This window comes from Scomber japonicus, chromosome 23 (assembly GCF_027409825.1).
Source record: "Scomber japonicus isolate fScoJap1 chromosome 23, fScoJap1.pri, whole genome shotgun sequence".
NCBI lineage: Eukaryota > Metazoa > Chordata > Actinopteri > Scombriformes > Scombridae > Scomber > Scomber japonicus.
In genome coordinates this window covers 5,989,216-6,133,394 of record NC_070600.1, presented here as the reverse complement: position 1 = coordinate 6,133,394, position 144,179 = coordinate 5,989,216, and the positions used below count along the sequence as shown (strand labels likewise).

The 144,179-nt window shown below is 39.0% G+C and overlaps 6 protein-coding genes across 6 annotated transcripts; 2 read left to right on the top strand and 4 right to left on the bottom strand.

Annotated features, from left to right (window-relative positions):
- Window positions 1-31,654: 31,654 nt before the first annotated feature.
- On the bottom strand, window positions 31,655-46,826 carry LOC128353359 (crystal protein). Its single transcript, XM_053314048.1, has 8 exons — window positions 46,341-46,826; window positions 44,348-44,549; window positions 43,793-43,926; window positions 42,462-42,589; window positions 42,095-42,213; window positions 41,434-41,574; window positions 40,000-40,172; window positions 31,655-32,107 (listed from the first exon to the last, which is right to left on the bottom strand). The coding sequence occupies exons 1-8, from the start codon at window positions 46,824-46,826 to the stop codon at window positions 31,655-31,657; spliced, it is 1,836 nt and encodes a 611-aa protein (XP_053170023.1).
- Window positions 46,827-59,103: 12,277 nt separating this feature from the next.
- Window positions 59,104-66,606, top strand: krr1 (KRR1 small subunit processome component homolog). The gene is made up of 10 exons (XM_053314022.1): window positions 59,104-59,181; window positions 60,800-60,975; window positions 62,884-63,018; window positions 63,102-63,227; window positions 63,617-63,700; window positions 64,208-64,264; window positions 65,128-65,298; window positions 65,540-65,617; window positions 65,784-65,880; window positions 65,988-66,606. The coding sequence occupies exons 1-10, from the start codon at window positions 59,106-59,108 to the stop codon at window positions 66,140-66,142; spliced, it is 1,155 nt and encodes a 384-aa protein (XP_053169997.1). The 5' UTR covers window positions 59,104-59,105; the 3' UTR covers window positions 66,143-66,606.
- Window positions 66,607-66,956: 350 nt separating this feature from the next.
- On the bottom strand, window positions 66,957-72,040 carry glipr1a (GLI pathogenesis-related 1a). The gene is made up of 6 exons (XM_053314212.1): window positions 71,833-72,040; window positions 69,570-69,821; window positions 69,292-69,410; window positions 68,623-68,708; window positions 68,191-68,217; window positions 66,957-67,622 (listed from the first exon to the last, which is right to left on the bottom strand). Exons 1-6 carry the CDS (start codon window positions 72,001-72,003, stop codon window positions 67,453-67,455), a joined length of 825 nt encoding a protein of 274 aa, XP_053170187.1. The 5' UTR covers window positions 72,004-72,040; the 3' UTR covers window positions 66,957-67,452.
- A 10,872-nt stretch (window positions 72,041-82,912) lies between these two features.
- Window positions 82,913-105,689, bottom strand: cmah (cytidine monophospho-N-acetylneuraminic acid hydroxylase). The gene is made up of 15 exons (XM_053344232.1): window positions 105,586-105,689; window positions 92,478-92,688; window positions 92,290-92,381; window positions 91,339-91,448; window positions 90,972-91,162; window positions 90,675-90,755; window positions 90,487-90,553; window positions 88,785-88,866; window positions 88,554-88,691; window positions 88,050-88,185; window positions 87,687-87,830; window positions 86,008-86,182; window positions 84,530-84,646; window positions 84,089-84,204; window positions 82,913-83,864 (listed from the first exon to the last, which is right to left on the bottom strand). Exons 2-15 carry the CDS (start codon window positions 92,681-92,683, stop codon window positions 83,726-83,728), a joined length of 1,794 nt encoding a protein of 597 aa, XP_053200207.1. The 5' UTR covers window positions 92,684-92,688; window positions 105,586-105,689; the 3' UTR covers window positions 82,913-83,725.
- Window positions 105,690-111,204: 5,515 nt separating this feature from the next.
- Window positions 111,205-122,081, bottom strand: LOC128353515 (NXPE family member 3-like). The gene is made up of 6 exons (XM_053314211.1): window positions 121,986-122,081; window positions 116,002-116,424; window positions 112,875-113,170; window positions 112,245-112,315; window positions 111,850-112,047; window positions 111,205-111,758 (listed from the first exon to the last, which is right to left on the bottom strand). The coding sequence occupies exons 1-6, from the start codon at window positions 122,079-122,081 to the stop codon at window positions 111,205-111,207; spliced, it is 1,638 nt and encodes a 545-aa protein (XP_053170186.1).
- Window positions 122,082-137,956: 15,875 nt separating this feature from the next.
- ccdc107 (coiled-coil domain containing 107) lies at window positions 137,957-143,235 on the top strand. The gene is made up of 6 exons (XM_053314019.1): window positions 137,957-138,278; window positions 139,612-139,829; window positions 139,964-140,033; window positions 140,141-140,231; window positions 141,842-141,951; window positions 142,545-143,235. The coding sequence occupies exons 1-6, from the start codon at window positions 138,137-138,139 to the stop codon at window positions 142,958-142,960; spliced, it is 1,047 nt and encodes a 348-aa protein (XP_053169994.1). The 5' UTR covers window positions 137,957-138,136; the 3' UTR covers window positions 142,961-143,235.
- The last annotated feature ends 944 nt before the right edge of the window (window positions 143,236-144,179 follow it).

Genomic DNA, 144,179 nt, shown 5'->3' with positions numbered 1-144,179 from the left:
AGTTGGCACTTGTTGAGGAGATACTGGCGCAGGAGTAGGAGTCTGGCTTGGAATGGTGGCTGAACTACAGTTGAATTCTCTTCCTCCGGCTCCTCATGATGTCTTCTTGTAGCCAACTGAAGCAAACTGCTTTTTTATCTTGTGTTCCTCCTGAGTGAAACAAGAGGGACTGCTCACAATCTGGCATTTAAATGCACTGCCACTCAAAAAGACTGACCTATCAACATCACCATATGGTAGACAAGCAAGAGACAAAAATAGTTGTATTTATTTTATTTGAAGCAGTATTCATTGGCTGCTATTCACTGCATGATCCAGCATAAAATGAAGCCTTTTATTTGGTGGGCCAGGTTGACTTTATGCAAATATCTGAATATTTTGTATGTTTGCTTTCTGCTATGAATGTGTCCTTTTACACATACTAGATCAACACCTGATAAAAACACTACGTCAACCCACAAAGTTTAACTGTGAGTTATTTTCTTTAGTTGTGTTTCTGATAGAATGTTATATTTTGAAGGACATGTTATATAAGACAACAGATATTTCAGGCAGGATATGGGAGAAATGTCTCTCTGAAATTATGCACAAGACATGCAGGAATATTTGTTTTTGATGGAATGGAGCAGCTGCGAAATGTGAACATCTCATAACTTCAGTGAAGAGCTAGAACAAGATGATACACGCTGCAACTATTTATGAATAACTTTGTCACCTCAGGGCTTCTTATGAGGGGAAAAGAAAAATGGATTAACATTTTATTTGATAATCACTTTATTTTGTGTAGAAAAACAGAGCGAACTGCATCCAACAGGTTGTTTTGAGCACAATAGGACAGCATGCTGTCAGAGCAGATGCTAGTAAGATTTGTTTTAAGCCTAGAGGGAGTCAATTACTATTCAGCATTTCAGTCCACATATACTGAATGATACAAACTAAACCAAATATGAAGGTTTTCATTCATTTCCTATCAAGGTTGCTGTTTATCTGGGCTACACCACTCTCATGTGTTCCTCTTCACTCTTTGATCCCCTCTGACAGGCTAATATTAGATAAAACCTGCCCTGTTGAAGCTTGGCAACCAATCAAAATCAAAAGTGACAAATGACACACCGTGATCTTGACAAAACTGTTACCGAACAAGTAGATAAATGAAAAGACAAGTAAGCATTACATGACAGCTAAATTGGATCCAGTTAAAACGGCACAAAGTAAAGTACAGCTGTCATGTCCAAGAACATTACTCTTCCTTTGACATCATTTTCTTAAAATTTGAGAATATAAAAAATAATCACCTCACAGTCCACCTCTATGAAAGTGATATTCTGTAACAGTCTTATTATAGTTGTGTGTGCAGGCAGAGAGACTTTTCTCTGACCTCTCCTTCCAGTTCACATAACACTGTAACACTGAAGTACCCATGATCACACCAAGAGCATCCTTGTGGATAATATGCACTTCATACAATCATTAATCATAATCACTTTGTTCCACATAAGTATAAAGGGAAATAGTAAAGGCCAGGAAACATTTTCTAATTGGAAATTGTCATAGCAACCATTAAAACATGACATGGTACGTTTAATTGACCTGAAGCAACATGTTTTATGAAAATTCAAAATATTTATCTACTTTCTACTTCCTGCTTGTGTGTTTATCACATCACTGAAGTATATGTAATGTGAATACAAAAGCTGCTTCTGCTTTCTGCCCATGTCTAATTAACTGTACTTATCATGTAACTTCCATACAGTCAACTCAGTACGCAAGAAGAATTGATAAAACAACATTAGCATGTCTCCTTTTTCCTCCTATAATTCAGCTTTGCATAAAACATGCAAAGCATGCTGGGTATGATGATTCGGATCAGCATGGGATAAAGACACACTGTAGAACTCATTAAAATCTCCTGTACTGTATGTTCATACTGTTACCTTGCATCTACATTGAACATTTAATACATTATCAGATGTCGTTAATTTCCTGTTCTGATGTAACGGGGAAACTGAACTTCACTCAGTCATTGACCAGCAGTTCAACATTACATTAGACTAGTTTCGCCTGATGTTGAGAACTAGTTTTATTCAAATGGAGGATGGATTAGTTGATTACAGTGATCAAGGCTGCCCACTGATCTATTAAGCTCCTGTGGAGGACCACTGACTACACTATTAAATAATAAGCTTGGTAATATTTTATAATTTTGTCACTGTCAAGAAATCCAAACCACACAGAGTAATGGTTTCTGAAATCACAGCTCAGGGGATCAGATCCCATGAAAACAACAAAACCACCCTGTCTGATGGTTTGCGTGTCCCTGTCACTGGGAGATGCATATGTTGCTGGGACCATTGCCCCTCGTAGGGTCTCCCTGGGTAAATTTGTCCCAGGTGAGGATGCCGACTATGAGCAATTTGTCAACCTCAATGAAGTGGAACCTGGAACAGGAGCTTGCCGGCAAGTGTTGAAGGAGTGACATGGAGCTGCTACTCTGTGAGGCATCGTGGTTGGGTGCATTGGGTGGTAGGCAGAGGTGGGGGCCTTAGATGTACTGACTCACCGGGCATTGTAATGTGGTTCTACAGATATGTAATGACACCTCCCTGAATGGTAAGAAGCCAGAGACTAGTGCAGTAGGTGGAGCAGTACCAACTATATATAGTTGTGCTCATCACTTTGCACAGCACCCGCTTTGTCACTAAACTCCTGGAGAGAGTCTGGACTCTTTGTCCAAAGTGATCCACTTTCTAGTTGTGTCATCAGATCTGTGGCCGTATGTCTTGAACACTCAAGTGGAGAGTTGACAGAAGCAGACCTGTCAAATGATCACCACCTGGTGGTGAGTTGGATCAGGTGGAAGGGGAGCTGGACAGACCTGGTAAACTGAAATGTGACAGAGGACCCTGTCTATGAGATTTTCACTTCATACAGGAGGAATTTCTCCTACGTCCTGGGGGAACGTTGTAGAAATTGAATCTGAGCTGTCCAGGTTCTGGACTGAAATTGTGGTGGAAGCTTTTTGCTAGAAGGTGTTCTAGTTTATTTTTTAAAGAAGCAATTCCTTTACATGATCAGATGACTTGTATACTGTAGATGCAAAAAAGTGATGCAAAAGAGTGAACCAGTCAGTCATAGACAGAAGAAGAACCTGTAAGATTAGGAGACTTAGTATCACGCACTCAACAGGAGTCATGAACTAAAATCAAAGATAAGATAACTTAAGCTGCCTGCAGCAGGTTGTGACTACTGATGTTTAATTCTGCATGTAAAAACCACTGCTATGGATCAGAAGAGTGAATGTTCCTTGATCGATGCAAGGATCAATATACTGTTCATATTCCTTGCTGTGTGTGGTTGTTGTGCTGAGAACAAATTCCTAATGGTGTGTCTTTTAATGAGATTTTTCTTGAAAAGTGTAATTGGTTTGTGGGTCAAGGTAAACTGTTGGGTTATCGTCCAAACAAACCGTACATAGAGATGAGCTAGTCTCCCTCCAAGGATACACTTGCGCTGGACAAAATGATTCTGCATTGTAAACATCCATGTGTGTCCTTCATATTTACTCAGATGAGGACGCTGGCAATTAATAGAGTCTCAGGGTGATGGTTGGAGGTGAAAATATCGCAGAGAAAAGCAAATAGCCCCATGAAACTCCTCATGCGGTAGACTTTCAGTGAAGGCCGGTGCCGAGGTGACGCATTGCTATGCATGCAGTGCCCCTTGGTTTTTAATTAACTGAAACTGCATTGGAACGCGGCGTGCATTCAAACCCAGGCCGAACCACATCCCCTTGTCTCCTCCCCTGTCATCAGGGCAAGAATGATGCAATCCGTGCAATTTTATGATCCACTGAATGCAATTACTGGACCTGTCAGTGTTTTGGGGCGTCTTTGGTCTGTGATGTATGCACTGTGCAGACTCAGCCCCTGATTGCCCCCGACTGTTTACATGCTCTGTCTCTGTGAGCACACACCAGAATATTCGGGCATATGTTCATGCATACACTGTAGGTGATTATCAGTATGTATGTAAATATTAGCTATGCATGCAAATATATTCCATCTATCATGCAAACTTGTATTATTAATGTGGGACATCCCTGCACACATCTTCAATCTCGATGCTTAGTGACAGATGAAGGTGTTTACTTTTCATGTTTGCAGAGATGGTGCTTGATTTTTAGAATGATTTTACACAGATTGAGGACTTTAGAGGGTGAACCCTATTCCTTGCACTTTTCACAGGCAGTATGGAGTGAAGGAGTGATTACAGTGCTTGAAACACGTACACATGTCAATAATGGTTTACGATACATCTAAAAAGCCTTTGATAAAAATGAACACACAATACACTGTAATTGCTATACAGTGAACATGGGGCTTTTGAGCCATGATGGTTCAGATGGAGAAGTAACCTTGCCTGGTTGGTAATCTCCAAAGCAACAGTGATGTAAATGGTAAATGGACTGTACTTATCACTTCTTTTTGACCACTCAAAGCGCTTTTACACTACATGTCACATTCACACACACTGATGGCAGGTGCTACCACACAGGGTGCCAACCTGTCAAGTATCTTACCCAAGGACACATGGACATGTAGACTGGAGGAGCCGGGAATTGAACTGCCAATCTTCCGATTAGCAGACGACCACTCTACCTCCTGAGCCACAGCTGCCTTGTATGTACTGTACAGTAAGACTCCCGTGCAGTGCATTGTGTGTAATGCGATGTACTTTGAAGGATAACAATAGAACATAGTTGGAAAGAAATTGAGATTTTAGCTCTAACTTCAATGTGTGGTGAACGCTGCACATCATCCATCAACATCAATCACGGCTGTCACTTTTACCTGAGTTTAGTTTTATAGGCAATACATTTCTTATTTCCCAGTGTAACCAGCTGCTTTGTTGCACATCGAAATACCTGCTGTGTTTCATTAGGCCTTGATGTTCTTTTTTTTTGTACTCACCAATCTGCTTCTGATTTAACTGCTTAAGATTGTCCTCAGACTTTGGTGAGTCTTTTAATTTAGTCTGCATTACGATGCTGTTTCTGCACCATCTCATTGTAATGCCGTATTTAAATTGTGCTTTTAAAAGGTCAATTATGAAGAATATGTGAAGGCCGTTTATCAATCTTCTTTTTTCTGTCACTCTTCCAACAAATTAGCGTGTCCCTGGAGGAACCGCTCTGCTAACGCTCCATGACAGGCCTCCATCAAACCTCCACCTCTCCTCATTAAAGTCAGCCAGCGTCGGACAGTTTACTCCGAGGCCACGGGCTAACGGCTCCTTTGAGCCTTAGCGTCCCCCATACCTGCTAAACTTTCCTTAGGTGTTGCTATGGAAACTGTTAGAGAGGAGGGCGCGTTGGAGGGGAGGCTAGCCCCCCCCCCTGGTTAACACACACACCCGCACACACACCGCCCGTCACTCAATCCCAGAAGGGGAGCGACAGGGTCAAATGAGGGAGCAAACTTTCCGAGCCGAATCCAATATCTGCTGGCGGAGCGGATGGATGAGGAGGTGGAGGGGGAGGGGACGCGGGTCTGTTTTCTGTCTTTCCTCTTTCTCTCACTTTCACACAATCTGAGGTGTGAACGCACTTGGAAACAGAGCGGACCGAGGAAACTGCCAAGGGCTCCCGCCATTTTATACTGACACGTCCCCCTTTCTCTATCTCACTTTCCTCTTTCTGTCTGGGAAAGTGGAAACAAGCCAAGTTGTGAGAAAAGATGGGATAATGAGTAGGTGGGAAGTAGAAATAGTCTATTATTGTCCATTTAGGAAACTGAGGAACAGATGAGCAGAGAGAGAGATTGGCAGTCAGAGTGAGGAAGGCCGTGTTTACAGCATATCATTAACATGGGACTATGTAGATCTGATGAATAATATTGACACCAATCCTTTCACTTCCCCTCTATCACTGCGTACCTGCTGAAACACAGTTTTCCTATAAAGAAGAATGCTACCCATCTGTGTGTATAAGTTAGGCCTAACTTACTTATGTATGTGTATATATATATATATATATATATATATATATGTGTGTGTATATATATATATATATATATATATATATATATATATTTATATATTTTCCAAGACTGTACTCAGACACATTCACATTAAACTATAGTATTTATTTTCTAGTGGACTCCTGGGATAGCAGTTGTTTTACTGGTAACAGCTAATGGGGATCCAAATAAGCAAGAAAAGCAACAGCATGGTGGTTTGTTAAGATACTTAAATGTTTTCTTGACAAGGGACCTCTTGTGACCATGCCAGTAATGATTCTAGAGAAGCAAAAGTAAAAGTAATATGCAGTTGTTCTAATGCTGCAAAATCTCTTAAGTCAGGTTGACACTTTATGTTTTTAAGATGAGTGGGTTGTTCAGTCCAAAAACCAGATAAAGGATCCACACACTGTGTTAAAAGCTTCCAGCAACTTGAATTACAAAAGCAACGTTTAGATCAACAGATCTTCGTCAAACTTTGTCAAATCACCATCACAAAGCAAGACAATCAATATATAGACACAGGTACATTCATTACACAGGCGATTGGGATCTGCATGATTGTGAGTCAAGCCTCAGTTGATTTATGATCCAGCACCTGTGAAAGGAACGCGCTGTTTTGTCTTCGGTTGGTTGGTCCATCATACTATTTGATGGATTGCTGTGATATCTTTTACAGATATTCATGGTCCCCAGAGGATAAAGTTGACTAACTTTGGTTATCTTCTGATGTTTCCTCTTGAGCTGAAAGTCATATATTTCACTTACTATATACTGAAATATTGTAGGTACCCTGTAGTGTTGTTGACCAATTGTAATGCTATGAAGCAATGTTTTTGACCCTGTTTTATATGTATGCATGAGGATGCAGGAGGTGTGATTCACATCCTGATGTTGGTCTCAAACTACTATTTTACTGATCGACATACCAATCTGCCAACGAAGGCACTGAAGAAGATTACTACTAGCGAGTAAACGAGTCAAAAAATACCTTTTACTACTTTTCGGACCTTTCCTGATGTATATTGTGCTTCTGTCTATCTACCCATCCTGCTCTACCTGTTGTACTTATGTCTGTCTACTCTTTCTAGTATTGGTAGTTCTTGTGTCTGACTATCACAGGGACTGCAGATGGAAACTAGCCATTGGCTATACTCTGGTGCAATAGATCTTAAGAGATGAATGTCAGTTGTACATGGTCCCTGACAAATAAATATAGAATAAATAAATGAACAATGCTTAAAAAATTGGCTTTGCACGTATTGAATGAGGACAGAAACACATTCAACATGTTTATATTAGAGAATAAGGCAATTATAAGTCAATTGATCCAATGGACATTTATAGTGTTTAATTGTCACTAAATACACCACAGGGTTGTGTATGTTCCACTTGTGTCTTAATGGTTTCCCACCAGTATAATATCTCAGTTCCCAGCAATGTGTGTGTGTGTGTGTGTGTGTTGGGGGGGTCGGAGGTATTGAGTAACAAGGTAATGGAGTGGGTGGTGGGTACAGAAAAGCCGCTGACTTTACTTGAAATCATTATCCACTGCTCTGTGTCTGTGAATCTTGAGTAGTTTCACGTGTGTTTAGATCCCACTGCTTTTTTTGGAGCACTGTGTATGTTGGTCTCTGCCATTAGAATTAAACTTCATAAGTAAGAAGGTAAAGGTAATCTAACATCATATTACCAATCAGGAAAGCTTAAATTATTCCCCTAAATGGCCTTAAGCTTTGGGAGAGAAAGGGGGAACAAGGGAATAAATGCAAACTATAAGAAAATGATTTTAATTTGACAAAGCCTCACAAGTACATTTTATAGACTCAAAAGAAAAACATACAACTGTAGGAAAAACAAATCAAATCAGCATACTATTCTGTGTGGGTGTTCATTCATCCACAGAGAAGAAAAGGTCTTGGTTACATTAATGGATGCTCTCTGAAGAGCTTTAAATTAAGGGGCGATCAGGTAGCAGGGGGGTGTAAGCAGGATGTAAAGATGGCAGCCGCGCAGCTGGCAGCTTCCTGTTTCCCTCGGGGGACGCTCCTCTGTGAGTCAGGAGACGTAGGCAGGAGATACGGGACACTGAGGGAGAAGAGAATCTAGACATGAAAGGCAACTGTTTGCAAAGGAAACTTGATATTTTCTCTGCTGCAGCTTTTCCACCTTTATTGAACTTGACTGAGTTCGGGATTCTTCACTGTCACACTGATACACTCTATTACCTATCACAGCTGTATCACTATTGGTATATGTCGTCTGATATGTGCCAACATATTTTTATTTTTTAAAGTTATACAGGCAGCATTTTATATTCTTTGATAATTTTTCTTAATTCAAGTTTAATATATGCATGTGTTGTTGTTGTTGTTGTTGTTGTTTTGCTTGTTTGTTTATTCATAGTGTAGTTTACTGTTTCACTGCACTGATGTCATTTTATACAATAAAGCTTATTGTAAAACTGTAAAATATCATACCTTCATTACATCATTACATAAGAATGTGTTAATTGATATATTCTGTTCATATAACATTATATTGATACATATTGATATAATCTTATATGTACATATGTACAATATATTGATAATGGAATATTTTACTCCCTAATATCAGTATCCACATCAGCCTCAAAAATCCAGTATCATTCTGCCTCTACCAATCAGTTATCAAAGCAATTTCTTAAAATGTACATCCCTCAATGATGTGTTAAAAAGAATGAGGTAATGACTAGCAGACAATAAAATATAACCATAAAATATGAACCTAAAATTAGGAGGAACTGGAGAAGATCACAGTTTGAGATATTCTAAAATAGTTCAATTAAGGCTGCTTGTCATAAACTGGAGACAGTTTGCTTACACATAAGAGTGTGTGTGTGTGTGTGTGTGTGTGTGTGTGTGAGAAAGAGAAAGAGAGGGACCAAACTTCAACGGCTGAACTTGAATTATATGCTCGCCAACAGCCACGGCCTGTCAGCTTTGTCATGTTTGTTCAGTGGCTCAGTGGAAGATTATAGAGTGGGGGAGGACCATCTTCCTTCAAAAAGTGTGTGTGTGTGTGTGTGTGTGTGTGTGTGTGTGTGTGTGTGTGTGTGTCCTGTAATATCGAGTGTGTGTGTGTGGTGTCATGTTACAGCCTTGAGATCCGTTGGTTGCGGCCATTGCCCAGCCAGCCAGAGAGTTGGAATAAACTAAGACACACCCTGAGGATACACACATACACACACACTCAGTGGCCAGTCCACATGATGCTCAGGGTGAGGGCGCCACAACAAACAGCAGCAGACTCTGGAGAGCAAATGAAGGCGAGCTGCGGCGGCGCTGACACAGGAGAATGTAATGTGCTTTGATAGACGCTCAGGGCTAAACAGACAAGAAAGAAAGGAGAGCAGTGGGTGGGAAATACTGCAACCACATTGTGTTTGTTGGGTAGTTTCAGGAGAACAGTTGTCTGTTTGGTTCTCTGTCAGTTGGGTATGCTTACATGCTCCCCAGCAGTCTGATGTCATGGGGTAAACAGCTGAAAGGCGCCGTAGGTACAATTTTTACTAACCTGTAGCTGAGAATGGCCATAAGAGGCAGATAATTAATGTGTGCTGGTGGGAAACTTCTAAATCCAGTGTTTTACATACGGCTGCTAAACAAGGATCTTTCAAATTAAGAGGCGTGATTAGTACCCCTTGCCCAACTATCAAATTGACAAATAAAACAGTCAATCATGAGACTTAATTTTCTTGGAATTTACTTTAATTTTATTCCAACTTGAATCCTTGTAACTCCATCTTTCTCTTTGAACATACTAAGTTTCCAAAAGAATGGGTCAAGCCTTGTGTCATATTTCTGTGGAGCCTGACAGAAATCTCCCGTTTCCCATCTCCCATCTTGGAGAGCATAAAGCTCAAGGGCTCCTGGGCAATTGCTCAGATTGCCCATATGGTAGATCCGGCCATACCCCTGAGGGCAAAGCACATACATACAAGCACAAACATTAGAAGAAACACTCCAAATCAAACCTGTCATCTGTTCACAGTAATACCACTGATAATGTGTCACTACCCTATATGTGACACTTACAATACATTGCATTTCCTTTTAGGTACTTCAAAATAACAGCAGCTCACTCCACTGGTGAAAAAGTTTTTAAATGGAAGCAGTAGACTTCTGCCAGGTAGATAAAAGCACAAACAGAAAATGTATAGAAACTCCATATAACACAGTTTGAATGTATGAGCTACATAAGCACTGAAAGCTGATCGTAGGCAGACTTTTAAAAATGATCTGTTGTCTTTAGTCATCAGAGAAAGTCCAAACTCCAGCGACAATGTTTGGTCTGAAGTCATATGATCCAACCCATCTTGGTGGATTACCCAGTGGCTGATACATGTCTGGATGCATACTATTGGTTATCTGGGTTAGGGTTAGGGTTAGGGTTAGGGTTACCCTTCTATACCACAAGTGTTGCTAGAGTTTTGACTTTCTTCAGACGTTTTCCCCTTTCCATGCACAGTGGAAGTAGGTGAAGTTTGTATGAACCTCCGCCCTGTTTCTACAACACATGAGTGGAGCCAATCAATTTAGTATAAGTCACGGCTTTGTTAAAGGAGGATATTGCCATGCATTGACTCAGGAACCAGGCAAGCCTACCACATCACGGATTACTGCCACACTTAGGATGCTACAGTGAGGCTATAATAACTCTATACCAAGCCTGTGGGATGAGGGTCTGGTTCTGCTTGAAAGGAAGTAGTTATTAGGGCATTGTGTCAGCCCTCATTGGAAATCAAATGCGATGATGGATGTCCCAAACAGCCACGCTCAAAAAGCAGGCCGTCATGGAAAAGGGGGAAGCTTCGATTTTTGGAAAGTCACCGAAATTGTAACACACAACCCTATAATCTGACATTGTGAAAGGTATCAGGGGACGGACTTTCTGGAGCTATTCCACAGTTCGACAAGCAGTTCCGAGAGTGTATACCGGCGCCTTAAGGCCAATGAAATCTTCTTCCTCCCTCTCTTTTTCTTTTTCTTTTTCTTTCTCTTTCTCTTTCACTCACACACACATACACAAGCAGTCATATTTCCTCCTGGGAGTGATGACAGAATCCCTTGGCTCCCAGCAGCTCTCTTCCTGCTGTGATGCAAGTAATTAGATGACCTTCCCCAAGGTCTGTAAAATATGACAAACAACTGCAAGTGATAAAACAGCAGTCGTCGGCTCTCACAACAGCTTAGTTCTCATGGATTAGAGTATTAGAATTGGGTCTGCGCCACAATATTATCAGAAGATAATCTTATACAACTTTGTTATTCTAAAAACCTAGAATCAGACACATCCTCCCTCCATCCCTCCCTCAGCATGATTGACAGTGTCTGACTGACTTGCACTCTGCTTGTATGCACACATCAGTCACTTCATTATGTGCTGGAGAGGTGGTGAGTGGATGGGGAGTGGCAGTCCGTCATTTCCAGTTACCAAACAATCATGTAGCTAAGATTAGTAGCTGTGCATTTGTAATTAATGAAGACTTTTTTTGCACAGTAAATTCAATAAGAGTATACTGCTGTTTTTGCATGCATTAGTACAATGGTTCGAAAAGTAGGGTTCTTTAGGAGGTTCCGAGGGGTTCCCAGCAAAAATGGAACCATTTATTTTCACTATAAATACATCCATACGATAAGTAATAGAATGACAGAATGTGTAACTATTTTGGTCATGGGTTTCATACACTCCTGTAGCAAAAATTGTATCAAATGGAGGTCCAGGGTCTAATTTGTGCCAGTTGGCAGTGTGTTCTTTTTCTATTGTGTGCTAAGGTAGTTATGGATGGACTATCTTGAGACAGACAGTTCAAACATGCTGTGTAATAGATGAGTGGCAGTTCTTTCCTGCACTCAAACATCAACAATGAACCCTTGCTACACCTGACTGGATGAAAACACCACATTAGTCTTCTAGAAACTAGGAAAAAAAATCATGCACTGGTGGAAGAGACAAAATCTTCAAGACCATCCAACAAAATCAGCTTCTGAATACATTGGAAGAGAGAAATTGGCTCTGCAGTTGCTGAATAAGGCTTCATTACTGTATATATCAAGATCTAGTTTTAAACCTTTGCCTATTGATCTGAATGTATCTGAATCAACTTGAATGGATATTATCCAGACTTGAAGCTGGACAACTCATTATTTAAACAATGTATCAAATGACAATGTGAAAAGAATGGCTTGTAGTGACAAACCAACTAAAAGTGAACTCTACAGCTTCACAGAAAATTTCAAGTGTCTTTTAGCTCATTGTTTTGTATTTGTGACCTGCAAATTAAAGATCCCCTCCAGACATTTAGAATATTCCAACTTGTTTTTCCAGTTACCTAATTTAAAATACTTAAAATGACTACTCCTAATCCTTCTCCCTAATTAAAAATTCAGACTTTATAAATATGGAAATGTGTTTCATTTCAAAAGTTTAATTTTAGATGTCTAAACTTGAGTGAAAAAGCAATTGTCAGTGAGCTTCAAGTTGCCAAACTTGCATGCTGGCCCTCCATTGGCTCCTCATGCCCCTTAAACTCAGATTTGAGGTGGACATAAAGACACTTTCGACTTCCTGCAGATGAATATAAAAACAGCCCTCAAGTGTCAAACTCTGCACGTACATCATTCTGCACAGTGAAGCTTAAACATCAAATTGAAGGAACAAGGAGAAAAACATACTTTTTGACTGGAGGGAGACTTTAACTGTTCGGACACTAACCAACCAACCATTTACCCATCTATTCATCTAAATGGCCCGAATACAAGACACACTTGTTTTCGGAGAAAGACTTTTTGAAAATGAGAAACAATTTATCAGACCACTTCTATTGGGAAAGGTACTAATCGTTCAAGGATATGACAGTCACCATTTCTAAGGCTTTTTCTCTTGTAAAAGTGAAACACAAAATATGTTCTTCCAATAAAGTAGAACATCAATCTTACATATTTGTAGTTTGTCCATTTTCAAGTGCAGCTAATTCTTCATTCTGTTTATCAGTCACAAACTTGCACACAGGCTTTGAAAGTGTTCACAATGGGTTTCTTGGCTGTTAGCATATTATCATATTTCAGACCGACTTGTCAAGCTCCTTATCATAGTTTAGAGATACTGGTAATTCTTGGCTGCTGGACAGATTTTGGTTTTGGATTTGGTTCATGGTCTATTTTTCCTATAAAATTGTCAGGGGATGCTTTCAACTTGTCACTCATTGAGTATTTAGTTCTTGTGGCAGCAGAACACATACAGTGTAATACTCTCATAATGGATTTTAATATATAGAGATAGATATATATTTAATATATCTTGTCTTAGAATAGGTTTCATTGGGGAAACACTCTGAGTTGAGCCTAATGTTCACGGCACCTAATGGGTTGTAATTACCCAGAGTCCATCAGTGGGACTGCTTATTACTTACCTAAAGTAGATGTTAAGTGTAACTCAGTATCTCTTACCTTGAGATAAAATCCTTTATTGCACAAATGTGTATACTCTGCTCTCAGGATGCTGAGATATGACGAAGATTCAACTGTTAATGTAGGAGGAGGCTGGCATTGTGGTGACTAATGTCCATCCTGTCTGAGCCAACATCCAGCTTCATGTGTCCAAGGATCAGTTTGCATATGAGATAAGTGCTGTTGTTGAGAGGATGATTCATGTGTGTCTGGAAGCAGACATGTTTTGTTTGATTGTGTGAACCCTGGAGCCAAAGAACCACATATACTGTCAAAGTATCATTAGAGTAACCCTTTATTGTAAAGCATGGTCATTAAAAGGTCTAATTATCTTGGAACCAACAACAAAATGGATACAATTATTAGGTAGTTTGACTTTTTTTCTCACATTTTCTAGTCTGCTAACTTATTCTCTCAAGAACAATGGTTCTTTAACTCAGTGTTTCATCTAATCTTTATTTGCCTGAGTTGATCAGGCAAGCATGCTGAGCAAGCACTTTAACAAGCCACTGGCCAGGTTTATGGAGATGAGAAGCTAGGCACGGTTTGAACTTCTCTCTCAAGTTCTTTTTAAAAATTCTTCTCACAAGTATTTCCATTACCCTTCGTTTACAAGTGCAACACCATGAATACCTTCCAAGAAAGATTGCCCAAAAGTGTATGCCATACTCATTTCAACAATAATCATGTCTTGTGGCAAGCTTTTAGCTCCACCTTTGATTGTAGCCTTTCTGAACAGCTATTAACATTTTTGGTCGGACAAGACCTCATACAAACTTAATTTAAAGCACACGCAAACCAGAACAGCATCTAACAATTTTTGTACCTTTTTAAAACACCTTTCCGAAAATCACACCCACGCAATGTAGCAATTGGACAGTTGTCATTGTTCGTCTAACTCCTTGGGTCACTTTACTAATTTACTAACAAGTGCAACACCATGAATACCTTCAATGAATGACTGTCCAACAATGTGCACTTTTATCTGCATTTTTACCATTCACATAATAAATACACACAACACATCTTCAATTGTGGCCATTCAGAACACATATATACCATTTTGTCTTTAGATGTGGTTCCACATGTCTGGTTCAATTCAAGCATACTGAACCCTTTACATTCATACCACACTACTTGATGAGGGTGGAGAAAAAGCACATCATGAATTCTCTAATTAATTTAAGACATATCATATATCCTCTTGAGGGAATTCACAAGTGATCCATATTCTACCTGTTATGTAACCATGACTGGTTGTAAATTTAACCAGTCTATTCTCTTCACATGATGATTTACTCCTTTGTCCTGGGAGGAAGACTTAGAGTGGCCAGACGGATGATGAGCTAATACTCATTGAGAGATTGGAGCATTTGCTGGTCATATTCAAAGGAGCTGATGTTAAGACCATGTATTAAAATTCTGTGCTGCTCTGACTGCTTACTGACACGATTATTCCACATAAAGAGGAAATAGCCTCATAAACTAACTTTATTTCAGGGTCCATAAAACTGTTCGCCTGTGGGACTGTGTCTGATGAGAGACGTAGTTAACTTAAGGAGCAGCCAGGTGCACCTTGAACTGTCTCGGTCGTCAGTTGAGCAGCCCCGGGCTCACTGATGGACCAATAAATTTACCCAACAGAGCTGAACTTGTCCACTGCATCGATCCCTCCGTCCATCACCTGGTGGCTGGGGGCTGTGTTAGGTTTAATTAGCTGCTAATGACTGTTGTTGAAACAGTGCTAACTTCTTGGCCAGGTTAAAGGCCTGGACCCTGGATACCTTGTCATTGTAGCCCCCAGTTTCTTTTACTGCAATGCAACAATTTTCACAGGTTATCACTCTTGCTTAGTCAGTTGTTGCACTTCAGCCATTTTCATTACACTTTTAAGAAGCCAATACAATACCTTACAGATAATTCTACATGTAGGTAATTATCATGAGCATTGATGAATGCACTCTGATTACTCTCAACAATCAGTAAAATCAGTCCTACAGGTATTTTAGTGAGTCCTTCTCATGATTGATACAAGTAAATGTAGAAACCCCAACTACTACTATGCAAATAAAATAACTCTTTTCCTTCCTTGGGTCCTAAAAGCTAATTTCACTTGTGTGACAAGATAGTCTCAAATCAAAGGTCCACTTACTTCCACTTTTCATGGCTTTCAATATGTGCTGAGGTCGTCTTTAGTGAGAGATTTTGACTTACCTTAGTGGCTAAGTACCCTAGTTAATTCAGAGTGTGGCTGCTGCAAATGGCCAAATTTGCACGAGGTCCATTCACGTTTGCAATTGGTGGCAACTTCATAGGTCTATTTTGTGTTATGTCGGGCCAATTTTTTTGGCATTTGTAGTGACCCCTACTGGCCAATTGAATAAAACTTTCAGAGCATGTACTTCTGTGGATATGTAGTTTTGTGATGATTGGCCCAATGGTTGTTGACTTTGGTCTATTTATGTGCTAAGCTGAGCCCTTTGAAGGTCATTAGTCAATATCTTGAAAAGTAATTAAGATAACAACAGTCTTTGAACATCTTTTGATAAGCTTGGTCCAATCATGATCTACATAAATTTAGCAATCAGACCTATAGATTAGGAGAAGATGTCAAAAATGTGTTTTTCAAAAGAATTCAAAATGGCGGAATAATCTGTATGGGCACAAATTGGCGTGGTGTATATGGATGGATTCGCCTGGACACACAGGACACACAAAACAGTTCTTGGATATAGATCTAGGATGTAATCAATAGGAGGCTATGATAGCAATGGCCAAAACCTCATGCCTCTCACACCACAAAACAAAAACAGTATGGTTTGAGATCTTCAGGCTTGAGTCCCCAATTATCAGTCAATCAGCAGTTCCCTTCAGTTTTACAGTGTTTTAGCAAAAGTCCCTTTTACCCCCAGCAGCACGCAGCTGTTTTATGCTCTGTTAAATCCATTGTAGGCTCCCTACCAAGTAGACAAGCAAAGTTAGCAACTAGCTGGTGAACATAATGGAGCATTTAGCTGCTAAAGAGCTAGATATTTCCCTCAGTAGGTAATTGACACCAAAACAGAGCCAATACTGGATTTACAATCCTCAGGTGGCAAGAAACACAACTCCAAATGAATCCTAATGTTGCTGTGTGTCTGCTGGATGTGTAAATAGGCACCTGTTTGCTAACACGTTCACCATATCTGTGGAGGAATGAATATATATCAGTATTTCAGCCAGCTGTCCTCTCTTGGATCAAGCTGTACCTCTCTTCAGGGTGTTATATTTTGTCTGATCCGAGGCTGTCTGAGATGCTAATCCTCATCTGAAAGTTTAACTAGGCAGGCAGACAGTTTTCAAGCAGACGTTGAGCAGCATCCATTGTGTCAGAACTGCACTTTGACTTGTATCCAGATGTCTCCTTAATAAATAAAGCATCAAATAATCTTCTTGCATAAGACATCCAAGGCTCCTGATATTTATGAATTGACAAGCTCAGGATTTCCATAATAAATTGGCATTGCCAGCAGGATCTTAACAGAACTAACATGGTAAACTAGCATGGTAAAACTTTATTTTCCTTTGCCTTGCCATGTTTGTGTTTGACAAGATCATAAAGAAACTGTGTATGGTTTCTGCAATTTAGCTGTGAACGTCTGCTTTCTGAATAAGTATTTTAAAGTTAAATGCATCAATCTGGTGTAACTTTAGAGCAAAATTAAGCAGCTACTTTGTGCTCTTGAACACTTTATTGTGCTCATGTACACAATTTAATCATAAACACATTGGTTCTGTAGATATGAATGGAGATGAAACAGCAATTTAAAAAAATATAACTTATTTTGATAGTTTTGTGTTCACTGCTTATTTCTGCTGAAAACTTGGAGGGTGAAGAATGATAGCTGCGATGGTTAATTGATTAGTCGGTTGTCAGAAAATCAAACAGCAATTTTGTTTGAAAAACGAAGAATTTTGTTTAAAGACGAATACCAGTAATGTTTTTATTGCAGCTTATCAAATATGAAGTTTTTAAGCTTCTTTGTGTGTGTCAAAAATAAACGGAATATATTTGGATTTGGACAAAATGTGACATTTAAAGATGTTGCATTTATTATGAGCATCTGTAACCATTTTCTTACATTATGTTGTGTTCATGACTTGTTTCTGCTTGTTTCACACAAGAACAAAACATCAGTTAATCCAGGTTTTGTGCCACTGTGCTCAGAGATATCAGTTGAGCTAAAAATTAAGAGGTGTGGTTGCATTTACTGAACAGCAAAAAGAGAGAACTCAAGTAAGCTGAGAAATGGTTTAACTTGATGTGTTGTCTGAAACAGGTCAAATTAAAAGCTATATGTCAGTGGTCAGTTAGTAAATTTGAAGCTCCCCTCTTGGTGGACTGTTTTTTCTGGACAAGCTTTGGGTTGTGATCTGACACAGATAAAATTGATGAAATTCACCCTCAGGAGAACGCTCTGATAGATAAGCTGGAGGCTTATTTTGGTGTAATTGATATCTGTGGGTCTGTGTCCACAGGGAGAGGAGATTCTGAAAAGCTTCTGGCTTCAGAGATCTTAGCACTGATAAAGTGTACAAGGGTTTCATTTATTATGAGGAAATAAATGGATATTCTCAAATTGCCACCGCTGACATAAAAAACACAAAAGCTAAAAATAAAGCAGACTAGAAGAAGATGCTTCAACAGGATTTATTGATACTGTCTGCATGTATGTGTCCGTATGTGTTTTGTGTCTAATGTGGTACTGTGAGGGTAACCCTGAATCAGACAATCCCCCACCAAATCCACCAGAAGACATCAAACCATCGAAGATACAGCAAAAACATCCTTCTGCTAATAGTCCAGCAGAGACAAAGTCACATTATGAGTCACTGTTTTCCCTCTAAAATACCTGCAGGAATAGTAGAGAAGCAGAGAAAATGGGGTTACATGTTACCATTCACAGCACTCATGTGTGACTGCTCAAATAGCGAGGGGCCATACGAGGGATTCGTCATATGAGTCATTCCTCACATGAGTCATTTGAGGAAACCGTGACTTGCAGAGATGATGACTGACCCCAACAGAGGAAATCCAGCCTGGGAATTCAAACACATGAGAGAGAGTGTGTGTTAGGGTGGGGAGAGATTCCCTTATAGCGTTCGGAAGAGGATCTCTGGCTTCTCGCTCCCAGTCTTCCAGAAGATGGTAAATGCCTACACTGACTAATTGATTGAGCAATAATACCAAAGCAGCCATTATAAAATGTTCAGGAAACTGAAGTGCAGGTTATCTAGTTGTGTGGAGGGGGAAGTAAAGAGCCCTTGCCAGATTTGACACACACATGCTGGAATATATAACGAGAGGATAACAGCCTCTTTGCTGTTCATGTTTTCTTACAAAATTTAAAGCCATACACTTCTTCAGCATACAAACAGCGTGGTGAAGTGGCAGACTAAGGGTTGGAAAGCAACAATAAATAAAGTAATGATGTTACATAGAGGAGGCAATAGTCACAGGTGTGCCAAACCAAGCCATTGGGGCCTGCAGGCTAACTGAAAGCATACGATTATGAAATAATCAATAGCTGATATAATTGTGAAGTTGTATAATTGTGACAAGATCAATGAATCAGTGTTGAAATGGTAAGAAAAAGTGGAACAAAAGTGCTGATGTGAAGGTGAAAAAGTCCACCCATCGTCAGTTATTCATAGCCAGGTTGAATTACATCACCACTAGAGGTTTGATTTTGTTGATGCGTGCACCTCTGCGATGGAAGTTGGAATGACTGATGTAGGCATAAATCACACACAGTCTGGTGGGTGGAGCTGTGGGAAGGATGAGAGAACAGCAGGAAGACAGAGAGATTGAAACGGGAAAAGAAATAAAGTTGGGGAGTAACTAGTTACATGTAACAGCATTTAAAATGAGAGTATAGCATTGGATGAATGAGTGATGGTAGTTTTATATTGCCTGGTTTAAATGTATGCTTAGGTGGGAACTATAAGGACATTTGTAGTTAAAAAAACACAAAACACACAAGCAAAGTTGTGTCTGGCGAGAGAAAGGCAATTTGAGGATCAGTGTTAACTAAAAGCTTGACATAAAATATAGTTAGTTGTCAAAGAGAATAGAAAATAAAAGTACGAAGTGCAAAGGAGCAAATGTCATCTAGTTTTATATAAATAGTCTAATGTATTTAGACTTTCCTTTTTTATTTATCATGATTTATGTGTGATTTCCAACAGAATTTTTATTATCTATTATCATTGATATTGTGATTCTAACATCTGACAGTTACAAAACACAATTTCTCACTTTAATTTTATCTTTATTTAATCAGATGTTCTCAATTAGATTTAGATCTATTTTCCGAGAAGAGATCTGAGAACAAGAAACGTTCATAAGAAAATCACAATCAGGCATATGGAGGCCATGGAGAGACAGAATCAGAGCAGCAACATTACTACATTACAAGCAGCAGTAAGATCCATTTGTGCCAACTGAGGTTGATATTTTGGATGATAGTGGAGCTACCATTGCAGCAGTAAAAGCTCATGTATTACAACTATTGTAACCATTGAAGGTTCAGATGTACAGCATGCTAACATTCATGCTAGCAGTCATGTTTCTAACCATTCCTGATGACCTGCACTCATTTCAGTTCTTACAATCCACCATTGACTGTTTGTATGGCCTAACCTCACTGGATTTTCATATGTAATATATTTTCAAGTTGCTAAAATATCACTTATGTTGGCATTATTGATGTCTGCTATGAGACCTGTTTTATAGTGTGCTTTACCAGTCCAATTATTGGACACACACAGTACATTGTTTAAAGCGAATGAGTCATGTCCACATATTACTGTAGCAGTGACACCAGAATACAAATAAAAACATATCGGAGAGATGATGGCCCAATTCCAGTCATTGAGAAAGGCTATAACAAGCCTAGGTGATAACTTGTCCTGGTGCATGTACTTGTACTTGTGTTAGACCTAGGTGAACAAAATGTCCTGCCAGATAGTATTGTATTGCAACAGCTACCTTTATCAGTACAATATGGACCCCCATCTAATCTACCAGAGGTTCCTGCCATTTGATGGACTTAACAAAAGAACCATATGGAATTGGTAAAGTCTGCTCTATCTCACAAAGTAACTCTCAAAGCTAATGCTGTGATGTCTACAATTAAACAGTATCATTTGCCCCAGAAGGAAATAGATGGATTTGAGCCAGTGACTCACTAATAGATCAAGTCTGGTTGGTTCAAACAACCAGCCCATCCAACACTACACTATTCTGCTATTCCAAAACCAGATCATCTAGATCAAGGGCAATTTGTACAGGATTCACAAGCAATCAATAATGTTGTGGTATCTGCAGCTCCAATTGTGCTAGACACTAATTCAATCACAACCTTCTAACTCCATTCACTACACAGTCAGTGTGTCTATGCAACATTCAGTTCCTTTGTATCCAGATAGCCAGAATCTGTTTGCATTCATTTTTTAAAGTAAACAATACTGTTGGACCATACTAGTCCAAGGATTTGTAGAGTCTGACGGTGTAAGCAACAGTGGTAAAATAAGATTTGAAAGATTTGGAAGCACCCTTCTCAAATATGTTGACAACCTGCTGATAACTCCTCCATCAAAGGAAGCTTTTTGTTCTGACTCTATCTTGCTTCTGCAAAGACTGGCTGAATGTGCTCACAGAGCCTCTTTGGCTAAGCTGCAGTTGTGTCTAAGGTAACATACTTGCACCAGGTTCTAAAGAATTAACTCTCACCAGAGAGAGTGAAACCTTGGAAAAACATGCCTCCTCCCAAGACTGAGAAAGAGATGCTCTCAGTTTTGGGGACTGCAGGCACTGGATTTATGAGTATGCTGCTATAGACTCAGCCACAGTCTCTGCCCCTCCAACTGTGATATGGACTGAGGAAATGCATAAAGCTTTCCATGAACTGAAACATGCACTTTCTAGAGCCCCAGCCTTGGTCCTGATGTATTATCTTCAGCCACTTCACATGCATGATCATGAGAGGGATGGCTGTGCTACAGGTATCCTGGTGCAGAAACATGGCTCTCATTACTGGCCTGTTGCATATTACACGCCTCAACTTTCACCTGTGGTCCTTGGCATGCCAGGTTGCCTTAAATAAGTGGCTTCAGTCACCACTATGATTGAGAAATCGTCACCCATTGTACTTGGATTGGAACTCTGTCATGCATCTTCAGTCATTCAGTATTAAAAAGCCTAAACACTTGAAATGGTGAAGGCAAATGACAGGTAATAGCAAATCTAAACCATACTTTGCAGTTTAATGTGACTTCTTGAAGACATACTGCTACGCTGGCATGTCGTTCAGGATAGGAGGTTATCATTCTTTGAAATACTCCCCTCCTCAAAACTAACCACTCTCCTTCCTTTGATTAGGGCAAAAAATGAGCATGATTGCCTTGCTATTTCTTAAATGAACACATCTGAAAGACCAGATTTACTGCAGACACCAATACTTAATTCTGATCTGCTTCTCTACACTGATGGTTCAGCATGTTGACCATCTGATGACAAGCACCTTGCTGGCTATGCCATTGTGAATGACTGGTTAGTGATAGAAGCTTGAGCGTTATGTAATGGTACTTAGGCAGAAGCAGTTGGACTGTACAAGAGTGTGTATTCTAGTTATAGATAAAGTTGGTGACCTGTCCAAGGTGTATCTTGCCTATCGCCCAATGACAGCTGGGATTGACTCTGGCCCCCTTGCGACCCTTTGTAGGATAAGCAGCATGGAAAATGAATGAATGATTCTGCAGTTGCCATTTCTTCTTCCTCTATGGTATGTCAGTGTACCTCCTCACAACCAATCCACTTTGTGTGCATTTGGGTTTGTGTCTTTCCTCAGTCTATCCCTCATGTGCTGGTACATGCTCATGGGTCCACACATGTAGAACAAGGGACACAAAGTCTTGTAACAGTGCATGCAGTTTGGGAGTAGCATTCATTGTGTCATCACTGCACTTTGACTGTACTCAGATGTCTCCTTAATCGACACATTTTTGAGTGAAGGGGGACTTTAAAAATGCTGTAATGCTGACAGGAGGTAATGGCTTGATACAAGACTAAGTCAGACACCACAGCCGAGGGCTAAAATCCTAATAGCCACAATTTAGGATGATCTCTGTGATGAATGATAACTGCTTTTATAGTATCTGATTGATCAAACTTTATATACAGAATAAAACCTGGAGAGGCGGCTGTGAAAAAATGAGAATCATTTCTTACAATGCATATCATTCCAACACAGCTGCTCCAGTCAGTTCACACAGTGTTGGAACTGCCATAAAGCTATTATGCACAAGGGAAGTTTATGTCATAGGCATCAGTGCAGTGTTGATGCTGTAGGTGTGTTTGGCTCGGTGCAGTAAAAATGCCCTCGCTAGTATTATTGTTAGAGTAAACTGTAGCAAACCAGCTCTGCTATCTCCTCTCACCCACCTCCACATTCTTGCAGCTGCCTCCGCTCAGAATTACAGCACTTTTTGTGATTTATGAGCAAATTGCGCCGTCGTCTACCTTCTGAATTTACGCTGATAGCTCTTGGGACCAATTCAATTCAGGTTGGGGAGCAAGAGAAGAAAAAAAAAAGCCCTGGCCGCTGCTTTCCTTTACGTGGTAAATCTCCAGAGAATGAGACAGAGGCGTGCGAGTCAGCAGAAACTGAAATCTTCTGAAAGCAGCAATTTATATGCACATGGTTTCTGTATCATAGAGTCATAAAAAAGCTGATTAAGTGCCTTTTTTTACTTTTAATTGCCAATTGAATGGGCCTATCTGCCTAGAGGACCTGCTGTGCATGTACCAGTGTAATTCACACCATATGAAGGGGAAAGTCTTTTATAATAAGGACACATAGAGGATCTAGGTTTTCCCTATAGACTAAAAATGTGATGGGGAAGCTGTGGGTAAAAGCAGACTAACAGTGCCTTCAAGTTTATGTTTCTACATGTAATTCTTAGTATAGAGTTAACTTCTAACACACAAGAGGAATTGTTTGGAATAATCCAATTTTATTCATTCTTCCTCTGACCCGGTATTTGGTTCAATCATTAGCAATACCCCATTGATTGTTTGGTCCCACGGTGCTGTAATCCGTAGGCTCAGTCACTCTGTCATCAGGCTGAATGTTAAGCACCACTGCACTGAACCAAGAGCTTGGCTGAAAGGAACACTTCATCAAAAAGGATCTTTTTTTTTTTTTTGCATTACTGACTCAATCTATTGTGGAAAGTGTTTGTCATAGAGTGTTAGATATTTATAAACTGCAAAGCAATAGAGAAATATATGTAGAAACGTGTCAGAACAGTATTTGTGCTGCTTTACACTTGAATGCTAAATACAGCATGTCCCCACTTTTTTCATTACGGTGAAAAATAATGCAGTGTCTTCAGTATTTAGGTGATTGCTGGTTTAAGCTCACCCTCATTGGTTCTCCTGACACTATAAGCCATGGGGTAATCAGCAACCATCAGTGAGCCAATTACAGCAGTTTGTAACTGGTGTTTGGCAGGAGCAGTCTGTGCACAGCAAACATATGGAGGTTGCATAAATATTGATATGACTTCCTGAAGCTATATCGAAAAGCATCCATAGTGCTCACAGCTGCTTACCTGCATTAAAAGAATAGTTCAACATTTTGGAAAGAGTCTGTTCAGAGCCAGGTTAGCTGTGTGCCTACCAAAGTGAAAATAACCCATAGCATCTTCTTTGTTCAACCTGTAAACTAAACACTACATTTTGTGATTAGCTGTTGCACATTGGAGCTATTTCTTGATGTATAGCAGTTCATCCATCCGCCTAGTGCTTCTGTCCAGTGTCTCAGGCTATAGGGCTTGTTGCCAAAAAGGGGACACTGAGAACAGGTTTTGTTCTGTGTGAAAATTATGACGGTATTAAACTCAGCAACCTTCATATAATGACAAGATGTCCTGATGCCGTGCACAGTCACTGCTCCAGCTGTTGCTCGCCAAAAAATAATTCCAACATGAAACAAATTGTCATTTTTATATTTCTGTTTATGTACAGGTTATTTTAGTCAACTAGCTTTTTTCCCCTGCCGCCAGTTTTGATGCTAAGCTAGGCTAATGCTGCATTCTATTTACCTTGGACGTTGGAAGACTGAGCTGGGAATGACGTCACATCTGAGTTAGCTTGTTCCAGTTTAGAAGTCAGAAAATCAGTTCTAGCTATGTTAGCCATTGATAGCAATACCAATTGATAAAAATGCATTTTGCTGTATTTTGTGCATACAATCACCGTAGCAACATGTCCACAGATAGAAGTTGGACAGTGCTGTATGTACGACTGATTTAATGAGACACTAATAAGACAAAACTGCTAATAAACAGGATATTACTACAACTTTCACATTGTTGATGCATGGGGCTACCATCTTGGATTTTGAGGCCAGGGATGGTGAGGTTCATCTGACCTTCAGAGTCAGAAATTGGACTTCAGGGGACATTCCAGTTGAAATTATCCGACTGGGAACTTGACTTTTGAGTACAATCGGAAGGCATCATAAATTCTTAACTATGGTCGGACTGTGTTTGAAACCCCCTACCCCTTTACCTCTAAGACTTTGGAGTTGACAGGGATGTGTTCAACAATCTTTGTAACTTTTGTGTCATGCTCATGTTATACAGGGATAAGTCTGGTGTATGGAGGTGGGACAGTAGGCAGTTTGAACTTCTCTCTCAAGTTTTCTGATTCTTCATATGTCTTCTGCCATCATTTGGACATTGTCCCCACTTGTCGTCTTCACATCTTACAAGTCTCAATGACAGCAGGCTGTTCAGAAGTTATAACCCTTATCATTGAATGACACGTTGTATGAACTAGTTTGTTTGAAGCATTCTGAATCCTAAAACTGAATCCAACTCCTGAATCCATCAGATTGATTGATTGTCATGTCACAAAAAGAAAAAAAAGGCCTTTTCTGTAAAATATTAAATTATACTACGGGTCATTCAATCAAGTCAACATAATTCATTGTATCACAACATGAAAGGTTTGTACTTGTTTGGGTTGACTTGGCTTGTCGCCCTCTGTAAAATGTTTGCTGAGTCTGCAGCATCACAGTATGAAAGATTATACAGCACAGCAAAAGGTTTTTTCAGAGCACAATAAATGGCATGTCTTTAAGCAGGAGTTTGTTCTCAATGATATTTGCCTGCAGCATTAAAATGTAATAAGAGAGGACCCCACTTTGGGCTTATGCAAAGCAAAATTGTAACTGAAGACATAAAGTGATATTTCTGCCAAAGGCCTTTCTTCTCTGTTTTTTAAGCTTGGAAATAAACAACAGCGATCCTAATTTCATCTCTCCTCTCATATCTGCCCTTGAGCCTTCCACTGTGTTGAGACAAATCTCGAGTATATGTGCTCGCTTGTGTTGCTCTTCATTCATGTCCCCCTAGCTAAAAGCACAACCAGGAAAGAGAACAGGCAGAAGAAAAAAGCAAAGAAAAAAGTGCTTCATTATAAAAGCAGTGCCTCATTTGTATTTAATGTCTCATCTGTCTGCGGTGTTACTCCACTTTCTTTTCCCAAAAACAAAATTGGCAAATACATTTGTCACATAGCTTTGTCTACTTCACAGAAATAAAATGCAATCCCCATTAAAATATCTAACATAACTAGACATGTGTTATATATTTTGTTCAGTTGAGTAATTACATTATACCAAATGTTTCCAAAAATGTTTAAACCTAAAGAAACCCATAATTAATCAGGTAACAATACAATACCAGTATCAAGTACCCTTAATATGATGCTGATACCTATTGAGTACTTCATTCAATACCCATTACACATTTTGTGCACTTGCTTTAATCCGGCCGTGTAGTGTAGCCACACTTTAGAGCGTTTAGGTGGCATCTTGGCTGATGAACTGCTAAGCGCACTAATTCAAATTCACCATGACTTCAGCACCACACACTGATTACGTTGGTTGACGGTGACCAAGTCCATACAAATAGTCATATTTTTTAGCTCTGGATGCAAAAAGGATCGATTGCAGGTATCATTTGATATGAAACCTTTTGATACTACTTGGTTTTGATTTATTTCAGTTGATAGTCTACACAAGGTATTGAGTATGGATACCCAGCTCTAGTCGCCTATCAGGGACATTATACCCCCTCTACCAAAGGGTTTGCAGATATACAAGGTAATGATCATCTCGTGTTCATGCGTTGGTGTTTGCGTTGTACAACACAATGGTGTCAACCAAAGTGTATATGTGAACTATATAATACGTTAGTGTTGTGGTTGTCTGCCAAAAACTACTATTCAGTTATAAGCCATAGTTATACAATTAACTTTTGGTCTTCTTTAATTATACCTTTTAACCAGATAAAGGATTTTAGTCATTGGACACCTGAATCTGAACCTGAAAGTTATCAGAGAAACCAATTGAGTGTATATTAGCAGCAGCTCAGCTCGCATAGAATCCCTCCTGGACATCATGAGTCTGCTGAACAAAGAAACACTGATTTTAAATGTGAAACTGCTTTATTCAGTGTTTTAATGGGTTTAATCCCCGTGTACATTTGTTCTGGAGAGGGGGAGACCTCTGCGGATAATCCAGTGCCTGGTAAAGACCTCCTGAATGATGCACACTGAAAGAAACCTGTCCATCACAAGCTTTGTTTAACAGTGAAGACAACAACTCCCATGATCACGTGCTACTTTACTACATCATCAGTCTCCGTTTTTTATTGTTTTCATTGAGAACCATCAGATATTACATATTGCGCGTTTAAAGTCTCAGCAACATTTTGATTATGATTATGAAAAAAAATCATTATGAATTCACACATTATTATTGACATCTGCACTGTTTCTTGTGCCTCTTTAAATCTATTTTCAGGCCTTTGACATTTTGGGAAATACATGTTTCTTGCTGAGCTTGGTTTAAAAAATCAATACCAATATCATGTCTCTATGGTAAATATGAGGTTGCTGTTGGTTAGTTTGGCTTAGGTTAAAGAGCAGTGGAAAACCGCTTTCCTGGTATCAAACTCCATCTACCAGCACCTGTAAAGCCAACTCAGCGTGCATGTTAAGAATACTTTTTCATTGCCATTGTGGAATTTTTGAGGGGACTATAAAGTGTATACGCTTCAGACACTTCAATAAATGGTGGATGGTAAACAGTAAACACTGGAGTGAATCGGACACAGCCTATTTCTTGGCTGGAACCAGCAACTTTCTGGAGTCTCTGCTGGTTGCCTGGCAACTGTTCCTAGTCAAGAAATAGTCTTTTTTGTATGGATAGTGAGTTTTAAAAGTAGTGATAGGTGGTTAGGTAGACTATTTAAGTTAAGCTAACCCATTGGCTCCAGCTACATATTTACTGTACAGAAATCTGAATGAAAACACAACAAAATGTCCCAAAATATCAAACTCTTTATTTAAGCTGATGAGTCCCACTTATATGAGAAAGCTTCTGATGAACAGTGTGCGGCAGACAACAGCAGCCCCCCTGCTGCACTATACTGCCTGGCTTGAGCGGCGTGCCAGGCGCAGAGAGCTGTCATCTGATTTTTAATTGCGGCCGCAGTGCCTATAATCAGATCTTATTGGAATGCGCCCAGGCAAAGCCAGCAGCCGTGATTTAGAGCCAGAGAGTGACGGCCAGACATTGATTCCATAACCTTTCCTAAATTATCCAGGCAACAGAGAGGATTGTGTCTCTCTTTTTCTCTCGCTCTCACTCCGTCTCCCTCTTATCAGTTGTCACTATAATGAGCAGAAGGATCTTTGTGGAGGGAGGGGGGGGCGGTGTTGGGGGACACCCTATGAGAGTCCAGCCGTGGGCGCGGAGCCGGGATGAACTGCAATTGATTAGCTGCGCGGCCATCTCAGACAGCTCAGTCGCAGTCCGGGCCACGCTTTGATAGTGGATGACAGCAAAGTAAATGTCTGCCGAGATAATGAGGTGGCCCCGACACGCCCTACGTGTCAGCACTCTACCAATCAATGCGCATGTGTAAACAGCCAATAAAACTGAGCTTCTACGTGTGTGTATGCATGTGTGTGTGAGTGTGGCTTTTTTTAAACCAATGCCAAAAGAAAAAGGACAATTCACAGTGGCCAGCTGAGAGAGGACTCTTCAGATGGTCTTGCGAGGCTGGTGAACGCCTGGAGGTTAGAGGAACAAGGCCAGTTTAGCTTCCAGATCAACTTGTAAAATTTGGCTGGAATCCTTACAGCTACTGTTGCGTCATCCTCAAAGTAATAAACTGCAACCATTTCATAAATATTATTCCCACAGCCTTAGCCTCTCGCCATTGCAGTCTTTTTAAATATGCCTTTCTCTCTCTTCTTCAGTCTGTCCAGACTTCATGGGGTTTCTATATTGGCAGCCGTTCCAGGATAAATCCTCATGGAGTTCAAGCGCCAAAGACTTTGTATATTTACCGAAGACTTTGTTCTCGCATATATTCACAATAAATATCTATCCGACGTTTAGAAACTCTAAATCGACTTAATCTTGTCAATTAATCGTGGTGTTCACTGTTGCCAGGACAGTAAAGGTTGCATATCTTTAAGGAATTTGAAAACTTGTCTCCAGTGATCATTTGAACTCAAATCATGATCTTTACATAGTTCTAATCAAGTAAACTAGACATTAACCACAGCGTCACACCTTAAAACATCTTTATTTTCACTCCCTAAAGATTCTCATGTGTGAGGGCAGCAGTGGAAAATACAAAACAAAAGAAACTGTGAAAATATATAATTGTTCATCAAGGGTGGAGATAATCGTTATTTTTATATATTATTAGTTTAGCGTTCAGTGTGTTGAGCTAAATGCTAACATTACCGTGCAAACATGCAGGTATATTGTTCACCCTCTTAATTTAGCATGTTAGCATGCTAAAACTAGCTTAATCAACACAAAAGACAAAGTAGAGCTGCATCTGATGGGGATGTTATTGTTTTTCAGGTATTATATTACATGCTAAAGTATATTGAATTACATTTTAAACAGATGATAGCACTACCAGAAAAGCCAAGCAAATAATTATGAGGAATAGATAGATATTGCTATCAAATTGTGTGGCAATCCATCCTATAGTTGCTGAGTCATTCCATTAAAAGTTAACAATGACAACCTGCTGGTGGCGCCAAAAGAAGAAAGTAATTTTGGATTCATCCGGTGGGAAAAATGTATGTCTGCTTTGCTCCCAGATGATATAGTACAACTCCAACCCTGATTATGAAAGCTTTAATATTTGTATTCAGTAGGAAAAATCTCAGGAAATGAGGTAGTTACTTTGTAATGAATAAAATAAAAAGCAGGCAGTTGGCATTAACAGCATGGCAACTGCCTGCAGACCAGCACAATCACTCAGAGGGAGCTATCCTAAAAGTGAACAAGATGATCTAGGGGCTAAACTAAAGCGGACCTCTGCGTCTACTTTTTGTAATTAGAAAGCACTTCAGGAGTAGAGATGCAACTCTGGAGCAGTGCAGTTATACAGTAGCTGCTTTTCATTCGCATTGAACAGTCTTTCCATCATTTATCCTAAGGCTACACTTCTGAACAAACAACAAATATTCATAGTCGTCCTCCTTACAAAATAGAACTATTCCTAGAGTCTCTTTATTCAAAGCCAGGGAGAGAATTCAAAGGCTTGAATGTACTGCAGTAATTACCGTAGATACAGAAATAGAAAGATATAAAAGTTTGATTACAAAAGACTTGGCCTCTATTTTTGGGAGGTTAATATTTCAATGTTATATTGTTTTATTTGTTCATTTTTTTCCTTTCTTTCTATATATTGCTGGAAGGTAACAATATAAATAGGCTTTTGAAGACTCACGCTTTGTACCGTTTAATCCTGGACCTTCAAAAATCCCTGCTATTCTTGTCATAAGGTTCCATGATTTGTCCACAGAGTGCACCGGAACACACTAAATACATTTCATTAAATACATGCTCATACTGGCTCTTCAAAGATGGGGGCCAAAATCCACAGTATGTCCACACTGTTATTTAGTGCAAAAATGCATTTAAAAATAGATGTGAAGCTTCAGCAGTCTGAGTTAGTCATGTCAAGTGATATCTGACACATTTACAGTCTTTTTAGCATCAAATTCCCTCTTAGTGTTTCCCTGTTGAGCTGTGGTGGAAGTATAGCAACAAAAAGAGGAACTTTGCCACTAAAAACACTGTAACGTTGAAACAGAAGACTTCATTTAACTCATTTGGACAGCTGAAGCTTCATATTAGCTTCAGATAAACGTTAAAATGTTTACACAGAAGAAGTACTGTGGATTTAGTCCTCCATGACTTATATTGTAAGTGCATTATGAAGGGATCTGCTAATGGTCAGTATGAACAGGAGGAATGATTAAAGCAAGAAATGATCTGTGAGCTCATCATTACATTACGACCATTTTTTCCCTTCTTTACTATTTATCACAAGAAGCTAGTGAAGCACTGTAAATTGAACTGTGTTCCCGTGGCATCTGCTGTATACGGAACTACTCTACTGAGACTGAAAATTTGATTGCTGTTATTTGGTCTTTGGAGCTGTTTCTAAACAAATAATATACCCTAACTCTGAAAAAAATGAAGGCACACATTCTCCAGTGCAGCAGTGTAGCTCATTGACGAGTTTTTAATAGTTTTTTAGACAACAATGGAGGTCTACAGCACAGAGGAATATGATATATCAGGCTTGGGATACACAAACAATGCTTGTACGTAGGTTTGGCTTTGCACATGAGATTTATTGAAAATAAGAAAAATATAGAAAATAGAAACAGTTGGCCTTATCTTCTACATATATTGATGTGCACTACTTGCTTTGCTGACTTCAAAAGTATGAGAAAGATTAGAGCAATAATGTATGTTTCATAAAAGGAGACTATACTGCTATAAATGCTGCTTGATAGTGATTACTAAAATGTCAAATTTTAATACTCACAAATGCATATTTTATGAATATCAGCAAATTCACACTGCAAGATTTTGTAATTGAATTAAACAAACTGTCCTTTGGAAAAAATAGAACAGCATGTAGTGAAGCTACTTTAATGCAAAACAGCCCAGCTCCCCCTCTTAACAGCCTTTCCTCCCACTAGTAGATGCCAAGCTGGTCCCAGAAGTCACATATATGGTTCCTGGTTTCCACTTGTGCATGTGAACGCACCGTCAGGTTCATGACCAACCAGCCACTGGTGTCAGAGTACCGCGGCCAAACGGGTAGACGCTGCTCCCGGCAGAAAGTCGTCTGTTGGACCCGCGAGGAAGGATCGCCGGTGTGGGAGAGCGCGCCCCAGTAGCACAGCATCCGATTGGACAGCAGCCTCTCCGGTAGGGTCATAGTGAAGTTGGCCACCGGGGCAGAGTTGAAGAGGAAGGGCAGCTCGGCACCGTGGCAGGCGTGCTGGTAGCAGAAAGTCAGACCTGACCAGACGTGGTGGTCTGAAGCCACGTGGTCGAACACATACATCCACACCTTGCTGCCCGCCGCTTTGGCGGCACGTGCCGACCTCCTGGCTGGACAGAGGAAGACGTAGTCTGTGACGATCTGAAGAGAGAGGAGAAGGATTTATTCAAGCTGAGATGACTCAAAGACAAATGTGCTTCTGAACTGATTTGAATGATTTTCCTCGCTGATAAAGTCAAATTTAAATAAGACCCATGTACAGCGCCTATGTTGTGTCATTTTATCTTTGCACTTCACGGACAGACGTGACTCACAGCACGGAAACGCCAATCATAACTTTACATAAGATGTTCCTTTTTTTTCTATCTCTGATGTCACACACTCTTTCCCCTTTTTCCAATCTCGGGATAAAAGCACACAAAACCGCCCACTCGACCATCGTGACTCATCCTGTGTCATTCTCTCCCATATTGTGCTTTAAATGTAATCTTTGTTTTAGGCTTTTTTTAAACTTGTATAAGTGTCTTTTCATTTTCAGTGTCTTTGTTAAATGAAGTTACATCATCCTGTGTCTATTGTTGGCTAATCAGGACAAAAAAGTGGTGGGTTTAAAAAGCAGCAAACCATTTGACTGAAATTTGGTTCAAGATCAGTTGATTAAATTTTGATGATGATCCAAATTTGGGATTCTTAACCATGGCTGCTGCCTGTGAACAACAGAAAAACATGGCATATAAACCAACAACTAATTATTATTGTAAATCACAGTGTGTAGCATAGTTGAAGATTTATGCTTTCTAGCGTATCGTCTACTTTCAGCAGTAATTTTTTTCTTGTGAAACAAAATGAATGAAACTAATTAGTGCTATATCTACAAAGAGACGGGCTAAGGGAAGAGCAGCAAAAAAACTGTTGTTCCTTCTCAGCTATAAAGGAAGCAAAAGAAAATGAAGGTAGATCATCTTCTTCTGCCTGTTACCTGGAAACCAGTATGCCTTTTTTCAGCAGCGCACAACCTACGCCCACGCTGCCGCACATCTGATACCTGAAAACAAACAGGCTGACTGTGGGCAGACATGCAGACGCACTCACACACAACACACATATTCACTACTTATCCTCACACATGGATCAATGTGTTTCAAGCAGCATAAACATATTCATGTCATCTCACGCTTTCGGTTGGGTACAAACACAGGTCAACATTAAGTTATATAATGTGCACTATGTATTCAAGTATGATGTTCTGGAATAAACTTAATTTCCTCTGCTTTATGTCTTTCTCACACCTCCACCCTCCTTCCTTTACTGTCTGTGGTAAAGTAAGGAGTCTGACAGAAGTAACCCACTAGATAGATTGTTTTCTCCTTTGTTTTTGGGGAAAACATGAACACATCTCATTCAATTTATGATTGCAGTTCTCTTCGGACGAAAGCACCAGTTGCTTGTTGGTAACATTAACAACTAAAGAATAGCACCCAGCAATGAGTGTTTCATGTACCACAGATGGAGAGCATAAAACCAAACAAGTATTGTTCTCACAGATTGCCAGCTTTATCAGAAATGGCTACAAACGGGTCTTTTTAGGCCTATTGGAGCATAATCCACAATTTGAAGGCACACTCTAATACCTTCTATTTTGAAGCCTGTATGAAATTTATCCACAATTTAAAGTTGACTGAGGAAGTTTATTCTTGACTTTTGAAACTGGAGGCTGACATTCTTGGTGGGGCTTTTAACTAGAGCCCGATCGATATATTGGTCAGCTGATATTGTCAGTGGAGACAGAGATACAAACTTTTGGAATTGTGTTTTTGACAATCCAGCTTCATTTTCTTCGTATAAATTACTTTAAACTTTCTAACTGCATGACCCACATATCCCAAAGCCCAATTTTGCAGGTAATACTCCAATTCAATGCTCTGTTTTTAATCTTTTCGCATCTTATTTAACGCTATTAGTTAGGTGTAGGCACAAAAACAAGTTACTTACAGTAAGGGAAAGATGATGTGGCGTTGAGGATGTTCAGTTAGCGCTCCTAACAGTGCTCTCCTGCTGCTTTTGCAACTTTAACTCAACAATTTTTAGATACATTTATAACATTCAGCCAACCCTCCTCCTAATAAGCCAGAAACCACATGAAAAAATAAAACAAAGTTAAATGATATTGACAACACTTCCTTTGGAAGGATTAGTGCATCATCTGCACGCAACATTGGACTTAAGCAAATGCACTGCATGCAATTTTAAAGTGTAAAGTGGGATTATTTGTATGCCGTATTGAAGAGATTGGGCTGGTTTCTGGACACCTTGTGAATTTAAATCCAATATTCAGTCTTGTAGTTACTCTGTTTTTGTCTCCACCAACTCCTGACAGAAATACCTGGCTCTTTGCTGCTAAATGCTCCACTAGCTAGTTCCACAGCTAGTTGCTAACGTTCTCTGTATGCTGTATAGTTCTGAGAGGGGTAGTGACCAGCAGGTTTATCACAGCTTTTTACTGAAAAAAGTTGGCTGCTTCAGCTAAACAACAAGTTGATGAGAGGGATGGGGCTGACAGTAAAGTTGCAGCCACTATCACTAAAAACAATGAGCTGAAAGAAGCTAAAGTGCCACATAGAGCTGAAGGGAACTTCAGAGTTAGGTTTGTCACTGTGAGCGACCTCTTTCACATTACACAATCAGTTGACCATATAAAAATATTCATTACTGCAGCTTTAAACATGTGAAAATTAACCATATGGTTTCCATTATAGCTGGTTTATAAGGTACACCTAGCTAAAACTAATGCAGTCTTGTGCAACAGCCTTGTAATAACCCCAGGCTTCAGTAGGATTTTAGAGGTCTTGGTTCAATCAGCTTTCTTTCATGGAGGCTATAATTTGTCCTGTTATTGAATTGTATTGTATGAAACTGAAATATATTTTGTGTTTAGACATTAAATCAATATTTGGGGCCTCCACATCAACTTAACTTCACTTCATTTCACAAAACCAATGTAATTTTCACAAAACCCGCAACAAGTTGTTTCACATCTTTTGTCAAAAACAAATGAGGTAAAGTATCTCAAAAATAAATAAATAAAATGTATTATTAAAAATCAGCTAATCTATTTGCTGTTCGTTGTGAGATGCATGAACCAGTTTGGACATCCTAAATCTCTCTGTAGCTCCATGTGCAAGGAGCCCGGTGGTTAATGCTCCCTCTAAAGTGGAATTACTCAATGCATCTCAGACTGCTGGCAGTATCTCATGGATGAGCTGGTCAGTGATGGAGCTGAAATTCTCTGGGTAACAAAAGAAAAGTTTAGAGTATTGCTCTCTTTTGTCCGCATCTTTTGTAAACAGCAGAATAATTTTTGATTCTGAAAAAGACATTTTGTGGAGACGCGCCTCATACAGTTGAGAGATTTATATTCAGTTGGATAGAGGATGATCTTGATGTCTTGTATTATTAGAGAGAGAAAGCACACACACAGTCAGACTTATAAAAGGATAGAAAAAGAATAACACTGATCTCTCCACATCAGCCTGCTCTGTGATGGACTGCTTGACATTTGTGCTGACCCCACTGGTCCTCTGGAGAAGTGCCCTTTATGAAGAGATGCAGGAGGTGTCTGTGTGTATGTCTATGTGCGTGTGTGACTCCACCATACATCTTCCTACTGCAATATGAACTGCGACTGAATACTAAATGTGTCCGGGAGTGTCACCCCTTGACCCCCTGTAGCTCCCTGAGGCTGCCACCTAACGCTTTGCATCTGAAATGCTGATAGAAAACTCCTTGAAGCTCTTTTTTTCATAATGCGCCATTCCATCAATGTATTTTCACAGTGATAAAACCTGAAAAAGGACGTAAACATACTGTGATAAGCAGAGCTACAGAGTCAAGATGTATTTATTTGCTGTCAAATTAATGTTGAGTTAATGTTGCAATATAGGAACTGAAGTTTCAGGTTGTTGTAGCTACTCTTGTCCATTAGGCAGGGCTACAGTACTATAGTGTTAAGGATAGTGTATACTTACAACATACATACAACATGTCTAACCACATGTGAGGACAAAAGTGTTTATAGCTGTTCTGAAACAGCCAGACTCAACGGCCAGAAGAAAAGCCTGCCGTCAAACGAAGAGGCGAGAAGCCACAAATTGCACATATCAGGATAACATCTGTCACAGTCACAGTGTGACACTCATTTGTACAAACAGAAGGCAAGAGAAGTATTTGGTACAAAGAATAAAAAAAGAGAGCTTGACAGAGGAGCCTATTTTTCTCACCTCCACATGCCTGACCAATCGCTGCGTGAAAAAGTGGGTTGTTTGTCAGATTGTAGGTTTCAGAAAGATACAAAACTTATCTGATGCAACGCCCCTGCTGAGTCCAACACTGGCAAGGTGCAGAGGTAGGAGGTTTAAGACACTTGCAAAACTGATCTGGCAAGCACTTCGCTTCCTTTAGCAGCAGGTTGGTAGCTGTGCTTGTGTATTCAGTTGACTTCAGGCATTGAATTCAGTCCTCTGCGTTACCAATGTTAGGTTGTCTATATTTGTTCCATTTCTTTCATCTGAAGACGGGCACAAACGGAGGATAGGTGCACATACTAGCTGTTTGGCTATGAACAATCGAAACTAAATTGACTGCCTGTAATTAACTTAGACAGACGTGTTTTGAATGTTGCCATTAAACAACACTGTGCTATCCTAACACGCTCCTTATGTCTTTAAAGTTAAAAAAAAATAAATTTGGCCATATGGAGCCGAAACTTCACATGAGCAAAATATTTCACACGCATAGATATCATAATTTGAGGTAGTTACAGCTAACATGTTAGCAAACAGTTCCCTTTTTACATCCAGCACACACAATATTAACATTAACTTGTATGAGTGTTATTAGCCACCTTGTGAATGTAAATCCAATATTCTCTCGACTTTTAGCTCTATTTGGTCTCCACCAGCCTCTGGGGAAATATCTGGCTCTTTAGCTCCCAAATGGTCCACTATTTTAGCTAGTTCGCTAGTTAGCTAGCTGCTAATTTTGTCTGTTTGATGTTTAGTGTTGAGCAGGTAGTGTGCAGATGATTTTGAATTATTTTTTGTTGCTGAAAACACATTACACATAGTCATTGTGTAATACATAACATTCACAGTCTTTGTTCCTATAATAATACTAATTGGTGCAGCTGTTAAGATGTTAAAATAGTGTTTTCCATTACAGTTATTAGCTTGTTTAATCCTGTTTGTTTAATCCTGCTGAAAATCCTGCCTTTAAATTGACACTGTTTTAGAGCGGTGTTGGTACTTTGTCATTTATTCTGTAGTTTTGAATCGTATTATGTTATAATGACATATGTTTTTAATATTTAGTCTACTATCAAGTCACCCAGTCAGTGTTTCTTCCTCAGCCAGTTTTTAGTTAATCAGTGATTCCAGGGATGATCTCTCCTGTCACTGTAGATGTTCATGAGAGACGAGTCACTTCTTAGCGCGAGCAGTCAGGCTGCATCTCAGCCCTCAGCAACTCCCTGACTGCAGGTGGTCCTCATGCTTCACCCATACAAATGATAGAGGAGGGTGAAAAACTGTTCAGTCTTGGGGACAGACTGTGAGAGAAGCTGGAATTGTAGCTCCCTCTGTAGGCAAAGATAGGATGTGTTTGTGAACTAAAGTCTACAAAGTCTTCTGAATGGTGCTGAACTTTTTGTATAAGCTCAAGTTAGACAGCAGCATCCACATATACTACGTGCGTTTCCTTAATGAGCTTGAGGAAATGTGGCATTTTTCAACTAACAAATCACAGCAGCAAAGAAGAACAATTGTTTCAATTCCCTGTCAGCCTTGTTAGACGTGGAGAGGCTGGAGATGAGCACAGGAGACAGCTGGGTCCTCGTTACACACCGAGCTCCAGCTGGGTGGGACATCGATCCGAAGCACGACCGCCCGTCTCGCTAAGCCACTGAATGTTTTTGAGTGTGTGTGGGAGACTGTCTGAGTGTACACTCTTCAGTTTGTGAGTGTGAGAGAAACATGGACCAAAACAGAGCTCTACAAATGCAGGTTTTGGTTAAAAGTGTTATGCTTGCCTGTAGATCCCTTTATTTTTTCTTTACAACAGCTGCCTCGCCAGTTCTATCACAGACACTGCACATGTTGGCAGGTTTCTCATAAATTAGTTAGTTACTGGCTTAATGTAAGTCAGCTGGGAACTAGTTCAGTTTCCTGTCAGCCATCAGCAAGTTGATGATGAGGAGACAAAGCCACATCAAATGAGAGATTATTAATTATATGCAATTTGCCTCAGCCTGATTGAATGCAGCTCTCTTCAGTAACTTCTCTTATCATGAAGTGAACATTTCTCTATGAATTTAACATACTGAATTGTCTCTAAACTTAGATTACAGTGTCTTGCAGCAGAAGAAATTCAGACTCTTAAGTGACTTTTCATAATTAGCCTTTAGTCTCTAAACCCTGACTCAAGATGGCAGGCCTGCATATTTAATGTCATATTTTCAATCATTGAATTTAATTATCCTTGCTCATGTCTGGTGTATTTATGTGTGCGTTGATTAAGATGTGAAAAAAATGTAATAGGCGTGGGAGAAAGTTTTGGGATGTTCTTTATATTTAATTCTGGAATAACTAATAATATTGACTCTGTTGGAAACAAGCCGTTTTAGCTCCTGTCTCTTTAAGGTTACCCCCCTTATGAGCCCACTCTGTTTCTCTTGGAACCTGCTCCTCGGCAAACAGCAAATCATGCAACAAACTATAATAGTAGGATTTCACTACTTTTTCTTGTTCTTTACTCAAAATGTCAACTTCTCAAATATATCCATATGTGTTTGAGCTGAAATCTGATCTGAAATATGTATACAACAAAAACACATGTAAAAATCTAGCCAACAACCAGACCAACCAAGGCTACAGAAACAACAGCTGTTTATGGGCATGTGCACTGAAGTAGTTGAAGCAATTATAGTGAATTTGTACACTTTTCATACTAACATGCTCATAATGACAGTGTTAAAATCTGTAGCAGATAATGTTTACCATGTTCACTATCTTAGATTGGTGTGTTAGCAAGCTTGCATTTGCGGATTAGCGCTAGATACAAAATACAACATAAATTAATTCATTTTCGACCAATTGAAATTTCAATCTGAACAATGACATATGGCATCTTGTTCTTCTGTACTTAAAAATTTGGATGATTTTTATATATATATTCTTTTTTTTACTTTGTTGCGTTACGTTACGTTACATTACGTTGCTGTTTTTTTGCCTTGATATTATCAAAATGTTTTGATGTGTGGTTCCCACGGCTAAACTATGTCTGTTAGGTGACTTCACCTGTCCACATTCATAATGTAACTACTTGCCAACATATTGAAGACCATTTCATACTTGCCCCGATGGAGGCTTTAATGGCTGAAACATGTCGGCATGTTTTTAACTATGACTATGTAGTCATTAAATATTAAAACGTTTTTTCTAAATGTATCGCATTCTTGAGTGCCTCAATTCAGATCACTCTAAACTAGAGGAAAAGTCCAGGAATCACCAAGTGAGTACAATTCATCTTGTTAGAAAAATGACCCTGTGTGCCAGATTTTATGGTGACTCATCGAGTAGTTATTGAGATATTTCACTCTTACAAAGTCGGGGATCATCCTTATAGCAAGTGTGCAAGCAGTCATTCACTGAGATGCTGAAAGTGAATGCAAGAGAAACTATAACATTGGAAACGCTAAGTGAGCAGCTTTCATTGTAATGAATAGGATTCCTTGTCCATTGTTAACATAAATGGGTTGTGGAGTCACATGAGTGTAATTTATCCACCAAACAGCAAAAAGAATGAGCTTCTTGAGTTAAATTTTATATGAAAAGAAGTTGTTTGGACATTATTTCCGTTCTGTTGCTTCACCCACTGAGGTCTAAGTCAACATATGAGATATTTTTCCCTTCAGCCTGCCTGCATCTGCAGTTTGAGATGTAGTATCAGCTGAACTGTAAATCAAAAGCTCTAGCTCTTACCTGAGCTAGCATATCCCTGCGGTCGGCATCCCTGTACAGGGGCAGGTACTTGTGTAGGATCCGCAGTGCATGTTGTTTAAAGATGGCTGTTATGTACACAGTGGACTCCAGTGCAGAGACAGGCTTGCTGAAGACACCATACACAAAGATCACCCCCTCTTCTGAGGTTGTACCTGCAGGACAGAAACAAAGTCCAAACAAAAAAGGTTGTTGTGTTGCCTGAACCCTTCCTGCTACTCTCTCACAAGGTTTAATCCTTAAATCCCTCTTTAACATGTTTACACCTTTTAATGAATGTAGGCAATTTTAGACTAAGAGTAATTATACTCCCAACTATCACCTTGATTCATGCTGTTACCACCTTACAAACCTATTATAGCACTCACACCTTGTTACAGTAAACATTGGCTTCAGCTTCGTTGTGATCTTGGGAATTTTGGCATCATGTGGTGTTATAACGAGAACCAGAGGGAGTTCAGCACAGAGGAAACAGTGTGAGATTTGCCAAACTGGCAAGAGGTTGCTGTTAAAACGTAGTAAGCTCCGACTGATTGAATTGGACTAATCCCTAAAATATCTATTTGAAAAAAGTCCCATTTTCCCCTACATTTTAGCATTTATATTAGAGCATGCCATAGGGTAGTTGGTGCATCTGGATTCTAGATCTTTGTAGTACATCATTTGAACAGTGGTCAAGTGTTTTACCAAAGTAAAATCAGAAACATACAAAAGTACAGATAAACGCAGAATGGCTTTTGTCTGTGTTATAATCTCATATTGTATTACTGCTGGCAAGGACTACCAACCCTGCAAATTGAGCATCTGCACCAGTAATGCATAATTCAATCTAAAATGAAAAGGACCTGAAAGTGGCTTCTGCAATAATCCAATAATACTGAACAGAGCCCTGTGTCAAAATCTAGTTTAAATACTTTCAGTATTTCTCATGATTTTTTGTATTCATGGTGCATATTTTTAAATTATTATGATTATTGAGGGCTACGAACCCAGAATGGACATAATTGATGATTTTTTAATATGTGTACAAATGTTTTTGGGGGGCAATTTATGCCCATTTTATTTAAAGGTGCAGTGTCTAGAATTAAGTGGCATCTAGTGAAACAGACTTGGCAGAAATGGAACATAATATTCTCCTTCATGCTTCGAAGGGGAGAGGAAGGGTATACAGTTTGTTTTAATCTGGAATCTCACCACTAGATGTCACTAAATTCTACACACTTGACCTTTAACGACAGTAGAGAGGTAACAAGAAATTATGATGGTCCACTGCAGGAATGAGATCATTTGGTATTGTAGTTATTTGGCAAGCACCTTAACTAGTATACTACCAAGGCAAACCATCATTAAATAATTGAATTAATGACAATAAGATTTATAAAAATATGTGTGACGACAACTTGGCCTGTGTCTTACCCAGCAGCACTGGCTTCTCTTTCTGCCAGTGGCCCTTCTGGAATGCAGTGACAGCCTGCTCTTTTATTAACTCCCCATCGATATAGGGGCCCCACGTCTCAAAAACCTCCAGGAACCTGAACGGGTTCACAATCTTGGAACCTGAGATAAAAAAAACACATCAGTTAGATTGTTAAAAAAAGAGCAGGGAGCTTGATAAGTCAGTGCACAGGCCTGACAGAAAGAACTATCGAGTTAAACATTGACATGCCAAACACTGTAATAATAGGAAAAGAAAAGAAGAAGAAACTTCTTGTCAGTGTCTTTTTGTTCCTTTTTTGGGTCTGAAAGTGAATCCAGACAGACAGATAACTGCAGCTGATGACATCATCACAGAGTCAATGATATTGATCAATAACCCTGTCAAGCCTGCAGATATAATACAGTCATTTTGTGCTGTGGGCAGTAAAATCCCTTTAATTGTCCCTTCAGAGGCCCTCTACTCCTCAGATTTCACGACTTTCTTTTCCCAACATGTCATGGGTAAAGATATAAATGTTTTTAATCAACTTCTACTGATAAACACACTCCACTATATCCTGCCGTCTTATGTAAGTGTGTAGGCAGCCCTTAGTGTGACTCTAAATTTGGTGAGCGTGGGCTGGTGTTTGTGGCGTCCTACTTGTTTTCATCTGGGCAGCCAGGACAGCCTGCGGAGTGAGAGACAGCAGGCAGACGATGTCACTGACAGAACAGTTGGTCTGTTTAGCAAAGTTTTTCCCCAGCCTCAGAGCATCATGTCTAGGAGAGAAAAGGAGAGAGAGAGAGAGAGAGAGAGAGAGACAAAATTACCACTCAGCTTCTTTTCTCAAAGCATTCAGGCAACATCTCTGCAAGAGCTCATTGTGTATCACTCTGGTTTCAACTAACAAAAGGAAAACTAATACTTTTGATAAATCGATGTGTTTTGATTTAATCATGCTTTGTAACCCACAGCCAGGGACAGATCAGACACATGTCAATATCAACCCAAGCTGATGCTTCTTCACCTGGTCTTCAGAGGGATGGAGAAGGGCAGACTCTGCAGGACGGCTTGTTTAAACAGAGGCTGGCTACTCTGAATCATCAGGTGAAGACTCACTGACTGAGCACCGGCACTCTCTCCAAATACTGTCACCTGGCACAAAAACACAACACAGAGATTTTGTATTTAAAACCACACTGGACACATTTCGAGTTTGGCAATTAGATGTATGAACTCTTTGTAAATTTGTGCAGATTTCACTTCCCAGGAACCCTGTAAGGTCACATTAGTAAACTGCACACAGCATGCTGCTATTTTTCCAATCCAGCTTGTTAGTCATATTATATAATAAAGAAATCAGGAGAGAAAAAAATGATGTTGAATGAGCCCAATTTTCTTTCATCCTGTTACCTATCTCTCTGTTGTCTGATTGTCTCTAGTTTTACAAATCTTTCCTATTATGACTGTGAGCGAGTTTAGAACATGAAATTACCTTTTATGTCGGTTGGTGCATTTTTGTATCACTTCCTGTCAACAATATACTGATTGTATAGGTCATCAGTACACAAGTTACCTGGTCCATCTTCAGCATTCAGCAGAAGAGCAAATTCATGTCAGGACACTAGCCAAAAGTTGCTGAAACATCTTTTGTTAATTATTTCAATAATTGTTAATAATTATATGTATTTACAGTATGCTATTCTTTTATTGAGTGGAGTTACCACTAAAGATCATTCTCATAATTGATCGATCTGCCCATTGTTTTCATGATTAAGCATTTAGTCTACCGGATTGACTGTATATAAATATGAACATCATGACAGTTCCCAAAAGTGAAGCCAAAACATCTAAAATCGCCCTCCGGTGGCTGGGTACATAATAGGTCATAAGCCCCGCTCCCTAAATGTTCGCAGATGGGACATGAGCCAATCTAAGAAAAATCAAAGTACACTTCAAATACATTTTTCATGAAGATGGTTTCTGCTATTTTAGGTGGTTGTTATCACAATGATGTAGATCCAAGTGCTAATTTCTCTGATAACATTAGTGCGCCGACTCTGGCTCCAAATCACGTCACACAAGCAAGATGGCAGCTCCCGGAAAGAAGATATTTTGGCTTCACTTTTGCATTTTTGCATAGTGGCAGGAAGTGGAGACACATTGTTCATATTTAAATAAAGTCCGTGGTCCACATAGTGTCAGAAATTTGTGAAAGATGCCAAGGTGAGGTCATGACATATGTTATTTTGGCTGACCAACAGTCCAAAATATAAAAGTGTGTGTGTGTGTGTGTGTGTGTGTGTGTGTGTGTGTGTGTGTGTGTGTGTGTGTGTGTGTGTGTGTAAACTTGCTTGCCTTGCTAGGATCACCTCCAAAGACAGCAATGTTCTGTTGGATCCAAAGGAGAGCCGCCTGCTGGTCCAAGATCCCATAATTCCCTGAAGCTGAAGTGTGAGGGTCTTTGCCCGACACGAGGAAACCAAATGCACCTTAAATCATGCATCAGTTCACATGATCAGCAACAGATAATTGACTCCAGCAAGACATTCATTTGCCTCTGACTTCCAAATTACCGTTCACATATCACTGCTCCTGTTTTGTGTCTTGCAGGAAAGCGAGGCAATTACCAACAGGCTAAGTAATTTAAAATGATACGCACACATTATCTAGCCTCATACTGTCTCATGCACACACTCACACACGCACTCCACAATAAGCACTCCATTATTTTAACTAAATGATTAATGTTTTCCACGAGATGCCTGCTTGTTGCCTTTACCAAGCTCCTGTGCTAAAGTTCATCCTCACTTTACCTCTGCGCTTACAGCAAAATTTAGAAAAGGGTCATTAAAGGACATAATAATATTAAATACACAGATTATACAGTATAATACCACTAGACTTCCTCACCCAGTCGGTATTCCAGGCTTACAACAACAGTGTGGGTGAAGTTACTGAAGAAACGTCCATCATACAGCGGCTTAGAGGCAGTGCCAGCAATGAAATCTCCGCCATGGATCCATACCATGACAGGCAGTGGAGTCCGCAGAGGCGAGCTGAAGTTTATATCCAGAGGGACGAAGATGTTGAGGTACAGACAGTCCTCGCTGACCTATTTGGGGCGTGAAAGGACATAATATACATTCAGTTCTGTTCAGCCATCAATAGTTTGTTCATCGGGTTAGCTTTCAAATAAAAATGAAGTGAAAGCACATATGTTTATGACTAAAGTTAAACTAAAGCTCAATGGAAAAGTGCAACTAATAGCGTAACCTACGTAGCTAGCCTAACATCATAATAAAAACGAACATGTTAATTCATTACTATATTCTTTATGCTGAGGTTTTCCAGTTACCTAGCTTATACAGAGCAGCAAATTGGCATTCGACTGCATCCATGCAATGTTGATAGAATGGGAACACCAAGGAAACCTCCTAGTACTCCAACTTTGTAGTGTAACCCCCCACTTCTAGCTGTGTACACCATTTAAGTTGCTGGCATTTCTATCAGTTTCCCAAGAACAGCAATTGTCTAATCATAGCTTAGGAACACAATACAGAAGGTCTGTCAAGATGTTAAAGTCACTGTGCATGAAGCTGTAGTAAGAATGACACTCTGTATATAAAGAAATGTTGGTGATTTCTTTCATACTCTCTCCAAAACCAAAAACATGATAACAAAAAGTATAAGGAGTGCATTTAACATTGTGTTTGTCCATTCCTCTATGAACTGAAAACTTTAACATGTCTGGTTGACTAGCTTACTAATTACAGTAAGCATGTGACTCAGCTACAGTCAGCCAACATATGCTTAAAACAAGGCCCCCAAATCTAACCTTTGGTCTTGGTTGTCCAAGTATGTAAGCCAGCAGCTAAACAGGGTTATGTAAAAATGAAATAACAGTAAAAATGCAATAGAACTGTCTCTACACTGCAATACAATAATACTGTTTTTCATCATGTAGGAAACATCAAAGTGTATTTTGAACCCATTTACAGGGTTCTGCTTTTAAAGTGAGTCAGCTTGAAATATAAGTCAGCCGGAGACAGCGCTCTCAACCAACTCATGAAGCTATCGTTAGCTTAATTAGCTAATTAGCTATGGCTGATCAAGTCTGTCAGTTACAGTTTGTCTACCACTGTCAAGGCCACATGGTTTCAAAAATGACATAGATTTTCAAATGGCCCTGTTATCATTGTAAACTGAGTATTTGCCAGAAAAAGGAAAGCTTGGCAGTAATTAAGGGGGGGTGGGCTAAGGGAATGGTCAATTAACTTTTAGCTTTTTTTAGTTATGTATTTATAGCAGTGAAACCACATACAAACAACTGAGGGTACATACATAAAAACTGCTTTTAAATCAGCCACATTTATTGTATTAGTATTAATGTAGTGATGATAGCTTTGCTTTGTGGCTTGCAATGGTTTTTTGACATCCTACAATTGTTTTCTGCCCATTTCTTCTGCAAGTGGCATAACTTAGTCTCATTGAAAGTCTGAGGTGTATGAGGTTAAAAGGAAAGGAGACTGCACAGTCCCCTGTGGTGCTTCTGTACTTCTCTCCACCATCACAGACAGAGGATTTTATTTTTGTAATACATCCATGGGTTAGCTCAAAGGGTAAAACATATTACTGGTTCTTTTGCTCCATGAACCAGCAACCAAATTTATGTGTTCACAGTATCTTTGACTTTGAGAAAGGTTAACCAAAACTCTAATCTGTTTTTGGGGCAATAGGGCCCTTTTCTGTCACCTTTATAGCACAATTATCATCTTAAATTCATTGGTGATTTATGAGGTGAAACTCCAGCCAAAATACCTTGTAATGCAAACATGCTAATTATACCCTGAAGTCAAATATCACAACAGCATGCAAATAAGTGAGTAGTTGGGATTTTGCTTACTATTCGAGGACACTCTTCAATGATGGGTCCACTGCAGGCCTGCATACATGCTGCTCTGGGGTAGGTGGCATCATAAACACCCGGCCAAGGACTCACAGGTCTGGGGGCCTTCCAGCGATAGGCTCCAACAGGGGGGTCTGCATATGGTATCCCATAGAATATATGGGCTTTATCCACTGTAATCCCCTTGATCTGGCCATCTTTGGTTAACACCAAAGGTCCAGGAGCCCCATTTGTATCCTGATTGACTGGTTTGTCCTTGGTTTCCTCTGTGATTGAGAGGACCTCTGGGTTTCTCAGCTCCTTGAGGGAGTTTATCTCAAAGTCTCGGTTGATGATGAACGGCTCATCTCTCAACAGCAGCCCGGAGTAGATTCTTCTCAGAAAGCTGACAAGGTCGATGCCATCATCATTTTTCGTCACATCTCCAGAGGCCAAAGCTAAACTTAGTGTGCACAGCAGCAGCAAACAGTGCCAGCTCTCCATATTGCGCTAGAATACTCTTATACTTCCCCAGACCCTGCTGCTCAGATCATAATTTGACTTGATTTAGGTCCCAGCTGAGGTAGAAAAGTCAGAGCCCCTACAAGCCTGCAGCCTGAAACTCTCTACAGACTGTGTATACTTGTGACTCCAATTTGGCTGGCTGCTTGTTAAGATTTATCAGACAAAAGTTCCTCTGTCTGTCCATGCTGAGTGCAGTTCAGTAGTCCCTGGACAGCTGGACATGGACACTGTAAGGACCGCTAATAGAGGACAAGTCGTCTTTGCTTTGCTTAATGTAATCACAAAGTCACACAGACACACACTGGGATAAGTCACACAGCAGGCTTTGTAGAGGAAAACTTATTTTGTTTCATTTTCTTTCTTATTTGGCATTCAGCTTTGCATGTTACTGATGTTTAATTAAAGCAAGAAAATACTGAATTTGTGTGCTTCTTGACTGCAGACAGTGGATTGAAATTTTGCATTAAGGTGCATACTGCCACCTACTGGACCTTTGTACCACAGCATTCACTAGTGATTCCCATCCTTGGGGTAATGACCCTTAAAGGGACCGAATTATTCGTTTACAGAAAATGTCACAAAAATAATGTTATGTCTGTTTAGTTTTTCTTAAATTTCTCTAATTTGTGTTGATTTTTTCTTATGAAATACAGAATATTCAGAATTCGGAGGCTTTCAAAACCCTTCAAATCAAGCAATCTGAGAGTGAAAAACTCAAACCTCATGTCCTGTGAAGAGGTGCTTTATTTTAAGAGGTCAACAGTTTTTAGAGGTAAAAAGGTTGTTGACACTGAGATACAGCCTCTTCACACTATGAAAAATCAGCATCTATTTCTCATACTTTTCCCTCTCACAAAATGCTAACCTTCAGAGGTGTCTTCATTATAGGCCTAATGACCACCAAGACTACAATACTATTTTTTTTACAAGTACAGTAGACCACAAATCTGCTCTTCATCACATTTACCAATGAATCAGGTAAGACTTTGATTCTTTCTAACACTAGATTTTTAAATGCACCTTCCATACCCACAACAAGAAATGTATAACCTATATGCACTTATATTTTAGTGTTCTAATTTTATTTCTCTAACATGCTCCAATTACATATAAATCAGTTTTAATTCTGGATCAGACACTACAATGCATCATTGGCCCATCACTATCATTCAGAACTCTTGTCTTTGTTTCCTTACCGTCAGGAATTTTGATGAACCTGAGCAGGTGAGTGACTGAAGCGCACACCTGTCACTCATTAGGAGTCTGTCATTCCCAGCCAATCCCCCACTTTAATAAACACAACCATGCTTTCCTTTGCTGGAATTACAAAGAAACTGTAAGAAAAATAAGCATCCGCAGACGGTTTTATGTCATGCGTCTCACTCGAACTCAGTGGATTAATAAGCTTTTTAACATTTACAGGACTTACTTGGAGTTTTCATGCATCTTTTTCATACTGGTGCCTCATACCATATCGTTTGGTGAGTAGCACACTGCATTTGATGTATTACTTTTGTGAGATCAAACTATCTGGGATATACAGTTAGTTACATTTTGAAAGATTCCCATTGATTTTCTTCCAGGACGCTGCAACGATATCTCATTCTCCATATGTTGGATGAGAAGGGACGATGCTGTAGAAAGGTGACCATGTAGTATTTCTGTCAATGCTTAATTGACTTGTTAAATAACATTTCTCTATGAAGAGAACCTCATGCCATACTCCATTCACGAAAATACACTTTTATTCATTTCTATGCTGATTGGCAATCACACTTTTACAGTCTTTACAAATTCCTGGTAAATTTAGCATGTATTTTTCGATGTGATATCAACTCTACAATTTACACCACTGTCAAAAAGTATAAAACCAATTGTAAAACCACAGGTTTAATTTGGTTTTTATGCTATATGTTTCTAAATGCAGAACAGGACAAACATTTTTCAAAGGCCAAAAGTAGATTATAGCAAAGGGAACTTTCTGAAAATCATGACAAACAGCACCAGATCATAAGTACATGTGGAGTCTTCACATACTTTAGTGTACCAGATGGATATTGAAATGAATAGTGGATGGTAAAATGAAAAATGTGTAAATTGAATTCAAATAAAGTGTGTGAATGTGCCAATATGAAGGGTAACATTAAACAGGCTTATTTTAAGAAATTATTCATACGTGGAAACAAATGGGATGTACCACAATTTTATCAATTTGTCATTCCTGTAGGCAAAATGGAAACATATGGCTCAATGGCACAGCACTTAGATCCATCAGGGCCGAGGGTAAAGTGACCTCCCTGACTTTGTCCCCAGCTGTTGAAAATAAGCTAACACTTCAGCACAGAGACTCGGTTCAGGCATGGACTTTAACAATTACCACACGTAAGCATGCTAACTTTTTCTTAGTTTGAAATTTTTACCCTCAAAGAAACTAGTAGCTAGTAGCTATTAAATGTAACCAGTGTGGTCATTGCTTGCTCCAAGGTACAAAGTCCACTAAAATCAGAGGCCGGAAGAAACCCTTAGAACATCCAACAGATGCAACTCAGGTACCCCTGACTTAACATGTATACAACTACAGTTTCATACAGAGTGATTGTTAGATGATCATATAGTCCTTCCTTCCTTAACTACTTTTATGATACCTAACTCTGTGTACAGGCCATCCTGGAGTTGTTGAGTCCTACTGAGGTGTTTGCATGTGAAAATGGCACATTGTTCTTCCACCAGGATGAAAACTTCTTCCTTGCTTATGGTGAGATTATATGTTTCTGTTTACTTCTATTCTTGTCCTTTATCCTACACGTTGGGGAGACTTTGGGTTTTTGATTAACACAGCTTTTGACGGTATAGGTAAAGTGGTGTGCTTTGAATCACCTCTTTAAAGGTTTGTTTGTTTGTTTGTTCACTTACTTTCTTGCTTGAAGTTAGAGGAGAACATCACTACCAATCATCTTTTGTATGTTAATATCAAGCTAAAGCCAGCAGCCTTAACCCTAAAACCCCAACCCTAACATCAGGAGAATAACCAGCTTGGCTCTGTCCAAAGGTAATAAAATCTGCATACAGAGCACCTGCAAAGCTTACTGAATAACACATCATATCTTGCTTAATCTTCTGTCTCTCATACACTTAAGTGTATGAGAGACAGAAGACTTATTTATGGTACTGTTTCTTGGCAGGGAGAAGTGTCTTTCTGGAGTCTCAGCTGGTTGCCTGGCAACGTAAAATTGACAACAAGAGCTCCTCATCTAACTCTTGGCAAGAAAGCAAATAAGCATATTTCCCAAAATGTCAAACACTTCTTTTGAATTTGCTGTGCATGTCCATGGGTCCTAATGCTTGACCTTTTTGTCTAGAACCACCCTCAGGTCAAAATGTCAACAAAGTGCTGTGAAGTTTGTCGAGCATGTTCATTCTAGCATAAAAAATTTGACTCTAAGTTTCTTAATCTACCCCAGGCTACTCTATGCGTTTCCCTGTCAAGCTGGAGTCCAGGACTACCTCCATGTTGCTGGTCTCCTGGGTGGAGAGCCACCCAGCTGCCAGCAACAGTCACTCTGTGACACTCTACCACACTGAACTTGACTCCTATAATACACTCAGCATGGATACTACCACCCGCAGTCACTACCGCTTCACAGCCCTGGACTCCTGCAGCCCCTACGTGGCGTGTGTGGAGATTGCAGGAACTCACTCCTTCACCTGCCTCTCTACTGTAACTGGTATGGACTGTTGATTGGATGGATTAACAGAGATCCACAATCAGACTGTTCACACAAATTATTTAAAATAAGTACTTGCACTTACTTGCAATTATATCCAACCATGCTTTATTTTTGGGTCTTTTTTTCAACCAGACCCAGATGTTCCCAAGGACTTTGAGGTAACTTCTTGGAACAGCAGCAGCATATCATTGGCCTGGGACTGCCCCGAGAATCGCAAATTCTCCCTCTTCCTCCTCACCGCCTTCTACCTCAACGGTACAGACCACATCATTGAAGAGGTGCCTTTGTGGCACAAGAGAGACAACTTTGAGTTCACCTTGTCTGACCTGCAGCCCTGCAGCAGGGTTAAATTTGGCCTGCAGACTGTGTGCCAGGCAGGGATGGACTCACGCTACAGTAAAATGGTTCTGAACGATGGAAACTCAGGTAAACTCAGCATAGGTTGACATACTGATACAATTCACCAGTATGAAGAAAAACAAGCAATGTGAACTCCTTTTAAAAAAGACTACAACACTTAACATAATCCCCTCTCTGCCCAACAGTCCACTCCAGCATCGAGGCCTTGCGTCAGACATCATTTAGCCCCGATAACTACACCCTGGGCTGGGAGGTGAGGAATACCTCATCCATCTCCATGTTCAGAGTCCACCACGAGGGGGCACTGCAGGGCACAACGCTTATCACCAACTACACAATTGGGGGGTTGCTGCCATGCCACCAGTACCAGGCTAAGGTGGAGGCACTGTGTGGAGATGCTCTGCTGATGAGTGCCAAGACAATCACAGCACACACAGGTGCTATGATATGTAACGGTCCTGCTTGGTTTCACAGAATATGGTAGTGTTTCGCCCCATAGGCAGCAAACATGGCAGCCAATCCATTAATGTCAAACATAAATCAGTTTATACAGCCCCATTCAAAACTATGGACATAACTTCCCATTCACTTGAATGAGAAAATGTGTCCAAATTTTTGACAAGTACAATACATATTGCCTGTGGTTCAACTGTTAATAATCAGTTGTTGTCCATAAAAGTTTAGATTTGCCAATCTTTTCATGGCTGAGAAACTGAAAATGTCAGGATATCTGATTAGTCAGAAGTATAATTGAACACAGAAATTATATAATGAGCTCAAACTTTAAAAAGAGTTTACTCTGCTGTTTAGTAGGAAAAAAGATTGTGTGTTTTTGTGTGAAAGTACAATCTATACAGTTACATATATACCTATAAACTGCATTTGCCTAAAAAAATAACTGTAACGATGGTGTGTGTGTGTGTGTGTGTGTGTGTGTGTGTGTGTGTGTGTATTTCTAACCAGGTCCTCGTGGTGTGTCTGAGCTCAAGTACCGCTTCAATGACTCCACTGCTTTATGGACTCCTGGCACCACACACCAGTCAGCCGTGGCCTTTTTCTATGAACTGTCCTTGGAGAACGGGTTCCCCATTCAGAGCAGCTATGTGACTGAGACAGAGCTTCATCTTCCAGGGCTGGAACACGGGAAAACCTACATCCTTGACGTGTGGGAAGAATGTGACAGACAGTGGGAGTCTGAACATTCTCGTTTGTCTTTTCTGGGGACTAATTCTTCTTCAGAGCTCCTTGTGAGGGCTGCTGGACCTGGTCAAGACCTAGGTCAGTTTCTCCTTCAGTTTGTCTTATCAGTTTCATTTTATAAAAAGGCTCAGTCATTTCCTAAAACAGCTGGGCACTGTAGTTGTTTAGCAAATAGTACTTAAACATGAGGAAATAGTGCATTTGTTGGGGACTATTTTCAGATTAAACTATAGTGCCCATGTTCTTTGTAATGAAGGAATATGTCACCCAGTGCAATGGTTTGGACAACAATAAATATGCTCCATGGTTCACAGGAATAATTTGGCTTATCAAAATACTCTCAGATGGATCAATTCATCTTTCGTTAATTACTGGTTTTGATCTTTTGGTCATAAACATAAGAAACGTACAGAATATCGCCTTATCATTTAACTATTAATCATTCATGCTAAACCATGTTGCTGCCACAGAACTGCAGTTAGATCTTTCCGATATGGGTCTCACAATGGTTGTACCCTGGTCACTGCCTGAAGAGCTACAGGATGACGAGTCTGAACCGAGATCTAAAATGGGGAGGATTGTCAAGGATAAGGTGAGAGAAAACATTTTATTTGTAAACTAAACTGAATCTTCAGTAGGATAAGTATAATTTGTGTTTTGAAATACTGGTTTATAATAATCAGAAATCTGAAACCAAACCTTGTTCTTGAAACATTGTCTCTGTGTATGTGTGTCCTCCAGCTGCAGGAACTGTTAAATGGTTTTGATCAGCCAGCCCGTGTTGAGTTGGCCACCTTAGAACCTGCAGATGAACCAGACAAAACAGAGATTCTTTTGATGTCTTTTGATGCATCCCAAACAGAGGAGGACATGCCCCTGCCCGTTGAAGACCAGCTGGATTACATTCAGTCCCTAAATACAACCAACATCACGGTTAAAGATAGGGTCATTTACTGGGACGGTGGGTCGGCTAAACTTGCTAAAATCATTTCTAAACACATACGTTGTCCTTCCTCTCCATGTCAGTCAAACCATATCTAATAATTCATTTTGTCAATTCATCATCTGTTTTGTTGGATTTTATTTGCGTTTACTGTTTGTTCTGTCAGGTCCGGATCTGTGTGCTGCTTCCACAAAAACCTTGTGCCCCCATAATTCCCTGTGCATCAACACTCTGGGTTCCTACACCTGTGTGTGTCAACATGGCTACTATGATGTGAGCTCTGTGATTGAGCCTCCTGTGTCTTCACGTCCACTCTGCGAAGGTTCAGTGACACCCCATTAACTTCTTAAATGATAAACTGTATATTGTGTAGCATAAATTGCCTTTTCAGGTTACATATTGAAATATATTGAATTAATTGAAACTGAATAATTTTCAACATCAACAAGCAAGGCTGCTCCAGTAACTTACTTGTGGTGAACCTCAAGGCTTAATTTTGGGCCCTTTTCTCGTCTCTATTTACATGCCTCATGCCAATCAATACCAAGATGTCCACCATGAATTTGGACGTTTTTGTTGACCGCGTGAAAGTCAAATCATCAAAGCAGAATAATGTGTCCAATAGTTTTGCAGTGACTGTGGTCCTGACTCCTGTTTTCAAACAGAGAAAGGCCATTTCAGCCAGTGTCTGGATAAACTGATGACGGGTGGAATAGCAAAGCCCTACCTGACTTCTTACATCGGGGGAAAGGTTGATGTGAAACTGAACGATGGCCGATGCGCTGCCAATGAGAGCGAGACGTTGTACTACTTTCGCACTTCACGAAAATCCTCTGAATGTGGAACAGAGAGGCGGGTGAGTGACTGCACTTACTATAGATCTGTATCAGGCAAATCCACTAACAGTCCTTAACAAAAGCTTAAGTGGTCTCTTTTATAGATTACATCTTTTACACAACTCTTGTGTTTGTGTTTGTCCAGGTGAACAAAACACACATCGAGTTTTTGAACACTCTGACTGTGACTTTGACCAAAGAGAAAACCATCAGCCGACGGGATCTAAAGGCTCATTGGAAGTGCATCTATCCACGGCATTATTTTCCCAATGCTCAAGTCAACGTGGATATGGAGTGGTGAGACAAATCAGATTCCAGGATTTAGATTAGTTAAAGATAATGTGATGATATGCTTTTAGTAAAACCTCCTGTATACTTCTTTGTTTCTTTCTTTCCAGGCTCTCCTCTCTCTCCCTGGTAGAGTTCAACTCATCACTTCAGCTGGTCCTCACCATGACTTTGTACAATGATGAGTCCTACACCGACAGCTACAGGGATGCCATAGCTCTAGGGCTTGAGGACACCCTGTTCTTCCAGGTGGACTTGCAGACAAACAACTCTTTTGCTTCAGATGTCCTCCTGCAGGTGGAGTCATGCTGGGCCACTGAGAGCACTGACCCAGAGGATAAGGTCCAGGGCCTGTTTCTCCAGGATGGGTAGGTGAAAACGAGACATTTTCAGCCCAGAGCCAGAATAGCCCTATTCTAAATCTAAATTGTCTTTAGATTTACATGCATACCTGCAAAGCCTTAATTGAACCTGTTTCTTTTGGCTGTGTCACTGTGCTCAAACCCTTTTATGAAGCTCTATATGAGGCAGTGAAGCATGCCACATCTCAAATATTAGTGCTTATCTTGTATGATTTCATGGAAAGATGCTAATAACATGTATAGAGAGCTTTGAGACCTACATTATAAACTTGTCTCCCATACTAAGAGTGAAGATATAAAGTTGTAAGGAGATAAAACCCAAAACTCAAGTAAAACTTTAATGATAAATGAGTTTTCTCCTGTTTCTACCAGCTGTCCTGTTGATAACACCTTCCAGTGGCTCTCTGTTAATGGCCTGGCACAGAGAAGCAGGTTTTCCATTCAGATGTTCACCATGCCCAAAGGGTTACCCCTCTACTTTCACTGCCTGGCTAACATATGTGGGCAAGAAGAGGACTGTAGAAAGGTAAACTGAAGGGCTTTTGTTAGGGCTACAATACACCTGGGCAACGTAGCTGTTAAAGTATTGCCATTTATTCCAGTTAATGGCAAAGACGCTGAGGGCTCATCATTATCTCATCTTTTTAAAATGATTTCTTGGGACTCCGATCATTACTTCTAACACATTACAGTTTTATAGTGATTATATGTTGTTGTTTTGTTCTCAAACCTGGTATCCCAAGATAACAGTTTCAGTGTAATGTTAAATTACCACTTTAGTTTTATCTTTGGTATAATGAGAACATTTTCCTAGAAAGTTGTATTTGTCATTATAATGAGTTGGTTGGGTTTACGCCCTCTATTGATGTGTGTGTCCTTAGTTAACTTTCAACCACTCCATATTGTTTTTTTGCTTGTATTATCTAAGCACATTTCCTCAAGTGTTTATATTTAAGTACAATTTTGAGATAGTACTTTAAGGTAGATTTTCCTTACAAATCATCATAATTTATAAGAGTTTATAAAGTATGGCTCAATGTTAAATATTAAACTGCCCAACAGTATATGAAGCAGTTAACAGTCACTCCTCTTCCACCAGCTACATGTACAACATTACCAAACCTAGTGAATGGGGATCAAACCATAACATTTAGCAACTAAAGAGCCAGACATTTCCCTCAAGAGTTGGTGAAGAAGGTCAAGGAGTTTTTTAAAAATGTTTTACAACAGCTTACTGAGTGGCTAACTCCATCTAGTGTTATAAAACTCAACATAATAGATTACTGCTGGAATAAAATCCTCCTTACTTTTTTGTTTTGGATAATGTACCAGACTCACCAGTTGCTCTTTATTCTGTTAAACATCCAGGTTTGCAGCAGCCAGCAGCGCCGCACTAAGAGGTTGGTCAGCCAGAAGCACACAAAGAGGGAGCGAGCCATTGTGGTGTCAGCTGGACCTCTGGTGGTCAACAAGGTGAAGTCAGGAGCCCCATCATCTTACTGTGAGTATGTGTGAAGGAAACTGAGCAGATACTCAGTCCAGCACATGTGATTCATTCATAATTCAATCAAATCTACAATAAGAGGTTGAAACTACTTTTTAGTCATTTTTCTTGTAATGTGTGATTAAGTTGGTGAAGAATTTGACAGGAAGTGCATGATCTGTATCTCGACAGAAATAGAAATAGAAATCTCTGTCATACAGTGTGATTTGAACTTTTGTGGTTTCTGTTCGAAGTAACAACATACAGTTTACAGAGTTGATGAAATGACTTGTGTCCATCTCTTTGTAGGGACAGAGCACATGATCTCTGTTGTGGCTGGATCAATAGGCATTCTGGGAGTAACGGTACTCTCAGTGAGCGCAACCAAAGCAATCATGGCTTACTATGAGCGGCTACGGCTGCAATAAAGTGTTTTGAAATTGGTCATTGGTGTGTCACGGTGTCAGTTTTTAATACTCAAATATTATACATAAACATTTAGGCCATTCTGCATAATGAGTACTTTTACTTTTTTATACTTTAAGTACATTTGGCTGAAAATATCATTGCTGTCTCTAATCTTGTACTTCTGTACTTGTACTTAATATTCAAACTGAGAAGTATGGAAAAATGCACAGCTAGCTTACTAACACAAGCTTGCTAACTAGCTAATCATCATTTCCAGTAAGTGCACAGCGGCCGTGTTTGATTTGAGACAACACTAACCTGTCGAAATTTGCACACTACCTAAGTAAGTACTGTAATGGTAACTTCAACTCCTTTGTAAAATATCCAACCTCCCACCTTCTCACCAAGATATCAGACTTTTAAATGTAATTGTAAATTCAATTCCTTTGCATTTCTACTACCTGAGACACCCATTCAAACCCTTGTGTATTTTAAATTGTGTTGTCTAGACTTCTTAATTTCACACTTCAGGGGGTCAGTGCCGATACCTGCGAAGGACAAAAGAGTGTGGAATCACACCATAGGTAAGAGGCCGACCCCACAGCAAACAAAGGACGTTAAACACACCCCAGAGGTGGGCCTTTCCCTCAGGTATAAATGTTCAAGTTTCCCCATGCTCGGGGTCTTTCTTCATTCCGAACCGCTCGCATGTTATGTTGATTGACCTTTTCTTTGCAAAGAAAATAAAACCTTGTCGGCCGGCAGAAGTCTCTATTTCATTCTTCACCAAGAGCACAGAATTTCCACGACAGTACATAGTGTACACAGTATGCTACACTTAAGTAAAAGTAGCAGTATCATAATGAAAAAATAGTCAAATATCTTCAAAGTCCTGCATTCAGAATATTGAATAGACGTACAAATGTCTCAAATCACATACTTGTAAGATCTGAGCTCCTCTTCTACTACTGAAAGCATGAAATCATGATTTTTGAACAGCTTTACTGAAACAAGTATATGAGTTTACAGCACCTTGTGTGTACAATTTGAGTCTACAGTCATAGATCACCAGGGACTAAATGATACACGGGTACAAAAAGAAAAAAGTTAACTAAATATCTTGTAAAGCTCAGAGTGGTTTTATGTTTTAACAGCTGTTTTGTTGCCACATTCAGATATTGAAGAAACATATTGTTTGATATGAACAGAGTAGTAATCAAATAAATCAAATGAAAATGTGAACAGAGATTCCTGTCATTGAGGAAAACCAAACAACAGATTTGTCCAAAGTAATAAAAACTGAGTGTAGATATGATCAGCAATAAATTGTGACATTTTACTTAACAGTTGTTTTATATGCAGACCAAAGACCAACATCAATGTGCTGGCATTTCTCTTAGCTCCCCACTTACTTCAATGCCTCTCTGAGTTTCTGCAAATAATGATTTGTTAGATAAAGCCTGTGAAGCAAAGGATGTCTCTTTGACATTGTTAGTTTAACCAAAAAAAAAAAAAAAAAAAAAAGGTTATACAGCAATAGCCAAACTCTTCCTCAGCAAATATCTTCAACAAATGTGGACCCACATGATGAGGCAGAAGGTGTACTTATGTCTTGTTGAAAAAGTTGACAGATTGGTGATTGCCATTTCCCTTAAAACCTTTAAAAAAGCTAATACCATAATAATAACAATAATAGTCTAATATTATAAGTAGCCTATGTCTATTGGCCATTAATCACCTATAGAATCCAGTCATATTCCAGTATATTTTCTTCCAGCTGGGATTAAAACTAAAGTCAAAGCCTAAGCTAATATGCTCTCATTGAACACTCGCAATAAGAAGGGCACCATCTGCCTGAATTTATGAAATTCAGATGGTAAACCATCTGTTCCGAGGACTTGATAAATTTATTGACCTGTGTTGGGGCTAAAGGAGGATTACAAAGATCCTTTTCTGAAGATCAAGTTGAAGGGTGTTGTCTAATTAATTTAGGTAAATTAAAGCAGTGGTACTCAAAGTGGCGTCTGGAGGTGTCCTTTAGGGTGTTCCAGGGAGACACCTGGTAACAAAAAGGGGAATCATTTATTCTTAATGTAATTCCATCTATCAGTAACACAATGACAGAATGTATGAGTACTAGCCTACTGGTTATGGGTTTCATACACTTCAACAATACAAAAGCAACTATCTTGGGGATCCTGGGAAAAAACAACAGGTGGAGCAAACGTTGGGCATAAGCTTTCATCAAAATAATGCCTAATGAGGGTCTCATGGAAAATAATAATACAGAAAAACACTGATTTTCATGATAAATCTTATTATAATAGACACATTCATAATGTGCATAAATGTAAATTCAGAGGTAAGAAACTATGCCTCAGTGAATTTAGCATAGAGGTCAAACAATAGGCCTACATTTATTCAACTCAATACTCCCTAAAACAAAAAGCAATTAAAACTGTTTTGATCCCCATAGCGTTAATTTATAACTGTAATAGGTACATTTACTCTTCTTTATAGTTGTTATATGTATCCATAATGAATAGGGTTGTGTACGTTTCATACATATAAACTGCTTTAAAAAAAAGTTTAACGGAGGAACTGGACACATGAGAGGAAAGAGCTACGTCACTTCCGCTCGTGTTTAATAATGGCGTCCTCTATGACGGGAGACGGCATGAGTGAAGCTCAAACTGGGAAAAAATCGAAAAAGACGAAAAACCAAGGTAAATTATGGACACTGTAGAATTAAACCAGGTCAGCGGACACTCGGGCTCACTGAGTGTGAAGCAGAGTTGAGTTTTATGTGCTTGTTTACATGTCAGCAGCTAGGCACGCATGGATTAGCATGAAGCCACGTTAGCTAGTGTGCTGTGTTGTAAACAGTTTGTTTATTCTTACATAGATTCCCCCTCTGCTCTTCTGCTGGCTTCTCTTCAAGCTACCTCCGTTTCTAGTTCGAGTTAATGTTGCCTTGCTATGTAAAAGTACACGTAGTACTATGTAGTTAAAATATTACAGTAAAAGTACTGCAGTATTATGAGTGATGTAGTATGCAGTATTACAGTAAAAGTACTGCAGTATTATGAGTGATGTAGTATGTAGTATCACAGTAAAGGTACTGCAGTATTATGAGTGATATAGTATGCAGTATTACAGTAAAAGTACTACAGCATTGAGTGATGTAGTATGCAGTATTACAGTAAAAGTACTGCCATATTATTAGTGATGTAGTATGCAGTATTACAGTAAAATTGCTGCAGTATTATTAGTGATGTAGTATGAAGTATTACAGTAAAAGTAGTGATATATTATTATATATAACATCATTAGATTATTAATAGTGAAGCATCAGTGTTAGAGCAGCATGTTACTGTTGTAGCTGCTGGAGGTGGAGCTAGTTTATACTACTTTATATACAGTTAGCTAGTTCACACTACTTTATATACAGTTAGCTAGTTTATACTACTTTATATACAGTTAGCTAGTTCATACTACTTTATGTACAGTTAGCTAGTTCATACTACTTTATATACAGTTAGCTAGTTACACTACTTTATATACAGTTAGCTAGTTTATACTACTTTATATACAGTTAGCTAGTTTACACTACTTTATATACAGTTAGCTAGTTTATACTACTTTATATACAGTTAGCTAGTTTACACTACTTTATATACAGTTAGCTAGTTTACACTACTTTATATACAGGTAGCTAGTTTACACTACTTTATATACAGTTAGCTAGTTTAGTCCAGTGGTTCCCAACCTAGGGGTGGGGCCCCTCCAAAGGGGCAGCAGATAAATGTGAGGGCTGGTGAGATGATTAATGGGAGAGGAAAGAAGAAAAAACAAAGTTCTGATACATGTATGTTTTCAGTTTTTGGACTTTTTCTCTAATCTTTGATTTTTGCTGAAATATTGGATCATTTGAACATTTATTGAAATGAAACCATGCGAGATGTTTAGTGAGAAACATCACTGTTTGACAGAGTTGTTAACTCATAAACATCTGAAATGTGAGCCTGACTACACACTGCTTTTTGTAAGATGTCAAAAGGTCCCATCTTTAACAATGTGTTGTATTTTAAAAGCTTGTTATATTATCCATTGTGTCAAATCTTCATCTGAAAAGTAACCTAAGCTGTCTGAAGTAGCATGAAAATGAAAATACAAGTACCTGTAAATTCTACTTAAATACAGCACTTAAGTAACTTAGCCAGATAAGTGAGATACATTAGTGTACTCAACATTCTCTCTGTTTTAATGTATCCAATATGAACAGTGGAAAACAGTCTAAGCTACACAAAAAACATCCATAATGATGATGTTTGTATCCTGCAGATAATGAGTCTGATCTCCTGACTGTTCCTGATGGCTGGAAAGAGCCACAGTTCACCAAAGATGACAACCCCCGTGGTCTGCTGGAGGAGAGCAGCTTTGCCACCCTCTTCCCCAAATACAGAGAAGCCTACCTGAAGGAGTGCTGGCCGCTGGTGGAAAAGGCTTTAGGAGAGGCAGTAAGTTGACTGAGCCAGGAGGGGAAAAGCTCTGTTGATAGATGAAGAAACTAGGTTTTGTTTATTTATGTAGATTAACATATGTGACACAGAACTTGTAGAAAGACTGTAAAAATGATTTATCAAGCATTTAATACTGGCAGAATGGCGGCATCTGCTGGGCAGCTAATTGTATTGCATTTGTATAGCTGTATTAAAGAGAACATATTATGCTTTTAGTGATTTTCAATTATTTATATATTGTTATGTTATCAGATCTATTTTAAAAGCCACTGCTTCAACTGCCCTGAACGTTGTCACACAGAACACATATGCTTGTCCGTTAGTAGTCTCTGTTGCTAAGTATGTTGCTATGCCTGTGCAATATGACGATACATATTGTGTGACGCCAGAAAAACATCTACCGTTTTATATTTTGCTCTAATGTTTATATCGTTTTTCATCCTTTGGAGTCTGTCCATCTTTTGTGAGGATTACATTGTTAAATGACTCTAACAGTTACTATATTAGAATAGATATCGGGGTATGAAATGACCTATATTGGAGTGTATATCATTATCAGGATATAAAATGAATTATATTGGGATATGAGATTTTTGTCATATTTCCCAGCCCTACCGACTGTTGCATGTTTCTTTAATATTTAATATAATTTTACTTTATAAGTTAGTACAGTAAATATATTGCATATTCGTTCACAAATGTGTTGTTATTTAGCAAATCATTTTTATTTAGTCTTTAGTCTTCTATTTAGTCATTATTTTGACAAAAATATAGCTACTAATCATGCAGGGGTAGACAATAAGGAAAATTTGCCACTGGCCCGACTATTGTAACCACTGGCCCAGGTCAACGTCAGGTATAGATCCCTATAGACATGCACACAAGCTAACACAGGAGATGTTACATTCTCTGCCTTCTTCTTTTTAAAGCAGTTTTGGTGTGCCATGCTCTTTTCATGAGGGTCAAAGCCAGTAGCCCGCTCTGCTACATGGCCCTTGTAGAGTGGAGAACTCCTCAAATAAACAAGCAAGAAATAAAAAAATAATTTTTACTGCTCATCCTTTGTAAATATATAAAACTAGCCACTCTACATTTCTATAAAGCAAGTGTCTATCGTTAATTGCCTGTTAAAATAATTGCATCACAATAATCCATGATACAAAAATAGAATTTTTATTTGAAACACCGATGTAAACAAATGGGACACGTGTGCTTGCACGTCTGCGTTTTCAAGCGAGTCCGTCGTTATGAGGACGTTATTTTCTCCGTACTTACACAGCAATGCAGTGTTTCCCACACATAGACTAATTCGTGGCGGTGCGCCACAGATTGAACACCGGTCGCCACATATTGCGTTTCGTTATTAATTATTTTTTAACGCTAATTAAAAAATACTCATCGTATTCGTTAAGCTGTATTTCCTTTCTCTGCTCTCCCTGCGTCTCTCTGTCACTCACGCGTCTCTCACATAGCTCACACACAGTCCCTCTCCTCCGTGCACACCGCGTGTGTCTCCATCAGCGAGATCACTCCCCCCCCCCCCCCCCCCCGGTATTAGCGGGTAACAGAAATCATCGCAAAACATTGGAACCACGGGGAATTAATTAGTTAGATTTTTTTTTTTACTTGTTTTTCTTTTGTTTGTTTTTTTTTTAATCAAGAGCATTATTTTTACTGGCCCCATCGGGCCAGTGGTTGGAGCGTTCTGGTGGCCCTGACGGTTTTAAAAGTACGTCGGGCCACCGGGCCATTTATATTGTCGACCCCTGTCATGTCATTATTTTTAGTTACAGTCATTTTGAAGAGAGTTTTAGAATTGATAACATTGTCGCTGCTTTGAGCTGAAGGAAAAGAGGGACAGGATGTGGTTACCCTCTTGTATAAAGTGGATTATCTTTCTCTCAGAACGTCAAAGTCTCTCTGGACCTGATCGAGGGCAGCATGAGCGTTTGCACCACGAAGAAAACCTTCGACCCCTACGCCATCATGAGAGCCAGAGACCTCATCAAGTTGCTTGCCAGGAGTGTGCCGTTTGAACAGGTAACCAGGAAGCTGCAGTCAGGTTAGAGGAAGGGTTACGGTCGAGCGATGCTGATTTCTGATTGGGCGTTTTTCGCTTCCAGGCCGTGCGGATATTACAGGACGACGTGGCCTGTGACATCATCAAGATCGGGACCCTGGTGAGGAACAGGGAGCGCTTTGTGAAGCGGAGGCAGCGGCTGATCGGCCCCAAAGGCTCCACCCTAAAAGTGAGTCCTGCCAGCTTTCATGTGACACGGCTCATACCAACAGGGAAGCAGCAGCAGTTACCTCTGAGATAGTATTATCTTTTCATAGTCACTAATGATTTATTTATTATTGTTTTCATAAATTTGGTGTCAGTGTCAATATAAACGGCTCAAAAAACATTTTACTGTGCAGTACCCCTTTAAACTCTTTTTAGTATGTTGTTTTCTACTCAATAGGAGAAGTTGAGATACAGTGAGCTGAAGTTTGTAGGTTTGTAATCAAAACACTGCATTTTGGGAGAAATGTCACTAGGTGGCAGCGTACTTTCTCATATGACTGCATCTGCTCATCAATATAAGGACACTGTTGAAGCCACAAACGAAATGTTTTACTTTGCTCTCCTGTCCAGGCGTTAGAATTGTTGACCAACTGCTATGTGATGGTGCAGGGGAACACGGTGTCGGCCCTGGGGCCCTACAACGGCCTGAAGGAGGTAAGAACAAAGCCACAGGTGTGTGTAGTGTGGAAAGAGTTGAGATTTTATTCAGATGAAATGTTCCAGATTATTCTTTTTTAAAAGAGCTGAACCTCAAAGATCCAATTCAGCTTATAAGATCAAACGTGTTTGCCCTGAGCACATGGGTGTGTTTATCTAACACCTCACATGAAATTTGAACCCATCCTTGTTTGTTCATTGTGTGTGTGTGTGTGTGTGTGAACATGTGTCGTGTTTGTTTGGTGCAACCAAAATCCCCTTATGTTCAATTAAACCGTGCCAAGATCCAGATAATGATCACTATTGGGAAATCTTTGTGGTTGCAGTAGCAGGACCCAGCAACAGAAAATAGAATAAAGAACCACACTGCTGTTGTGTTTCAGTAAATACTGACTCTGAATTCAACCTGAAAACTCAAAACCAGAAAAAGCATTTTACACAAAGTACAGAGGATGTAGAAGCGTTATTTAATTGATTATTTATGTCTTTGTCACTATTGTCTAGGTGCGCAAAGTGGTCATGGACACAATGAAAAACATCCACCCCATCTACAACATAAAGGTATGTTCAGGAACCTCATCCTGTAGGAGTTGTTCTGCCAGGCCTCGCTCCACTGATGCATTTAAAAATATTGAAACAGGCTGAATTCACGCCCAGTGAAGAGTTTTCCATCCTTGTTCAAGATCTCCTGACTGATTTAAAATCTCTTTGGGTTTATAAGCCAAGGCTGGCTCAACCTGAAGCTGAGGGCGTGAACAGTCCTAGATGATCCAAAATGAAAGATCTCATCGACGTTGTGACTAGTACACCCAGTACACAGCCATGCCACAGTTATTAATGTTAGGAACCGGCCTGCTTTGATAATTACTTTCGTTGGACGATATATTGTCTCAGAAATAATTGTGATAAGTGACATAATTGTCATTTGAAGATCATTTTATACCACTGATATAATGATAATATAGTATAATAATGGAAGGGGGGGGGGGGATTGGAGAATGGGCACTACACTTCTGTAAAAATAAGAGATAACACAAGGTAACAAATACACTTTAAATGGTGCAGTGCAATAGAAGATATGTACATAAGGACATATTAGTTTAAAGTCAACTGAGCTATTTTGGTGCTTCTTCCTAAGATACAGGTAAGTTATCTGGCCAGAAATTCTCTCCATCTTCCTTGTTTTCTGGTCGGTCTGTTGAATGACGTTTAAATACAAGTATTCTTGATTTAACTTTTATTCCTGGTAGCAATGCCGGTTCACCAAAGCAGGGCAGAGTGTTGGCCGGTGTAATAGGGCTAACCCTAACCCTAACCCTTAAGTTGGTGCAGATGACACAGTGTTTAATGGAACATCCTAATTTTCATCAATCCTTTTCTGATTTGCTCCCATCTGAATTCTCTTGACTGCTTGGAACCGTCAGACTCTGATGATCAAACGGGAGCTTTCCAAAGACCCCGACCTGCGGGTGCAGAGCTGGGAGCGCTTCTTGCCCAAGTTCCGCCACAAGAACCTGACCAAGCGCAAGGAGCCCAAGAAGAAGAGCGTGAAGAAGGAGTACACGCCGTTCCCTCCACAGCAGCCAGAGAGCCAGGTGAGGAGACGTTTGAAAAATCTGTACGCGCCAATCAGAACGCAGTGAAGTGAACCTGGTTTAGAAGTTAAAGATGGTTTGCTCACACCTTGCGTTTTATTTTGAAATGCTGCACCGGGTATTTTAAAGTTCATTATAATACACACTTTGAGCTTTATGTAAACTGATCGAAAAACCTACATTGTACAAGTTGTATTTTAATAAAAATGTTAACATTGATTCTACTTCTTCTTCTTCACAGGTTGACAAAGAGCTGGCCACAGGAGAGTTCTTCCTGCGTGAGAGTGTGAAAAAGAGGAAGAGGATGGAAGAGATCAAGGTGAGCTCTATAAGTGCATTAATCTCCTGCTGGTCTAAACTTCCTAAACCAGCTGAGTCTCTGGATTACTGCACACACACACATTATGATGCAACTCTCCCTTTACCAGTTTGTGTGTGTGTGTATTATATGTGAAATGTGTGACTGATTAATTCCTCTTCCTCAGGTGAAACAAGTGGAGGCACTGACTAAAAAGCAGGAAGAGCGAAACAAAGCATTCATTCCTCCTAAAGAGAAGCCATTAATGAAGAAGACCGTTAAAGGTAGAAATAAAAAGAAGAAGCACTCATCTGAGAACAAAGCACATACTGTATGTCTTAGTCTCCGCACTGCAAATACGCATCTAACTTTTTTTTTCTTTTTCTTACAGCTCCTGCTGAAGGTAAACTCGACATCGAAGCCATCAAGGACAAAGTGAAAAAAGCCAAAACAAAGAAACTGGGGGCTCCACCAGTGAACCCAGCTCCTCCCACAAACAGCACCAGCGACAAAAAGAAAAAGAGCAAAACAAAAAACAAAGGCTAACCACAGACTGCTGTTGTAATGTGTACCATGTGATATGGTATGTGCTGGACAGTCATATGGGACAGAGAGACACACAGAGAGAAGACGTGTGTGTGTGTGTGTGTTCTTGGATCAAGATGAACTTTTTATTGAACTACTTTTGTTATAGTGAGGATTTCCTGATTATATTCTCCTGTGTATCATCATCTGTCTGGAGACTCAACTGACCACCGCTTAGTGATGCAATACATTCTCCTCTTGTCTGCCTCATTTGTTCTCTGCTAACTATTGTCCACATTTTGAATGGTCAATATTTATATGTTTCAAGATATATTTTCTCTTCTGTTAAGATGTGTATTCAGGAGGAGGCAAACTTAGTAAAATGGGATTGTGAAATTAAATGAAAAGTCAATTTTTCAAAAACCTGGACATTATTTTTGTACTGATGACCATCATCTCTTATGGTAATTACCACATTTTGACCGGCAGCTTTATTCTAGAGCAGGCATGTCCAAACTATTCCATGAAGGGCAGTCTGCATGCAGGTTTTTATTCCAATCAATCAATTCAATAGGCCTGCTTGTTTGGAATACAACCTACAACCACACGATGAACCCTTTATAGAATATTTGGACATGTCTCTTGTAGAGGCACAGCTGGGCGGATATTTTCTGTTCGTCACTATGAATCAAACCTTTCACATCATGTATAGTCATGTGACCAATTTGTGTATATACATATATTTAGGTGGAAACTGAATAAAAGCCAACATCTAGGTATTGGTTATAGCAATAGCATAAATTTATTATATAAGAATGTTTTGACTATACATTCAGAAAGACAAAGCATGGTTGAAACGTTTTGGTCTTTATAGTGAAAATACTGGAGCTTATGTGTGGTTGTCTTCCATTTGTCTATGTAAATATATAGATTTTTGCAGCTTAACTGCTTATAGGCACTGTACATGTACGCTGGCAGTAAAATGAAACGTCTTATTTTGAGTGTGCAAACCTCTGAACCATGTGGTTTCCTGTTCGGCTTGTGGTGTGACACATCCAAAACGGCAGAATAAAGTGTTTATATATAACACATTAGAATAGGTTGCAGGTTGCTTTAGGTTGTAATGTAACACATATAACAGATCAGATTAGTTCCTGTGTAGATTAGGAAAAATCATTTTGGACTCAATTTTGTTCATTAATATGTACTTTTTTGGCAATTTATGCACAGCTCTGTTGGGACCTAAAATAAACTGCTTTAAGTTTGGCGTTTATAAAATAGCATCCTCATCTCAACTCTGGCTGAATATTCATCAGTTCATCACAAGAGGACTATTCATAGCAGAACATATCTGGGTAAAAGTAGTGGACTACATATGCTGCAATAAAAGTGCAAATCAGAGCAATGGGCCGAGCGACCAGAACAGCCACATAGTTGGAGCTGGCCGCGTGGTTCTCCGGGGCAGCTTCAGAGCGGTCCCAATCTGGGGACCATTTGTAACCTGGAAACACAAAGGATGGCAGATTGAGTTTTTTTCCACATTAGTAAGCAATTCTACATCATTTAGTTTTAAGGTGTAGTGTGTAGAATTTGGTGGCATCTAGTGGAAATACTTTGGCAGAAATAGATTCTAATATTCATAATGTTTGAATTAATTAGTGTATAATCACCTGAGAATAATGTTGTGGGCTGTTTTTAACCTTAAAATCTGCCATTTACACCTACATATGGAGCAGGTCCGTTTCCACAGAGCCCTCCATGTTTCTACAGTAGCCCACAACAGACAAACCAAACAGTGGCTCTAAAGAGGACCATTCACAAGTTTTACTGCCACCATAGATGCTCCTATAAACTTGGAAGAGGATTGGGAAGGATATGCAGTTGGTTGCAATGTGCAATTTATCCACTAGATGCCACTAAATCTTACACGCTGGTCCTTTACCTATGATTAATCCAATGGAATATATTGCTAATTTCTTCACTAACAAGTTGCTTCACACTAGTAGCTACTACTACGTTTTAAGGGAAGCATCTCTGCTCTTTTCTGGCTTGAGTGCTTTGACACTTACTTTTCTGTGAATCCCGTTTTTGGCTACCTGCAAGGACATAAAAACACAGATTTTAGTTCTTCATTGGAATGTCTGTTAGATGGATTGTGGTTAAATTTGGCTCACACAAATTAATTATAATGACTTTGATCTCCTGACTTTTCATCAAGTGCTACTATCTGTTTTAAAGTGTCAAATCAAACTTAATTTTTGGTATTCTCATCAGCCTCTGTTGTATTTTGTGTTTAGTGCTAGTTAGCAAATGTTTGCATGCTAACACGCTCAACATCAACAAGCTTGCATTGTCATAGTGAACATGTTAGCATGCCACCATATGCCTTAAGCTTGATTCCTGTCCTACAGAGCTGCTAGCATGGTTGTTGACTCTTGGGCAAGCCTTGACTTACGTAAATCAGGACATGGTTAATAAGAAAAGGGGAACTGAATACTCACGGCAAAGCTTGTTCACACAGGAGCCTTCACACTTAGAACATGCTGCCCCTTGAGTTTCATATGGCCGCCGACCATTCACATTACCCCTGCAGGAGGAACCATCATCCAAGTTAAATCACATTTTGTAGGCAGCAAATGTTTGTTCATTCTGGAACATCATTCCCTTAAACTCCTGCCTTCTTATCTCCTTACTGCTTGTTTTCTCAAATGTTTTAAGTGTGAGAAGTTAAGGTATAGCCTACATCTGTCACATTGTTTGCTTTGAGATGTAGTGATCTAAAAATGAAGGTTAAAGAATACAGCTTGCATTTTCCTGTTTTTCTTACTATTCGCAAATCCCACGAAAAAACCAAAACCAATTTGTCTCAATAGTTTCTGATCTTTCCAATTGAGAAATTGCAAATTTATAAATGCAGTCTTTGTTTAGTGAATCCTCAATAATTCCCTAAAACAGTAGGTTACTGTGAAAACTAGAAAACTACTCAATAAGAGGAAATGACCCATTTGTTGGGGACTATTTTCAGCTGTGCATTGACTCACATTTGGTATGCAAGTGAGTATTTGCATTACCACTCTACAGGATGTTGTATGTAGGACTGATTTTTTGAAGCCTTTTCCATTGTAAACATGCAGGTTTCTGTCTTACACTTGTAGATGTGAGTAACTTACCCTGTAGCGTAGTTGCATACAAAAATGACACCCTCTTCAGTGGCAAAGTTGGTTTCTTTGACACCATTCGGGCACAGCTGGGCAGCACAACCAACCTTGAAGCTGCTCGCCCATACAGCCTGTAGACAACAGAAAGGTTAAGTTGCTTAATGCAAAATCAATTTCCATACAGACTTCATTGCTGTTCATCAGTTTTTTTGGCTTCAAGACATTTGAACACAAGTGAAAACTAGCACAAGCACATAATCATAGTATATTTAGAGAAAAGGTGTACACACCTGTGTATAGTGGCCACAGACACCTGAGCAAGTGTTTCCTTGATAGTTGTAGACTTGTTTTTCACCCACCCACTTATCAATTATTGCTTTCCTTGCATCAAAAGGATATGGCGGGTAGCCTGCCCATATGTTCTCTCCTACAGAAGAGAAGTGAGGGTGCATACGAGGGGCATCTCGAAGGTAGATGTTGTGTTTAAATACACACTTCCTTGCCCATGCTCTTGCAGTAATGGCCAAGCCTTCATCCCATGTCTGAGAGAGCAGAGACAGAAAATATTAAACACACGTTTTTCAATTAAGGTTCCTTTAAAAAAAAAAAAAAAAGGTCAGGATTGTTTTATTTGTGCGTGTTTTGAGATGTCACTGGGGTTTAATATATATAAAAATAGAGGTTTGTGGCATTCGCAGTATTGAAAGAATGCCAAAAAAAGTGTGTCCTGGTTACTGTGGAAAAGTTGGTGTTGAATCCATTCAGCACTATCATATCAGGACCTAATAGTCCCAGAGTCCTAATAGCTACCATGGGCCTCATTCACAAAGAATGTTTACGCACAAATTTGTGTTTAAACCAGGGGTGTCCAAACCATTCCATATGGGGGATTATGTGGTTGCAGGTTTTCATTCCAGCCAAGCAGGAGCACACCAGACTTGACTCATTTAATGAGCTGATCTCAGTCTTCAGACAGTTAATTGATCGAATTGTGTGATCTTGATTGGTTGGAACAAAAACCTGCAGGCACACGGCCCTTTATGGAATAGTTTGGACACACCTTGCTTAAACTATGCAGACAAATCCAGGATTCATCACTACTAGTTCTTACCTGAATTAGTTCTCACTCTGTTTCTTAGAACTGCCTTAGACCATGTGTATGTGCATATCATAAACAATATCGTATATCATATTTATTGAATGTAAACAGTGTGCCACAATTATTTAAAAAATGATTTGGCCTAAATATACAACACTCAAAAGTGTGAAATTGCTAATAATAATAATCCATACATCATCATCAAATTATTAATGTATTAAAATTGTACAGTTCCCACTTTTAGATGACAGTACAATAATAACAGTAACAGCTGGTAACCAGGTCAGTAGTGCTTTCAATACATCATGGCCTGTTGGACAGAGATGAAACACGATATGCACCCGGCATAGCAGTAGATCATTATTTAGATCAGTTCCACAGGTCTACACAACTTTTTATGTTATGTTTATATTACAGACATACTGCATGTTAGTGATGCTACAGGTATGCAGGTGGTTTGTAGGATTCACAATCAGGCTCCAAACAGTTGTGCCAATGACATGTTAACCATGGTTTCTACTTCAAAAACTGTTTCACTGCATTTCACTAACAGTAAAGTTTTCTACATATTTACCATCACAACTTTCTTTGCAATGAGTGACAGCTCTCTCCACTGCTGTACCACTTCAACAGAGAGAAATGGGGGCGTAGTAATATACTAATTACCAATAGCGGACCCAGGTCTGTCAATTTACAGTGATTCTGATTCACTAACATGCAAGGTGGGGAAAACGAAGCCTGTGTGCACGTGCCATGAATCCAACAGAAATTGTTCATGCAAAGTAATAAGACTTTGCACGTATTAGTGATTGAGGCCCATTGTGGCCACTAGTACAGTGATGTAACCTGAAAGCTAGGAACTTGCTGGAGCTAATCAGTCACAGAAGCAAGCTTGTTGCTTATGGGAAGTTCATGCAGTTTATTTAAGAGATGTATTTGTACCGTCGACTGTTTAAAATCCATGCCATCCAGTCATTGGTCAACGAGGTGAATTCAGGTGTCAGAGTTCATCAAAGTGGAACATAATGCAAAGTCAAGATTGACTTGATCAGATGGTAAACTTAAAAAAAACTCTGGTGTAACCATGTCTTATGGGTGAAAGCAAAGACAGATATATCAAAGCCTGGACAAATAAAACCAATGCTATCAGCATAGCTACATACTAGAAACATTTGTTTTGTAATTTGGGGGATCTGACCCTTTAAACATCTGCTTCACTGACCAGGCATGCTCTTTTTGTTTTAGCACACTTCATTAGCATTGATTGCCTGGATGGTCCCCTCTGCAACCTACAATCTCAAGCCTGCTGTATCTTCAAAAATCAACAGAACTAACAAAATAATCACTTTATCTAAAGGCAATATATATTTTTTTGTAAACATAACTGCAAACGTTGTTATGTTAGTCCTTTCCCATCTGCTGTTTACATTATTTTGTCTACCCGTCTTGCTTACCATGTACAGCATGTCACTTGCAGGTGGATTGACAGATGACCTCGCCTCGTTGTGTGCCTTTACACATTCATCAATAAACCCTTGATCGGTGATTTCTGGCAGCGAGTCAGAATTCACCCCAGATTCTAGAGCAATCCAGACCCAAAGCAAAATCTCCACCACAGACCCCATGCCACAGCGTATAACACTAATATGATACAAGCGAAGGCAAAAGAAGGTGTGGTTTTCATGAAATACACTTCTGTCAAACTGACAGGAAATTACACATAAAGAGGAACAGGATGTATGTGCTGTTTTTGAGAGGTAATGTGCAAGTTTAAAGACACATTCTTAGCATAGAAAACATGTACACTGTCATTTCTCATACTCAACCTGGTGATTATGAATAAAGAATGTGGGTACCTCACATTTTTTATTCACATTTTTCACACCATGTGCACAATTGTCACACTATGTGCACAAGGAAGATGCTAAAATATGAGATGTAGTCAAGTAAAAATTCAAAATAGGATGAGAAACTGAAACTGAAACTTACACTTATTCTTTGAGGTTACTGGCCTCTTCATCTTTTTTCAGTCTCACATAACAGTCAATGGTGCTGTTTAACTTTTTTTCTGGCTTGTAAGTAGTTTGCTTTTGGTTTTCAATTTGCCATATTTATTATACATTTACTATGGTGGACATTCTAATGTATCAAAGCACAATAACTATAGCAATAAAAAAAATGCAGGTTTAACAAAAACATTAAAAAAGCACTGCCAAGAGCAGAGCAAGGGTCTAGGCAGAGAGAACAATGTGAGGACGTGCCATGAAGCTAAGTTCAAGTCCATTAGTGCCAACAGGCAGTGCATTTAGTGAAAGCAATTCATTGATTTTTTTTTCTTTTCATTTTGGTTCACTGTGTGCAGAGGTGTTTAAAAAAAAGCTATGTTTTAACTTTTTTGTACAGGGTTAGGGTAGGGGTTACGGTTAGAGAGAGAGAGAGAGAGAGAGAAAAGAGTCTGTCTAGAGAGTTGCAGTGTTGGTACCAGGTGCCATTTATTAGGGGAGGGACTTCAGGTAGGCTGGAGCTGTTTTAGCTGTTGTTTTGTAAGTGAGTGTCAGGGTTTTGAATTTGATGCGGGCAGCAACGGGAAGTCAGTGGAGCGATATGAACAGCAGTTCAGGCACAAACTAGCCAGCCATAATAAATAATGGCACTTTTCCACTACACAGTTCCAGCACAACTCAGCTCGGTTCCAGGAACAACCTTTTCTGTTACAAAAAAGGTACCTACTCAACGTGGGCGGGGTCGTCATGGAACGGCTCTGCGAAACTGCCGTGACTTCATTTTATACGCGACACAAACACATAAACAATGGAGGACATGGAGGCGATGGTGTACTTGCTGCTGTATGTGGCTTTTGTCACACACAAAGCAACAACACTGAGCCGTATGGCTGTAACGCTGTTGCCGGTATTTAAAAATGCCGGGTTTGATTCTTGTGTGGGATGGCTCCTGACTCTTCCAGTGACAACTCTTCTGACCAATCAGTGGCCAGTCTGTTGACATCACATTTAGTATCGGCTCAGCTCGCTTGGAACCTCAGCAGAGCAGGTACTAAAAAAGTACCAGGTACCAGGTACTATCCCTAGTAGAAACACAAAAAAAACCGAGTCGAGGCGAGGCGAGTCGTGCTGGAACTGTGTAGTGGAAAAGCACCATAAGTAGCCAGCCGGGGGGTGGGAGGCAGCTGTTGGTGGTTAGGGTTAGGTTACGCCATAGCCATGATCATATACACTGGTCTTAAGCCAAGGATGAGTTTCTCTCACTTGTAAGCAATGAAGTCGGCATTGATCAGAGTAATTTGTGGTTATTATCAGTACAACATGGATTAAAGTTTTCTGTCGCTATGACGGATTTCCGTCAATTCGGCTCTCATAAGGTCAAAAATGAGATCGATGCAGATCCGAAGAGAAAAAAAAATAGGAGGGGGCGGGGGGGGGGGGTTGTAACACTGATATGATTTGCAATAACTTCACCAATCAGCTGTGATTTTTTTTTTAACCTTTTTTATAACCTTTTGTTTGTGAACCATGCCTTGTGTTTGAATGGATAAGTTGATGCGGCATTTTAAAAAATCCATGCGTTGTCAGAGCATTGGAAATAAATCCCCATGCGTTGTGCTTGGTGTTCTTGTGTTTGGCCATTTAGCTACTGTTTCGGACTAAGTTGAGTTGTGGCAAAAAAAATGACTGTTTGAACAGATAGACCATTGTGTGTTTTTAAAAATAACAGTAGGCTATAGCCTAAAATGACTGAATGGCGGTAATGGCATGTAGCCCGACTCAAAGTTTCCATGAAAAAACATTGGGATTAGCCTACTGATGGAATAAAAAAATCCAAAGAATAAGCCTACTAACGAAATAGTCTTTTTGGTATATGAAAATCCTTAAACAGACCTGATTTATTTGTTGGAGCCATGCTGCTTCGCTTTGATCAGTCATGAAGGCCACCGGTTTATCAATCAACGTCGGCAGATACAGAAATAATTAAATTAAAAAGTTCTAAATCAACAGACGTCTCAAAATACTCTCCTTTTCGTTAGGCCTGGGCCTACACGATGTAGAGAATTAATGAAAAAAAGAGCAGAGGCTTGAGAAATTCGCTTTGGAAACACATTTGGAAGCCGCAGGCACAAATTTCCCGAAGCTTGATAAAGACGCGAAACTTCATAATTAGCAGAAAATTATACACCAGCGTTCAATTCCCCATCAGGCTCAAGCCCAATTTCCACTGACTGGGGATTTCCACTGGGTCCGTCAGCGGCGCGGAACGGCTGTGCTACGGTTTAGCTCCGTCCTCTGCCCAGCGTCAACTCACACCGGGAGCGTTACAGCGTTGGTAATTTTCTTTGATTTTTGTGCTTATCCCATCTGTCAGTAGGCTACGTAGCTAGATGGAGTCTTTATCTGTCTGTTTTATTCCTGTTTGTTGCTGAAATACAATCGGGAGGCTGCATGGGTTGTTTTATTTTGAAAAACGGAAGTTTTATTATGCCGATTCAGTGTCGGACTTCCTGTCTGCTGCAATCTGCTCTGTTGAGCTTGTCGCGAGTTGGAAACGGCTCCGTCAAAAATAGGAATGCTACCTATTGATAGCACTGCGGCGCGGGAGCCGCTGCTGAGACGTTGCTGACATGCTGCTGCAATGTTCCCGGTGGAGATACCCTCATTGATTATAGTGTTACCTATCAGCTCCGGTGACCGCGGCGCAGCTGTAACGCGCCGCTGCCGGACTCAGTGGAAATTGGGCTTGAGGCTTGAGGATAAGCACAAAAATCAAAGAAAATTACCAAATCAACCAAAATTGAGCAAGTTAACAAAATCGGGCCGTTTAGTTGTGCTGCTACTACAGTGGGCTAATTACTGTAGACTAAAGGCACTCGTTCGGATTTGATTGGGCTGCCGTAATTACTGTATTAACAGTGCAACTTCATTTTAAAAGGCAGCTTTCTCTACCAGAGCATGCTCCGGTCCGCTGCTGTAACGCTCCCGGTGTGAGTTGACGCTGGGCAGAGGACGGAGCTAAACCGTAGCACAGCCATTCCGCGCCGCTGACGGACCCAGTTGAAATCCCCAGTCAAAGCCTAGTAAATTTAAATAAGTGAAGTTATATTAAGTTAAATTACGTAGAACACAAATTCAGTCTAAAACAAAGACGAGATCTGCAAAGGTGGAGATGGAAAGTGGCAGATTCTTCAGACACATTGACTATGCACGCGCAGTGCCTACTTCAATGATGATGACAATAAAAATAATAATAGCCTAATAATAATAATAATGATTAATTTATTAATACAATTAATTGGCTATAAAGGCTTACAATTAAAGAATCAAAGATAGAAAGACGAACCAACGTTTATATTATATGCTATATTTACAAAAACGCTATCCAATTGAGCGGACTGATCCGATAGCCATAGAAGGAGGATAACTTCTTCTCTCTCGTTTTGTATTCTGTACAATGAAAATCAAGAAGCAAGTAAAAATCGAGGCTATGTTGTTACTATCAGTGTATTATGAACCTATATCTAGGCCTATTTGTTGGAATGTGTGAACCAACGCAAAGCAGATATAACACCAACTTTTATGCGGTCTTTAACGAACATTTACGCAACATGTGTGTTGGCCAAAATAATATTGCAAATGTTGCTTAGTACAATTTGGTTTAGCCTACTTTTAAAGATATTAACTATTTAAAATTATTCTGGATTTTGTTACAAACTAAAGGTCAAGGTTCATTTAAATTTAAGAGCACATCCGAACATTTTCCTAAAGGAACGTCGGGCCTATCAAAAGAGCACGCCACTTTGCTTCCGGTTTTGGCAGCATGAACGCGCTTCTACTGAAGGAAGGCACTGATGTGTCGGAAATTGATAAAACGGTAAAAAATAAGTGGAGATGGGCTTGGCTATGCGAAATAGGTGATAATGGCAAGCCTTTTAGCTCTTGGTGCAAAAAAGTGAAAATGCCAGGAGTTTGCTTTTGTGTGGTGTGCCATAAGAAAATACTGTATGGGAGCAATGGCAAGAAAGTCCTTTCACGCCATCAGTCTGAAGCTAGCCATAAGGCTAATGTTAGAGCGCTTCGGCACGCATCCTCATTGCCTGGTGCAACAGTCACCACAACAGAGGTAGGTCCCTCCATGGCTGACCGTGTCTGCACGCAGAAAGTACGAATTTGCTCTTTCATAGCAGAGCGTGACCTGTCCCTGACCATATCACAGCCCCTTGTCAACCTGATTCGATCAGTTGCAGAAGACCAGAGTGACACTCTCCAGGCTGTCACTGTCCAACGCACACGCCTCCTACTTGTGCACACATGGCATTGCAGCCTATTGCAAAACAGAGTTGTCCATGAAGCTACAAACAAAGATGTTCTCTTTGAATGCAGATGAGGCAACTGATGTTAATATGGAGAAGATTTTAAATGTGCTTGTACGGTTCTTTGACGAGGATTTGGGTAAAGTTGTGACCCAGCATTTTGGATTAAGGAAAGTAAACATTGCAGATGCCTCAACCCTCAAAAATGCAATCGAAGAAATCCTCCTCTCATACAATTTGAACTGGGATCAGGTCATGTCTGTTTTGCTTGACAACTGCAGCGTCATGAGAGGAAAGCGATCTGGAGTGGAGACCCAGATCAGGAAAGAAAAACAATGCACTCCTTGACATCAGTGGAGACACGGTGCATATGGTGTCAAATTCTGCCAAGGCCCTTTTGAATCCATTCAAGAATTGTGTTGAAGAATTCTGTACGTTTGTGTATTATGACAGTTTCCAAAGCAGAAGGAGCTGTTTGGAGAGTTTCAATCTCTTCTACACATGAAGAACAAGAGCCTGATCCGCCCCATCAGCAGCAGGTTCCTTCAGATGCTGGAGGTGTGCAACAGGATAAGGGAGCTAGTGGATCCACTGATTGCACACTATTTCAGCTTCCTGTCACCCCATGATCAGCGCAAATACAGGTGAGATGGCAGTAGTCTAGTCTTTCCCTTCAATATTTTCTTCATCAAATGTGTTAAATTAAATTTAAAGTCAGATCAAATGCAATAATTGTATTTACTCTGCTTACTCCTCTTAGTCTTATGTATGTCCTATGTTTGTTTGTTTTTACATTTTTACAGATGGCTGCTCAACCAGGTTCTGCAGAAGCATTGGGTTTACAGCTGAGGAAAAGGCTAGGATGGATGTACTACATCAACAACTTGCAAAATCAACAAAGGGTCAAGCCGATGTAAATAGTGACAGGAAGACAAGAATCTGTGTACTTTTCACAGAGTTCAGTAAGCTCACAGCCATCATAGACCTATACAGAGGTATACTCCCATCCTTCCAGGTCTTCCTCAAAAGACTGCAGTATGAAAAGCCTATGCTTCATGTTCTGCATGTCGAAATGGTGCTGCTGGTGAGAGACATTCTCTCCAAGTTTATGAAGCCTGATGCCATCCCCTTGGATGTGAAGGGCTTGATTAATCTGGATATACAGAGCAAAGACCGGCAGTATCCAGATAAATTGTTGTTGGTTGGTAAATTCAGTCATTTTGTAGTCAACAAGGCCAGAGTGGAGAAGAAACCTTGGGTGAAGGAGTTATACACCTCACTAAGAGAGGGCTACACCAAGGCAGCTGCATTCCTGATAAAAAACCTCCCCTTGAGCAACGTCATCATTTCCTCATTGTCTGCACTTCTGTCACCTTCGTTGATCCAGGACCAAAACATACTTACTGCATTTAGCACTTTGGCCAAAGCTCTGCCAAATGTCATCACCACTAATGAACTGGGTGAGCTGGATGGAGAGGTGAGGGCCTACCAGACTGACCTGGATCTGGAGGACAAGGCCAAAGGGTTTGATGAGAATGCTGCACGTATTGATGCTGACTGGTGGAGGGAAATCTTTTTAATGAAGACACCAGAAGGCTCAATCAGATTTCCTGTCTTGGGCACATTGGTGAGGGCACTGCTCTCTTTGTTTACTGGCCCTCTTGTTGAAGGTTCATTCAATATAATGGATGATATCATTGAGAAGGATAGGGCCAGGTTAAACATCGAGACCTGTGAAGGCTTTGCTGTGATCAAAACCTGAAGGCAGCAGAACAAACAGCCTCTACGATGACAATTTGTCATGAAGTGTGATATGACTGATAAAATCACACTCGAAAAAAATAAGACAATCCAAATCATTGTTAGTTTTTTTGCAGGTGAGAAAAACTCAAGCAGATGTTGTCAAGTACTTGTCTGCCATCTACAGTAGTAGTTCTTCTCATAACTGCAGTGCACACTCTTCAAACTGAACAAGAGCAGGTGCCATCCAAACCCTAGAAATTAAACTTTGTAGAGGACACTGGCATAGATAACAACAGTATAATGATTAAACAGTTTTACTTAAGTATGTTGTGTGTTGATGTATTGTACTTCACTACATTTTAAATCACATCCATTACTGAGTAAAAAAATGTTGGCCGAAATGTTTTTTTTTTTTAAAGTAAAGGGTTAGGGTTAGGGTTACATTGTACAGTATCATTAACCAGCATGATACAATAACTTAACATTCATGAATTACTGCAGCCTGTGACAATCAGCAGCTAGCTCTCATAGCCACATATAAACTCTACCAGAACACAACAAACTCACATATTTATGGACACACACTAAAAGAAATGTCCATTAGACCTTGTGCCATCAACTGTCTCACCCTGCTTCTGTCTCACTCTGCTTCTGTCTCACTCTGTATCTGTCTCACTCTGTATCTGTCTCACTCTGCTTCTGTCTCACTCCGCTTCTGTCTCACTCTGCATCTTTCTCACTCTGCTTCTGTCTCACTCCGCTTCTGTCTCACTCTGCATCTTTCTCACTCCGCTTCTGTCTCACTCTGCATCTTTCTCACTCCGCTTCTGTCTCACTCTGCATCTTTCTCACTCCGCTTCTGTCTCACTCTGCATCTTTCTCACTCCGCTTCTGTCTCACTCTGCATCTTTCTCACTCTGCTTCTGTCTCACTCTGCATCTGTCTCACTTTGCATCTGTCTCACTCTGTAGCTGTCTCACTCTGTAGCTGTCTCACTCAAGCTTTTGTCTCACTCTGCATCTGTCTCACTCTGCATCTGTCTCACTTGTGTCGTTTATTATTCTACCGCCTCTTTGAGCCTTAATTTGACCTCCTAAAGCTGCTCCAAAACTCTGCAGGTTTGTAGTTTTTGGCTGTGTGTGTGTCTGTCAGTCACACACATGTTTATGAGTTCTATGGAAAGAGTGTGATGGATAGCTCAAGGGTGAATGCAGTAAATTGTTCGCAAACAAATGGCGGAACCAAAACTCCACAGAATTCTACTGTACCCATTTCCTTGTAATACGGGGGTTGTTGTGTGTTGAGCCTGCTGCTCCTGTTGAGGCTCCGCTCTGTCACAGAGCCGAGAGAGAGAGAGAGAGAGAGAGAGAGATGCACCATGGATAACTGAGGAGACGTGACAGTGGAGCAACGTGAACCTGTGAGTTATGGTCTAACTAGTCACCGTCCACTTATTCAACGTGCTTAAATATGGGTCATATTTCAGAAAAACGCTCTATTTTAGTCAATGTGTCAGCTTCTATTTTTGCTGGACGTCAATTCAGCACAGAGCAGATCGTGCAGGACAGGAAATCGTGTACAAAATAAAACACCGGGTCTGTGTTTACCATTACTGATTAAGGCAGATTTGAACACAGTAGTGTGGTGGGAACATAATCCAACCTTGACCTCTGACACTGCTACAAGGTTGAGCTACCTAGCTCCAGTAGACGGGTGTCTTTTGTTCCATGCTGGAATGCATGGTTGAAAAATCTACGTGACAGCATGTGCTTATCTCTGTCACTGAATTGAAGCCAACTCTCTGCTCTGAACCAACTTTGGTATCCTCTGGAGCTCTCTTAGATTTAAGTGTCAGTCAGGCCAAATTTGATGTAGCTTTCCATGAAAGTTTCCCTGTTAATTTATCCTTTACATTATGTGTTGGTCTTGTTTTAACCAATTCACCAAATTTCATGATTCAATCCTAGTTGGGTCTGGCCATGCAGATACTATAGTTTTAGTTACATGAGTTAATCTTTTTGAATCTCTTCTCACAGACATCTGCCCCCAACCCAATACAGTGGGGTTCAATTAAAATGTGTTAGGGCCCCTTTAAACCTGTCAGAGCCTCTCATAGTGACTTCTGTGGATTATCCACTCTAATCATGTCATTATTTCCTCATAGACAAGCTATTGAGTTTTTCTAAATGTTATTTGGTTATAGTAATTGTGTTGAAGTGACAGGTGTGAATGGGAGGTTGAGTTCAGGCTGATTTGACTTTAGGGGCCCTCCTGGCACCCTTTCCTTTTGTTTGAGGGCCAAAGGAAAAACTCAAATCAGGCTTTGCTGATTCCATGTAGGTCTCTCAGCAGACAGGAGAGGCCATGTGCTCCTAATTCAGCCCCAACAGTAAAGCTGAGGCCCAACAAAGCCCAAAAACATCTTTTCTGTAAGGAGTTATGGGCATGTGCAGGGCTAATAAACAATTACCAGAAATGTTTAGTTGAAGTTAGTTGAAGCTGTGAAGGACAATTATTGAAAGAATTATTGAAAGCAACTCATATACTTCTGCCTCACACAAATCGGAAAGACAAAAGAACATGTAATAATTGTCCTCAATAAATACATGAATATATTAAATGTTTTTGTGACAGTAATTGGGTTCCCTTTAGCTAGATTTAGGACTTATGTAAAATATTTAATCACGTTTCAGCTCATATTTATACAGAAATAGAGGAAATAGCAGACTGATAAGGTCTCAATTTTTGTTTTTTTCTTTGTAATTTGTTCTTCTTTTTTTTTCTTATATTGTTCTTGGTCTACACTTGTTCTGTCTTATTATAAGCTTGTCAATCAACTGTAAAGCACTGAACTACATAACTTGTATATAAAAGGTGCTTGATTGATTGAGCGTGTTCTTTCAGTACCTGGTTGGGCTCTCTGTCTGGGCTAGCTGCCTTGCTCACATTCACTTTTTTTCAAAACAGTCCTCATCTGATATTGAAGGACTCATTGTCAGGTGGGTTGATGAGTGGAGCAGCCTCCTCTCTCTCTCAGTGTGTCAAAGCAGGAAAGAACTGGTTCAGGACATCATACGGTATCGTGTCATCATTCGGCAGCAGATCTTTATTTTTATTGCCCATTAATGCTTTGATACCGTTCCACATACTGTATGGGGTTGTTGTTATCAGATTGATTTTCAACACGTCCTTTGTATTAGTACAATCACAACAAAGTTATCTCAAGGCACTATGTGTAAAGTGCCTTGAGATAACGTTGTGTTTTTGGCGCTATACAAATAAAGATTGATTGATTGATTGATTGATTACTTGATTTTCAACACACCCTTTGTATTTGTATTTTGCATCCCTGATACCTCGATGGACATTTCCCCCGTGCTTTACTCTAGGTTTTAGGGCTTTTCCATTAAACAGTTCTAGCCCTATTCGACTCTACTCGGTTGGTATGTGAAACTGCCCTGACTTCATTTTATACGTGACACAAAACACATAAACAATGGAGGACATGGAGGCGATGGTGAACTTGCTGTTTGGTCTGTGGCTTTTTGTCGCACACAAAGCAAGAGAATAGAGCCGAATCGCTGGAACGCTGTTGCCAGTATTGCCACGTTTGATTCTTGTGTCGGACGTCTTGCTCATGACTCTTCCAGTGACGACACTCTCTTTTAGTAATGGCTCGGCTCGCTTGGAACTTTGCCAGAGCAGGTACTAAAAAGTACCAGGTACCAAGTACTATCCCTAATGGAAAAACAAAAAAAACCCCCCAGGAGAGTCAAGTTCAGTTGAGTAGTGCTAGAACTGCATAATGGAAAAGGCCCATTTGTTTGTCTACTGGCCTGAAGACTGCAGCTTGCTCCCTACAGTACCCTCACACATCAATCTCAATCAATCAATCTTTATTTGTATAGTGCCAAATCACAATAAAGTCAAGGCACTTTACACATAGAGAAGGTTCTAAACCGAACTCTTAAGAGATGACTGATTAAACTAGAGAAAGACAAGGAATGACTTTGTGCTTCTTGATAATAAATACTGCCAGAACAAGACCCAACATTCCCAGATGAGCAAACAGTTGGCAACAATGGCAAGAAAAAGCTCCCTTTTAACAGGAAAGCTCAGGCAGAACCAGACTCAGAATGGGTGGCCATCTACCTCGACCGGTTGAGGTTGAGAGGAGAGAGAATCACAATGAAAATCAACAATGAATCAATCCATGGCTTTTGGTTGGGGTTGTGATTGCACACACACATGCATGCAGTCATTCTCTAGCATGCACCCTTGCTTGCTCGTTCCAGATTCCAGGAGATTGGATCTAATTTTCAGATGTCAGGGAGCCTCTATCTATATGCGGGAGACTCCCTGAACTTCCGGGAGAGTTGAGATGTCTTCATTATCACCCTAAACTACTGGTCATACCAGACCAAATAAATCTGTAGTGACAAATGTGTGTTTAAACCGAAGTGTTTTTTATTGCCATGAATTCAACTGTTCATTTGTTGGAGAAATCATTTTACTTTTTATTTTATTTCAAAGGTTACATAGTCTGGCTTTATCCCTTATCCTTCAACATATTTAACATACAAGGACTGTGACTGGGGTCCATGGGGATCCCAAGAATGATCTACTGTAAGACACAACAATCATAGCACAATTTCAATGTTAACTTAGTCCTTCCAAAACATTATTAGTTATGTAGTTAATGTCACCTGAGAAAAAAAACAACATCATTATTTTAGGTTACAGTTAATTTTCATATTATGTAAAACGAAAATAAACATTTCATATACCAACAGCAGCTTTTATCCCCTTACACTTTCAAAATTACTGACAGAGTGCCCCTACCCCCTGATAATGTGTGATACTTCATATTAAAATAAAATTAATTAAAACATAAAGCAATTAAATGAGGTGTTTAGGAACAAATTGCTGACAAAGTTGTGAAAAACTGGAATGGCAGAATGAGGCACTTGTGCCATGTGATAAAAAGAAGGTTCAACTACATTAGTACACAATAATAATGTACATTGATACCACATTGACATTTGTTCTGATAGATTACATAATGCAATTATTTACATCAAGCAAGTCTCAAGAGTCTGTAAACTGATTTTTATACCATATAGATATGAATGGAAAATCATTTATAGTGTCTGGACTGGACAGACTTGTTTCATCATGTTTTCCTTCTGTTGACTTTTAGTGGTTTCACCACCATGCAAACTTCTAACAACAAAACAGATCATTAGTCACGATCTTACTTCACCTTCATAAATAAATACCCACATTCATGCCACTGCACAGGAGCTCAACTCCTCTCGCTCATTCTGCAGTGTGTCATTATTCTGGATGGGAGGCACCTGCTGCAGAAACTGGTCCCAGTCTGGCCTTTGAACTGGTAACTCTGTCTGGAAGTGGTTCCAGAACCTGGAGACGGACAGGACAGAGTTTAATTTTAGGACATTGAGGGTGGACAATATGCTCCAGTATGCCACAACAAAATGTATAAGCTTCCTAAAAGTACAATATATGGCAAAGTTGTTGTACTGGATTGCATTTGATTACATGTGTTCCTAATAAAATGCTCGCTGAGTGTACATCTCATTACATGTGATATGATTTTGACATAGGAGATGTTAAAGTGTGAGTACTTGTGGTGATAGACGTCCGGGTTTCGGGTTATGCGATTCTGGAATCCGATGTACAAATCATCCCAGAGACGACCGTGCACCACTATGTATCTCATCACTCCAATCCTGTTTTTGATCTAAAACGAGCAAATGAAAAACCGTCAGCATTTCTGTTCTGGGAGATAACAAAACATGATGGTGTGTGCATGTGATTCTTTCCATGACTGTTTTCACAACTTCCTTGAGTAAGTGAGTCTGCCTGTAAACAGTTAGCTAGTTTTATTTCTAGTAGAAACAGACAGAAACCAACATCTGAAACTACACATCATGCTTGGACCTTAACAATTCAACTTGAACTGCTCTTGTGTCTTTTAATATAATAATCATTTCATAATCTCAAATATGTCTAATAGCTTTATCCGCTGTTGTCTAACAATTGCTAGGTGATCCACAATGACTCACCTCTACGTAGGAGTGCTCTCTGTCTGGCCTTTTGGTGGGGAACGACAAGTCCAAGAAGTCCACCAAGTAGTCGTAGCCTTTACTGACGGATTCAAAGTTGTCGTCTGTCTCAATGACCTTGAGTACACATGTTGGGACATTTACATTTCATTTAAGAATATATCCACTAAAAACAAAGCTGACAACTGAGAGGAAAAAGTGTCAGTTTACAGAACCGGAGTTAATTGATAAAAAGCTTGATACCCTAAAGGAGCAGACTAAAGCTTTTGAAAATCTAAAAACCAAGCCCAGGAGATGCACTCAAAGCCAGAAGAAAAGGAAAGAGGCAATAAGGAAACAGAGCGGAGTTAGCATGACCACAACCCACACCTATCCTTTCATTGTGTGCAGACATTCTGCTATGACATGAGTAAACTGAGCAGGCGCTTTATAAATGCTTGGTGTCCCAATAGAATGAATTGTTCACTGTTCATTTTCTAAATTAAGTTGCTTTATTTTTATATTTGTGCTCTCAATTAAAATTGAACTATATTAAAGACACATTTTTGGGGTTGCTGTGGCTCAAGAGTAGATGTTGTCCACCAATCGGAAGATTGGGGGTTTGAGTTGTCCTTGAGCAAGACGCTTAACTCTCAGTTGCTCCTGGTGGCTATGCCAACGGTGTATGAATGTGTATGAATGGGGGAATGTGACATGTAGTGTAAAAGCGCTTTGAGTGGTCAAAAAGACTAGAACAGCGACATAAGTACAGTCCATTTACCATTTACACAGCACTAGTTTAACCAGTTTTATTTTACACGTTACATGTGTTTCAGAGGTGATTTTTTTCCCAGGAAGAAATCTCTTCAGTTCCTTGAAAAATATTCTTATATTTGTTTCTTCAGTGAGAAGAACAGATACCAATCCAGAAATTGGTTCACTTTCTCAAGAGTTGTTACTAAACCTGCATTATTTAGCCAAGGTCTCTCTGTTTGCCATAACTGATTAGGGCAGACTTGGAATGTGTCCCAACCTTGACCTCTGACTCTACTACAAGATGTACGCTACATAGCTCCAGTAGTCGGGTGTCTTTTTTTCCATGCTGGAATGCGGATAAAAAATCATTAGCTGCTATCTGCCCGTTGAAAAGCAGAAAGCATGTGCTTATCTCTGTCACTGAATTGTTGAAGTGACCCTTTACAATTGTGTCGCATTTTAACCAAACCACACCTGGTAAGTTTGCCTATTTTGACAAGCAGAAAGAACATTAGTGACAGGAAATGAGGGGAGAGAAGGGATCATGACGTGCAACAAAGGTCTCCAACTGGAACCAAGCTTGCAGTATGGTGATTACAGCTTCCATTCTAACACTCTTAATTAGAAGAAAGCAGAAGAACAAGGTGTCATTGTGCCACTTAACCAAGGAAAGTTTAAGCATAAGATGAGCCAAAAAAAGATGTAGAAAAATAGAGAATATCTTGCTTATTAAGGATATTTACCCGCACTACAAGGTTGTAGTTTTGAAAGCCTGCCCAGTTGTAATAAAACTGGATCCAGCTTTGGTGTTTAAATATCTCATTGCTGATGGCACTGTTCAGTTCATCCACATACAAGTCAAACTCCCAACTGTCCTTGTAGATTTTTGCATGAGTCGGGGGACTGGTAATGCCCTCACTATGTTTGGTAGTGTAGTAAGAAAATATTCACATAAACATATAATAGATCGTAGACCTTTTTTTTTTAACAGCAGACATTTTTTCTATGGGTGAAGCAAAACACAAACAGGTGATTAAACAGGCAGGGACAAAACATACACATACACACATGTCTACAGTACAAACAATGACATAATGAAGATACCAAAACTTTAGATAAACAGAGAATTTTGTCAGTTTGGTGCATTTGTGTGTGTAAAAGAGGAGATGGGTATTTAAGTTGTTGGTGTGGGTGTATATGCATGTGTGCAAAAATGGAGTGAGATGGGGAAGTTTGGGAGACGGGTCCTTCCATTTACTGCCATCATACATCTGACCTAGCTGTACCAATAGACATATTTAACATGTCACAGTAGGGAAAAAGCAGATGTATCTGCACTTGTCATTGTGCATGCTGGTTCTCTGCCTTACTGGAATTGATCCATCATTATGGTATCAGTTTCCTGTGCTTTTCCTACAAGTTAAAACATCTACAGTGAAAGAAGTCTGTAGTAACATTGTAAGTTAATTGACCCTTTGCTGAGACCCGCTCCTTGATTTACTTTTGATAAGCATCTCGCTTTCCATGCTGGTAAGGCACCTAAGAAGCTTACAGTGATAACACTGGCAGATTTGCTAAAACAGTTGACAGAACTAGAAGTTTTTTTACTGTATCTAATTAGCTGATCAGAGATCTAACTCTTTGATATGGTTTAAAATGCTGTCCCCAGCTAACTGTCATTTAAAATGAGAAAAATTGTAAAAGGCTCAATGATGTGCACTTTGGACTTGTAAATACCACTATCTTGACATTACTACTGCACTGTAGGTAGTAAGATAGTAAGCTGAACATACTCATTTTTTCAGGTCATGATTGAGAAGGAAAACACTGTTTAATCTGTTTCCTCACAATTTTGCCATTGTGGTTTAGTTTTGGAAAGGCTAAAAGACTAAAAAGACCACTCTGCAATCTGTATCGTGAAATAGTAGAACCTCATGCACATTGCGTCAACGTGGAAAATGTGGAAAAAACTCATAGCTTGACAGGTTTGCTGTTCCTAGTCATTGGTACTGACTTACAATTAGCTTAGTCATCGTTCAGGGGAGGAGTCTAGCAAAAGTCAGTTGCTAAGATCCAGGAATGCAATGACGATGATGTAGCCCAGTGATTCCCAACCGGGCGGGCACAACCCCCTCAGGGGGGTGCCAAACATCCACTGGGGGTCATGAAGCCCTCTTGATTTTAGGGGGTGTAATAATTTTAATGTGTTAAATATATGGCGTGATGTGAACATCCCTCCTGCAGTATACACAGAGGTTAGCTAGCAATGTAAAGCAGTGGAGAGTTGATACAACAAGTAAATTCATTACGTTGCTGTAAGTGCAATAAGAGCTTTGTGAGTAAAAAGCCAAAGTTTGCAATGTTAAAAATATGGGTCCCTCAAGAACACACACAAACACACACAGTTTGACATGTTATCTACCTGTTGGCAGGGTCTCTCAGAGCGAGGCCGAGGTCCAGTACAGCGCCTGGCTTGGGCGTCCATGTCTTGATTTCTGGTGCAGTCTTATTAATGAGTGCATTGAGGTCCTCTGCACTGTTTTTAGTGTTTGTGTCCTTGATGTATCTTTATACAGAAATACACAAACACAGACAAATCAGGACCCAAGAATACCACTAAGCCAGATTTGCATATGTAATTAATGTTTAGCAGTTACAGTTACTCATTGGCTATACTAATTTAACTAGATGAACAACAAATTAGATCTAATCACACCAGCTGTGTCAACTGTGAAATCAGAAATATGTCACAAATCAAGACCAACTCCCTCTTCACAAACTCTACCTGTCTGATGGATGAGCCTCTACAAAGTAGCCAGCGAACGGGCAGTAGATCCTTGGCTGCAGGGATTTCACCAGCAGTGCTTTGTAGTTCAGCAGCTTCTTTCTTTCATTCTTGATAAACTCTGCCTTCCAGGTATCTGGATAAAGGTTAACACAATTATCCTCATGTCAGCAGTGTAATACACAAATATTCCTGACCACTGAACACATTTTACAGGATGATTTTCAGTACATTTAAGTACACTCAAAGGAGGACTTTCATTTAGAGTAGAGTAGAGGTAGAAGTACAGTAATCAATTAAAGTACAATAAGCGGACAAACTAATACATGTAAAAAGGCATTATTTAAGCATGACACTGGTGAAAGCTACACTGAGAAAAAAATATGACTCTCAAGGATCCTTTACACCCTAAAATAACAGTTTTGTAAAAGCATGATGTATCTTAATTATTCAAAAGTAATCATACAATGAGATAAACATGTTAACTACTGATGTGAGCCTCACCTATGTATTTCCCTCCATAGAAGGTCATGGGGAATCCAGATGCCCCTCCGGCAAAGTCACTCATCATCAAGTCCACATTCTGTGGTAATCTGCCACCATTTGGCCTGGTGCAGTCCACAGTGTTCAGGATCATGTGACCTGAAATCAGAATCAATCATAGTTATTTTTTACTCAGTAGGGCTAAGTGTAGTGATGATACGTAAAATAGAACGATCATTAAAAAGCATGCACCTTTATACTCCACAATAATGCAAGTGTCCATTTCAGGATGTACACCATCCATCAGGATCATGAATCTCAGGTATTCATCAATCTGTTGGAGACCAAGAGACAGTGTGTGGCTGATGACATAATTACAATAGTGTACACTTATTTTGTCAGATTCAAGCAGTGTACTTGTTTATGGCATTTAAATGAATAGACTTGAGAAATGAGCAGGTCTCTCTGGTGTAGTTCCCAAAAGCTTTTGTTCTTACCTACAACTTACATACATACTTATATACAAGTCAAATTTTGTTAGGTTGGGTGATTTTGTATCACATATTAATTACAGTGTTCCTTAAGGAAGCATTTTGGGTCCAATTCTATTTTCTTTAAACAGTAAGCTCTCCCTCTGGCCAACATTATTAGACAGGATAATGTCAAATGTCATGTTACGAAGATGACACTAGACTATATATATCTGTATTGCCAGGTAACCCCAGCTCTTTAAATGCTCTTTTTACCTGTATGATATATTAATATTTGGATGAGTAACAAGAGATGAGATGGACAGCAGGTAAAACAGTCATCATTTTCTAGTAACCTGATTTCTTAACAACTATGTAAACAAGAAACCTGGTTTCTGTAATTTGGGTAGGGGATAAGAGAAACCGGATTTCTCCTTGAGATGTATTTTCACAAGTATTCATGTGCATGAAAAAGACTAAGGACAGGGAAAGCACAGCACTTTGTCGCTGGATAAAAGGAGAGATCATTACATGGAGTGATATATTTTTTAAATATTTTCATCCAAAGCCCGACTAAAACTGAAACTAGAAACAAAGCCTGTAGAAGTCTAAATAAGTCCATTTTCACTGCTGAATATTTGAGTACTTCTCAATGCTCTGTAAGGCTTCAACACACACACACACACACACACACACACACACACACACACACACACACCCCAAAGGCTAGTCAAAAGGCAGCTTCTTGTATCACTAACTAATTAGAATCAATAAGGAGGTGTGAACAAAATCCAGTTAGTGATTTATATGTATACCTAACTTGAGGAACCGGTTTTCTCTGAGTAACTTGGCAAACTTAATAACAACAATATGTGCAAACAGACTGAGAAAGACTGCTTCAATTCAAAGTTTGATTGCCTGTCTATCGGAATAAGGCACATGATCATGTACATATCAGGAAGTGGTTTTAGACTTTGCCCACACTTACTGTCACTCTTCTTATTCAGAGTTCATTCACATTCAAAAATTGATGACATTCTGCCACAGCTCACGTCACCGCAACGTCCTTCTGCTCGTCTATAAAGGTCTACATAATCTTGCACCTTCCTATATCAGTGATTGCCTTTCATTTTATCTCCCAACCAGAAGTCTCAGATCTGATTTCTTATTTTAAACATTCATTATATCTCCCAAAATATATCTTACTTTCCACAAGCAGCAAACTCTTTTTCTATTTTTTAGAAATAAACTAAAGACCTGTCTTTTTACTCTGGTTTTTACTTTGGTTTAACCCAACCTTTTCAACGTTTAAATTCAGGCTTTTGGTTATATAAAATGTTCCCCTGTTGGTTTTATAAGTATTGTTTTTAATGTTTTACTGTTGTTTTTTTGTCATACATCTTATGCATTGTTATTTCCCTTTTTCTTTTTCTTTTGTAATGTTTTTGCTGCCCTTGGACCTGATATAAGCAACAGTGGCTTACATTTTGCCAGACACCGAAAGGAACGACGTTGATATTGCTCAGCTTGACTTGGCTTTGCTCCAAATACCTGTTACATTAGGACAGAGAGAAGGGAGATGTGAATAAAGATCAACTTCAAACATGTAAAATTTTTCAGTTTTAAAATAATAAATATAATGGCCCAAATTGAGCTCCATGATTGGACTCACCAAAAGACTGGTCTGGATGTGTCACCAACATAAATGGGGATATCTGGTCTCCTCTCTGACAAGACTTTGAGTGTGGGATAACTGGAATGGATACAGGACAAGTTAGAGCAGGACATAATGCATTCTATTCAAAAGCACTGTCAACATTTTTGTCAGTTAACCTTATCTCTTTTTTGAATGATGATCTAGTCAGCACTTCCTTCGAAGCAGACGAAACTGATAAGCCTTCAGTCGCCAATGTGCAGTCAAGGATGTTTTAGCACAATTTAACCACAACCTCCCATTGACAGAGTTTACCTGAGGTGGTCTGAGTGCATATGGCTGATGTAGATTAGATCTGCTGAACAGAGTCTGTCCATGGCGTCTGCAGGAGGCTCATGGAGAAGCCACCAGCCTCTGGCAAAAGCGGGACCCTTCAGCCACGGGTCGAACATGAACCGCTTCTCTCCGAGCTGCAGTTCCATGCAGGCGTGGGTTATGTACGTCACCTGGGAGGGAAGTTCACAATTTTACAGTTGTCAGATCTAGCAGGACTTCCCAAATGATAATAGCAATACACAGTGCACAATTACAATTGATGTCCAGACCACATGCACAGTCTTATGGTGTATGTATGTTTCAAGGTGTAAACTAGGTGAACTAATGTGTATGGGAGGTTACATACTTTCACTTCGCCTTCCTGCAACTCCATAGGTTCCCGAGGGTCAGACAGCCAGGGGTCGATGGGGCTCAACTCGACCAACTGAAGCCCCCCATCATCCAACATCTCCACCTCTGTGTGGGTTTACAGAAGTCAGGTACATTGTTCTGAATGTTTTTGAGTCACGGTTCTACTTTTTCTTTTACAGAATTAATCAATCAATAATGAACACTCCTTTAGTCCTTAAATCATATATAACAGCTTTTAATAAACTAAAACTCCTTTAAGACACACTTCTCAATCAAAAACAGGTATAGGCTTTTATTCCAACTTTCTGACCACCTTTAAAAATGATAGCTTATGAGAAGGATTTCCTTTTGAATCAATACATAATTTACACAATTATGGCAACTTCCTACTATGAGAGTGGTTCTTTAATACAATTTTATTTCACATATTGGCAATTTCTGCATTCCTTGGCTCTATTTCCCCTTCTATTTTTAAGTGGGCTCAGTTAGATGAGGGTGGTGTCACAATCACAATTTTGCCATTTTTAAAAAGCATTTTCCTCTTTTTCTCTTTATTTGCTGCAACAGAAAAAAAGCTCTAATACATTTCTGTTGTGTATACAAATTAAAATGTTTACCCTAACCCACAAGATAACTTCTGGTATCCAAACCTTTTTTATTTTTGTTTTTTGGAAAGGTTAAAAATGATGCCTCGACATGTGGAGAAATCCAAAGCCTGGCAGTGCCTATGTATGATCACCACAGTAGTGAGTCTAACATCCAAAAGGTCTAACCGCTGACCTGTGTTGGACCTATTTTTACGGATGTTCTAATATTTCAGCAGTTACTTTGGTGAGTATAATGTTATTAAATGTGATCAAACTGATGGAACAAATAACCCGATATTGGTCTCGTTTCATACAATACCAATGACTAGGGGAGAATATGAAATATGCAAAACACTTACCGAGCTCGTCCTGCAAGAAGCTGTCTGGCGGGTTGACATATTTCATGGTTGACACATTTAGCTTCCAGTTGTGTTTAGTACATTTAACAACACTGGGGGAACAAAAGATCGGTCAGTTGTATTATTTTCTAATATACAGTACATGAAATATAAATGAATACCTGCAGTCTGTTCTTGACATATCTCACCTGCCATCCAAGTCTTCAATGTCTTTGATGAATAACCCTCCCTGATGTCTGCATTGGTTTTTGCATGCCCTGAAGTCATCGTTGCTCTTGTATATGATGTAACATTTATTGTCACCTGGGCTTTTCTTGAAATTGATGCCCTCTTTGAGTGAGCTGACCGCTGCAGCATCCAGTGATAGCACCACCTTCGTACTCTGAGATGTCATTTCACCTAAACATTGGACACCAGAGAATTAGAAAACTGAACTTAAATAGAAATCAAATTATGAAGGTTAGTGCAGAACCATCCTCTCAGAGGTGCTTTTGCAGGTAAAAATCAAGATAATTAACTAAATAGATCAATAAAAATCCAATACATTTAATGACTTATACAAACAGGCAACGTGCACCAGGAGTTACATACATATACATTTTTTATACTTTAATAGGGGCAACATATCCTGGTGGAGATACAACTCATAAAATCCAAACTATACAAAATATTTTAAAAATGATTTGTGTAAATGTTCACTAGGTGCAAATGAGATAACTAGTAACATCAAAGTAAATAAAAAGACTCATTTTCACATCTCATTTTTCACTCCTGCCTGTTTAAGAGTTAACATTTAGATAGATACATACTGTAGATAAAATACATACTTCATTTTATATTTCTAGACTTTTTATTTCTAGAGAACCCTATTAAACTAAATTGAAATGTATTTTTATGAATAAATAGTTTGGGATAACAGAAAAGAAAAATAGTAATGCCTCCCAACAAACATTACAATATACTGTAGCAGGAAGTCCCAAAAAGTATAGGCTGAAGCTATACAATACACTACCTGACTGACAGTTCAATTATGTGAGCACATCTAAAACAACAAGATGAACCGGTAGCTTCTCCTCCATTTGACCTTTACCTCCTAATACTGATTGTGCCAAACATCATAAAACCTGGGTAACCAGAGTGAGAGTCACGCAAATGCCATGTCTATCATCAGTATGTCAGTCTATCCATTCAGGGCTGTTTTCATTTGTGGTTCATTTAAGATGTGTGGTCTGATCCCCGTCTCCTCCAGTCCACGTGTTAATGTATGTATACATAACATGTAGTGTAAAAGCACTACATGTTACAGATGACATCATTTGTAATTTATCTTTCACAAATATATTTTGTGTTTATGTTTCCTTTAGATTTTGATGCTATTATATTGAAAATTCACAATTATACACACACACACACACACACACACACACACACACACACATAAAATTTCAGGCTTGTAGAACCTGATAATGTAATAACCCCCAATAATGTAATAATAACCCCTCATAATGTAATAATAACCCCTCATAATGTAATAATAACCCCTCATAATGTAATAATAACCCCTCATAATGTAATAATAACCCCTCATAACTGAATAAAAAATGCTGATACCGTAATAACTTCCTGGTAATGTATAAATAATAAAGTCCCAATAATGTAACAATCTCTGTACCAATGATGTAATGAATTATTACATTAACAGGAGGTTATTACATTATTGGGTTAACCTTATTTTTACAGAACCTAATCATTTAATAATTCCCCATATTGTAATAACATTACATTTTTTATTGATTTATGAGGGTTTTTTTACATTGTTGGGAAATAATTACACTATCAGGTTGTACAAGTCTTAAAGAATGTAATTTATGTGGGTTTCAAAATGGGTCAAATTTGATTTGAACAGTATGTAACGGTTAAAAGTTTACAATCTTCTGTAACTGGAAAAAAAAGGCTATTGAGGATAATAAACTGCACCTGATCAGCCAGTTATAGACTCCTCCCCATGTTTGATCAGACACTAGCCTTAGGTGTTTTATGGACACTGAGACAGCAACATAGTCACCAGCATATGAGTTTGTCCTCTCTTTTCAACCCTGTCTCCTATAATCACACTTAATACTACTTAAGTGTTGCAGTTGTGGAAAAAAAACATAATTGCTACCTGGTTATTTTCTTTGCACAACAATCTTTTTGAGCCACACACAAAGGGTGTGGTAGATAAGTGCTGCTGACACTGTTTTAACTTTTAAATCCTGGCTTAAAACATATTTAGACTTGCCTTATTATCTATCAACAACCCCGCCTCCTCCTAGAAATTACAACACAGATACAATTAACCTGTTTTTGCAATGATGTTGCTGTGTGTGGTTAGGCTCAGGCAACCGAAGCATGCTGGCTCAAGTTACTAAAAGTTAATGGTGTAGCTTACATTTTAAAAAACATGTGTTTCATGTTACTACAGACTTTTTCCATGATCTTTCCTTAGCCTTAACAAAGTGCCACCAGTGTCTACTCACAACCACGAAAGGTTTAATATTGGTGTAGGTTCTTCTAGTGGATGTTGTCCTGCAAGATCTGATTGGTGATACTTTCTCTCTGAACATTTCACTCATATAACATAACACTTTTGAAACTTTCCAAATATGTTGATGAATGATGATTTTGCTTTCATTTGAAATTTGCACCACTTTTTTTTTTTAACCAAAAGTAAGACTGAATGCTTCTGATAATGTCAAATGGTGTAACCACAAAAGAATGATGAATATTGAATCATTTTCACTTTCCATACAAAATCTTTGTAAAATGATTTGTGGAAATGTTCACTAGGTGCAAATGAGATAACTAGTAACATCAAAGTAAATAAAAAGACTCATTTTCACATCTCATTTTTTCACTTTTTTCACTCCTACCTGTTTAAAAGTTAACATTTAAATAGATACATAGATACAATACATACTTGACTTTATATTTCTAGAGAACTTCAGTTTATTAAACTAAATTGAAATGTGTTTTTTAGGAAAAATAGTAATGCCTCCCAACAAATATTACAATATACTGTAGCAGTAGCAACTTAAAGAGGGAGCTGCTGACAGTTTTCTACTGCTGTTCCATTGAGAGTCTGCATCTCTTTGTGGTTCACCAGCTGCACCATGGCACACAAGAAGACACTTCAAAGGGTCATCAAAACTTCCCAAAAAATCATCAGCCACCCTCTCCCCTCCCTGGAGGACCTCTACAACACTCGCTGTCTTAAGAGGGCAAGCAGCACACACCCAGGACACCATGTCTTTAAGCTGCTGCCATCTGACAGGAGGCTTTGAAATCATGCACAAACAGACTGAGAGACGTTTTTTTTAGCAGGGCAATAACCATACTAAATGCAAACATAAACTTATTTACTGACTTATCTATATCGCACTAACCCTAACCTTGTTAAAGATTTATCTTATATTATCAGGAAGTCAAATATAGGTTACTGGTAGTGCACCTGCTCTTTTTACAATACACTACCCGACCGACAATTAAATTAGCAACGTGCACCAGGAGTTACATACATATACATTTTTTATACCTTAATAGGGGCAACATATCCTGGTGGAGATATAACTCATAACATCCAAAATATACAAAATATTTTAAAAATGATTTGTGTAAATGTTCACTAGGTGCAAATGAGATAACTAGTAACATCAAAGTAAATAAAAAGACTCATTTTCACATCTCATTTTTCACTCCTGCCTGTTTAAGAGTTATCATTTAGATAGATACATACTGTAGATAAAATACATACTTCATTTTATATTTCTAGACTTTTTATTTCTAGAGAACCCTATTAAACTAAATTGGAATGTATTTTTATGAATAAATAGTTTGGGATAACAGAAAAGAAAAATAGTTATGCCTCCCAACAAACATTACAATATACTGTAGCAGGAAGTCCAAAAAGTATAGGCTGAAGCTATACAATACACTACCTGACTGACAGTTCAATTATGTGAGCACATCTAAAACAACAAGAAGAACTGGTAGCTTGTCCTCCATTTGACCTTTACCTCCTAATACTGATTGTGCCAAACTTCATAAAACCTGAGTAACCAGAGTGAGAGTCACGCAAATGCCATGTCTATCATCAGTATGTCAGTCTATCCATTCAGGGCTGTTTTCATTTGTGGTTCATTTAAGATTTGTGGTCTGATCCCCGTCTCCTCCAGTCCACGTGTTAATGTATGTGTACATAACATGTAGTGTAAAAGCACTACATGTTACAGATGACATCATTTGTAATTATCTTTAATGCTATTGGGTTTTTTTAATGTTTGATTGTATTTTTCTGTCTCTACACCTGTGATGCTCTTTTATGCCGTCTCTGCACTTTATGCTCCTAATGTAAATAAAAAGCTACACAAACACCATTCCCCTGTGCCTTACACACGCTGGCATATTCTTTCACATTACCAAACTCATCCTGCAAAAAACTGTCTGGTGGCTTCACATATTTCACTGTTGACACGTTAAATGCGTTATCCTAAAATGAAGACATAATCACTGCCTGATTATATTCTTTGGAAATGCAGTCTTTTTGAAGATGTGGTTGAGGTGAATGTTTCACAAACAGAGCTTAGGACTATAATACCACTGTCTGGGATTTGCATCCTATCTTATTTCCAAGGAAATATTACAGTATGAATGATGGACAGCGACCAAAGCAGCTCTGTTGTAACATCAGCGACGATTCAATTACTTTGCTTGACATAATGTATTTTTAAAATCAGGTCAGGCTTACAGGCTTAGGTTACACATATCCAAGTAATGTGATAATAATAACTAATAAGTACATCCAGACATGTGCTACTGTTTGTTCACACAAAAGTATGTTAAACAGTAGTACACAATGAGTATGAGTAGTATAACAATTTCCAGAAAGGTGTACCTGCAGTCTGCACAAACTCATCTCCTAATGTCACATAAAATTATGATCTCTTTAACATTCTTTATAATAAATGTCATAATGGTGAAAGAAATAGACTGAATCTGGGATGAAAACATTTTTCCTTGCTCCTCACCTGTGATTTTGGTGTTCTTCAGTCTTTATAGAAAACAAGAGGAACAGAAAAGTACCTCACGATATTTGGAGGCAGCATAGATCCTCAGATTCACAGCTGAAGACATGAAGACAGCTCATTCACTCTTTGATTACTTTAATAGGACTAACATTTAAAAAAACTTCACAGTGCGAAGGCTCTATTGTATCGGTAGGTAAAGCTCTGCGTTTTGTTCTTCCAAAACAAACACATTTTTGGCGACCTAAACATGCAGGAAAATTTGCAAATGCATCAGACCTGTTGAAAAATGTGATATTTTATGGGTCCCAGAAATGGATGTGGCAAAACTGGCTCTATGGCGCCCCCTAAAACCTTATTTTAATGTCAAGATGGTCAGGAAGTGGCTTTGTAGCTTCCTCATATTTCAGCCTGAAAGCAAGTTTCTCACAGTTAATGTCTGAAAGTTAACAACCCCATACTGAATGTGCTATGAGGAAGCTAACTTATACTAAATATACAGTAATGTATAAAAGCTGACACTGGCTGAAGTTGAGTTACTAAACTTGTAGCATAGTTTGCTTTAGAAAATGTTAACCTGGTCCAAGTTTTAATGAAATGTGTTGTAAATTAAATATGTCCACTTTTTTATTGTAGGAGATGTGATGTTGATATTGATGTGGGAATTTTAGCCTGCTTAGCTATCTTTAAACCTTACAGTGTTAATGTGGAGGCCACACCAATGACCAATGAAGGCACACTGGTATTGAGAAAAGCTATTGTGAAAAACAGCCCCAGACCATCATGCTTCCTCCTCCATATTTGACAGTTAATGTCACACACTGAGGAACCATCCTTTCGCCTACTGGACGGTGTACAAAACTCCTGCGTGATGAACAGAATATTTTAAATATTGATTCATCAGTGCATAACACCTTCTTCCAGTCTTCAGTAGTCCATTGGTGGTGTTTCATGGCCCAGGCAAGCGTCTTCTTATTCTTCTGACATCTTAGCAATCTCTTTCTTGCTGCAACTCCACCTGTCAAACTGCAATTCCAAGTCTTCTCTTCACAGTTGAAACTGAGACTTGCTTACTAAGACCACTATGAAACTGTGCTTGAAGCTGTTGTCCTGTGAACCAACTATCATGCAAGCTGTGACTCTCACTTGTCAGTTGTCTTCTGACTCTATTGTGGCTTTGGGTCTGCCAGACCTCTTCCTGTCAGAGGATGGTGAAGGAAACTGTACTCACTGACATCTGACTTTCTTCACAGTTTCTCTGTAGGAAAGACCTACATTTACCTTACCTTTGTACCATTTCAAGCTATTCATTGGACTTGAACTGCTTGAATTTCAATAAAAAACTGGAAATATTAGGGTGTTCGAAAACTTTTGACCGGTGAGTGTAGTATTGCAGTTGCTGCATTAATTCCGGTTAAAAGCATGCTTGTAGTTTCTGAATAGCTCCCCAAACACTGGGACATACAACATCACCAACACAGGCTTCTGTTTGACCCAGAATCTTACTTCAAATGCAAACACATGCAAATCATCATTGTTAATGTCACCTCAGCTGTAGGCTACTTTCTATACGTGCTATTCTAACCAGTGGTGTAGTGGGGATTTTTTGAGTGGTGTGGGACACTATGTTTATGAGTCATCCAAAAAAAGAAAGAAAGAAAAAGAAACGTAGGCAGACACACACACACACACACACACACACACACACACGCATACACACACACACACACACACACACACACACACACACAAGGCCGTAGCCAGGGTTGTTCAAATACAGTAGAAGGCTGTTTTGGTGATTGATTTGATATGACTGCTGAAGGTCAGATCTGAGTCTATCAGCACGCCTAGGTAAAAAAAAGACCACAATTTATAAATGAGGTCAAAATAATCCATGATGTATTCACACCACTTTCTTGTTGTGTATTTCTCAGTCATGGTCACTCTTGTGGTACAGTTCTTTCTTCCAATTTTGCAACTTAAATCATCTCCTATTTCAATATTCTACAAATTCCATGGTTGTATATTTAAAAATTAGAACTGCAATATATTATTTTCTTTGTTTGTCCTTAAAAATGGGTTAGGGTTAGGGAGAAAAGGGCTCATCCAATGAATGAACAGCTTGCAAAAATCGGGTCAAGTCCAATTCACAAATGTAGACAACATATTTCTGGCGATTTTCAAGTCCCAGTTCACATCTACTGCAGTGAATAAAACCCTAACCCGACTTAAAAATCTCCAGTAATATGCTGTGTACAGTATATTTGTGAGTGTGTGATGAATCTGCTGACGCCCCTCACCTAAGGTGAGTAGGTAGATGGGTTTTTTTTTTTAAAGTTTGGCTCTTGTTTGCTTTTTCTTCACTTTGGCATTTAATGTCATGAGTCATTTCATGAGTTATAAAATAACTTGGTCCAGTTATTGAATGAACGATGCTCCTCTGTGTTGGATATAATGGCCTACTTGGATTAATGAGTCATTCCACAATTTTAGGCGGAAATGTAAAAAGACACCAAACTAGAGGTCTAATCTCCCTGGACATTCTACCCTCATCCTTGTTTTTATATTGTGTTAATTCATTTGGCTTCACTATTGTAGCCAGGATCAAATCTTTTGTAAAAAAAGTTTTGATAGCCAGTTGACATTTATTGGTGAAGCCTCTTAACCTTTCTACAAACACAAAGCCTGTATGACTCATTTCAATCAGGTCTTATTACACCACACTTAATAGTAGGGGTTTGACGATACACTCAGCTGAGCTCACGAGACGAGACATGATTGATGATTTTAACTATATTTTTAAGAAAACTTCAGTGAGGAAATAAATGACCTTCTTTTATTTGAAATTCACAAAATGGAAATTGAATTGAAATGTTTTAACTAATCATCTTGTAATGAATTTGTTTAGTTCTACTTTCTAAATATATAATGATCATATGCAGTATGCAGCATTGTAAAAGGTTTCCTCATATAGATATTTTATAGATGGATCATTTTGGTATTTATGGAAATAACAACCATAAATACAAAAGTTTGATACAATCACAAATACTAAAAAGTAAATTATAAAGAGTAGAAACAATTATAATATATAAATATAAATTAAATAAAGAATCTAATTATCAAATTATATCATATTGCTAATAAAACACAGAAATAAAAGTAAATTACAAATCATACATATTTATGTGATACAAATCCTGTATCACATAAATACACAAGTAGAACAAAATATAAATTGTGTTATAATTTGGTAGTGTGACTCATTTTACTTTTGGCATCATTAGGCTTCCATAGCTGCGCTAGATTCCTCCGCTCCTCCTATCTCAGGCTCTCAGTGTAGAGACCTGAGGTTAACCTGCTCCTCTCCTCATCTCATACTTCTGACTGAGATCTTTTCAGCAGGTAGAAGCTGTAACAAAGTTAATGATCCACACGTGACTTTATAAAAAAAGACATGACGTGCGAATGAGCGATAGAAAACCGAGCGTCTTTTTTTGTGGTGCGCCCGTTAATTATAGCTTAATCTCGTCACACCCCTACTTAATAGAGCTGGTTCTTCTTGAAGAGTTGTGGCTGCTGTGGATGGATGGAATGCCTATTGTTAATGTCACCTCAGCTGTAGGCTACTTTCTATACGTGCTATTCTAACCAGTGGTGTAGTGGGGATTTTTTGAGTGGTGTGGGACACTATGTTTATGAGTCATCCAAAAAAAGAAAGAAAGAAAAAGAAACGTAGGCAGACACACACACACACACACACACACACACACACACACACACACACACACACACACACACACACACACACAAATGCTTAAAGTGTGCCAGATATGGAAACTATAGCTAATCAGTCACAAAAATCAACATAACCAACGACAATTATAATGTGTGCTGTACTGCTGCTTTCTCATAACCACACACACAAACACACACACACACACACACACACACACACACACACAAATCATACCAATTTACAACAATACAATATGCTTTTGATTGGTTCTCATCCTACCTTGCTGATAGGAGCTTGAATTAGGATGGAGTAGGGTAATGTGGGACATTTTTTGCCATTCTGACTTGTGCATCAGATACATTATATCAACACCTAATATCATTATGAAATCCTCAAGATGTGTCCTTGTTTAATCAGAAGGTAATTTGTAGATGTTGTACTCAAAGGGAACATGACACTCCTTGTGCCAAATGATTTCAGAATTTGTGGATTTTCTAATGTGGGACAGTTTGCGCTGAAAATCTGGGACACTCGTTTTTATGCGTATGCATCATTTGATGCTCAAATACATCATAAACAACATTTAACAATTAAGAACATTTTTTTATTAATGCCAGATTTATATCAATAACATCGATTTTGTGTAAATTCTATGTCACTGACCTTTGAGTGGACTTCACAAGAGGTACTTTCTGTTTGACTATTTTCCTACCCCCATTTATGACACACAACAAGTCACATGATTTCTATTACATGACACCCCTGTTTGGATTCAACACCAATCATGTTCACTTTAATGTTGTAGAAAAAGAGATAAATGCACTGGAGCTTAGGTGTCCCACTACTCCTACTACTCCACCCTATTAAACATAGAGGGGTGGCCCAATTCCCGGTAAGCCGGACGATGACGTCATGAACAATCCACAGACCAGCTGTCAGTGTCACTAACAGGTCAATATTTAATCATACTGAGAAAATGACACGACTTCTAAATCAACAAGTAGTAATCTATAATGTATTTATACTGCTTTCTTGCTGTGCATTTCTCAGTCATGGTCACTCTTGTGGTCCAGTTCTTTCTTATCACTTCCAATGTTGCAACTTAAATCAGACTATTTCAGTATTCTACAACTTCCATGGTTGTGTATTTAAAAATTAGAACTGCAATATATTATTTTCTTTGTTTGTTCTTAAAATGTGCAATGGAGCATGCGGCCTGCTAGGAAAGGGAGGAATGGGCTCATCCAATGAATGAACAGTTTGCAATGGCCAATTTTCTTTCTGTTGATTTTCAAGTCGCAGTTCACATCTACGGCAGCGACTTAAAACATCTCCAGTAATATGCTGTTATGTATATTTGAGAATCTGTGACGAATCTCGTTTTGGCCGATCGTCCAAACCAATACTGTAAACGCATTGCCTGAAAACGAAGCTTTCTGAAACCTGGTCCCAGGGTGAAAACATTCGCAAATGCAGCCTTTGAGTGTTTGATGTTTGATGATGTCATCGCCACACCCCTCGAGCTTAGCCAAAGTCCTTCTAAGGCAAGTCGTCTCACTCGGCGGCAAAATTGGCCACGCCTCCGGGCAGCTATTTGGCCATAGGAAGACCAACCGGCTATCTAAATGAATAGGGAGAGAGCTGTATCTCCATTTTCCGAGGTCTAAGGGACATAAAAAACATATGTTTTGAAATCACGATGAAAATCAAACTATAATCGCTGAAAGGGTTTGATGGTTTGGTATCAAATTAACGTTTTAAAAGCCTTTTTCCTTACAGGCATCTTGGACTGCGCATGCGCAATACTTCACGACAGTCTTCATTTACGGCAGGCGCTGACAGCAAGACGTCATCTTACGCTCACAGCAGAGACAGGAGTTTGCTCACAGTCAACTTTCCCAGATCATGCCACAATTTTGGATAAAGCATTACAAAATATATGTACACAAAGTAGTATAAACTGCTGATCATGTGTTTTAAAATGTCTCTGTTGAAAATGACTTCCAAGTGTCGCAAAAAACGTGACCGCGTAGGACCAGCAAAATGATTGGAGCAACGGCACCAGAAGAGGCGGGACATGTGCAAACACCGGCCATCTTGCATTTCAATGGGAGATTTTTTCAGTGATATGTCTCCTCTTATTATAATGTCTCTGGCTTAGCCTTCCACCTCTTATATCCCTTTATGCGCATGCTCCGCCTCTTCCTCTCCGTTTTTGGTGAATTTCTGAAACTGAAACAGCGCCGCCTATAGGCCTGGAATATGAAGTAGCGTGTTGAGTCGTGTTGAGATGGATCCGTTTGTACGCAAATATTCTTGAAACGATGCCATGGAAACCGGAGGGGGGAAAGATCGTTTTGGTACGTGTGGACTTGGCCTAAGTGTACTTCATGTTGGATTGAGACATGACGAGATCCCGCAGTTACTGAGCACCAGCAGCATAACATCATGGTGATAGACCCCGGTGCAACTTTTTTTTTTGTGTGCCCCCACCCCTGCCCTAAACACAAGCGCATGCACACACACGCTTGGACACACACACACACACGAGAGAACTGGAGAGAACTGTTATTGTCACTATGTAGGCTAACATTAGGTGACTGGCCACACACTCATCCTGGACAGCAGCCGAAGCTCCATAGCAACACTTATCTAACAGCCTGCCCTGACCCGGGCTCAAACTACCACATCCTGATGATGTCTGCAAACTATCAAACATTCATATAGCGACACTAACAAAGCTACACAAAGATATCTTGCACAGTATGTCCATAAGCATAACCATCAAGAAAAACACGCCTCATTATACGCCATACAAAAACACAGCATCAATCACATCAATCAAAGTGCGGACGGATTCTTTAAATGTAACAAGCGGTCAACATTTAATTTTGCTGTTAATATATAAATATATATAATATCATGGATTCCATTTCTGAGATATGAAGAGCTGTGAGAAGCATCCCTGCTTTACCATCACTCTCCAGCCGCTTCAATAAAGCTGTCCTCCTGTTTTCATCACCACATAAATATACCAGTATGTCAAGTTTATCGGGTTTTTGTCAGCTCGAATGTCCTGGGATGCCTGCTGTTGGCGTTGTTGCAGACAGTTTGGAAATACACACTCTCACACACCGAGGTGAAGTTGGTTTGATAGGCTATTGGATATTCGGATATTCGACAGATATTCAAAATAAGGAACTGCCTTTTTTTTCAATACCTCCTAAGCCATGTGAGCCATGTGTGACCTAGTGAGTCCAAACCAATGCAGAATAGTTCTCCTATGTAGTACCAATCACACACACCTTTTTTTTTACACCCATTGTATGCACACTCTATTTTCATCTTGAGTGTAAGGTTTTGTTCTTTTATTACAGGAAGGTCTGAAGCAAAAATATAATTAACAAAACCAAGTTCTCTTTTAAAAATCATATAAACTATTCTGCATTGCTTTGGAGTCACTAGGTCACATGGCTTAGGAGGTATTGAAAAAAAAGACACAGTTCCTTATTTTGAATATCTGTCGAATATCCGAATATCCAATATCAAACCAACTTCACCTCGGTCTCACACACACGCACGCACCGACGCCCCGCACATCGGAAATGAATCCGCAACTGATATAAAGGCACAATATATTCGTATATAAAAAAAATACAAATAAATAAATAATATCGGCACTCTTCCCCTGTGCTTATGGTTGAGCTCATTCAAAGCACTTTACATTTTAATCTTTCATTTGCACTCTCTCCTTTTAATGGTTTTAAAGCTAATTATTATTTTTTGCTGCAATCTTATATTTAATGCTCTATTCTAGCATTTTATTTCTCTCTTTCTATTTTTCTGTACTTTGTTTTTAATATGGGGGGGGGGGGTAATTGTTTGTTTTAATGTTTCTCAAATTAGGCTACATGTTTTTCTGTTTTATGTAAAGTTTTATGTAAAGCACATTGAGTTGCCATTGTGTATGAAATGCGCTTTATAAATAAAACTGCCTTGCCTTGCGGGTGTTTTCATCATCAGACTATCTGTCAAATACCAACAGTCCAAACATAAAGGATATTCCATCTACCAACAGAAAAAACAGTAAGATGGAACCAGACAATGTTTGGCATCTTTGCGTTATAAACATGCAGCTATAAAAAAGGCTGCACCAGGTCCATAACTCAAAGAAAATTCAATTTAACGAGAAATGCAACATAGATAAGTGTGTAAGCTATAGCTTCACACCGGAAAGCAAAAAATAATTGTATGAACTTCATTAACTAAATTAACTAAAATTGGACGCAGAAGAACGCGTTCGTTTAAAATGAAATGACTGAGCGTTTATATTGATCTTTACATGTACAATATATAGAGGCGGTTTTTCTTTTGTTTCTTTTATTATTATTATTATTATTATTATTATTATTATTATTATTATTATTATTATTATCAGTGGTTACAGGTTATGTTTCTTTACAGAATAATTAACGTAAAATAGATCAGACTTACCTCCAAAATGATGTTACTGTAGGACAAGAGAAATGGATCTTTGGTTAATCCGTAGATGAGTCAAATGCAGTTGTGAAGTCAGGTGAAACTACTACAGAACATGCAGGAGTCGGTCTGTACAGAGTGTCGAAACGGTCCGGGCGTCAATCTACATAGGGGGGGGGACGACCGCCTTCAGTCACTCCCAGGGAGAGGATAACAGCCACTGTTAATCCATTATGGAAACAATTTGAATGAGTTTTTATTATATAGTATAGTAACCTATGCGTACTGTTGTACTGACGTTTATCATGACTTGCTATCATCTGTGCGACTTTGAGCCGATGATAACCCACCACATCCTGTGTGTGTGTGTGTGTGTGTGTGTATCCATTTATCTAATCTGGGGTTTTTTTTTACTTTTAGAAAACATAATAACAGGAAAGTTATGCAAGCACACATGCGGGGAAAGGTTCAACGTGCATGAATCAAGAATCAAAATGAATATAAATGACGAGTTAGATAGAAATAATAGAATAGAAAAAACCTTTTTATTGTCGTTATGTTAAACATATAATGAGATTACAGGTGCTCCATTTGTACTTTTAAAACAATAAAAAAAAACAAGACAACCAGATAAAAACATGACACTCACGCAGTAAAACAGATGACACAGTATAGGTATTGCACTTGATAAGATTAATAAGATCAAAAGAATTAAATAGAATAACATACAAAAAAAACACAAAACAGGAGAGATCAGAGCCGCTGCACAACCGCGCGCCGCACGTTCCAACTGCGCGCCGCCGCGCCGCCAATAAAGACATACAAACAAACAAATAAAAAAGCGAAACTTAATAATAGCAGTAAGAATTTAAAAAATGAGGCACATACGTAAACGGCAAAAATTCGATATGTCATGATACAATATAGTCATTCTGTGTCATTAATGTGTGAAATCTGTCCGTTATGGATGTATGATTCATGCGTGAAGGTTATTCATTACTAATAAAGATATTGGCGTGCATGCTATTCTTCCAATCACCATCGAAACATTTTACATTTTGTTAAATTGTTGGGTCACTCAGTCTGTGCGTCGTATCTACATGATTGACTTGTGTTATGTGGTAGTCAGCATACATGAAGACGCAGGACAAGCTGACAGAAGGAGCTGTGACTTATTTGTGTCGTGGAAACAGGAGCGATTTTAGACCTTTATTAGGGTAGCGATGGTTTGCATATCCATGTGATGAAGTACTGCAGGTATAAAGAGCAGGACAGCGTGCGTAAAAGTCGCGCGTAATAACAGCTGGTCTGCTGCAGTCTCTATTTCCTCTTTGGACAGCTGTTCAGATCGGTATGAGCAGATCATGCATATAAGAAAACAGCTGGTTCACCCATTTATGGCTCATTGTGGGAGTAAACATTAGGCTCGTTCGTGTGCACCCAGGTGACTGAGAGTATAAAACAGCTTAGCCTCCCCATGCCTCTCTGTAAGGTTGTAGAACCATGGTGAATGTTTTACCCTATAGATCAGCGAGGAACCATATATGGTAACTTCACTGACCTTGATTTGCAACATACATTTTTTTTTAAAGCCAAAAAGTCATGTATCCCCCAATAACTCTAGGGTTCTATAATAATACTAATTGTTAGGGAATTTTCCTTCATTAATATGCACTGGGTCAAACTAGGCTTTGCGGTCATAGCAAGGCCTCACCAAATGATAGGTTTAGACACTGTCTCCCTTTGAGATAGTGGTAAGCAGTGAGTCTGCTCCTTTTGGGGAAAACAGGAGGCATTCTGATAGTCAGGGGCGCAACTACCTACTTTCTGAGGGGTATGCAGATACATTGCAGGCGCCCCCCACCCGGCACCCCCGCCTGAATTTTTTTTAATGGTTATGTAACTCAGCTGTAATTTCAGTCACTTTATGTTATTGTATTAGTATTATTTGTGTTTGTATTATTTGTATGATTTGAGTGAAATGCCCCTTTCACATCACATTATGACAGTTTTAAGACAGTCATGAGATTTACGATAGTGCCCCTAGTGAGCATCGCGAGCTCAGATGTGTGTCCTGATTCTTTCTCTCCATCCTCACACCTGAATGACATGAACTTTGTGTTAAGGAGGTTTCAAAAATACAGCAAGCAGTCAAACCACATATAAAAATATGAAATTTTAATTGTAAATGATATACTTATTGGATATCAGTTACTGATTGGACGCTGCATCTGATCTGACTTATCAGATACATCACAACAGCACTGTAGTGTTATATCCGAGTGAAGACATTAAACTCAAGTGTATCACTCCCAAGTTCTATAATTTATCTGTTAAAAAAGATAACTGTCTGAACAACAAAATAACCACAAACCAGTTCCTTTATTTTTCTTGTCATGATCTGTTATATTGTAAATACTGATCAGACAACAGTAACCTGTTGTTTTACTAGTAGTAGCTTTAGCTAACCTGAATGTTTATAAGCCTCCTCTTGATACACTGACATAACTTACCTACTGTCTTTCAACCACTTTGAAAAGCTTTTTTTCATCCCTGCAAAATATTTCTCTTTCTCCCTCTTCCGTTTTCTGTTTTGTGCCCCCGAGAGCTTTATTTTCTGTCTCTCCATGTCATGAGGTCCCTGTCATCAAATGAAAACACTCCTGCTCTAGCGCGCGATGAGGCGCCCCTACTATCACGTCAACTTGCTGCTGAGAGTCACGTATACAAGTTGTGTGTGTCAGAAGAAAAGGCAAAGGGGAAGGGGGGTCAACTTGCGACTGCAGAGGCTGTGGTTGTGAGTCTCACTCTCAGCGGAAAAGCAAAGGGGGAGGGGGGCGGGGGATCAACTTGCGACCTATATACAGTCTATGCTTGCAACTGCAGAGGCTGTGAGCAGGTTGTGAATGAGTCTCACTCTCAGCGGAAAAGCAAAGGGGGGAGGGGGGCGGGGGATAGACTGACCTGTGATGATTATGATCCCAGGCCACACAACACAAACTGCTGCTTCCAAATAAATAATAATACATTTATAAAATTAATGCAGACCCGTTATAGCTACATGTAAGTTATTGGGTTATGTGAAAATGCAATAAATAAATAACTTTACACCTGCACTTTCATGTGGTGAAGCACTCCCTGATAGCAATCTAATCACCCAGAAAACATTTTTAATGCCAGTTGTAAAAAGGGTGAAAGTCTGTCAGATTACGTTAATTATTAGTATTTTTCATTTATTTTATTTTATTCATTTATATGATGACGGATGTGTGTAATTTACTTTGGTGTTTACATACTATATTTCATTTATTTATCTTATTTTTTGTGTGATGAAGGATTTGTGGGGAGGGGCACCAATAGTCGGTGCGCCCAGGGCGCAAAACTAGCCAGGACCGCCTCTGTGATCAATACATTATTTTTGGAGGTTTTATGGAAAGATAAAAACCAAAATCATTTACTTTAAAAATCTGTTCATAGGAACAAGGGTAGGATAGGAATACCAGATGGGTATTGATATTAGCTGGCTTACAATAGTGTATATCCACTACTCTGGGCACATAAGACACATCCTGCTTATGTAGGTAGTTGGAGGTGAGTGGCAGACAAGATGTTTCCCTTGCCTCCTTTTGGTATCGATCTAAATGTAATAAGCACATCAAAAGCCCTTTAATCCTGTTTTTGTGCAAAGTGGCCAAAGCAATTGATAGGCAGATACTGTGCGAGTTGGCACAGTATCTGCACGCAGAGTGTAGTGGGCCGGTCTGGACCAAAAATTACAGGGCCGAATTTTTGTCCCAGTCTAGGCTTGGATATCACGGGACTGTTTACAGCTCTATGTGATCAATTCATGACATGAATGGAAATAGGAGCGCACAGCTGCAACCAATGATTGCTCATCATGAGAATTATTCTATGAAACGCCTTTTTTTCAGACTGATGGAATAGTTATCATGTTGATATGAAGTGTTCAGACCGGGCCTTCTTCCATTTACGGCTCATTATGGGAGTGGAAATGAGGTGCGTGCACTTACGCCCTGTTTCATAAAGACTGAGCTGTATTAAACAGAGCAACATATAATACAGCTTTATAAATATGACGAAAAATAATGCATGTGTATAGTTGTGTATATTGTATATTCATGCGTCTGCATAAAACTTATTGCTTATTATTTGTGCACCTCTCTTTACACCCAGCACTCTCTGACTCCAGTTGCCTCTACTCCATTCAGGGAAAACAGTCAAACACATATCTGACCTCAGCTGCTATAGCAACACTATCAGCAGTGGCGCAAAAAGTGGGTATGCACTATATGTGGCGCATAGGGGCGCCACAATGGAGGGGGCGCCAAAGCGATGGGGGTAAAATTATTTCGAGTCGCATTTTCTGTATTTAACAGTGTTTGTGCATGTATAGTAAATGATATGATCAATAACAGAGGCTCCCCCCCCCCCCCCCCCCCTTTGCTTTTCCGCTGAGAGTGAGACTCACAACCACAGCCTCTGCAGTCGCAAGTTGACCCCCCTTCCCCTTTGCCTTTTCTTCTGACACACACAACTTTTTTTTGAGGACACGCTTTTCTTTTTTTGAGGACGGACTTCCCCCCCCCCCCCTTTTTTTTTTTTTTTGAGGGCGCTCGTGCGCCCCCAAGTAGATTGCGCCCTGGGCGGTTGCACATTGCCCATAGCAGAAACCGCCACTGATTGATCAAACCCATTTCTGTGTAAATTTTAGTGGGATTACAGAAAAAGGGAAATCTCCTTGACTCCCCTCTTGTAGTTTTCAGAAATTTGATTGGTTTTATAATCAGTCTGTCTTTCACATTATCACTTTATTTGTTGATGAAATATATAATACATTTCAATAGCTTAAAGTTGATGAATATATTTTATGTAAAAATTCAGGTGGTGTTTAAGTCAGACCAGTAGAGGTGAATTCTGAAGTGGTAATTGAGTTGACAGATTCGGAATTGAATAATAAAATTAAGTGTACTATGTGTACTCTGTTTACCCAAAATTGTTTGCCAGCAAAAAGATTCAATCAGAAACCACCAGGAGTTTTATTGTCGACAGCAAAACCTGGAATCATTATACACAGACAGAATCTATGCAAAAATAAGGAACTAAAAGAACTAAAATAATACTTCTATACTTTCATACTTCTAATATTGCTGACCTATGTGAAAAAGTGGTTTGTAGTTACTTCTGATGGGCATGAGATTTCAACTTACAATGTCAATGTCCTTCATGAACAAATTGGACTGTGGGCACGAAGAAAGGCGCATGTTGACACTTCAAACACTTGAACTCTTTCAGCTTACATCATCACCAAAGGGCACTCACTTACTCTTTTGTTTTTTCTATTGGGATTTTCTCACAGCTCATTCAGCTGCTGCTCAGTTACTATATTCACTACAGGCCATATCAATTTGAATGCTGTTCAAATATTTTTCTTACTGCGTTTTTAAAAAAATGTGCAGAATGACATACACCTCTTCTTTTAACAAAATGCCCTCAGATTTCATTATCGTTAGCAAATAATCAAGTACCCTTTTATTAGATACAACATTGTTCATTGTTAGTAATTATCACCAAAATTTTACACTACAATTAACTGGACTGATCATAAACACACATCTAGCTCCTCTTTTGAGGGCATATGTAGGACAAGAGGACGTTGATCATATTCTTAATAATGGGAGGTGGTGGATGGAGGTCATGTGGCAGGTGATGGGCCAAGACCATCTCCCAGGCATCCACCAGGTGAACATTCAGTCCTTTGAACATGATCCTGAGCACCTTGTCAAGCTGCATCGCATACCAGTCACTCATGGTCAGCGCTACAAAAGGCGTCATAGCTTTGGGGTTTGCAGTCCGGATCACAACCAGTGTACCTGGAGCTCTCTCCAGCAGCCGGACCACTGCCCTGCGGATGTTCTGCAGCCGTCGGATGTAGAGCTCTGTGGGGAAAGTGCTGAAGTGTGCCCAGATGCCAAAAACTACAACAGTGTTGATACCTCCAACTACGCGGTCTACTTCATTGGCAATGGAGTGCAGCGCCATGGCTGGGACACCGGTAAAACGGATAGGGGGGCCGTGGCAATGGAATGTCACCAAAATGTTGTTTGCATTGTCTAAGGCCATGAAAGGTCCAACTTGTCTCGAGCTGTGCAAGTCAAACTCCTTGAGATCTAAAAGTATTACAGAGAGAACACAATTGGGACATATTGATTATGTTCACACTGTAGCAAAATGTTGCCAGAGATTTATTTTATTAATTACCTGGTAATGCTGCAGTGAGACATTCAAACCACTGCCTGACGGTGGAGTCGCCATACAGGTGGACAGTCTTGCCTTTCAGACATTGACCGATAGCAGAAGATGTGCTGAACCTGCTGACTGTGGTATCACCTATGGCTCGCCACTCATCCTTATAGTAATAACCAGAGGGTCCAGACTTCACACTGCTGCTCTTTACCTCTGGTTGACATAAAAAAGAAGTTGAGGGATATAGCTGGCATTATTGTCATCTTTGCTATTGTCAACAAATGCCATTAAAAAACAAAACTAACAACGCACTGGTAAAGGTAATGGTAGATTGTTACATTTAATTGTCTGAAAGCAAATTAAAGTTTATATTACGGGCAGAGGCTGAGTTAGTGAGAATTCTGCCTTACCTTTCATTTTTGGCAACACGTTGACACTGGTCAATCCTGAGGCCTTAATGGAGACTTTCAAGTTCACCCCCCTGAAGAAAAAAACCCCACACATAATAAAATATCCTTATGTAGCAGACTGCTTTTTTCAGTAAAATAAACAAAAACAACGATAAACCAATTGTACACTATTTGCCTAGCACCTATTGAATATACATTTACAAACACTATATGATTGTTGCTTAGTGTAACTGACAAGCCACGTTAACAATAACCAAACCATTTCTCAATGCAGAGACTAATTTATTTTGCTATTTTGAAACTGAGATACAACCTTCCAAGGTTGTATCTTTACATTTAGTAAAATACCACATCCTAAAATACATTGTACAAATGTGTTTGAATATACTGAATAACAGTAAATACTAAAAGATTTTCTCAATTTAAGTCTTATCAATTTATGTATTTATAAGGATGAGTGATTAAATGCATAGAACTACAGTGAATCAGGCTGATTTGATTTTGGACTGAAAACACCTCCAGATTCATTCTTTATCAGCTTACACACTCCTGAGATTTATATAGAATTACATATTTATATATTGATTTATATATTAACAAAATGCCAGTCCTGTGTCTCTGCTCCTTCACCTTTTAAAGAGCGTGTTCTCCTTGCCGTTGAGTTTTGGCTTGATTCCTCCCGTGGAGTGGTCGATCCTGGCATCACAGCTCAGGCTCTTTGGCTTGTAGCAGAACCACGGTTCACCTGTATTGATGTCAGTGTAGTTGCACAGCGGCTGCTGGGTAGGACGCAGGAAGACATTGCAGATGGTAGATTCAGAGACTGAGCCTGTACGGAAGACGCTCCGAAAATAAACCCTGTCTGGCTGTTCTCTGGTCAACCTTTGCAGCACTGTGACAGCCTCACTGGGGTGAACCAGTGTCACCTGAAAGGACAGAGAATCAAGTTCAGCCCACACTTCTTGAAACTGTCATACAGTAGCAGTAAAGGCAAATCAAGTGAAAATCACAGGTGGGACTAAGTCACACATGCAAGTCTCAAGTCTTAACCTTCAAGTCTCAAGCGAGTCCTAAGTTACAGTAGTGAGAATGAAGCAAGTCAAGTCGGGTCCTTGCTATACGTCAAACAAGGCAAGTCATTGCTGATGTCAAGCAAGCAACAATCAAGTCATAAGAATTCCCCAGTATCCACATTTAAAATCAGTTCAAAGACACAGTGGTCATGAAAAGGTGAGTTTAATTTCAACATTAATGATAACTGTTGCAGCCTGCTTATGCCTCGTGAATCTTACTGATATTTGGCATGTAAAAAAAATAAAAAGTCTCCTAAATGAGTAAAAATGGAGAGTAGGGCTCTGAGGGTCCAGACTCTAGCACTAAAGTCAAAACATAAGTATAACAAAAAAGCCTCCTGCATTTTTCCACCAACAACTCCTGGAGCATGTGGAAGGGCATAAAGAGCATCACAGACTACAAAGGAAGGGATGCTGAATGCCCTCAGGACTCATCTCTTCCTGATGGTTGTTGTAACAGGATAGACCTGTATCGGCTTGGTTTTGTGTGCAGTGATCACAGTGTCTGTGTTTTGTGGGTGTGGCCAGTGTTGGGCAAGCTATTTGGAAAACGTAGTGAGCTAAGCTACCAGTTACTCTACATCAAATGAAACTTGACTACATTGAAGCTACCCACCAGAGAAATGTAGCAAGCTGAGCTTCAATAAAATGACAAAAGTAGCTTAACTACATCAAAGCTTCTTTTTTTTTAAAAAAACATGGAACCAACTTCATTCCAAGTCATTGCTATCTAGTGATCAATAAAACTTTAAGACAAACAGATAACAGACAACTGTTCACTCTCTGCTTTTACTGTTATAAAACCATGGCATCAAAAACCAACAACAAACATATTGTGGGGGAAGTACACCTGTGTTTGCATGTATGCTTAATTTAAGGCACATTTGGAGGACAAATCGTAAATGACCTCAGTAACTTGGTTCAAACCACACGAGCAAAATAAGAAAAACCTGCTCCAAACAGTAAGTAAGGCTAATGACTGAAAATGTGAGAACTGTAGTTAAACTAGTAATGCCGCTACTTGTAACACCGCTATTGACCAACACTGGGTGTGGCTTTCACTTGTGGTGAGGAAAATTGCATGTTGATGGGCTGATACAGGTGTGCTCTGGTTTAACCTCCAACCTGCAGGTACTTAACCAGCAACACACACAATAGACTAGTGATTTCTTTGTCTCCTCAAACATTGTATTTTTCTACAAAGAACTGCAGTCTGTTGTTTTTTGCCCACTTCCTCACAATGGTTGGTCACTCTGGAATTTGGTGGTTGTTACACTCTCAACACCTTCTACCCCCTCTTCAAGTCATCCAGCTCCTTCCACAACACCAGGCTCACACTCCCACCAGGTGAGCTGCCCTTCGATCATAATAATAATTAAAATTATAATAATACATTTTATTCATAAATCACTTTACCTTTGAAAAAAATGTACCAGTGCATTGCCATAGGTGCACTGTTGAGTCAGGTGGGGAATCTTATATTCAACCTGGCAGAGACGGGGAGCCAGCTGCTGTTCTGAACATATTGTAGTCTCTGGAGAGTGGAGACTCTTGCTAGGGATCCCAATGAGAAGTGCATTGCAGTCACCCAGTCTGGAGGAGACAAAGGCGTCGACCAGCTTTTCAGCTTAGTGTGGGACTGAGTTTGGCAATAATTCTAAGATGGTGAAAGGAGATCTTGCAGAGGTGTTTGATATGGGCTTCAAAGGTGAGTTGAGGGTCAGATCTTACACCAAGGTTGGTGACTGATGAGGAAAGTTATGGTTATGGAGGATGACTGGATCTGGTATGTGGTGCCAACTAAAATTGCTTAGGTTTTGGAGCTGTTCAACTGGAGAAAGGTGTGTTTCATCCACACCTTTATCTCCTCCAAACAGGCAGTGAGTGTTGATAAAGAAGAAGAAGAAGACGAAGACAAAGAAGAAGAACAAGAAGAAGATGATGACGAAGCTTCAGGGGAGTTTGTGTCAGTTTTCGTGTAAAGTTTTGTGTCATCAGTGCAGTAATGAAATGAGATTCCATAGCGACTGATGACATGGCCATGACAAACAAGCCAATGTCAATGTAGTAGTTATGTTACAACTGTTAAAAAGGCAAGTCCTATCTCAAGTCTGAGTTTAGTCTCAAGTCAAGAATACCAAGTCTAATGTAAGTTGAGTCGTTTTACAATGTAAGTGAAGTCTCAAGTCCACAAATGTGCAACTCCAGTCTACCTCAAATCAAGTCATTCACTAAAAGTTACACATTTCATATCAGGTGTAAACCAAATTGATCTCCAGATACCGTTGTCTGAACCCCTCTCCTGAGCAGTGATTGTTCAAGCATAATTTAGCCACAGTAACTAGGTACAGCAGACCTGTCAAACTGGATTTCTCCACATGGTGAAGTCATATGCATGGGGTTGTAGTGAGAGGGTGGTGTAGTTTTTAACCTCTCCAAACACACCTTTTAACAAAACCCTGCTCTAATGTAATCTGCAAGCATTAGCATGCCCAGCAGGTAGCAACTGATTTTTTTAAAGAAATGTAGTAGTAGCCACCTAGTGTCTCAATATTTTAATGGTATTTATTACTCTTAGACACACTAAGTTACTACAGACTGTGGGGTAGGGGGCATAGCTAACGGCCCATTGGAAGATAGACTAATATCACAATCACATTAAACATAATAGCTTTTAGCATCACCTCAACCTGTGCGCTTCCCTCCCAGAGTAAAGAAAATACAGCAGAGTAGGAGCCGTTGAGAAGATCCAACACTTTCCCAGCCACACCTGCACCAAGTGCTTGGTTGTGCAGGCGGGCAAGTAAGACGTCTCCACCAGACTTCTTGGGACGACCATGAAAGTCATACATTTTGATCATAACTTCCAGCTGATCCCCTACGTGCCACTGCTGTCCACCCTTCTCTGGGAGAATAGTGAATCTGCTGTGGGCAGGATCGGTGGTCTGCTCCAGGGAAAGAGAAGCTGACAAGGATGGAGTTTCCGGCCAAGCAATGGAGTCTAATAGGAGCCGTTCCTCCAGAGCATCATCATTGGACAACAGTTGCAGGTGAAGTCTTGGGACAGGGCAGGAGAAGTTCACTTTGTGCTGAATCTGACAGGGGCTCTAGAGAGTGATGTGACAAAGACATTTATAAAAGAATTGATAAACATAAATGTACTAAATGAAACAAAAAAGATTTTTCTCCTCATCAGAAAATCAACTGAATATTTGTAGGGGTTGATGAGAGAAGTGAATAGGAATTTTCCTTCCTTTTTCGAAATCATTCTTAATGAATTTTCAAATGACAACAATATTACAATTTGATGATGATGTTAATATTTAACACAACTGAAGAGTTAGTAGTAGTTATTCTGGTGAAAAACTAATGCAGTTTTGTGTTTCCTGAATTAGTTGATCATTCTAAAGTATTGTGTTCATTGCCCAGGCCTGATAAGTAAAAACACAAGTGAATCACATTGTTACATTGGGTAAAATGCATCAGTACCTGACTGGCTAAAAAATAGTCACTATGTGCAAATGATGACAGAGAGAGAAGGGCATTTAAGAGTCACAGCGTCAGCAATAGCTCAGTATGACAACCCTCCATTAGGTAAAAAACTTCATATTTTTGATCTGATATTTGATAGTTCAGACTTTGATAGTGAACACCCTGATTTCTCTGCTATAAATAAGGCAGGTCCTCTAAGACTCACACTTAATTGTAGTCCCTTTGATTTGAACACCCAACCCTGATTTCACCTTCTGTTGTTTCACATACTGTTACCATAGCTCACATATGTAACATTGGATCATCCTCAGTACATGACAAAACAAAACTTTAATATAATATACTATAATTTTTATATATTTTCATTTTATTGTTTTCATCTATATATTTTCTTTTATCAACAATGTGTTAGTTCTTCTGTCTGTGGCACTCTGTTACAGTGACTGGAGATTCTCTAGTGTTTCCTTGTATTTCACCCCTCCCTGTGTTCCTAGTGCTTCCCAGTCTGTGTCTCTCTGTTTGTTTTTATGTGTGTGGGTGTGGCTCTTCTGGCTCCAGGATTTGCATATTCTGTACACCTGCATACCATTGTTTCATTAGCTTGCAGTGGAGCAGCTGGGCTCTTCACCCATTAACCATTTTGTCAAGTCCACTTCAGTGGAAGTTTCTGGATCTACTATTTCCAGAAATAATACACCTGTAGAATAAAGCGTTATAAGGGTTAGACTCAACACTAAGTCCATTAGTTACTGCTGAAGACATACATGGGTCAATGACGTGACGCCTACATTTGCAGTCCGACTGCATGTTATTCAGTTAGAAAAAGGTTTAAATGGATAAAAAAATACCATATATATGTAGTGGCTTTCCTTTATATGTATTCACTTTAAGTATTCAAAAACCACAAGTTATTAGTAAGTTTTCTGTTATTTAAAGTGATAAAATATCATGTGGTGCGACCGTCTGTCCATGACTGCTGTTATGAAAACTTATTTGAAATTACTCAAAATCTATTCAAATTTATTTTCTGCCCTTTGTGGCATGTTTTCCAGACTGTTTTATAGTACTGTACAAAATTACAACCCATTTGTATTTATTTTCCCATCATAACAATGATGATTTTATGAAATATCATGTGGTGCAACCATCAAGAAACAACCACTCTGCGACTTTTATGATGAAAATCATTCAAAGAAAGGATGCTGCATCATACACTAGTTTGCCAAGGACCCATGGATGCAACAAGCAGCTTTGTAACCCTTTCTACAATATGGAAAAAATGAAGCTTTTTAATGGCAGGTATGTAGTTGCCATATTTTGATATCATGTGGTATGACCTCAAGAAAACGATAAATATTACGTTATTTCTACAAATATATATTTTGATTATAAATTTCATAGTGACCTTTTTGTGGCAAGCTAGCTTGTTTTGTTTAGGTGGTCAATTCTGTGCCTGTAAATTTTGGCTGAACTTGAAAATATCATTTGGTGCGACCAAATATCATGTGGTGCGACCATTGCAGAGTGTTTTCAATGACAGATATGTCCAAGATTAGAGACTTTTATATTCAGTCAATAATTTATTTACATTCATTCTTTTATTTTAGTATTATTTGGAATATATTTGTATGCAATTTGAGTCATTTTTTCTAAGATTTCAGAAGCAACAGTTTACGTTTAATTTTTGTATAATATCATGAGAAAAATACAATGTCACTTTGGCAATTATGCATTTATTTGTAAAGCATTATTTATTTCTAACTGTTATAATCTATTTTACCAGATCGCACTCCCATGCAAGGTAAAAACTGCTTGCCATTGGCAGTGTGTTAATTCTGACACTGCAGTAAGAGCGGTGTACCCTGCTAGGAGAAGAGAAAGATAAAAACTGTAAAAAGCCAAAAATAAAGCACCATGAAGTACATATCGCTCTGGTATGTTTTTCATTACCTGGACGGATTGCAATTTTTGTATGCATGTTCATCTACACTATGTAGAGTATAAAGTAAGTATTGGGCCATGTGTCCATGACACCTACATGAGCATTCATGATATCCCTTTTTAAATCCACAGGAATTAATATGGAGTTTTGTAACTATTACAGCTCTTCTGGAAGGCTTTCCACAAGATTATGGAGAGTGGCTGTGGGAAGAAGAGCATTGCTGAGATTAGACATCGATGTTGGATGAGAAGGCCTGGCTCATAATCTCAACAACATCTTGGTGATGAACTAGACGTGGTCTGCCACTTTGTGTCTGAGTTGATGTTGTTCTTAAACATTTCCACTTTTCAATAATATAATTTACAGTTGACAGTGAAATATCTAGCAGGGAACAAATTTCACAAACTGACATACCAAGCTTGAATTCATTGAATTCTTCAGAGCAACTCATTCTTTCACAAATGTGTGTAAATGCAGACTGCATGGCTAGATGCTTGATTTCATACACCCAAGGCAATAGGTCTGAATAAAACACCTGAATTCAGTGATTAAGAGGTGTATCTCAATACTTTTGTCAATAAAATATATCAATAGTCCAAAGTGATACACCATAGATTTATGGCATGACTTTGCATTTCTGTCTCAGCTAGCAATGAAGAAAACAGTAGAGAAAGATTCAATATATAAAATCAAGTCAGCTTGACAATGACTAGATAATAAATATTTCTGTTCTAAATGATTCAATAATCAAAATTGACTTATTCCATTGTCAAGTTAAATGAAAAGTTTGTTCATGAGAAAGCAATGAAGGCGTGCTGCACTTCTGTTTTAAAAAATGTTTATGAAATGTTTGAGTTTATAAAAATTCTGTGAAATTGTAATAAAACCACTGGTTTAATTCTATTTTGTATTAAAGTCATTGTTTTTTTATTTCTTTCAATGGTTTTTAATGATATGAGGTCTTTATGTCATTTGGTGCGACCATTCAGCATGTGGTACGACCATTCATCATGTGGTGCGACCAATAATACCAATAACTGTATTAAATTCAGAGTAAAATATCACTTTTCTGTGGCAGTAATATTAATCACTGATACAGTATGTTTAACTGAATTGTTTTTTTAAATGGTTTAAATCATTTTTAAGCAATTTACAGGAAAAATAAGTCTTACACACATTTAAGAAGGCAACTGTGACATTATAGAACATAAATATGAGATTATTATTTACAAAAACTCAAAAGACATGCAAATAGTTTGTTTCTAGACACTTTATATTACTCAAAACATAAAATATTTAAGCATGTTAAGGAAATTCATTTATTTTAAGATAGATCATGGTCGCACCACATGACTTTTTTTAAGGTCAGTTCTAATTCATTGAGATGAAAAAACACATAAAACACTTAATTTACTATTTAAATATGGATTTATGTGTACTTTACATTCTTAATGTTTGAACTACTGCAATATATATTCCCATTTTTATTATTTTAAAATTGACCTGTTGAAAATCCTTATACGTCATTGACCCACATCTAAATTCACTGCCTGGCCAAAAAAAAAGTTGCCACCGAAAAAAAGGTCACACACTCTATTTTTTTGTTGAACTGCCTTTAGCTTTAATTACGGAACGCATTCGCTGTGGCATTGTTTCGATAAACTTCTGCAATGTCACAGGATTTATTTCCGTCCAGTGTTGCATTCATTTTTCACCAAGATGATATGGGAGAGTCGAACCACTGCGCAAAGCCTTCTCCAGCACATCTCAAAGATTCTCAATGGGGCAAATTCCAAGATGACAATGCCAGGATTCATCCGGCTTAAATTGTGAAAGAGCGGTTCAGGGAGCATGAGACATCATTTTCACACATGGATTGTCCACCACAGAGTCCAGACCTGAACCCCTTTGACAATCTTGTGACATTGCAGTAGTTTATCGAAACAATGCCAGTGAATGCATGCCATAATCAAAGCTAAAGGCGGACCAACGATATATATTAGAGTGTGTGACCTTTTTTTTGGTGGCAACTTTTTTTTTGGCGAGGCAGTGTATTTACATGTATGTCTTCAGCATTAACTAATGGACTTAGTGTTGAGTCTGATGCACAGGAAGGCAAGTGAGTTGTAGACCAGGAACACAGGAGAAAGAAACAGTTTGGTAGTTAAGAATTGTATGTTATTTTTATAACGCTTTATTCTACAGGTGTATTATTTCTGGAAATACTAGATCCAGAAACAGAATAACAGAATATGCAAATCCTGGAGCCAGAAGAGCCACACTCACACACATAAAAACATAGACACACAGACTGGGAAGCACTAGGAACACAGGGAGGGGGGAAACACTAGAGAATCTTGAGAATCTTCAGTCACTGTAACAGAGTGCCACAGACTGAAGAACTAACACATTGTTGATAAAAAAAATATATAGATGAAAATATCTAAAAATTATAAAGTTTTGTTATGTATTGAGGGTTAGGGTGAATGATGATCCAGTGATGATCCAATGTTACATATGTGTGCGTGGCAAAAGTATGTGAACCTCTAAGATGATAATTTCAACAGAAGGTGAAATCAGGGTTGGGTGTTTAAATCAAAGGGACTATGATTAAGTGTGAGTCTTAGAGGACCTGGCTTATTTACAGAAGAGAAATCAGGGTGTTCACTATCAAAGTCTGAACTATCATGGCTCAAACAAAGGAGATTCATGAGGACCTTAGAAGAAGAGTTGCTGATGCTCACCAGACTGGAAAGGGTTACAAAGACATTTCTAAAGAGTTTGGACTTCACCAGTTGACTGTAATGTAAGTCAGTGTTCATGACTCCACCATCTAGAGAACAGTGAACATCAATCTAGTGCATGGCGCCAGAGTTGCACAGAAAAAGTCACTTTGTCACAAAATAGCTGCCATCTATGGTTTGCTCAAGACCACACGAGTAAGCTGTTGGTAAAATGTTCTGTGGATGAATGAGACCAAAAGTTTCAGCTTGAATGAGAAGTGTTTTGTTTGGTGATGAACAAACACTGTATTCCAGCATCACACATTACACAAGTGACTGAAAACAAGGGTTCACACAATTTTACCTCAATGCATATGTGAGACTGGACAATGTTCCTCAATGATTGAATGAATAATAAAAAATATATTTTTATTCTCTCCTTTGTTTAATTGTGTTCTCTGTATCTAGTTTTAGGACTTGTGGAAAAACCCACTCAAGATCAAATTCTTACCTCCAGGACGTCCATATTAAAATGTGCAAGGATGAAGACAAACACAGCCAGGAAAACAAAGATGGCAGCATACTTTAGACAGCGAAAGCTGACCATCATTTCTCTACAAGCTCTGACCTTCATGATTGATGATCAGTCTTCACTTGTGCCTAAAATGACACAAACAAGCATCAAAGGTGAGAGTAGAGTCGAAAAAGAATGCAGAGGTTCCTGACTGCTGGTGCGGGGGTGAGAGTTAGACTGCCAATGGTCAGAGTGGATAGTTTTGGAAGTGAGGATTTGGAGCCAATGACCAGTACTTCTGTTTTTCAGAGTTGTGTTTGAGGAAATTATTATGCATCCAAATGTGTAGGTCAGACAGACAGTTAGCTAGGCTGCTGGAGGGTGAATCGTTGGGGGTGTATGTACAACTGAATATCATCGGCATAGCAATGGAAACTAAGAGCATCAGTTCGAATTAATACGTAGGATGTACAGGAGGGAGAGGAGGGGCCTGAGAACAGAACCCTAGAGGACACCACAAGTGACCAGAGAGATAAAGGATTTGTGTGGACCAAATGTGATGAACTGTTTTCTGCTAGTGAGTTATGATTGAAGCCATTGTAATGCTAGACAAGGGGTTCCTATTGAAGAGAAATGAGTACTTGAATCAAGGAAGAGGAGGAGAACGTTGTAGGAACCAGTGTCAACAAAGAGGAGGAGATCATTGACCACACAGTAAAACTATCTCTATGCAAATTGATATGTTTGCCTTTAAATCATTTCTCCTAAACATAATCCAGTCATCCAGGCACGTGCACACATAGGGCCCTAGGGGTGCTTGAGCCCCTGCCCTTTTTGCCTCGTATTAAGTGCCCTCTGTGTGTGTGTGTGAGTGTGTGTGTTTATTTGTTTGTTTTAAATAAAATTAATAAATTCCTGTTAGGGATGTAAAAAAAAAAACGCGGTACAAAAACTACCCATTTCTTGTAATATGGGGTTGTTGTGTGTGTTGAGCCGCTGCTTCTCTGTCCGTTGCGGCTCCACTCGGTCACAGAGTCGCGAGGGAAGGAGAGAGAGAGAGAGAGAGAGAGAGAGAAAGCGCTCTGGAGACTTCACGTTTCTACATCACAGTTATGTACGCTGAATACTGGACAAATCTGGCTTCCAAACTATTTGTGAAATCACAAATCTTACACACACTATGGCCCACCCTTTAAATGTTGGTTTTCAATGAGCACAGAGAAACTTTCCACTTTCAGCAGATTAATGTGAAAACAGCCTACAGTGTCAAACTCTGAGCTTCACTGTACAGAATGTAATGTTATGTGCAAACATTTAACTGAATGAACAAGAAGAAAAACATATTTTTGGTTGTGGAGACTTTACAGATATTTAACGTTACTTCATGTAAAGCAGTCACCTGTGTAACACGGAGTCTGGACAGCAATCAAATCCAAGCTCATTTCTCACCTGTCTTTTTCTTTTTGAAAAATAAACGAAGGTCAACCTGTCTTCTTTTTCTTTTTGACGCTATGACGCTATTAGCATGCCCGTGTTCCCGTGTTCAGAGTCTTTAAAACATCCAAAAATATTTCAAGTCAGTATTGACCCCGATCAATGATCGATTTTTTTAAATTGAAGCTTCATTAAATTCAATAATCGGGTCTGCTGATCACACACATCACTGATGAAAGAGTTTTCAGGTGAAGCAGTCCTTTAAACTATTTCTTCTTATTTTATATCAATTAGTTAAATTTACTCACTAGATGAACTTGTTCTTGCTGCGCCACAAATCCTCCACACAACTGAAAGAGAAAATGTTCACATATAGTTGACTAGTGGTTAGTCTATGTGACTTTAGCAGAGTAACATCTTCCTCTCACTGAACCACACCACTTTCATTTTTTCCGCCGTGAAGCAGTTATACTGAATATAAAAATATTTGAAACCTCTGCACATACACATCAACATCTCACACTCATTTTTCATGAGCATAATCCCTTTATTTATTAGTTGCACACAATATCTGTAAACACTAAATTAACATTGTGACATAATTACTTTCCTAGTTACAGTAATGCAGACACTTTTACTTCTTTTATGTCGCTTCTTAAAACAGTTATAATATAAATGTGTCACAGAGCTTACTGTGTATAACAGTAATAAGGGGTCACTGAACTTTTTATCACTAATTATGTCCATATATGGAGATAATATCTGTACATTCAGGCACTGAGGAAGCTTTTGGCAAAGCAGGAGCGTTATTTAGTCTTTACTCTGGTTGGTGTTCATCATAGTAATTTGTTGAATTTACTCAACCGATGAACTTTTTCTCACTGTGCCAAAGATCATCCACACAACTGAAAGAGCAAATGTTCACATATAGTTGACTAGAGGTTAGTCTACGTGGCCAGGCACGTGTTTAAATATGAGTAATATTTCAGAAAAACGCTCTATTTTAATCAATGTGTCAGCTTCTATTTTTGCCGGACGTAGGAGCACGGCGCATCAATCACGCAGAGCAGATCGTGCGGGACAGGAAATCGTGTACAAAACACAAAATAAAACACCGGATTAATGTTCAAAATAAAATGCAGTGTGTTTACGGCGGATCATATTTCCTTCACTACAGGTCTGAAGTACAGGTCCGAGGCTTAGATATAAAGTTTATTGTGACTTTGCTACTAACGTGTGGGGTAACAAAATAATAATGCTAATAATAATAATAACATAGTAATTTCAGCATTCTGGGGATATAAGCTGTAATATTACTCATGTTGACAATCATTTGTTGACACAAAAGAAATGGCAATTTCATATCACTTTCATCTACAGGACACACAGCTAAGTAGTTAGCTTTCTATTAGCACTTTAGTTTTTAATTTTACATTAATTTCCATATTGTGTAAAGGACCGGAAAAAAAATTGGCAGGCACATGCTGCCCTTTTCTGACTTTGAGCCCCTGCCTCAACCAGCCACAACGAGAGAATCCGGTTTTCTAAATAAAGCATGTCAAAATACAACTATATTTCAATAATTAAACACCCCTTTTGATGAATTCGGTGTGTGTGTGTCTAATCAGAGCACGAGATGAACACACACAGGCACACACATGCATATACACATACACACACACACACACACACACAAGAGAGAGGGACGCAGAGTGGGCTGGCTGGGATGTCATACACACGCAACAGAGGAGCCGAGGAGCAGAGCTGATTGCCGACCAGCGCAGAGAAATACGCTTCTGATGTGAACTGAAGGGCTGTGGCACGCGCAAGAATTTCTAAGCGCCAGGTGGCTCACTCATTTAACCACTGCAACTTAATGTAAATGAAAATAAAGTACTGGGACTATTCTACATGTAAAATGAGTAAAACAAACCAAAACCAATAATTCCAATAAAAACACAACACTGACAAACCATTACCACTGACAACAGAGACAGACTTCCATTACACAGAACACACTTGTGAATAGTCACTATGAATCAGAGCAAAACAATACTAAAATACCCACAAGAGCACTGTTACTTTGATATTTTAGATGCATACATTTAATACCTTTTGTCAGGTACTATGTTTGCATCTCTAAAATTACTATTATATATATATTACATATATTACATATCCACTGTGTGTGTCCTAGTGTCCCCTATAATAGAAAATGGTGTGTGAGTGTGACGTGTACAAATCTACGTCTGGTCCAAACATTTAATTAACTGTTGCAGTCACATTCCAGTTGTCATGGTTTGTCACTCAAATGTTCATTCATATAAGTTAACTGACCTGAAAAGAATTCCTCATTGGATGTGTTGTGTTGGTATAAAACTTTTGTCTGACGTGGCAGCCCACATGTGGAATATTAAACAGGCATAAATATTTTATTTAACTTTTATTATCAGCTTTTGTATCACATCAGTATGTTACAATAACTTTGTTTCAGCAGTCATTTGGAAACTTACTGTAAACAAAAGAATCATCTAGTGACTCTTTTGTAACTGCAGTGTACACTCTTCATATTAGATGATATTCAAGTTCACAATAAAACAAAAACTACATTAAAAACAGTCTAATGTCCATAGCCATCACTGAACAATTAAGTGTGTTAACTGTCCTAATAGTGTCCTAACTGTATCCTGACAGTAGCATCTCTGGTGCTACAAATATATGTAAAACGAGTAAAACAAACCAAAACCAATAATTCCAATAATAACACAACACTGACAAACCATTACCACTGACAACAGAGACAGACTTCCATTACACAGAACACACTTGTGAATAGTCACTATGAATCAGAGCAAAACAATACTAACATACCCACAAGAGCACTGTTACTTTGATATTTGAGATGCATACATTTAATACCTTTTGTCAGGTACTATGTTTGCATCTCTAAAATTACTATTACATGTCCACTGTGTGTGTCCTAGTGTCCCCTATAATAGAAAATGGTGTGTGAGTGTGACGTGTACAAATCTACGTCTGGTCCAAACATATAATTAACTGTTGCAGTCACATTCCAGTCATAGACATGTTTGTCACTGTTTGTCACTCAAATGTTCATTCATACAAGTTAACTGACCTGAAAAGAATTCCTCACTGGGTGTGTTGTGTGGGTGCAAAACTTTTGTCTGACGTGGCAGCCCACATGTGTATTTTATTTAACTTTTATTTTCAGCTTTTGTATCACATCAGTTGTTTGCAATGTACCACACAAAGTCCTTACTGTCAAAATTAAATAATTTATCAGCAGTATGTTACAATAACTTTGTTTCAGCAGTCATTTGGAAACTTACTGTAAACAAAAGAATCATCTAGTGACTCTTTTGTAACTGCAGTGTACACTCTTCATATTAGATGATATTCAAATTCACAATAAAACAAAAACTAAATTAAAAACAGCCTAATGTCCATAGCCATCACTGTCTCACTTGCTCTTAAAAAGGATTTAAGATTCAAGAGTGTTTATTTATCACTCACTCATATAATTATACAATAGATAGTTTAATAATGGATAGTACTTGTAAGAGGCAGTTGGATTTTAGTATTAAAAACTGTTGAAAGGGCAATAAACTATAAACACTGACTGAAAGAAATATGTAAAACATAGGCTACATATGTGTTATGTTGTTAGATCAATGTCCTTCATGAACATATTAGACTATAGGCACAAAGAGTTGACACTTAAAACACTTTAACTCTGGTGACCTGATTTGGGGGAAGTCATTAAAGGTAGAAATTATGAAAAAATGTAAAAACAGCAGATCTACATGCTCAAACCACATCACACTCTAACATGTGAGTTGTAAGCTTGCAGATTTGCAATTATATGTGGCATCCTTTGATGAAAATAGTGGTTTAGTGGTTAATAAAAGCAACTAATCAATGAATCAGGATAGTATATGAATATGGTTATTGTTTTCCAATACTTTAGATAACTAGATTTAGACTGTTCTGAACATTTAACGAGTGTTTATCCACACCATGCTGGGAGGCACACACCTGGGGCCTGTTTCAGGAAGCAAGTTTAACAAACTCTGAGTTTAAACTTTAACTCTAGGTGGACGGACCCTGAGCTGTCAAACTCAGCATTTTTGGTTTCAGAACAGTAATAAAAGTTAGTTCAATCAACTCTGAGTCAAGGTAACCCTGAGTGAAGCTCATTCATGAGGAGATAAGCCTTTATCGATGGAACACAGATAACAAAGAAAAAAACAAAGGGCTCAATCCTCCTACTTCTCCCCATTGGAGTTGGAAATGTTAATGAATGCAGATAATGAGAATATATTTAAGAAAACTAGCAATACAGTAGCAGCAGCAGCATAAGAACATGAGCTGACGTGGCAGAAAATTACTAACTGAGTCAATGTGTGAGTATTAATGGAAAAAAAGAAATGTTTTGTCTCGGGTGGTCCACTTATTCAACATTTATATTCTGTGTATGTGTGTGCGCGGCACATTTAATATTCATGCAGACCCCAACAGGTACAAAACGCAGGCCTACTTGGCAGCAACTGAATATGAAATATAAAAATATAGCTCAAACAAGTAAGGTATAATTTAATTAGCAATTGTTATGTTGTTTAGCCTTCCCTACCTCATTAAACAGCATTCAGTGGCTACATTCAACATGTGATATATAGTTCAGTAGTTAGTGAAATCTTCTAAGCAAAAAACGAAAGTCAATTTCTCAGCTAACCCAACATAGCCAGTATTCAATATTGTATATTTGAAAGCAACACCTGATTTATGTTTAATTTAACAGTAGCTGGTATAGCGGTTGACAGGAAACAGAGAGAGAGAGATGTAGTCAATGACTTTGCAGCGCTTATATCTATACAGACTTTATTTTACAAGTGTAAAACCATCCAATCTAACAGGTTTAAACTGTAAAAATGATTTAAATTACAGTCAAAATACTCATTGTGATTGAAAACATGTTGTCCACTGCAATTGTGATTGGCGGTGTTTGCCAGGCCACCTTAGTGTATAATGATATATTCTTTCTGATCCCATCCTGTAGTGTGCCAGAGGTGCTCCTGGTGTCCCACGGCTATGAAATTACCAGAAGTGCTTTTGGCTATAGCTGTTGCATTGGGTAGGGCCAATCAAGTAGCTCCTGGTCTGAATAGTGAAGCCAATACAGAAGTGAAATAAAAAGAAAAAGCAGGAGAGTTCAGAGGTGGGTGCTGATTCAGTGTGTAGTAGAAGTAGTACAAGTATTTCAGACACTACTGTGATGTTTCAGTATTTACAGACCAAACTGACCCGAAGCACATGTTGAGATCCACTTACAAAGATCCAATATCTTTGTTTTTGTTTTTTTTACATTATAATAGAGAACAAAGCTACAGCAGCTTTGTAATAATAAGGACCTAGCTATCTAAATAAATCACGTTGCCCACAAGCATCCTGGTGCCTTTCATACTCAAACAGAAATGTATATGAAAGTGTGTGCTAGATAATATACATAGAACAAATAAACACACTAATAATCACTGTATGACATTAACATGAAACCATGAATGCACGTCACTTATCGCTGATAAACATTTTAAAAAGCTCATAGAAAGACTGCGTGCTCTTACTTTGATATGCGGAAATGACGTCACCAGTAGGCGATCACTTGCTATCCAAAAATAGCCGAGTGATACGAGTGGATTTTCGTCCACAAAACTCCGTGTGTGTAAAAAGCAAATCCACAAGCGTAGAACTGAGATCCACAAATGTTTTTTCGATTCACAAATAAAAACTGAGTTCACAAATGCTTTTCATTTATTTGTAAATTAATTGAATGTATTTTTTATATTTGTGGAATTTGTTTGTGTATTTGCAGATCCGTTTTATATTTGCAAAATATTTTTGAGTATACAAATCTTTTTTTTGTATTTGTGGAAGGTGTTTATATTTACAGATTACACATTTACACACAGATTGTCGATCTGCACACACACAATCATTATGAAACAAATCTAACTCCATATGTTTCTCTCTGCTTTTCCCTAACCCTAACCCACTATCATTTCTTCCCACGGTACTGTGCGTTCTGCCATGCTTTCTGTATTGGTAGAGATTGGTCACAGGACGATGTCTAGCCGTTGGGAAATTTTAGTTATTTTGGGTGGGAATTTGAGCTGCTGGTAAAGATCAACCTTCATCTGACTGCCACTTGCATCCACGCGTTAATATGGGCCACTCCCTCTGGTTAATCTTTTTGCTCCTTGCCAAATATCCTTGTCTTGCTGTTTAGAGGGTGCTGGTTCTCACTTGGTTGTGACGCCATCTGTACTGGCCATGAGTGAAATCTGATTTGCTGCCAGTAAGAAACCGCTTTTAACAATGAATATACAAAAGAATACATTCTTCTGTTTCCATGCCAGCTTGGTTAGGGTTAGATGGAGATGATATCGTTACTCAGTCGCAGACGGGTTACAAAGATGAAACATCTTTCCGAGAGGATTGCAAAACATGAGAGTGACAGTAGTCAATAGTAGACAATCTAGACAATGCTGTTAAAGTGTGTTTACTTGAAAAGGTAAATGTTGTTGCCCAAATTGACAGCACGTAGGCTACAGGTGTTCAAACAAGTGGAAGAAAACAGGCACCTGCTCAATGGGATCATCACATGTTTTTAACTAAAGGCAGCAGTGCATTGAAATATGAGCCTTTTGTCTGGACATAGTCAAATGCGTGTATGTTTCAGAATAGGATTAATCCTAGAGGCTATTTTCCTGTTGAGCCAGCTTTGACTATCTCCTCAAAAACAGGTTCAACAGGAACCATTTTTGAATGTCTTTTTGAACCCCCTGTTGCGCCTTTGGCATTTTAGGAAATATAATGTGGCTAGGCTATGAAATGAGCACTCTGGTGTGAGAAGACTTCAGTGTATTTGAAAAGCAATGTGCATTTTTGATCAAATTCATTTGAGTGGTATGAAAAATGAAAGAAATGCTGTTCTCCTATGCCATTCCTCTTAGATTCTGATCTCACTTAGCTGTAAAGGTATTTTAAACAGATTGACAGGTAGCCACAGTATGTATTGCTTATTTCTGCAATGATGAAGGCTGTGTATTTATAAGAAATATAGAAGCAGATTAATATTATTCCATTTATGAAGATGGAATGTGGAATGTGGAATCAATTTCAATTATCTTCCACACTATTGAGTACGCGAGTAGACGAGAGTCACCAATAATATCATTAACAATAATAACATCAAAAAAGATTCAATTGAAGATTTATTTATTTGCCAAAAAAGAAAACAATGAACTGGCTCCGAAGGACTGACTGTGGCTCCCATGTAGGCTTCCACATCCTTTTGCTGTTAAACAGAGATTAACCAAAGAGAGAAATGATATTTAAGATGTAAACACTCTACTGCATTAAATAGTATGTAAAAGTAAGATTCATCAAAGAAATGTAAATCATGCCTGTCATAATAATTACATCACGACAATACATGGACATGACCTTGATATACCTTGTTTGTTCTTTTCAGTGAATAAGAGCTACGACTCCTCAAGACATGAGCCAAGTTCCAACATATAAAATTTGCCCCTGCGATTTGTAAATATCCCAAATGTTCCTAAAACTCTTCATTCCCACTATCAAACTATGGGCCATGTATGTAGGCTGCAGGCATGGTTTAAATGATTAAGTTAAAACTAGGGTACTGGTACCTCTCACATCGGAAAGTATGGTATTTGCACCAATATTACCATGTTAACGGCAATTGTGGCATCAAATGATCTTAAAATGACAATAATATTGTTTATCTCAATTATTTCGTAGATATATCGTCCAACAAAAGGCCTACCCCCAATTTTTCTATTTACTGATTCTATATTTCTGTTGTCTTCTTTACAATCTGATCTATTCAAATCAAGTTTTAAAACTATACACAGGACACAGCTCATGGGGGTCTGTTTCACAATAAAATACAAACAGAAAGAATAATAATAAACATTATATTATATATTATATATTATTATATTATTATATCCATGAGGTGTTAAAAACAACAACATCAGTATCCTTTGAAGTTGTTGGTGCCCCATTAATTTTTACACCACTGTCAGTGACATGTGACAGTGTCTGTCAGCTGTCTGTCAGATGACTGGTCTCCTCTGTCTGGCTGCTGCAGTCAATCACCTGTCATGTAAGAACATGCATGACTACATTCCACCTGCATCCATTTAGAAGCTCTATCCTTCTAGGGAGACCCTGTTCACTTTCGACTAATGCCATTGTCAGACATCGCAACACTCCCGAAATTCCCGGGAGTGTCCCGCATATTGATAGCAGCTCCCTGATACCCGCAAATGAGATACAATCTCCCGGAATCTGGAGTGAGCAAGCAAGAATGAGTACTAGAGAGTGACTGTGTGTGTGTGTTTGTGTGACTATCAATGCAGCGCGTGTGAGAGCAAAGCTTCCTGATTGGTCTGTTTTGCTGCTTAGTATATCAATATACCCCCCCACACCGATCCTCCCTGAAATTAGTGTATACAGGTTGGGATGTATGTTGATTGGTTGGTTAAGGACTGATGGCGACAGAACGCCCTTCCTGTTAAGGATGACCAGGAGGATCTTTGTGTTTGACAGTCAAATGGCTAACGTAATAGCTGCTGACTAGTCATGGTGACCTTAATAACTATGCTCTACATTTCAATGCTGTAAAGTGGTGGGTGATGCCACAATTACTTACAGAAAAGTATTTCACTACAAAAAACCCCACTAAAATCTAATCTAATGGAACTATATGTATTGTCTCTACCCCCATGAAAACATGATGGAAACTGGCATTTTTCGGCTACAGCTCCATAGACCCCCATTCATTCTGGACTACCTCATGGCTGCCGATCCCAGTCCATCACTGGGTACACTGATGTAGATTTACAGTGGGTGTTGGATTACAGCAGCTTGTTCAAATATTTATAGACTGGGCGGACCGGACTTGAATTGAATTGGTTGCTCCAATCCAATCAAATCCACTTTATTTATATAGCATGATTTTAACAAACACAAGGTTTCCAAAGTGCTGCACAAAAAGATAAAACAGAATAAATAGATAACACAATAGAAGGACAATAATCTACATGGTGTCAAAAGCCAAAGAGAAGTGGGTGGGTTTTAAGAAGGGTTTTAAAATGAGAAAGAGAGGAGGCCTGTCTAATGTGCAGCGGCAATCCGTTCCAAAGTTTTGGAGCTGCAACGGCAAATGCTCGATCCCCTCTGAGCTTAAACCTAGCTTTAGGAACTGTCAGGAGCAGCTGGTCAGCTGACCTGAGATATCGGCTAGGAGTGTAGGGGTGCAGCAGCTCAGAGAGGTAAGGTGGGGCAAGGCCATGTAGTATTAAATTATGGTGGGCTAACATGTTTCAAGGTCAGTGTATCTTTTTTGATTATGGTTTTATAAACAGTTTCCATCAAAAATAGACTAGGTGCGTATAGGGCTGGTGGCGTTTAAAAAATGACAATACCAGTACAAATCCAAGTAATGATACCAATTGAGTACTTCATTAGAAATCCATTCCACATTTTGAGCGCTTTTATCCGGTGTTCGGTCGATACCTCAAAGTAGCGAGTATTGATACTCAGCACTAGTTGCGTATGTTTAGCAAAGAGTCACTTCTAGGAAACTGCTGACACAAGCTGGAGCACATTGGGTGGGAACACAATCATTGAGTAGAGTGGCTGCAATCAGCTCCAGAATGTAACACAGTCACACCTGGTTGGATCAAGCTGTATTTATCAAGTGTATGTTTTCATAATTATCTCGAAAACCTACAATCAACATTCATTTTAATCTCTCAAGTCATCTGCTTCTAGTCTTCTGCTCCAAAAAATGTCATTTTTGTAATTTTTAGCAATTTTGGGGTTGTGCTGGGAGTGTTTTGGGGCCACAAACAAAATCTTGTTTAAGGCCAGCAAAATCCTAGGGTCAGCCCTGCACCACAGACCAAGACTAGCTCCCCTGCTCTGCCTTATTTTCAGGCTTACCTAACAAATGTTGATGATGATGATACTAGCATCTGATTGATATCTCATGGATTTCATGATACCAGAACCACACAAGTCATGTCAACATCAATGGAGACATTAAGTGAAGAATGTAGTTTTAAGTTTCTCAGCAATTATATTACTAAGGACTTGACATGGTCCATTAGCCTAATTGACTAATAGACTATAATGGTCCATTAGCCTTACTTGTATCATTCTTAAATTTTACCCAGTGTTTTAACCCAGCTGACACAGGACGTTGTATTAACGTTGGTTCTTGGTTGGATATCGGTTGCAAGGTCAGACAACTAAAAGCCAACGTTGAGACAACGTCTAAAGCTGACGTCAGTTTCAAATAAAAATATCAACGTCAAGCTGATGTTGTTATTTAGTTGGTTTTAAGTTGTGTTGGCATGCAACCAATATCCAACGTCTAGTCAACCTCACCTGTTTATGTAAACAACGTTAGGTTTTAACGTTAACCCAATTTTCAAATCCATATCATAATCCAATGGTAATCCAATGTTGGAGTACAACGTTGTTCTAATGCTGCATTAACGTCAGGTGTCAGCTGGGTAAAGTGTAGCCCTGCTGTTCAAAGCTGGGCTTGGTCATATATTAACACATCCCCCTTGCAGCGATGACTTCACTTCCTTAGAGGACAGAATCAAGCACCCACTTTCTATTAAGTATTACCGGAGGGCCACTTAATGCTTATATATTTCAACACAATATGGTACTCAGATTGCACCAGCTTTGACAGAAATTAGTGATCAAAACCACTCAACAAATTATTGAATCACAGCTTCCAACATTAGGAAACATTAACAGAACTAACTGCATCCAGAAAACCCTCAAGGGTTCATCTTACTCCATCAAATGCCATATTTTTTCCTCAGCTTCTGCCAGAGAGCTGAGGAATAAAGCAAGCAGGTAAAACAAGCTTCTCCCTCACAGCCCTTGCACATACCTCATTTTGCATAGTTTTTGCATTGAATTTGATTAACCTGTTGTACTTGTACAGTCCCAGATTGCAACTCTTGAATCTAATGATTGAACATTTCAGAAGAGAGCTAGTCTTGTAGTTGAGGAGTAAAATGTGCAACAAAAATTGTTTTAATAGCTTTGTTTTAGTCTACTTTTTTAAATAATAATTTTCTACTCTTCTAATAGCAGAAATATAGTATAACACAGTATAAAGAAACTGCTTTCCTGACCTTAAAGATAATTATATTATATGTGCAGATATATACTGTTATATGTAATATGTTTTTCTACCTCTATCTGTGAATATAATTATACTCTATGCACAATTATTCTAGTTTATTATCACAGGACAATCATGTGCTTTAGTACACAACATTATAATTATCAACTGACTTATAATGTAAAGCATTAGCAGGGTACTGTCATTGTACAGTGTACATTCAGTACATATTAAAGTCAATATTATAGACCTAGCTTTAGATTCCATTCTTTTTCCAGTTCATTTTCATGTTTTCCTGTGAATTATTTCATTTAATTAACTGATTATGTCACTGGTTGTTCATTATTGTATGTGGTTTAAAATGATTACATAAAATACACTATTATCTCATTATAAAGCAAGGACTCTGTCAGTCTGTCTGTATGTCCTTCACGTATCTTTAAAACCGTTCATCCAATCTACTTTAAACCGACTGGCTGTATTGCTGGGAACCCAAGGATGTGCATGATCCTGTCAGGACCATGTTTCATAGATGGGATGAGGTTCTTGATAGAGATTTTAATTATGCAGCCCATACATCAATGGAGAGAGTACACAGGAGTCCAGGATGTCTTGTATTGAAAAGGTTTATTTGCTTCATGAAGGAGAAGCGAACAAATGATCAGTACACGTTATATGCCCTGATGCCTCCTTCAACTCTGAAGTTTCTCTCCTCCGGGGATAGACTTTAAACCACACAGATAATGCCCATGGTTCAGCCATGCCCAAATATGGACAGATCCAACACATCTACAATATACAGAATTTAGTCTACTGGTCTATAGACAAAACATTGTTTAGGTCTCACTCAGGACCTTTGTCCTACATCCAACACGATATCAAACCTCTGACTCCAGTTGCCTCTACCCCATTCAGGGAAAACAGTCAAACACATATCTGACCTCAGCTGCTATAGCAACACTATCAGAATGCCTCCTGTTTTCCCCAAAAGGAGCAGACACACTGCTTACCACTATCTCAAAGGGAGACAGTGTCTAAACCTATCATTTGGTGAGGCCTTGCTATGATCGCAAAACCTAGTTTGACCCAGTGCATATTAATGATGGAAAATTCCCTAACAGTTCTTATAATGGAATTCTCATTCAAGTCGAAAAGTTCAAATTTGGTCCTCATTCATTCATCCATAAAGCATTTTTCCATTACCTTCTCTCTTATCCACATGGTCTTGAGTAAATGTGGCTTTTTTCCTTGCAACTCTGATATGTACGTTATTGATATTCAATGTTCTCCCGATGGTGGAGTCATAATAAAGGACTTTAGTTTCCAAGACATCACCCTGAGGTCCCTTGTGGCCTCCCAGACTATTACACACCTGCTCTTGGTGTGATCTTTGTTGTTCAACCACTCCTGGAGGGTAACAGTGGTGTTGAATGTCTTCCATCTGCCTATCAGTCAACTGGTAGATTCTAAACTCTTTAGAAATGGTTTCTGTAACCCTTTCCTACCTGGTGAGTATCAGTAACTGCTCTTGTGTTCTTCTAAGGTCCTCAGATATCTCTTTTGTTCAAGCCATGACACGTTTCCACAAACCTGCATTGTGAAGCTCAGACTTTGATAATAAAGACCCACATTGATTTTCTTTAAATAAGGCAAGGCTCCCAGACTTACACTTGATTGTCATCCCATTCATTGACACTCCCAACTCTGACTTCCCTTTCAAATAAATCAAAAAAGCTTTGAATACCACAATATTAAAGCTGAGAGTCTGTACTTTTAGCACATAATCATTGTTTCATTTCAAATCAAGCATCTTGAAGTACAGACCCAAAATAACAAAATTGGTGTCACTGTACAAATACATATGAATCTAACTGTACTTGTCTCTGCTTAGAAGTATTTGGGTATTGGTTCCGCATGGCTGGATTTGGGGAAAAACATGCACATTTTTTGTAGCAATGCTAGATTTCCTCAATACTCTTTATGTTTTACAACAGACTACACAACAAAAGAGGTCTTATATCACCCCATCTGGTGAGAAGATGCTGCTGGATCTGGCAGAACATACAGTATTTAGAAATTCAATGAAGTGAACAATGTAGTGTTTGAGCTCAGGTGGAACAAACCATGGATGGTCAACTGATTGTGGCCATTTGCACACCACTGATGAAGCAGATTGATTTTTGTCAATTCCTCTGGCAATTGTGATTGACAGAACACATTTTTTCTAGTCATGATCCACTCTGCTGCAGTGGGTTTACCTCTTGGTGTGCTCATCACCTCATCTGAGAATGCAGACACATTATACAGACTAGTTTTTATGTTATGTCGTTTGTTTATTGTTACTGTCGTTTATTTCGTTTTATTTTACTTTATTTTATTTTTTATATTCATCACCTCCTTACTGTATTTGATTGTCTTCTACTTTCATCTTGTTAATTTTCGGCCTTGTTACTGCTCTTTGTGTTGTATGTCTTTGCTTTGTTTTGTACAGCTGTTGCTTTGTTAAAGTACTTTGTAAACATTGTTTTTAAAATGGGCTACATATATATATATATATATATATATATATATATGTTTATACATATACAGATATATATATCTGCCTCTCTCTCTCTCTATATATATATATATATATAATATATATATATATAGAGAGAGAGGCAGTACTGTGCAAAAGTCTTAGGCCATCACCATCATACAAACAGAAAGTACAGGATTAACATTAATTATTATAATGTGGAAATGTCAGATTTTTAACTGTATTTGACAGATGTTCCTGCTGTTTACAGATAATGGGGGCCGAAGACACACTGTCCTCTCTGACAAGTCTTAGGCCACCATTAGATGTGTTGTTTTAGCAATGTTATAATGACCATATATAATTTAAAAAATAATGAAAAAAATACAGGAAATGTGTATGCAGTATTAAAAAACAGAATAGAAAACAGCTTATATAGGCTATTGTGCGTAAGTATTCAGACCTTATATTTGAGCAATAGCAGGAACCTGGCTCTCTTAAACCTAAATCAAAATTGGAGCCTCAATTAATAATATTTAATAATTAATGTTAAATTTTGTGTACATTCCTGTATTTCCTGTATTGTCTGTTTGTATGATGGTGGTGGCCTAAGACTTTTGCACAGTACTATACATATATACAGATTATAGGTGCAGCTCCGCCCCTGTGCTATATAAATAAAGTTATTATTATGGCGCTTTTATTCTGAAAAGGTCCCTGGCGGAAGTCCGGTTCTTGTTTTCTCGGCGGAACAGAGCACAGCTGTTCTGGGCCGTTCTGGCTTTTTGGACTCTGGTATCGCGTTAGTTTTGTTTCATACATCAGCCTGACAGCTAGCTGTGTCTCTTTGGGCTCTTTAGCTGCATCTTTCCGCAGCTCGCGTTGCTCCTTTTCGGCGGCTGTCTCCTGCGGTGTGTGCGTCTTCACGGGAGGATGGTTTTGTCAACATCACAACAAGTCGCCCTGGCTTTCACGGCGGTGCTTTTCACATTTGTCGTCCTGCCGAGGTTGTTCGGCGTCGGTGGCGGGGCTGGGGCGAAGGAGACGAGGTTTGACCCTCGCTACAGCAGAAAAGGTAGGGTATTTTTAGGAGTGTCGTAGCGGGAAATGACTCTGAATAGCTGCATGAAGCGCACTGAGCTGTTAGCGCCAGCTGTCGCGTGCTAATTAATTTCCAAAATAAAAGCCAGAAGGCATTCATACCACATCCCACTGTGGTATTGTGGTGGTGTTGCACTGATGTTTCAGCGCCATTAAGACTTAATGATGCCCACCCAGACGTGTTTTAAGATGTATATTTGTAAATTGCATAGTAATGTGTGTTTAATTTGATTTTTGTTAAAGAATAGTTCAACTATCTTAGATCAAGTCCTTAAAATTGTTGTAGTTGTGACGTCACAAATCCTGCTCATAGGCCATTTAAAGCAGGTTTTCAATGAACACAGAAACTTTCCACTTCCAACAGATGAAACAAATGTGAAAACAAACTGTACATAAATCATTTTGCACAATAAAGCTCAAACATTCAACTGAAGAAAAAAGAAGGAACACATTTTTGAGTGGAGGGGGGCTCTTAAAGATGGAACCCAATGTGAAACATGTTGCACTTAACCACAGTTTGTGCCTCTCATGCATTACATTACACTGCAATCACAGATATTGGAAAGTGTTTCAACATAACTAATGCTTTTCTGAAGGTATTTCCACAAATCTGAATGAGTCTTTGAACCATCCAAAGTGAAAAATGATATATATATATATATACATACATACATACATGTGTTCATTTGATCTAAGTTTTCTTCATGGTCAAGAATGGGGTTGCATTGATCCATCTCACATCAGATCAGGCCAGTAGTCATGTAATACATTGGGGATTATTTTTTATATGGGGAAATTAACAAATAATTTAGGGTTCATCTGCTATTTCAAATCACAACAGACACAATATTAGTTTGATAATAAAAATACAATTTTAACAATAAATGTAATATTGTCATGTTTCAGAGATGCTCTACCTACTCAACATATTCTACAGACTTTAAAAGAACATCTTTTTTGGGTACAGATCCCTGCAAAAATCACACCATAATCACTTTCATGTATTTTTCAAAATGATCATTCCCTCTAATATTGCAAATCATTTTCCAAAAGCAATATCAGTCACGATAACCACTCATAACCATTTAATAAACTTGTTATATTGAATGGTGGCTTAAACTTGTTAATTTCCACACTGCAGCTTGAATAAACCTATGAAGCTTCACACAGCATGCAGCATGTTATCATGTGACTTCAGTTCCATACTTAGAACAGGATAGCTCTACCTGCCAATTAAGTTAGATGCAGTTGAAAGGTGGAGGAAAAGCTCGTAAGAGGGTCTTTTGAGTTTGTATTATTTCTATTAGCAGGTCCGGGCCCGGGCGCAGTGAGAGGCCAGCCCATCAACGTGAACGCCCCTGGCTCACCTCAGTCCGCAGAGAACATGCAGCAGATGAAGAAGCTGATGGAGCAAGAGCTGAAGGGTGACAAGTTCAAATCCAACAGCAACAAGGGCTACGTGTTCACCCTCATGCCCCTCTACGCCATCGGGGTGGGAGTGTTTGCAGCCTACAAGTTTCTGAAGGTTAGACAAAGACGATGCCGAAATCACGAAGATGTAACCGCTCTGAATATCTGCAGCTGCTGCTCGACTGCTGATGCATTTACAACACACGAAGCACTAAATGTTATATTCCCGCCTTTTTTTTCAATTTGTAGATCAAGTCTGCAGACGACCAGGCACAAAAGGACAAATTTACAAAAGGAGCCAAGAAGTCAGTGGAAGCAGGTGTGTGTTTGTTTTAAGATGACTATTTGCATACATTTTATTCTGACATTTACTTACCATATGTAACTGGGACCTCTGGGTTTGTGTGCGTGTTTGTTTTTGTGCAGAGAATCAATTGAATGAACTTGAACAAAGGTTAGCACAAACAGAAAGGATGCTTAATTCCATCCTCACCCAGCTGGACCCGCTTACTAACTGGTGAGTGATGATTATTTGCTTTCCTCCTCTCTTGCTACCGCCCACCTGATTGAATTAAAGATTTTTTTATTTTTTTTTTAAGTCGCTCGTCTACTTTGCGTGTACCAAGAGTTCTAAAACAAGATGATGACAACAATTTGAATGTATACCAGCAGTACTAGTTCAACCTTTTGTTTGAAGATAAGCACAAACTTTACAGACAGCTTAGCTGGAGCCACAGGTGTGACTGGAGACGTGGGATGACGTGCATGAAGCTGTCTATGAGTAGATCTTAAAACAAAATATTTGCTTTGGGAGCTTGTTCACTGTGTAGCAAAATGACTTTAAGAGAAACATTTTAAATATTTGATGTGCAGCCTTTGGGCAGAGAATACACCCACTTTATTTTAGAAAACAGGGTGTCAGAAAGTGTATATTCAGTTAGTTAGGTCCCCTCCAGACATGTTGTAAGATGTATAAAAAATACTCAGCTGGGACTATTAATATGTGTGTGATATGGTAGTAATGTCTCCTATTTTAAAGTGATCTTGGTTTTTTGTTCAGGATCATGTATATTATGTAGCAGTGAATATAGCAATATTTTTTAAGTCTTTATTTATATCTGGCATGTGTCATGTCATCCCATGTTGGATACACGCCACAAATTAAAAAATAAAATACTGGATTTTTGGGGTTGATATCGATCATAGGGAATAATAAAATCGATATCGATATATCGACCGTAATCTTATATATGAGTCAGTGACAAATAAAGGTTGGAAAGATGATCAATTCAAAAAGATCTTTAAAAAATGGTTTGTTAAAATGTACATTTTAAATTTGTGTTGGTTTTGTGTCATTTGAAATGACATTTGTACCATTTTTTTACCAAAAGTAAGACTGAATGCTCCTGAAAATGTCAAATGGTGTAACCACAAAAGAATGATAGATATTAAATATTTTATCCACCTCCAGTGTACTTAAGTGTAGTTATACACATAATTACTTCATTTAAAAAATAAAATAAAATTTGAGTATTGCTACACTTAAATTTTAAAGCATTTTGTCAATATTGAGCATGACATCCTAAAAACAACCATTTTTTTCAAACTATGTTTTGTCAAATGATTTTGTTATAAAACATAGTGTTCCATTACTAAAGTGGATTATATTTATTCCACATTTTAATTCACATTTATTCTCCTGTATATAATCAGATTTTTATGAAAGAATATTCATTACACATATTGACAATGGGTTGTATCCCATGTTTCTTATATACAGTCTATGGTTGTATCACCTTATTGACTTTTTTGCAGTGTCGTTATCAAACCTTTGTGATAAAGATATGTAATACAGGCATGATATTTTACAGTTTAACTATAAATACAGTGCACTGAAATAGTAAACTTCACTGGGAATTTAATAATTATGAATTCCTATAAATAGTAAAACATGTATGCGTAATTAAACTTTAAGCAAAAGGACCAACTATACATAAAACGCTGCATATTCAACATATTCTTTCCCTTAATCCACAACCTCCAGTTGAAGAGCAGTGATGTGTCTCTCACTATGCTGCCATGCAGAGATCAGTCAATCTGGAGTTTTCTGCTCTCATTTCTCTGCAGCGTAAAGTCGGTGGCGCAAGACCAGAAGAACGAGATCATGAGCCAACTCCAGACCATCCGATACCTGATGAAGAAGAGAGGAATGGACTGTCCGCCACTGAACATCAATGGTGAGCAGCCGTTGCCCTCACACTGAGTTTCTGTGTCAGTGTCGTGACAGAAATGATACCCAACTTGAAATTTATCCTTTCAACTCTTTAAAGGTATAATTATCATTCACGAATGTGGTTGAGCTGGTTCCCACGGATTAGGGTTATGAGAGTGTACAGGAGCATTCCTCATAAATCATAATTACATTTCAGTCATAACCATAGACTGTAAAAAAAAGAAAAAAAGAAGAGATTTCAATGAAGTGAAATTGACAAACTTTCTACCAAACTTATTTTTAATTGATATTGATTACGTGTCTATCGCTATATCTATTTCTATCGTTTTATTGCCCAGCCCTACGGTGACATTATAAAAAAGACAACATGCAAGTGAGCGATAGAAACCCAATGTTTTTTTTTCACTGCATGCATGGTAGCACCTCATTACACATGAAAATCTATGACTCAACTTTATTTACATAGCACGTCAAAAAATCTTTCATGCAAAGCACCACAGAGCTTAAGAGATTAAAATGACACGAACATGACCGATCAAGAGCATCATAGATGTCAACCGACAGTAGATAAATATGAACTTGTTCTGTCTCTTTCAGAGTCATCCTGTGAGCGTAACCTTGATGAGCTCATTGAGTCACTCGGGGCCAACGACACCTCGACAGCAGCTGCTTCTCTGGTGGACACGCGGCCCTCTGCTGGGACAGTTGCAGCTTCTGGAAAAGTCTATCAAAAACCTTTAAAAGCTAAAGATGAAGCCCTAACAGAAGGTGAAGACATGAGGGAGCTAATACCGGAGGAGTCTGACGGGGAAGCAGAGGAGGAGGAGGAGGAGGAAGAAGAAGAAGTAGGGGATGAGGAGGAAATGATGGAGGTTGACAGAGGAGACGATAAGGAAGGATTGGAGGATTGTGAGCTCATGCCTTCACTAGAGGAGTCTCCCGAGACAAACATTGAGGAAGTCAGAGCGGAGCAGCCTGCGTCCGGCCTCAGGCGACGCAACAGGCCTGAATGAAACTCACTGCACTGTACAGAAATTATTGCTAATATTTATTATCCGAAAGGCTTTCATTCCAAAAATACTATGTTAATCTATCTCTATATTCATCACACAAACACATTCATCCAAAACAATAACCTCCATAAAGGTAAGCTGTCTAAAAGTAAACACATGGGGCTCTATTTTCCTGTTGCCAGCACAAAACACCTGCTGTAGGTCACATGATCAGGGTCAACAAGGACAAATCAGAGCGCGCCTGCTCTTTTTGTCGATACGCTGTAGGTGCAGTGTTTGCAGAATTTGGGTGAAATGGATTGGATTATGATGTGCCTTTTTTAAAGAAAAGCTGAATTTGTGTTTGTGGTGATATACAGATAGGGGATACATTAATGAAAAGTGTCTTAGTAAGGTGTTTGTCTCCAGAACAGCTTGTCAAAGAAGTCTCTTGAACTATGACAGGAGGATATAAAGCGTTTATTCAACAGATGTTCCCTCATTTGCTGCTAAATGATGGCCAAGCTACATGTGTCAAAAAGCGCTCACTAGAGACACCTGCTGGTCAAAAGAAGTGACAGCATAAGTCACAGCATAATGGGGGGGGGGGTGAGGAAATACCTGATTTTCATATGCAAACCTGTTCACTGTATCTGCATTCATCACATTTCCACACTCATTCCTTCAGGTTTTTCTCTTCAACTTGTCACCCATTTGTATGATAATGTGATCCAGTCCACACAATAACAATATTATAGTCTGCTCATATAGTTTAAATCAGCAATTGATGATCTGTTACTACTCTACCTTCGTTCAATACAGACTGCTTCAATGATATTCCTGCTGTCAGTTATGTTGAATTAGTACTTTTGGTGTAAATCCAAATGCTTTAAATGTTTCTACAGTCATGTCTGATTGATAAAACGATTAAGTAATAATTTGTTGCGACATTGTGCTGTGAATACACCAGGAGAAGATGTGTAAAACTCATTCGCAACTTCAACTTTGCACAAATACAGAAATATGCATATGCATCATTTCCATCAGATTCATAAAGCTGTGTGTACCCATGCTTGTTTTTTGTAAAACTGGTGCACAAGCAAGACAAGTCTCATTCCCACAGCCAAAAGTGGAGGTAAATGTTTCCTTTTGACAAGGAAGAAGTTATCTTAAAATCCTTAATCCTTTTGCACATCAACAGGTATGCCTGCTCCACCACTGCTCAAAGAGAACAATTGAC

Coding starts and splice junctions, on each gene's coding strand:
- LOC128353359 (XM_053314048.1), bottom strand. CDS start 46,826: ATGGAGAGCTGGCACTGTTTGCTGCTGCTGTGCACACTAAGTTTAGCT. Junction 42,590..43,792: donor TTGGAGGTGATCCTAGCAAG/GCAAGCAAGTTT, acceptor TTTTTGTGCCAG/GTGACAGTATTTGGAGAGAG. Junction 42,214..42,461: donor TCCATCCCTCTGAAGACCAG/GTGAAGAAGCAT, acceptor TTTCTCTCCTAG/ACATGATGCTCTGAGGCTGG.
- cmah (XM_053344232.1), bottom strand. CDS start 92,683: ATGACATCTCAGAGTACGAAGGTGGTGCTATCACTGGATGCTGCAGCG. Junction 90,554..90,674: donor ACATCCAGACCAGTCTTTTG/GTGAGTCCAATC, acceptor CTAATGTAACAG/GTATTTGGAGCAAAGCCAAG. Junction 88,867..90,486: donor CTTTCGGTGTCTGGCAAAAT/GTAAGCCACTGT, acceptor GGTCTCCAACAG/ATTGATGAATACCTGAGATT.
- glipr1a (XM_053314212.1), bottom strand. CDS start 72,003: ATGGGGTCTGTGGTGGAGATTTTGCTTTGGGTCTGGATTGCTCTAGAA. Junction 69,822..71,832: donor CAAGTGACATGCTGTACATG/GTAAGCAAGACG, acceptor CTGCTCTCTCAG/ACATGGGATGAAGGCTTGGC. Junction 67,623..68,190: donor AAAACGGGATTCACAGAAAA/GTAAGTGTCAAA, acceptor TTGTGTTTCCAG/GTTACAAATGGTCCCCAGAT.
- ccdc107 (XM_053314019.1), top strand. CDS start 138,137: ATGGTTTTGTCAACATCACAACAAGTCGCCCTGGCTTTCACGGCGGTG. Junction 138,279..139,611: donor CCCTCGCTACAGCAGAAAAG/GTAGGGTATTTT, acceptor TATTTCTATTAG/CAGGTCCGGGCCCGGGCGCA. Junction 140,232..141,841: donor CTGGACCCGCTTACTAACTG/GTGAGTGATGAT, acceptor ATTTCTCTGCAG/CGTAAAGTCGGTGGCGCAAG.
- krr1 (XM_053314022.1), top strand. CDS start 59,106: ATGGCGTCCTCTATGACGGGAGACGGCATGAGTGAAGCTCAAACTGGG. Junction 64,265..65,127: donor ACCCCATCTACAACATAAAG/GTATGTTCAGGA, acceptor TGGAACCGTCAG/ACTCTGATGATCAAACGGGA. Junction 65,618..65,783: donor AGAGGATGGAAGAGATCAAG/GTGAGCTCTATA, acceptor CCTCTTCCTCAG/GTGAAACAAGTGGAGGCACT.
- LOC128353515 (XM_053314211.1), bottom strand. CDS start 122,081: ATGGTCAGCTTTCGCTGTCTAAAGTATGCTGCCATCTTTGTTTTCCTG. Junction 113,171..116,001: donor AGGGAAGCGCACAGGTTGAG/GTGATGCTAAAA, acceptor CTGTCCTTTCAG/GTGACACTGGTTCACCCCAG. Junction 112,048..112,244: donor CGTGTTGCCAAAAATGAAAG/GTAAGGCAGAAT, acceptor TATGTCAACCAG/AGGTAAAGAGCAGCAGTGTG.